This window comes from Atractosteus spatula, chromosome 7 (genome assembly GCF_055471065.1).
Source record: "Atractosteus spatula isolate fAtrSpa1 chromosome 7, fAtrSpa1.hap1, whole genome shotgun sequence".
In the NCBI taxonomy this organism is placed as follows: domain Eukaryota; kingdom Metazoa; phylum Chordata; class Actinopteri; order Semionotiformes; family Lepisosteidae; genus Atractosteus; species Atractosteus spatula.
In genome coordinates this window covers 40,683,575-40,785,426 of record NC_142712.1, presented here as the reverse complement: position 1 = coordinate 40,785,426, position 101,852 = coordinate 40,683,575, and the positions used below count along the sequence as shown (strand labels likewise).

The following is a 101,852-nucleotide window of genomic DNA, read 5'->3' as shown; positions in this document are numbered from 1 at the left end:
GTCTTTGTTTGATTGCTGTCGTACTTCATTGCAATAATTATTGTAAGTCATCCTGTATACAAATAACAATGATAAATATCTCTTGGGTTCATGGTTTGATTCTGGATTGGGGAACCTTCTGTGTGAAGTGTGTGTGGTTCCCCTGAATTGTGCACGAGCTTCCTCCAGCTGCTCTGGTTTCCTTCCACCTTCCAAAGACATGGCCTGGGTTAACTGGCATCTCCATATGTGTCCACGTCCACCACGCATGGATTGGCGTCCTGTCAAGGGCACAGTCCCACCTTGCCCTGAAGCTTCCAGGATAGGTTTTGTTTTAACAAGAATTGTCAGGAATTAGTGACTTTTCTGATAATGGATGGACCAAAAAATACAAATAGGACAAGGCCTTGTTTAGAAAGGTCATTGAATGTATCCAAGGCCTGGGATTAGGGTTGTGCCATAAAAAAAAAGGAATGTTGGTTTCATCCAGTGGAGGCAACCTGTGGAGCGCTGCATAAAAAGACTGTGTTTCTGACAGAGAGTCATTGTGGGTGTATGGCCAGGGCCGTGCCAGCCAGGGCACAGATACTGTATTGGTAACCCACAGCTCACTGACTGCACCACAGGAATATTAAACAGCAGGGATGAGCCGAGAGGCTGTCAGGCAGCAGGAATGACTTGGAATGCTGGATATCTTCAAAAGCGTTGTGTATCCCTGTGCTCTTTTTCCAGACATCACTTTTATATACGGGAACAAATGTATAGACGAGTACAGTATTTGATGCGTGTACAATGCGTACATTTTTTCAGAAACTTGACTTTTCAGTTATTTTTGCAGGGAGATATGTAAACCATTGTTGGAATGTAGTGTTACATCATGTCTTAAAAGGAAAAAAATAAACTGCATTTAAGCAGCACAGCTCAGAACAGTTTTATGTCCAGGGTATTTTAGGGATCACTGGTCCTTATGGTGGCTGTTGTTGATTTGTTGTGTTTAAATTTTGAGTTCCCACGCTGAGGGGATTGTGCTATCTGGATGCCATGTTCACTTAATTAAGTTTAAATCGTTATAATCAACAATACACACCAGTCAGTTTGCTCACAAACCTGGCAGGCAATGAGTTGTCAGTGAAATCTTTGAGATGATGCAAATACAATCCCTATGGAAAGAAAACGAATTTCCTTGTGACGTGCAGTTATGCAAAGACTGGTGAATTTAATATTGGTAAATGAATTTACTGTATACCAGCGTGTGCTTATGGACACGGGTTTACTACAGGGCCCACACATATGGGGAACAATGTAGGGATGTCAGTTGACCTACACAGCATGTTTTCCGACCGTGGTAGGACATAGAACTTACAAAATCCACACAAGACATCCTAGCCCCGCACCTGAATGCCATCAAGACCAATTCTGACCGCCTCGCCAATGTGCAGCCCCAAATTGAGAACACGCTGTAGCAAATCATCAATTAGAGTTACGGAGAGGAAACGCGGATCCTCGGCGCGCGCTCCTGCCGTCCAGAACACCAGCCCAGCTGCCAGCGGGAACGCGCACGAGCGAGCGTCGTCGGGAACGAGCTCGGTTGCGCTGCGCTGTACTGCGGCTTGGAGAGCCAGCGAGAGGCTGATGAGAGAGAAATTAATGAGGGGGATTCGCTGCGTTTAACCCAAACAGACTGAAAAATACAGGTTTTCCACAAACAAAGTGAACGAGGAGTAAGACGTCGTCGGAAGTCAAGGAAGGTCGCGGTCGCCGAAAGTCAGGTAGGGTGTCAATTGTTATTTTAGTTATTGCTTTGGAATATAGTGGGTCGGATGCTGCTGGATATTGCGTGTGTGGGGATTTTCGGGCACAAACGTACAGCCGGAAACGGTGAGATTATACACATCTAGGGCGGGGAATTTCGGCAAACATCTTGCTTGGCGGTTTGTAAAACCACAACAGATGCTAATCTCTCGTCCGCAAGTGTTGGGATGTTCTGAGTGAACCGCGCTGCGGACCGCTGACTGCTGCAGCTGAGTTTTGCTGCTCTGCGCAAATTATAACCAGGCTCTGAAACCCAAGAAATATGAAGTCTTGTGCACTTAGCCTACACAGTCCCGAGACCTTTATTTAACGACGGACTGTGTTGGACCAACAGCAGTGACTGACAACGCGGACAGGCTTAGAGAAACTGAACCTTTCACCGGAGTAATGGTTTTGGCCGGTTGTTGCAGTTATAATAAGCACATAACACTGGAGCAAAATAAGTAAATGACTAAAACTGGTAAGCTTCTCTTAGAAGTCTTGATATTGTGTAAACTTTTGCTGCATATTTATTTCAATGCTGTAATTCGAGGGGTGACCGCAGCGCTCTGTTTTGCAAACGCAGGTACAGTCTCTATCAGCTTTGGATCCCGTAACTGAATGTCCGCCACGGTGCCTCCTTAAAAGATGAGGTCGGGGAAAATAGGGTGTTTTTGAGCGTTTTTTTCATAGCTGATACGGCAAATTGTTTTATTTCCCGAGAACCTTGTAGACCTGCGGTGAAAGAGGAATCAAAGATTCTAGAACAAGTCCACAGTGACTCGCGACAGAGGTCTGGGATAGAGAAATCATATGACGAACTGGGGTGGTTTCCTCATCGCCTCATTCATCAGATCCCTGAAGCAAACCGTATCGGATCTTTCCAGGGCAAAGGGGTTATCCGCCTGGGCGGAAGATATTCGATTAAAAATGGGGGCTCGTTTAATATTATTTTGGGGGTTGCAAACAAGGCCAGAAAGTATGCAGTATGTGCCTATTGCTTATATTCATACGTCTTTATAAGCCACTATTAACCCACCGGTCCGTTTAGGCATTTATCTGATGTTAAATCACTCGGTTATGTCCTAGAGCGGCCATGCTGAATCGAATGAATGATGCGTAAACACGAATTAAAAGTGCTCGTTACTTATTGTTCACTCTGTTCTTTTATTGAAATAGTTGAAATCTATCTCAAACTCTTTTAATTCATTAAACAATCGAACCTGTGCCAAATGGCTGGATAAGGATGGGACGCACTGAAGTGAAGACTCATACGGTGACTGTTCTCTGCAGAGTCGGCGCTAGCATTTTGTTTTCTGAATTCTGTAAACCCTCACACGAACTATCAAATTAGTAAACAACGAATTCATCCAGAACAGCATCTCTGAAATAAACTAAATGAGCTGCAGCTTTTCTTTCAAGGCTTTGCATGTTGTTTAGACAGTGTTGGTAGTGCTGGGTTTGTGTGAAACACTTGGAAAGTGTCGCTCACTGTCCTTGGCCATCGAATGGCATTGAGCTGTGGTACCTTGTGTGTCCGCGGTAAACAGCCCGACACTGCCTGTCTCTTGGGGGTCTTAAAATCGTTTTGAGCCTTTCTGGACAAGCTTTAATGACCGGCAATGTGTTGACCTGTGATTGCTTACAGCAGGTATGGGAGAGAATGTGTTGGTGTTGATACTGGAGGACTTCCAGATGTATGTAGGCCACTGTTGAGTCCGCTGAGCTCAAAGGAGGACAAGCACAAGATCTGGGTAGCCTGCTCAGGTTGGAAAAAATATAGCAAAACCTCTACCCTAACCCCAAGTGCTTATAAAAAAGATGGGAATACATTGCTGGCTCAGCCGTGGACGGGCAGACTCTGTGCCTGTACAGTACCCTCCTCAAGCCAACCAGCCCCTGAGTCTCCAGGTTTTTTTCCCGTTTTTGTGGAGACGTTGGGCTGGAATGGGAAAGGTTTAATCTCCAGCATTAGTCATGGGTTTTATTATTACTCCTGTGTTTACAGGTGTGTTCTGTGACTTCACAATCAGCATTTCCTTTCTGTATTTTCATGGGTGTCTTCATGATGCCTTCCAGGCTATGAGAGCTCTCTTCTCAGGGATAGAAGTTTCATACTGCACTTTTTCACTGCCACACTGTGATCTGTGGTGTTGATTCCTGCGTATGGACTGGAGTATCACATGGCTCTTGAAAAACATCCTCCCAGTTCACTGCACTGGCTGTTCTGGTTTCAGGTACTGAGCATGCTGCATCTCTGCTGTGGTGCTTGATTACTGGGGTGAATTGAGTTCACTGTCCAATGGTCGGGTGAGAGAATAGTTACAGTACTTGTTCATATTGTGGTGCTATAGGTGTGTGGAGTGGTAGAAAAGTCTGCTGAAACAATGCTTTTGGTTTGGTTTTGGATTCAAGTGCCGAGTTCAATACTGGGGGATGCTAATACTTTTTACTTGTGCTTCAAGATGATGCAAGGGCAGCTCTTAGTGGTGTGCGTTTAGGCACCCTCTCTGTGGTGATTAGAATAGTGTGCTTTAACATTGCCGTGCCTACGAGAATACATTGTTTACAATCCTGCTTTTTATGTGCCAGACTCTAATTTGGCAAATGTCTTGAGTACTTGATTTAAACAGTGACTCTAATAAATAGGTCACCAGATACACATAGCACATTGTATCTTTTGTGTGCTCTTCTTGTGATAATATGTAAGCGCAGTTAACAGGCAGTGCACAAAACGAAGCCGCTGTTTGGACTCAGTGCTCACAGAACTGAGAGCTTCTGTCTTCCAGGGACTTATTCTTCCTCGATAGGTATGCAGTATTCAGTGCAGCTGGGTGGGTAGCCCAGAATGTTAATGTGCCTTACAATTCTGCACATTTTCTCGCTTTCGCTTGGAGTTGCAACCCATATGTCTGCTCTGTCGGTCATATTTTTTTAATCTGGGCACAGTCAGGTGATTGGTGGCCACAGAGGTGCTCTGCCAAGGTGGCACTGCAAGCAGCCCTTTTAGAATAGCGGGACTTTAATTAAAACGGCATTAGAAGAACCTGCTATTCTTCTCCAGGCCAGCTTGGCTTTGGGTTGAGAAGAATTTTCTGTTTTTAAATGGTTTAAACACAAACTGTGTTTGTGTTTTTAGAAGACATAAAATGCAAGGACGAAGTTCTTAATTCCTGCCCATTGGACAAGGTTTTGGTTGTGAGTATTATGTATGGTTTAGCTTTGTTGAGTCTTAACGTGTATCTGTGCCAAACAATTCTTATAGAGTATTTAACATCTTTTTAAGCTTTCATGTTGCATATAAACCAGATTAGTTTCATCTTTGAATATGTATGATTAGAGACTATCTGTGGTATATTTACTTTCGCCTCTGGTCTGCCATGTTTTCACTGGACAGAGACCGCAGCACGGGTGAATAATTTAAATAAATATTCTAAAATAAGTCCACCAAACGTGAAGTAGGACACCGCCTGGATCCCGAGTTAATGAATCACTCCCAGCCGGCTGTGTGTGTTGAGATGTTTACTTCTTACCTTTTGCGTTCATCCTGACTTGATGTACTGTACACCAAGCCTGCACCTGCTCTTCTCAAGGGGTTTTGTTTTGCATCCTTTTAATGATGGTGAACAACTCCCCACACTCCTAAACAAGGGAATTCTTCCCATCCCAGTGTTCTTGGCTTGACTCCATGAATCTTGTTGGGGAAATGACGGGGCCTTTAATTTAGACTCGGTGTGAAACACGGGGAGATCATCCTGATGTCGGCTCAACCCACAGTGCCTGGAGTTTCAGACGTCAGTGACAATACTCTCCCAGGTATGGGATGCTGCCATCAGGAGGATTCAGGCTGTCTGCAGGCCTGGCTGCTTATTGACAGCTGCCGTTTCTGTAGTGGTTTTAAGCTGAGGTCACACATACAGTACAGCTCTATATTAAGGAGTTAAGTGATCAGAAATTCCCTTTGCTTCTTATGGGGATTTAAGTGCCTAAGGATTTTGAATGTAAGGCTCGTAGAGAATTCTTTGGGGGTGTGACTGTATCCCAGCATCATGACTCACACCAAAGCTGACATGTGGCAGAAGTAATGCAGTACTTCCTGTGACATTGATTGTCTCCTTCATGGGTAGTTCATCAAAAGGATGATAAGTGATGATGATGTCCCTTCCTTGCCCAGCCTGTTGTGCTTTATTTTTTGTGTGGAAGAATTTTACTGCCATGAAAATGGAGTCTGAAACTTTTCTGGGCTCCTGGTAAGATGTTGGAGTTATTGGATATGTCTTCTCACCAACCAGATCAGAAGAGACCCTAGAGCTTTTAAGAACATCTTTTAGACTGTAGAATGTGGGTCTTCAAACTGAGAGACTGATGTGTAAGACAGCATACAGTATATACTGTACTGGGGACAGAGCTGAGAGCAAGAGGAGAGGATGGATAGTGGTGCATAAAAGAAGAAAATACTTCGGCATCAGAGTAGATTCTAGCACAGATGCATCTGCCTCTTGTGTACCTTCTGTTTCCACTGAAGGGCAGGCTGTTCCTGAGAGCTCCCAGGTGCATCCAATTTTTAAGATGAAACACCAAATTTGTGTTCACTGTTTTAAAAGACTGCCCTGATTAAAAGGACAATTTCATCCTCTTTTCATGTGATGGACTGAGGACTTTGAAAAGGTTTTTTTTCTCTGCTTTGTTTTCCCATAATGTTCCAACTTTTCCTATGTGTCACTGTAGGGAGAATATCACAGTGACATTTATGTGATCTCCCTCTCTGTCCTTACTTTGAAGTTTGGTTGTCCAGCCTCATCTTTCATGTGGAGATAATGAAGGAAGTGAAATACAAACCACTGCCTGTGTCATTTTGCTCTTATTCAGACCTGTTTTTATGGGCATCTTCAAAGTCTCTTTAAAGCAAATACTCTTATTATTGAAAATGACAATACACAATGTTATGGATTTCTGTGATTGTAGTCTTTCAATCCTGACTTTGAAATTCTTTTTATTGTTTTTTTCACTCCTTCAGCAATAATGACATCAATTGTTCATTATAATCAGGTTTTGTTAATGGAAGTTAGGTCTCCTGTAACAGGCAAGAGCGTATTTTTGTATGCCAGTAATTCAAGGTTTTATAACGGCAAGGTTTAAAAACCACTTTCCTGTATTATACTCCCTGTGTTCTTTCAATGTGTAAATATATAATTTACTAATTAATAACTAAAATGGCTTACAGAGTTTTTGAAGCCCATGTTTGAAGACTGATGTAAAAGTATTATTTGGGGAAGAAATAATGGGTCTTGTTCATATTAATGAAGAATTAAGCAGTCCTTCAGTAAAGTCAGACAGCACGCTGAGGCACAGCTTAACCACAGGGTGAAAAATATCTCAAGTAGTCAAAGGAATTGATTAACATTTTTTTATTTTTGAGCAGCTGTCCAGATGGCAGAGATGACCCCCAGAGACCGGATCTCTCTGTAGGCCAGTGTGAGATTTAACACGCAACCCTGTGGCGCATCTGTAATAAAAATTCCAACTTCTATTCATTTTGTGGGCAAAATTTACGTATTAAAGGTTGGATCGGAGATCTGAATTATGCAATGGCAGTGGAAAAAAATGCTCAAAGCAAGAGGAAGATCAGTCTTAAAGCAAAGTCTTAAGAAGTTAATCACTTCTTTGTTGTTTCAAGGTGTTTATAGGACAGTTATGTTCCCCTGTCCGTCCTGCACCTGGTTCGACCCTGGAGACTGGTCACCCACACTGTTCGCAAAGTATTCCAGTACATAAATCGCACAGAGTGCTTTGGTGGTTATTTTGGTTAAAAAATAATTTAGGAAATCTGCTTGTGATCCTCATACCGTTGCGAATCCTGCGACGGGTTCACTGCTTTAGTGTCCTGTGCCTTTGTCAGTGGAAGAGGAGTTGGGATCTCTAATGCTGTAACCCCTCAAGCCATTCTGTAAGCAGCAGCTGTCAGACACTTTCAGCAGTCAAGTCAGCAACAGGCCTTGTGGCATGAGACTTAAAACCAATCTAAATCTGAGGCAGTTTCACCAATTCAATTTTCTCAGATTTTCTGTAGCCGGTAAAATAATAAAAGTATAATAGTATTATGTTTACAACTGTGCAAGAGTTATGGATAAATAATGCGAGTATGAATGTTTTTTTCAAGAACATCTATTTTTGCCCATTAACAATGACGGTGCATTTTAATACTTTAGAAACTGTAGAATAACCACAGCAAAGATATCACAGAGTCTGCTGGTTTAAAACAAATCCATTTCTCTGGAGATTTTCTTGTTTGTCAAGGCTTCTGTATAGGAAAAAAAATGAGAGGGGTTATTTGCTGGCTTGGATGGTTAAAAGGAACACAAATTCAAATATCCTTTATTGTGGTCTGAGGTATTACTTCAGATTAGCATACTGTTTAGCAGTACCAGCCAATAGTTTTTTTTTTTGTCCTAACTTGCAATGGTTTGAAACCGCTACAGCTTCGCCGCCTTGAATGGGATACTTTGTTCTTGATGTAACCATTTGTTAAATAAATCAATCAATTGTAATTGGCAGCAAGCATGGGGAGAGGTGATACAGCCTCTCCTGGTTGTTCCTGAAATAAGATGCATGTCTTTGTTCCCTGGGGGATGATAGGAGACAGGGGTCGCTTTCCTCAGAGCCACTGGGATTCAGGCCTCTGTGCTCGTGATGTGGTTCAGGTGTAAAGCTGGTTATGGTACAATAGCTTTATATCCTTTAGGGTTGATTTCCCAAACCAAGATTAGCTGTAGTTCTAGACCTGTTTGACCAAAATAAATCCAAGATTAGAGCTAATCTGGGTCTGTGAAATCCCTGATTAGTCTTTGGAAGTCCAGGATTAGTGTATTAATACACTTGACACCTGGACATGAAAAGTGAGCTTCACACCTGTCAGAATCACAGGTCACTCTTTTATTATTCTAACAAAGAAGAATTGCATGAAGTGTTCATCCCAAATGACAGTCCTTGACCGCGTTCAAGTAGACTCGGTTGGCATTCGATTGTGAACTTTTATTTACCGTCACGAGACTTATGAAGCTGTAGCTTGTAGTATTTTCATCATGGGGAAATGCTGCACTGAGTTCCTTCCCATATATAAAGTAATTACAAGTTTGGGGTTTACTTTTCTCTGGAATCATGCGATTTGATCTGACTAACCAACTATGTATCTTCTGCGAGACAGAGACATTAACCACACATCAACTTATAGACCTTGATACAGTACATCCTTCATATAATTGTTTGTTTACCTCATCTGACATTAAACTCCCTTGTAACTTTAAAACTTGGTTAGGAACAGAGCTGAAATGAGAATGAATTTATCTGCAGATTGTGTTTCAGAAGCCGAGATGTTTTTTTACAAGCTAGCCTCTTTAGTGAAATCAGCCACTGAGGACCAGGTCAGTAAATTATTTATTTCGTCTTCACCTGGGAAGACTGTTTGAAGTGCGGAGCATTGTTTAGGTTTGTAATGGAGCAGCATTGCAATTGTTTGCAGAGTCTTCTGTGCATTTGAAAGGCAGCTTTTCTTTACTCTTTTCATTGTGAACACAGGCCTGAGCTTTGGGGGTGGAGTTCAGGTGTGATTCTAGTTTGGAACTGAAACGGGCTGAGCTGAGAAACAGGAGCCTCTGGAAATATGTGGCACTGCTGTTTGATTAGTACAGTATATCTGTTTGTCATGGGGAGTTAAGGTGTGAAAATTCAATTGCTATATTGATTACAGGTCTACACCTGGGACTCCAAATTCTCACCTTCCCATTGCAGGAATTGAACTGCAGGGAATTGATTAAGGCCATCTTATTGCCACAAAGAGGTGTAGGTAGAGGAAGGGAAATAAATGCTCCTGTTGCATAGCTGGTTGATTCATTCAGGTTTTTGTAATTTGCTGACTCCTGTGTATGTATTAATACCTGCTGCTGGACACTTGTCACTTCTCGTCATCCAGGTGGATGCTGCACATTGGTGGAGGGGAATCCCCATTACCTGTAAAGCGCTATATAAGTGTAAGCAATTATTAATAATTCTCTTGTAACCCAGAATGGATGAGGCTGCTTTGCAAAGACTACTCAGGCGTTGCTCCCTGTTGGTGAGGGCCGCCCCTGTTTCTGGACACTGAGACACTGCGACAGGGCAAATCCGTTTGCTCTCCACCGCAATCTGAAAGTGTCCCCTAACATGCACCCAGCGGGCTGGATGATTGACTGGACTGGCTGACTGTCTAATCCCAGTGCTTCCAGGACTGTAGCTCAGGGGCTTGGCAGTGCCGTCTAGCAAGGACATACGAAAGATCGACAGACATCAAAGAGGAAGCACCGAACCCCTCCCACCCACTTCGCCGCCGCCGCTGCCTCCTCCTTCGGGCTACCGTCTCAATTTTTCAACCCATCTCTCATGAAATTGATCCCACATGCCAGTGAGCAGGATTTCCCCTTTGGGTCCTATCTTATTAACATGCCTGCTAACAGGAGCTGCGGGATTGGGATGCATGTGTGACACAGCGCGTTACAGGATGTGATGCCATGTATTCACACTCATACAAACATCTGTGGAGGTGTCCCGCAGTGCGAGAGTGAATCCCAGCCTGGCATCATGGGGCCCTCTAGGACGCAAGCTCTGACTTGAGACCAGATGCAGCTCTGCTTAATATCGCTTTATCAGCATTCATATCTGTTTTGAAGGATTCTTAAAAATGGGTGCAGCATCAGAGAGGTTATTTCTAAGCATTGTGTTTACAAAGTTTAACACACTGAGAATTATCTAATGTAGTAAGGAGATGGGTTAACTAACAGGAGTTCTTAAATTGGGGGAAAAAATCTGTTGGGACAGCGTATTTCATAGAAAGATAAATTCAGAGACCCCTTTTCAGTTTCTCTCTCCCATTATGTTGTTTGGCGGCTGGCTCCTATTTTCAGTTCACCAGACTCATAACTCCTCAGCTCACCGCTGTCCACCTGCACCAGAGAACAATGCATATCCATTTTTTTATCATCGGATTTGCTTTTTTTTCTAGCTCTCTGCCTTTTTTTTTTAACACCAAACAAGAACGGTGCATGGGGCTCTCACTCCCCAGCTGACACGGAGAGACACTTGTCGGCTCATTACAATGAGAAAATAGAGGAGAAAGCAGAAATTCTGTCTGGTGGTTCTGCGCCCATGTTGGGAGAATTGCCTTTTTCCATTCTTTGTGTCAGCAGATGGACAATAGAAGCCCAGTGAAAGAGCTGCTCTTCTGTTTAACAGTGCATACGATGCCTCCACACGGGCTCCAGTTCTTAAACTCCTTATCTTGCACCCTGAGGGAGTTCCTTTCGGACATATTGTTCTGAGAAAGTGGGGAGAAAGACAGAATAGAAAAATTAGGTTGGTGGGGGAGGAGGTTGAGTGGGTTAGTGGAAGAGATTTTGACTGCATGCTGTAAAAAATATCACAAGTTGTGATTCACTTTTAGTCCTTCAGCGGATTTTACATCTATTTGTCTTTCTGTGAAGTGAAGGCCAGATGTGATCTCGTGCTTTTGTACGAGCCGGCAGCGTGAAGGATTGGCTGTCGACGCGCTGCTCACGTTCTTTTGTGTCTTGCCCCCAGGAGGCTGTTACACATGGAAGGCACAAGAGCTGCACTGGGCTGGGTGAATGGGGAGAGGGGAGGCCAGCCAGCGCTGGGGGGTGGGGGTTATGTCAATAGAGGGCAGGGGAGAAAGGGTGCAGTCTGTTCACTGTCAGGCATAAATGAAACAGACAAGTGTTTAGCTCAATTCGGTTAAGGCTCTTTGTTTTTTCCTCCCGGTCTTATGCCAGCTGGGTATTGTGCCTAGCTCCCCCTGCTGGCTTGTTGGGTGTATAGCAAGGTCTCCATTACCTTTATGCACCGTCTCCTCCGTTACTGACCTCGGGCACCAGTTACAAGATCGAAACTTTGCCGCCGGGTAATCCCAGTCCAGTCCTGGTGGCCAGGAATGCTTGCAGGGTTTCAGTCCGGCTCTGCTGTTCAACTAGCTTTCGTCTTAATGGGACGAATTTACTTACTACTCCAAGCCTTTTAGGTGCTGCTGCTTTAAAGGGTCCAAGAAAATCTCCAAATCCTCCACGGCCAGGGTTGGAGAGCCCTGATCTGAGCTCCACTTCTGAAGGCGGACCTGTCAACTTTCTTTAAAGGCCTTTATTTTAATTGTCTGTCCCATAGTGAAGAATGTTGTGTGTTTCTTTAAGAAGGTGGTTCTAAGATCTCTTTCAAAGGTGAGATGGTTGAAATACTTTGTCTTGGGATCCACTTGAACACCTTATTTCTCAATACAGACTTCAAGATTTCATTTATACCTCAGTACCTCTTCAATATTGTTTCTAGTATTGGCCTCGTAATTAAGCACTTAATGGAGATTTTGACATTTAGTGACAAGTAATTAGTAGGTGGTGCAAAATACCTTATACTTCATAAAGGGCTTCTGAACTTTAGTGAACTCCCTAGACCTCACTCAACATCTGTCGGTGAAATGCTCAAGTACCGTCTAGATTTATGAGTTTAATTGTTTCATTTGCCGAGTCCAGGCCACTGGGTAATGCGATTAAACAGCACTGGCGTGAACAGTAATGTTTTGTCTCCAGGAGCCCAGGAAAGGCCAGCGAGCGAGATTGGTGGGGGATCCACTTATGTGAAACTAATTTGTATTTACCCAGTGCCATGCTGACCATTGGCAACTGCCGGTAATTGGCTTTTTAAATGACAGTGTGCAGGCTGCAAGTCTTGTCTGGATAAAAGGACAGGGCTGTATTCAGCGATTGGAAAGGGCCGTAAAGTTTTCCCCTGTGCCATAAATGCAAAGGCCATGATTTTATGATGCTATCGGAAATACAGGCCTGTGCTTCAAGGACATAGGCCAAATTACAGTTTTAATTTCTGCATGGTGGGTTCACATGCAAAGCAGTCAATAAAAATATTCCATATCACTCTTCATGTTTATGGATTAATAAACTGCACAGAGAAATGCAAATGTCAGACTGACATTCCTGGATCCTGAAACCCATTAAGCTTCACTTTTGCATTGCTGTCATCTAACATCACTGTGTAAAACTGTAGAAGGGGTTTTCATTGTAGCTGCTCTTAATGGAAGGGCTGTTTTCCAGGAAACTGACGAAACTGGTAGATTATGTGCATTTGAAAAAGCAAAAGAGTAGCGAATCGCATAGTGGATTCAGTTGATCATATTCGGGCTGTTTATTATAGAATTATTTTATCTGAATACTCTTTTCCCCCTAAATCTCCTAAAGGACTCCCTGATATCTATAATAAATAAAAATAGGCATTTATGGAGGGAAAGAGCACAGATTTATGTCTTTATGTGCGTGGGACATTACTTGTGATGATACAAAACAAGTATGCAGACTGCTTTCCCTTGGGTTGATTTTTCCATTGTTCTCTGCCGCTCGTGCCTTTAGGTCTCCGCTACACCTCGCTGTGGCCTTAATCTTTCAGGGAAGGGAAGTCTTGTCCAAACGTTGTATCTAATTACAGCACAAATTGGCTGCTTTTTTAATTGGAAGCTCTGCAGTAGACTACAGACAATTAGCAGCCATAACCTAACGCGCACCCCTGAGCTAAATAAAGACATTATGATGGAACAGTAGTCCTGCTGTATCTACGTGTTTTTCTGCACAGAATTTACCTTTGTGATGCATTATGGAATGCCCCGTGTGACCTTGTTTTTCTTTTGAAAGTGTCGTTTTCTGTGCCTCTAAGCTTAATGAGGAATCATTGGTAATTGCCTTCATGTGCTTTATTTGCAAGAAGCTGTGTTCTATATCCTTACAGTGCAGTACATGTCTGTTTGTTCTGTTTTAATCAATGCTGTACTACTGTACACCTGCAATGCACTGCTGCCTTTAATTTCTAAATGAGTCCTCAGTTGTGATCTCTGTGTTCTGGAACAAATAGAATTCACAATACAAATAAAGGAATTTTGCATTACATGCTTGCAAAATACAATCAATTGTTATAACACTATAGAAAGTCTTCATGTGCCTGTGTGACTAAATGAACAGAAATGATTGTGTAGCACCTGTAAGATTTAAGTTTTGTTTCAAACATCTTCATACTTGTCTCAAATCATTAACAGGATTGGTTGGGAGCATGATCTGATGAGTTCTCAGCTGTGCCTAATTCTGGTACCAAGATTGTCATCGTGAAAAGGATTAAGAAGTCCCTGAGTGTTAATGTTGATAATATGTCTGTGGTGATCTCTTATCCATCACGATTTCAGAGGTGTCCTATGGTTTAAAGTTAAGCACTTTAGCATTGAGTTTTTTTTACTTATTGTGAAAAAATATGTACAGATTTACCACTTGGCAACCCTGACTCAAAACTGAGAAACTGATCACGCATTCTGGAAAACCAATGAAAAATTAGAAACACTGGATCAAAGGTTAAAGAAATATTTAAAAGTAAGTTATTTCCATCTAAAAGTTTTCTTGAATGCACAAAATATATTGAGCTTAAGCAGTGTGCAGCTTTATCTCTTGGGCGTTTGCCTGCCATGTTTGTGTGTTTTGAGAAGTGACTTCTCTCACTTTCCATCATTGATTTGAAGCAGATGTTGGGACACTCAGGTTGCAGATGGCTCCTTAAGCCAGTAATTACTGGAGCAGCACCTCTCCGCAGTGCTGATGTCCAGCTGCCTGCAATTGCCACAGGAGATCAAGATACAAAGACATGGGAGGGGGCAGATGCCGTCAGCAACTCCAGCCCAGCCAAGCCACTTATTGTGCAGGGTGTGCAGTGCTACTACGTGACATCCTGTTGCCTGAGACATTATAATAGTCAGCTGATCAGTCAAGCAGTTAGTTGATCTTTATTTTCTATGCACGGCCTCAATACTAATAAATAGAAATGTTAGGAAAAGCCGCTATACTATCTTGGATCAATACATGGCCAAGTCGAACAGTGTGATTGCATAGCAAAATGGAAGGAAAATGCAGGATAAATTGCAAGATGAAAAAGGGACGCATTCCTTTCCTTAAAAGAAAGGGATGATAGGTTTTGTACAGTAGGTGAGAATTATAGAGGCTCTTGCTGTATGAGCTGTCAGATGCAGGCCTTAACACTTGGCAAGGTGTTTTAGTGGTTATAAAGGCTGATATACCAGTCAACATGTCTGCTTTTTTCTAGGGCAGCTTTGCACGTGTTCAGTGCGACTTCACATGCCAGTGTGCTGAAACATATTTATGCAATGTTGTTTTTGCAGCTGCTGGACAGTAATTTTTATTTAATTTTTTTCAGATGTTGCTTTATTAGGATCAAAAATAGCAGTGGGTGCAAAACCAAGGGGTTAGAGTTATGTTGTCAGTTAGCATCATCATAGCCCAGCAATAGTTATGTAACAATTAATGAGTCTGTTTATGACAAAAGCTATTCTCTCAGTTCATGGTGGCATTACTGTCCACTGGCCTCAGCCTGACATTAAACAATACAGGCAAACAAGTGTGTAATTCTGAAGAACAGTGCTGTTTTCTGATCCAGATGGGGTTGTATTAAATAAGAAGCTGTACACTGTAAGTACTGTGCTGTTTGTTGAAATGCTCTGTGATTTCAGAGCAATACATAGTAGTGAGATCACTGTTTGATAAATTATTTAGGAAGTGGTTTTAATCCACATATTGCCATTTTGAGCTGCTTGTAAGCATGTTGTGCATATCTCGGTAATATGTACTGTACAAAAATAGACAAAGAGATCAGCCAATATTTGCATGTGGTTGTAGATTATGATCCACAGGCAGCACAATACTTGCGAAATGTTTTCTATTTTAATATTTTTCAGTTTGTTGCTCATCGCTTCATGAAAAGGAAAACTTGCAAAATCTACTCATAATTGATTCGCCATCTGGTACTGAATGCTTGTACAACCAGGGACACTCTTCGACCACTTTTTGAGGAGCTTAAACGGTAATTAGGAAGACTAACAGCCTGGTCAGAAACTGTGCCCAGAGACCCAGTATCTGTCCTCTGTCTTGCCTCCCACAGCGTGTCTGTTCTCCTCTCACTGTTAACCCTTGCATTGCTGGAAAAACACACAGAGACAGAGCACGACAGGCAGAGAGAGAGAGAGTGCTGTCAAAAATAACATTTAAGCAAGGCTACTGTTTATTAGCTTGGGTTACTACTTAAGGGAGCTTTTAATTTGGCTAATTCGTACAAAAATAAGGAAACGGAAGAAAAAATGAGGTTAATTAAAATTAAGATATCACATTTTTGAGTTTCGCAAAATTGTGCAATCCCCAAAGTGTTAGCCAGGACACCCCTATTCTTATGAACAGTCATGGGATCTTCAGTTTAAAATCTCATTTGAGGGCTGTTATATCCTAATGTACAGTTTTAGCTTACTGGGGCTTTAGTTTGAGAACTCTGGTCCAGATGAAGAGTGCCACCTACTGGTCTACCAATACCATTTACAGCAGCAATACAGTTTTCCTCAGAGGTCTCTTGTGCCTGTACTCTCTGGCCCTGCATATCTTCTGAGGTCTGGTAACAGAATGGTAGCTCTGCTGTAGAGGTTATATGATAAATTACTCCATTTACCATCTGCATTAGAAAGTTCTGCTACATTTTGCAACAATTTTGGTTGTGTGGCCAAGCCACAAGGCAGTAGGGTGGGACAGGTCAGCTGAGTCAAAAGAGAGAGACTGGAATGCATAAAGAGGGGACCAGCTAGATTTCTGAACGGGTCCTTGCTGCTCAGTCATTACTGTCCTGAGGTGGTGGTATAATCCCTGTGGCAGGTGAATATGTACAACCAGCACTTTCCTGACAAAGAACTATGGAAGGCTGAAGACAAATGCCAGTTTGTACAGTCATATTCAACACATTGCATGTGTCCTGAATATGTGCGTACCAGATTCAGATTACCAAAGTAATATTTTCAAATTTTACGTTTCCCCAGGATTACATTCCAGCTTGGGTTCATTCTGCACTGTAAATGCCAGTATGTATTCTTTTCAAGAGATTACGGCAGTCATTTAGTTGAAACATTAGTGATTGATGCAGGACACTTTCCTTTCTTTAATAAATAGTGATGAAGTCCATCCTGCGCGACTGTGCTCACTGGACAGAGTGCGCATTTCCTTCTGCTTTCCCTACCAGCCCAGAACAGAGACACTTTACTCCCTTTGTTCTCCAGCTGCTGTGGGGAGAGTCCTACTTTAAATTTTTAAACAGCCACTGTTACCAGTGCACCTGATGGACTGCTGGTCCAAGAATGGGCCATTGTCGCGAGTCGTTTCGTTGCGCTTGAGTCAGCGGAGCCTGCGTGCTAGGGCCCTGGCCTGCCAGAGTGGGTACCGGAGTGTTCCCTCTGTGCCAGGCAATGAAAAGACCGTCTGTATCGAGAGCTTTGCTGCCCTCACCCCACACGCAGTGATCGGGAACCCCCAGCTGCGCCCTGACAGCGCCAGGCCACACGTGCACTTGGCCCTCTGCACAGATAGAGAGCTCTTGTCAGGAGCTGGTGTCCTTCATTCATGGGTCCGGCGGCGCAGCGTAGTCTGGAGATTGGCACTGGCTGTTCTGCGCATGGCCGAGGACTGAGACGTGCTCAATGCTATGTTTGGGAATAAGGGTTTCTGCATTTAGAGACAGTATTTTAAAATGAGGGATAGCTGAGTTGATTTTGCTTAGTACTCTAACATGTCAAAGAGTAATTAAAGCACCAGGGCTAGTCTGGCAAGATGAAGATCTGGATCCCTTCATCAAAAAATAAAATTGTTTTTCTCATAGTTATTGAGTTATTACTGTACATGTCAAAGAACAAAACGGAAGAAAGAAAATCAGTGTGATTGCAAAACACATCCCAGACACCCACAGATATACAGTACATACAACTTAACCAACAAGTTTAGAGTAGGCTGAACTTCAGTGCTGAGATAACTGACGGGAAGATGATTTTTTTGTCATAATAGTTAATCATTTGTCTGAGGAGGTTTCTGACAGTGTACTATACAGTAGATGCATGTGAAAAGGAATGTAAAAGGAATGCAGATCATCTTATTAATAATACTACCCAAATGTGTAAACTGCCCACTTAGACAGACTTAATGATGGGACATGATGCCCACTCACACATGCGTATGCGTATGTAGAACTGTTAAAATGTTTAGAACAAAGGGGGCGACTGGGTTTAATAACAGGTTCTGGAAAGGAACCGGACAGAGGACAAACCAGTGGGTGGGCAGTCCAGGCTCTCGGAGCTGGACAGTGAGCTGTGGATGAACGCCCTCAGAAGAAAACCTTTGGGCTTTCTGGAACCTGATGGGTTAATTCCTACAATGGTGCTTACGAAACAGGCTTTGTGTCCTTGAGTATTCAGTTTCGTTCTGTGTTTTTAAATGGGGTGGTGGTGGAAGCAGGTGAAGATGGTACATTGACCCAGATTACCAGGCCTCCTGTATCGATCCGTTTTAGCTAGGTCGCCTGACACTTAAAGTAGTAACACTTCCTTATGCCCCCATGTCCCTCTGTGTATTGATGAGCACATGGAACTTTCTGAGTGTCAGTGGGCTGTCCGTCCTCTCTAGTGCAAAATGTGTCGATACTCCCCCTCCCCACACACACAGATCTGCTCAGAATTCCTGGGCACCCACTTCTCGCAAGCAGTCTGTATCAAGGGCTGGGACTGCTATTGTCTCCCACGCAGACTGCCTTTCTGTGTGCGTCAAAGTGTCTGTTTTCACTCGTGTCCCCATAAAGGACCCCCAGAGAAACATAGCCATCCTCACCCCTTCACCCCTGGAAATGACTGTTTCTGATATTGCTGTACCGGCATTGCCCTTCATGGATGTGATCTTGCGTTCCGCATTTAAGTCCCTTGTCGCAACTTCATAGCAATATCTAGAGGTAGTTTTGGAATGTCTGAGCCTTACAAAATCTGTAAGAAACGAATGGAGCCTTCCTTTTTTGTATTTTTTTTTGTATTTTTGAAATACTATGAATTTAATGAATTTAAGGGTTTCAGATTCTTGTGTGATCCTAGTGGTTTTTCTTACAGTAGTTGCTGTAGTATCTGATACTGAACTGCTAGAGAGAAAAATATCTTGGAATCGCCAAGGCTTACAGGTTCCAAATGTAATGTATTGTGACTGGTTTGAGCTGCACGACATCATTCTCCCTGAATCCTTCATAGAAGTATTTCTTAGCTCTTTTCATACTATATACTTGCTGGTGTGTTTTAATTTCAGGGATTATTCTTCTGCCTGTGATTTGTGTGGAACATTGCCTGTTGTCTATAAGATGTACAAGTGCTATGTTATGAGAAACTGCAATGTTGAGTTTTACAAAAATGATCAAGCATTAGTTATACCGTTTGTAAGAATATATTTAGGTTAACAGAGCATTTAGTTTCTGAAGTGTTACAAATATTGTGTTTTAAACTGAAAGCGTACTGGTTTTGAAACTGAAGGCGAGTTGCACTTAAGATGCGAACAGAAGCAGGGAGTAGTGTTGTGGACTCTGGAAGGGGTCTGGCCTCAGATCCTCATCCCACAGGATGGGATGCTGTGCTGCTGTTGTACTTTCAAAGAAAGTACAGTACACTCAGTTTACTGCAGTATGAGCCTGCAGCTGATCGTTTGTAACTGGGGAATTTGTTCTCGTTTGGTTGTATCTGGTTAACTGCATCCGTGAACGTTCCTTTCTTCGGGAAGGATTAGTGCTTGGAGACTGTGGCATGTGAGAGGTGGGAGGGAGGGAGGAGGGGTTTGCTGTTCCCCTGTGCAAACTTATGTAAAAGAAAACAAACTTTTCATTCATGCCCAGTTGTATTGCTGGGTTTCTGCCAGTGAAAAAAAACCCACGTAAAGGACGATGAGGAACAAGAATCTGAAACATCTCGGCCAACCAGGGGTGGTCAGCCTGTTATTGGGACATTGACGTGAGTAAAACCGGAGAAGAGTGGCAAACCGCTATGGATTAGACTGCGCGGTCAAGCTCATTGTTCTCCGGGACAGAAGAATTTATGAATCAGTTTGAAGTGAACAAAGCCCTCACTTTTATTTACTTAGCATTTGCATGAAAGCCCATGTCCTGAAACCCACAGTGAGCCTGCAGGTTTGTGGTAGTAAAGTGAGCCCGGCAGCGGGAAGCATTGTTTTTCTTGTGCACTGCTGCCAATGTCAGCACTCGGGACTCGTACCTTTGCTACACAGGAAAATTTGATCACCATGGTAATGCAATTTTGTTTCCATGGCAAATAATTTGGTGGACCAATCTGTAAGTCTGCGTACATCCCCTTTCCACGTTTTAACACCTCAAAATAATGCCACCTTTATTACAGTACAACTCCCTTCATCGCCCATGCCTTCCTGCTTCTGTAAGACCAGTCTGCTGGTCACTCCATCTGGACTGAAGGACTCAAAAATGGTTTCATTAGTCATTGTTTAGATAAATTACAAAACTGAACAGTATGGAAATTTTTGTACAGATTTATAGAGCTTTTCTTTTAAAAAGAATCTCCACTTTGTTTTTTTTGTCCTATGGTATACCCATCTGATTTGGCTAGTGGTTGCCCTTCTGGTACTGCAGTGGGGCAGCAAGGTCCTGCAGACGTGCTCCTCGCTCGGCATGCAGGTTCCACACAGCATGTTGTAGGTACAGAGCTCATAAAGAGCAACGCCCTGCAACTCTGTTGCTGGTTGCCCCGGGTGACTGTGTGGGTCCCCATGCCCTGGTGTAGGGGACACTGTACTGTAAAAATTACCAGAATTTACCAGGCGCCTGTGGAGTGTCTTCCTTTGGATGAGATGTAAAACCAAGGTCCTCTCTCAAAAATCCCAGAGTGTTTCTCGAAAAGATGAGGGGCGTTACCCCAGGGTCCTGGCCATATTTCCCACTGGCCTCCTAATAATCCCCATCTTTGAACTGGCTTCATCACTCTGGTCTCCACCCCACTGACAGCTGATGTGTGGTGAGTGTACTGGCACACCAATGTTGCCATTGTATCCTCCATTGGTGGTGGAGGGGAGTCCTCATTGCCTGTACAGCACTTTGACTGGAGAGTCCAGAAAGGCACTATATAAGCATAATATATAGTGCCCCCCCCCTCAAGTAGCTCCCTGCCAGTCTTGTGCCATCCCCTGGGAAATCAGCTTGGTAGTGAAATAAAAGGTTCCTGTGGTTGGTGTCCACAGCATGTGTTGGGGAGAATCTGTCGTGTCTGTGCATTGCCTCTTCAGTCACCCGGATCAACGGATCAATCCCATCAGGAGATTGGTGTCACAGATGCCTTCGGCAGAAGCGATTTGTGCTGTTGAGAAAGTGGCGTTCTGGTTTTAGTGCGGGGGCAGTGTGTTTGGCTCAGTCCTGGATGTCTGGAGGAGGAGAGCAGCCGGGACTGGATGCAGAGGGGGTGGGAGACCCCTGGGGAGGTGAGCCGAGGGGGAGCAGCCAGGGCGGGGAGGGAGTGTGTGGGCAGAGAGAGCCACAGCCAGGAATACAAAAGACTAATTTGTTTTTTTAAATTGGATTTTGTATTTGCAGCCTCAAAACGCAGCAGACTAGAGCCCCCATTGCTCCATCCCAGAGTAATCACTCCTCTTGATTAAAGATAATACCACATTTTTGGAGGGTCAGGTTTTTGGTCCCCAGGTTTATTTGAACAAGTTAATGTTGGCCGCTGAGCCTGTTACTTTCGGAGCACTTCTTCAAGTCAAATTGCTCTGGTTTCTTCATTCCAGGCCTCACTGCACATGTGAGATGTTTTAGAACTTTTCCTGGGGTGCATATTCTGTATAACGGAATTAAAAGCCGATTCCTCATCATTTCATGGTCATTCTGTACTTCCATATGCTTTTGTTATTATTTCTCCAGTAGATAACATATTTCATCCCATAATCGGTCTCTGTTCTGGGATTCCTGATTGGATATGTGAGTAGAATTAGCATATTGTAATGCATTATTGATTTATTTGTTGGTGCTCTTGTGGGAGCATACAGAAACCAGATGCAGTAAGGAGGTTAAGAGGTCAACCAGGGAGCCAAGGGGTGCCTGCAGTGTGAAATGTGAAAATCCATCTGACAGGCATCTACCTTTGAAGGCTTTGGCATCCTCCTCAACACAGGCACAGATAAATGTGTGGGCAGCAGTGCTTTGTGTGTACATGGGAAGAGGGCTGGGGGTTATTCATAATTCATGAGGGGGGTGGAGAGTGGAGAGAAGCAGGACCAGACAGAGAATCAGTGTTTATGTACTGTATGAGTGTAATAAAAAAACAGAGCGAGAGAGGGACTGGAGGGAAAGAGATAGCAGCCCAGCTGTAGATGCACAGAAAAAAAAAAGGTCTTCAGTCTTAACGTCTCTGGAGAAGAATCTTCTTCCCTCACACCTTCGATTCAGAGGTCTGGATTTTATTTTTAGAATATATATATAATATGAAGAGAAGGGAGTGCTTATTTTGACCAGTTAATTGGACAGGATGCTTCAGCCTCGGGGGCAGTCCCATTACACTTTAGGCACATGAATGAGAGGTAATTCCGCTTTTACTTTATTCGTGTTCTAGCCACGAGGAAAGGCTTTTGTTGTTGGACAGGTGCAGCGCTTGGGGCAGAACGGTTTCATCAGAGATCATTTTGTGTGCTTGCATGTGCCACAGTGTTTACAAGTACAGCAACATCAGTAACCCTGATCGGCACTGTACTTCTGAGTAGCGTTTATCATTTGTATATTATTCGAAGGCGATACTTTTATTTGGGGGGAAAAAAATATCAGCACAGGTTTTTGCAGTTAGATATGACCATTTAAGTTCTGCAGTCCTAACAAAATTAATTTTGTTAGGTGAGCTGGGTATTTGATTAAAACAATTCTTGTTATTGTTAGTAACAATCTTAGTGTTCTGAAATTGCGTTTTAATGTATGGGTGTCCACGAATGCAGGATACAGGATTTTCTGTATTTCAAGGTGGAATTTACAAATAGTTGCAATATGAAATATATTAAAGAACAGGGTAAGTGACGACAATAACTGTTCTAAATAGTATCGGAGCATCCCCGTCTGAAAAGAATGATTCAATATTAAAACTTGCTATATTTCAATATTAATTCACACCTTGACAAGGTGGTGTTAAGAGCTTGTGTTTCAGCTAAGAGTGAAGCATGACCTGTTTGTGGTTGTTGATTAGAAAAACAAACAGATACTGAATTGTTAATTAGAAGGGTATTGCTGATACTGTTTATTTTTATCAGTGTATTGATCAAGCAGTGTAGCTGTTTGGGTTTCAAAAGGAATTTTCCTTGATGTCCCAATCTGCAATAACCACTTATCTCCCCTCTTTGTCAGGTGCAATTTCCTCTTCCTCACTGAGGGCTCTGTCTGACATGCATGATTTCTTTGTGTGACCAAACCGTAACTGTCTCAGGCTGTCAGTTCTATGATGTATTAATTTACCAAATGCATCTACTATATTGTGTCCCTTTATTAATCGAAAATATTATATTATGTTGTCCTTTGGATAAGAGGTCAGTGTCTGGTTGGAAACGCTACAGTGAATATGTTTAATAGAATTTGAAAATCTGAGCATGGTTGACAATTAAATAGTCAATTAAAAATTACTGACCGCAAGATTAATGGCAATTTAATCTGGCTAAAAACAGACTTCAATGAATAAAGTAAACAAATTCACCAGATACATGAAAAAACACATTTTTAGTGGTAGATTACAATTGAACAACTTCTGTGAAATCCCCCTAGTCCAGTACTATTAAAGACAGCAAAGGCATACAAAAAAAGGCCAGTTTAATGCAGTAAAAATAAACTAAATAATATTAGTGAGAAGGAGAGTTACCGTCTCTCAAGGAGCCCAAGAAAGACGAGACACTGCTGTAGTGTACCGAGAGCTCAGCGCGGTGGATTAGACAAGCCGCTTAATGTAATGTTGTGTGAGAACCATTAGTTTTCAGGTTTGGGGCTGGAGATAAAAAGGTTAATAGCCCATTTTCTTCCAGAAGGAAGGATGCGATAGCTAAGGGGAGACCGCCTCATCTTCAAAAATATTAGGATTAAAGTCTTCTCCCCTCTGGGCAGATTAAACCTTATTCTCATGACTGATTAGGTTTTGTTGAAATAGAAACCATTTTTTTCATGTTTCGAATTTCAGCTGCAACCCATCACTGTGTACATTTTAATGAGATAATAGAATACACAATGATTGCTTTCATTGTTTAAGATTATATGTTAAAAACTGTTTTTATGTAGTTTTGAAGAAAGCAGTTCTGTTGTGTGTCTATGCTATCGGACAGAAAAGAATAAGGATCCTGTGTGTGTACAGTATTTGGTAATGATCAGAATAATAAAAGGCTTTACCAGTGTTGGGCACCAGGGTGGTGCAGTGCTGAAGCCCAGGTCAGTTCTGGATGTGGGATCTGTCTGCATGGAATGGGTATATTCTTTCTCTGTTTGATTGGGTTTTCTCCAGGTGCTCTGGTTTCTCCCACAGTACAAAGAAACGCTGGTAGGTTAGTTGGCTTCTGGGAAAACTGGCCCTGGTATGAGTGAACAGTGTTGGTTGTTCTGGTGTCTGTGTGTGCCCTACTGTGACGACCCTGTATTGAATGAAGAGGTTAGAAAATTGATGGATTTACTGGAAATCAGAAAAGCATTTCACGAATCTCTTCGGAAGCCGAGATTCAGTAAACACACAAGAGTTCATGGAATTTGTCAAGGCCAGCAGTAGACAGCTCTTTGTGCAGCGTGTCTCTGGGTCTGGCTGCTTGCATTGACCTTTGGTGTTGTCACTTGCGTGTATCTTGGGAATAAGCTGCAATCTAAAAAAACATAGGTGGTAGGGAGGCACAGAGCACAACGGCTGAGAGTCCTATTAACTTTCCACGCCTTGCTTGCAGGTGTGTCTTTTGATACAAAGCTGTGCAGCTCACCCAGCAGGGGGTCCTTTGATCTATTGTGTTTTTGTAAAAATCCTAGCATACCTGTGTCTAAAGAGGTAGTGGTTCTTTTTTTAAACTGCCTTTAAGTTATTACAATTTCTAAGTAACTTGCCTTGTGAAATTTTGGACAGACCAGCACTGCCTGCCCCAGTGCAGCTGTATGATGAAGGCAATTGGAACCACCAGGGCTGTGTAAAAAGCCAGCATAGATATATTCTGGCTCTCGTGTACAATGTCCCAAGGCTGTGCAGAGAAGCCTTTGATCACGTCTCGGCGGAAATGCTTGGAGCTCGTCTTTCGCTCTCGCTGCAAGAGCATGCCTCGACAGGACTTCTCTGGTTGGCACTCGCAGAGGAAACTGTTGCCCATGTTTATTGACCAGTCCAGATTGCTTGATCAAAATGCAGTCGCTTTGCCCGTCACAGTCCGTGAGGATACTCCGTGGGGCTGATTTCCACAGATCAAACATCCCCCATTGAACTAGCTCATCCTGTGAATGGCATAAAATCGCACCAGATGTCTTATCAATATTTAGCGGGATGCGTCAGTGTACAGCGGTCTTAGCTGAGATCACTGGCATGGATTTGACTAGAAGTAGAAGCGTGCTTCTCCTCTGCTATGGCTGAATGAAGAGTGTATTGAAGTTGAAAAAGGCATGTTCGTCCTCCAGTTTTTCAGTGCCAGTGATGTCAGATACAGTGCATCCCTACATGCACGCTGCATCTTCACAGTGCAGGTAGAACAGGTGATCATGCCTTTTTCCTTGTTACAGTATGAAAAGGCTCAGCTTGCTGTGCCTAGCACACAATGAAACATGGCAGCCCCAGTTAGAGTGCCTATTCTTTATGTCAGTTAGTCCTATGGCCTAAAAGCCTTTCATATCTAAGGTAAAGAGACTGCTAGCTGAGGGAGTGGTTCTGATTTTTTTGAGTTCACCTGTTTGTCATACAGTGGTTACTTACTCTTATCATGCAGTTTAATGAGTTCCTTTAACTTTCATGTCTTAATGGGTATTCAGTACAGTACTATTAAAGGTGCTGAAGGCATCAGACTAATTTTATGCACTGAGTCTATAAATGATGTGCCCTAATGATTAAGGAAGTTACACTATCCTCTCAGTGGGGGCTTTTATGGTGGACCAGAGTGCTCTATATAAGAATAACGTGCTGCTTGTGTGACTTGCATGCTGGGTGTAGCTGACATACAGTGAAATACTCCTCTGCTCCAACCCCTGAACTTTTCACAGGGCCAGTACAGCACACTGGCCATGGATCATGTAAGGTACACACACAGAGACGTGGCCTGGACAGGCCTGGAAAGGTGTAAGAGTTCAGTCAGTGTTGTAGGCAAAAAGAAGCGCAAGTCTGTTCTGGCTCTGGTGTGTCAGCCACCAGAGGAGGTGGCTAGTGAAGGCTCAAGTTTCAACATTACTGCAGAACCTGGTTGTTGCCTAAAAACTTAGAATTTCTTCCAAAACTTCTAACCCACCAAATATTTTGGCTCTAGAGCATGTTTTGATTTCTTTGGCTTCTAAAAGATGACTTTTTGTCCACACAACTATTAGTGTTTCCACCGTAGTTATTTATCAGGCTTGCCGCAGTGGGTGTGAGCTTTGATGGTGCTTAATAACAATCAATTACTTGTCAGAGTTTCTTCGCACCCCACTCATGGCCTGGTCTCTGACTTGCTTTTGGTCTGTCCAGCCCCACCTGTCTGTGGGAAATGAGTCTCAGAATGGAAACATCACAGGACTGAGGGCTGTGGCTTTGCAGCCTGTTTACTAAGTAAAGCCCTTAATGAGCCCAAGGGGTGTTTCTCGTTCTTGTTATTGCGACCATAGATACCTTAATTAAACCCTTACAAAATCCATTTGTCACAAAACTTCACACCCTAAACCCCCTACACCCCTCCTCGCTCCTTCTTCTTTGTTATCCTTCTTGTATTAGACCCCCAGGGGGAACGTATTCTCACCTCCAACTGACTGCACCAATCACCGCGCTAGCCTGCTTGTATCCCAGGAGGCAGCATGCTGAGATCTGCCAGGAGCCATGGAATTTCTTTAATCACCACGGTAACCAGGCAGATGGACTGGTGCAGGCAATAAGGCCTATGAGTGATCTCTAGGCCAGGCCGCAGTACTGCATCGAATCTTGAGAAAAAATTTTTTTTGTTTGATTTCTCTCTGTGCATGGTGCCAGAGGTGCTTTGTAAAACAGCAGAGTGAAATGCTGAAATATAAACTTGACAGTTTTTTTAATGAAATCCGTGTTCCATGCTTCACCATTTGAACCGAAATGTGCCAAAGGTAGTCTTTTTATATTTATGTAGAACATAGTAAAAATTACTGATAAGAATTCTCCTCTTCTACAGTATATATTGTATGTATATTTATGTGATGGTTGGCTGATACTGTATCTTCAAATACAGGGTATCCATTAGATATTTTACAAAGAGTCTTATTTTTCAAAATAACCAGGCTTGACATTTAGACACAGCTGTATCGCCACGGCGCAGGGCAGGCATGAAAGCTCGAGTGCGTGTTTGGTAATGGGCTCTGATGCATTCCCTCTTCAACAACAACCCAGGTGTTGTGGATAAAACTGGACACTTCCACTCTTATTTTGTGAGCATTAAAGAGGTTACAAATGAGAGGGGGGCCATGTGGAGCCCACATTGCTCATTTATTGGCTAGTAACTTAATATTCTGTTTGTCCCTTTTCCAAGGATCCTGTGGAGTAAGCTTCAAACTCTCACAGTCCTCTGTGTAAACATGCAAAGACGTGTACCTAGATCCTGGTGTCGTTCTTGAAGGAGTCCCCTGTGAATACCTGAATCAAGTCATCACATGGTCTTTTCTGCTCCGAGCCAAAGCCATTCAGTTTCCTTGGTGTGTCTGAGTGTATGGTACCATCTCTAGTACAGCACCATCCCTGTTGCAGTGTGGCAGCCGAAATAGACCACAATATTCCCAGTGAAAGTCTGAGCGAGGTGCTCCTTTTAATACCGCAGGAATATCCACCAAGCGGGCTGGAATGCAGGATTAGGCTTAATGGTTCCAAGCGCAAGTGGAAAAACTTGAATGATACCATTGGTGTCAAATCCCAGAAAAAATTGCACTGCTTTGTGGTCAGTGCTCTGGGTATGTTAAGGAGAAGGTGCGTTTTTGCGACCAGTTGAAGGTGCTATGAAATGGAAATAAGTGTGAGGAAAATGAGAGCACATCTGAGGAAAGAACTTCTTCCTGTTGCTGGGACAGTCTCTGAATATTCCTTCCTCTTTTGCTACAGTAGCCGCAGAGCAAGGGATTGCGTCTTTCCCCGTTTTGCATAGCTCTAGTGTTGCCACAGATCTCCGTTAATTGCAGAGGAGACCTTTTTTTTTAAAATTCTTGTATAATTTCAGCCACCTGTCTTTCTGTTTTATGGTACAGTATCAATTTTCATGTGTAAATATTGTATTCAAAGTAAATCTCCTTTTTGGGGAATTAACTTCTAGAGCTGCTTTATCATGGATACTTATGCATTCTCAACTGATCTGAATGTTTCCATACAGTGTGTTGCTTGTAAAAGCATGGAGATATTTGACCCAACCCTATCCCCATGCTGTTAGGTAGCTCCGTCTTTGAAAATAGCTCATATCCTTACATTGCCATTTCCCATGGGGAAGTATTTAGGTCTTGCCTTTATTTATCCCTCCCAGGGGACATGCCTCACACACAGATAAATGTAAATAATGCCTTATCTGGTGAGCAGAATATCATCTTGGGTAGATGGTTAAAAGCCCATTGCTTGCTTGTTTGCTTCCTCTGCTTGTGTGAATTATGGGGGGATACCCCCCCTCTTGCCCCTCCCCCTCTGCCCTCCAGGATTTCATTACTCCTCCCCTTTGTGATGATGTTGCTAAGGCAACCAGCAAGCAGATGCCTTTTGCCATTGGATGAGGTGATACTTAGGGGTGAATAGGCCTTCAAGTGAGGCTTGAATTTGGAAATGAGTGCACCCAGAGAGGGGGAGGCAGGGGGTGGTGCAAGCACTGTGTGTGTGTTTTTTTTTGCAAGTCTGTGTAGGTTTTTATGGAATATGTGGGCGAAGTGTCTGCTTTTGTAATTCTTTTGTTCATTTTTATGATGGTCTAGAGTCCGCCTTGAATTGAACTGATGAATTCCGGTTCTGTTACCTGTGTAATAGTGTTCAACTTATCACTGCATTGAAATGATGGAATGAGAGCATTTTTAATGTCCCCCGGCCACTATCTTTTCACCCCCTCTTATTTTTAAGAGCTATATGGGGGAAGGGAACACAATTCATTGAACTAATTGGGCCAATTTAATTAGCTGCGTAAGTGCCTGCTCAGAGAGGAAGCACTGGGGGTTGGATTCTGTTATAGAGCTGCAAAGTGCTAGTTAGCTTCACAGTGCTAGGCTTGGTTATTTGGATTTACACTATATATATTTGGCTACAGCTTAAAGTCTATATAAATGTTGTGGCACATTTGCTGCTCATTAAGTTCATATCAAAATATTTATGACCTAAAAAAGTAAATTGAGTTCCATGCCATTTCACACTCATCTGCTTCTTAGGCATCACTGCTCCTCATCTGTCTCAGGACTTGCTCTTTATATGCTGAGTCATGTCTTGCTTTCTTATCCCTTGTTTTCTGAGCTCTGATCTCCTTTCAACTAAGGTGAGGTAGGGAATTCACTGTGCAGGAGATCTGTGTCCTAGGCAGCAGGAAGGGAAGACTGCTTTTTATCTTCAGATTTCAGGAAGACGAATATGCCTCTGAGCAGCATACCACAAACAACCTGGAAATAGCTAAGAGCCACATGCATTAAATTAGTGGGTGAAGCATTTATGTTCTTTAATTGCTCTGATGAGCAGTTTACTTTGACTTCTGTTGCTGTTACTAATAGCTACTGACAACTTCAGCCTCCAGATTCCTTTGACAGTACTGCTCATCCATGTGTCTTCAGTGAGGCATCACCTATTATCAAGGAAACAAAATATAATTTTTGATCAGGTTTTTAAAGCTGCTCATCAAGGCTAACAAGTTTCCAAGCACCATGAAGGGACGAAAGTGAACACTATATTGGCAGGCGGTGTACTGCAGGTGGCGCAGTTGTCACGTGGAGTCCGAGTCGTTGAACGACGAAGGAGTCCTGTTGGGATTGGCTGCAGGCAAATGGAGAGCTGTGATAACAGTAGATGTAGGTTTGGTCTGTAAAGATGAGAGTTTGAGTCACTGAGACCTGAGGCCAGAGCCTGTCAGGACTAAAGAAGGGGTTGTGTTGCTGTGGCTCAACTCATCGGCTGTGCCAATAAAGCACGTTGAAATGTATAAATCTGGATGTCTGCTGGCAGTAGCACAATTATCCACTACCAGCTCCAACATCACTACTCCCTTGAGAAAGGAGAGCAGCAATGTGTGAGGGACAAGGAGATTGCAGGAGCTGGGGGGGAGCGAGGTTAGCTAATGGGAGAAGGAGCAGTGACCAGGGTGTCACTGCTCCAGCACTCAACTTTTCTCAGAGTGAGAGGAAAGGAGGGGTAATTAGGGGATGTTTAATTTTACAGTAGAACATGCTCCCGCATATGCATACGAGTGATTTAAAACAAAAGAGGACAGCTGTGTACTGTAAGCCAAAGCCCTCTCTATTAGTGTGTGATTAGTGATGTCCTAATCACACACTAATAGTAGACACTGGTTTTTGCTGGATAAAAACTATTGCTGCTGATGGTTCTACTTTACCTTGTAGAAGTTCCCAGCAATTTACTGTGGTATAAGCAGAGTCATTTAGTTAAGTACAATAGCTCTACAAAATCCTGGTAACTGCATTTTAAACACAAATGGAATGACAAACGATGTGCACTGTGGGGAACTGGGCCAAGTGCATGGTGTAACAATGGAAAGACAGAAGACACCGTGCAGACGTCTTGGCTCAAAGCTTCATATGGGCTGAGAGCTGCAGCTTTAAAAGAAAACTAGGATGGAGAGGACAGACTTTTTATTAACCTGCACTAGTGTTCACAAGCTCAACACATTCTCAAACATCTCATGAGTTTCCTTCAAGAGGTGGAAAGTTTGTGTTAGAATAAGCTCTTGTGTTTTATGATGCACGCCTGGTGTTTTTCTTCCCAAGGTTTCAATATTAAAAAAGACTCCTGATCTAGGGATGAGCAGCTAGGAAGAGAACTATCTCATTGAACCTTATACACTGTCCATGAGACCCTTTTCTAGAATTATTGTCAAAGAAGCGGAGCCCTACATCCCAATCTTGACAGTTCAATGAAAGACAGAGCGCTGTATGGATTTAATTCTCAAAAAGGGAGAAGCGCTTGGGTTTCTATCTCGATGAACTTAGATTACTTGTTACAGAGGGATGGAAGAAATAAAGAAAAAGCTATCGTCAACATTATGCAACACTGGAGGGAAAAGCTTGTTTAACACTTATTGTTCATAATCAGTGTAATCGGTCTAATCCCGTTCTGTGGTTTAAGGGTTGTGTGAATCAGAAAAATTGAAAATATTACATTGCATAGATAGTTTAACACCCAAGTATGTAGTGGCAGGAAGGGCAAGCACAGGCTCAGCTGTGAGTCAGTGACGAGCACAATTGATTAACATTTGGAGATTCAAAAATTTCAGGCATAAACATTCATGGTTAATTCTATGAAATGCACATGATTTCAGTCCTCCCTCATGAATAAATGACATAAGAATTCTGTCAAAGATATTAAGTGGGGTGCAAAAGTCTCCCAATACAAAGGCTTTTTGCAGAGATGATAATGTTTGCTTACTGAAGTGTAATGTCATTAAAGACTGGAGCTTTTGCAACTATTGTGAAAGACAGACCATTTAACAGGTTAGGCATCTTCTGGTATTTTAACAGAGGACATGATCGCGTGTCTGAAATGACCCTCTTCCCTGTGAATTACAGCCTTACTACCGGGAAGGGTCAAATCTGGAGTTGATTTATTCACCTGCAGCCAAGAGACTTCCTCTGGCCTCGAGCATGGCTTCCCTGCACAGGGCACACATCCATCATGAATGCCTGGAAAGCATCCCTCTCCCTTCACAAGCCTGTTCCTCTCCCTCGGCTTCTTAACCTGCAGTGGTCTTCCTATTAACGGCTCTGGCATTGCCTCTGCCTCCCCCCATCCGATTCCTCTGCTGTTAAAACTAGGTCATTCTGCAACACTGAGCCATTCTTCCTTCTGGGCCTGGCACACCGCAAGCTGTACGGGGTCACGTGGCCTGCAGCCCTCACCTTTCCTGGGCGCCATGACAGTCCACTCTTTAATCTTCTTAACCACTGTACTGTACCTCCCTGAACCCCCCACCTGTCATTCCTCCTAACACTGGGACTCCATAGCTCCAAACTCCCATCCACTCACAGCGTTGCGTACAGCTCGTCAGGGTACTGGTAGCAGGAGAGACTAGCAGTAAAGGTTTTTAGAAGGGAAGGGCTTCTAGACATGGCAGGATGATGCGTTACGTGTATGCCCACCTTGGGTTTTAAGCCAGAGATCTGGTCTCGGTAAAAGGCTGGCGTTCTTTCCTTCTCTTGATTTGGTTTACTTTTGTTTGGCAGTACAGTGTTAAAATTCTGTGCTGCTTCTTCCTGCGTCAGGAAAGGCTGAAGTGGTTTCCTGGAATGCTAACTCTGGGGGAGTTTCAGAGACGGCATTGTGGCCTGTCTGCGTTTGGCTGTTTACTCTTTGCTGAGGTTATCAATTCATGGTTTCTGTTCCCGGAAGCAAGGCATAGAGCCATAAGCTGAAGGCAAAATCAACTGGTAAAAAAAATCCCTCTTCTGAAAACAGTGAAAGTGTTTGTCAAGGTTTGCGTTTCAACTGTTCTGTTTTGTTATCATAACGCATAACAACCTTTTGATTGCCTTGCTCAGAGAAAAGCAAGAGACAACAGCAGTAGCTAATGGTAAAGCATGAAAGACTACATTTTCCCTATAACAATGATGACCCCAGTGGCACCTAAACTCAGACTTCAGATGGCATTGCAGCTCTGTTTCAGTTCGGTCTAAAAGGACTCTGGTTCCCGTTATGTTGCCTGGGCCATGGACTCTAACTTCATAAAGACTTCAACTTTCTTGTGGTTTGTCCAAAACCATGCTCAAGCCCTGACCAGGTATCAGCCTCGTTCATTCTTCAATTTCACACTTCTCACCCCCCCAGAGAAAACCCTTTCAATCTTACAAGACGAGCTTCAGGCGCTGTTCTGGCGTAGCCTCCGACTGACTTTAGTCCTAAAAGGAGCGATTGGAAGCCAGGGGTGAGCTCTAAGAGCCCATTAAGCCTGTGGATGGGGGAAAGAGCCATGCTCTGGCCCTGTAGTGTGGCTCTGCAGCAGTATTGGACAAAGGAAGAGGCTTTTAGAGGCCTGCCCTTGGAATCCTCTAAACGCCATCTCAACAAGGGTCAAGAGTTTATTTGATCTCGGGGGAGGCAGGGGAGGGGGCAGGTCTGAAATGGGAACCTGAGGACTAACACCCCCACCCCGCAGCCTTAAAACCTCCTGAAACCTTTCTGCATCTCTAAATGTTCTGTAAACCACCAGGGAATCTCCTCTTGTTTTTGGTATGTGGAATTAAATGAACCATTTCTTCATGACTTTTTAATAATCATTTCTCCTGTCTTCCATGCCAAATGGTCCCCTCTCCTATGTTTTGCATTTTTTTAATTATTTATTTTCTGTTTTTTTAGCTTTGTAGGATGATGGATGGGTCCTTCAGGTTTCAAAACCTAGGCTGTGATACAGTCAGTGCCGCCATGTTTTCAAGTATAAACACATGATATTCACGAGGAGCGCACTGGAAAGACTGGTGGGCATTGTCATTAAAGTAATTAATTTCACAAATTATATGCAATTAAAGTAATGAATTTCAAAATGGGTATGACATTTCCTGAGGCAAGTGTGATACATCAGAAACATTCTTTTAAAAGAAAATGTTTATTATGGCCAAAATTACTTTAAAGTACTGTGCTGGTTAACTTGACACTGGACTTGACAATCCTTTATTGTTGTTCTTATCAGTAATGGTGTTTATGTACTGCTTGCGGAGAGTGGAACTGTAAGATGCACATGTAACATCTCAGTGATACCCATTGCAAAAAGATTTTTCACTTGTATGCTTTTAATGAGTGGTTAAATGGAGTTTCAACAGCAGCAACAGTGCTGTTTTTTAAAGTTATTTATGCATCCATCAAACATCTTAAGCTGGCTTTTATTAACCAGTTCTACATTATACAGTGTGCATACGGAGTAGCACTTCATAAGCACGACCTTGTGAGAACCCATACTGCTGCCTCACAAGGAATGATAAGGTGCCACAGAGTCTACCTCCACAGTTCCAGAAGGGGGTTTCCTGCAGCAGATAATTCATGTCCTAATGGAAAAAGGAAGGTTCCGCATGCTGGACTAAGACATGCTCTGCATTAGCAGGGCAGAAATGCAGTGCTTTTTCATTACCATGCGTCATCTTGAAACCACCCAATTCCGAGAACCACATGTCCTGGGATGGTTTAGGGAGTGGCTTTAATATCCTCATTCAGTGCTGTCAACTCCTTTGCTTAGCTCTTTAGCTTTTAGACATACAGTAAGGCCTCTACATACCTGTAATGTTCCCAGTGCAGCAATTCGAAGGGGTCCTTTTTTTGGAGAGAGGTAGAGAGAAAATGTGATTCTTCAGTTTTAAACTTATCAGTTAAATTGCTTTGTTTGTCTGCTAATCCAGTGGAAATCTATAGAGTTATGTCAACTTGATTTTTGCCACAGTAACATAATCTGTGCCTGCTGTGGTCTGGAAGTTTCACTGCACAACAATGTATAGGCAATGTGAGATTCAGGGTAGAGTTTGAGGATGTATAACAGAACATGATGAAAAGTAAACGGAAGGTTAACCAGATTCGTTTTTATAATTTCCTGTGTTGAGACAGCTCTTTCACTCCCATAGGATACCAAAGAAGACCCACTTCATTCAGTACACCAGGATTAACACCCCTATTCTTCTGAACTATGACCTGGGACCTTTTAATGTCCAATTAGTTAAAACCTGAGTTTAATATCTTAACTGAGGGACGTCATCTCCTATAGGCGTCCTGGTTCACCATACTGGGACATTGGTTTGGGAAAATATAGTCCAGTGGGAATCTAAGGATTTTACTCCGAGGTCTTCCATTCCAGTAATGACCAAGTTACCTTGAGTCGCACAGCTCAGGATCGCTACAGGTTTCTTCTGTGCACTCCAAAGGATTTCTTTTTTAGTTTTATTGTTTAGAGGCAAGTGTGGAATCCTGGAGAATTCCAAATGGAATGGAGCCCTGTTCTTCGCCTGGCAGGGCCATTGTATAAAACCCCCACTAACAATGAGAGACTGTGAGATCAGTGGTGAAAAGGGGTGGGTGGAGTTTGAATGAAATGTCAGTGAGCACACCGTGTACTGTGGGTTGATATGAGCTGGTATGGAGGGGGCTTCAGTCAAAGAAGCTGCTGTAACTGTAATCAAAACATGATGTCATACTACACAAAGTGGTCCTGCACATTATTAATTTTACTTCTTTGATGCTTTATTTAGAATGTCTCTTAACAGACCAACTAAATGGAAAAGTGAATATGGGCTGTATAATATACATATTTTTAAAGAGAAATTAAGGTTACAGTATGTTAATCATTTTCCTTTATTTCTTATACTACAGGTCCTGCAAGAGGCTGCCATTATCGAAACGTTCCTGGAAGTTTGTGTAAGTATGTCCCATGTTTTTAATAGTCACTAGTTACTTACTGCGTTTGAGATTGTTCTGCACCTGCCCTCTTTCATTGATCAGCCTTGTCATACATGCAGTCACATGTACTGTATGTGTTATGGTGGATATTTTAAACAATTGAGGTGGGAATCGCCCAAAAAATTGATAGTGTGATGAATGGATCAATCAATATATCAATCCATTAATCAAGGTCTACCTGTATGGAGTCTGTGGGCTTCTGTTCAATCAAATAAAGGGTTTAAATATTTTACCCAATCCTAAACTCCTAGGCTAATTTGACAACGCATCTGTGCTGGGCTTTAGATTTTAACAAGAGCTGTGCCCTGTTTGCCGATAGCTTGGTAGTTTACTCTTTCACTTACAGCTTTTATCCCCTAGCCCTTGTTGTTTCAGAGCTTTTTTGTGCTGCCTAGCGTATGGGTGGCCTGTCAGCATGGGTCGGTTTAGCTGCATAATTGAGCACAGAAGTGGAGTGAGGAAAGGGGGGCGGGTGGGTTTATTTAGGATCACTGCCCCTTGAACAAGACAGCGTTGGGTCCTGCGAGTGGCTAGGTGCCCGCAGTGAGGAATGGAGGGACAGACTTCGCTGAGTCTAATGGGGTGTGATGGGTGCGGGAGTATTTATAGAACAGGAGCCTGGCACTCTGGGGCCTCTGCGATATGGAGCTGTCGCCGCAGGGCCCAGCGCGCGTCAGCTGGAGCAGCGAGCCGGCAAGCTCAGCACTCGGGAGTCACTCTGGGCTGTCCAACAATGACGCTGCAGGAAACTGGGTGTCACAACGAGCTGTTAACCCCTTCTGCCCCACAGCCATCCCATCTCCAGTCCCTCTGGGGCAAGGGCTCCAGTGCTTTGGTTAATCTGCATTTCTAGGTTACAGAAAACTAGAAAGCAGTTTAAATGTACCGCTGCTAAAAGCCCGATACAGCATTCAATGTCTTTAAGAGCCAAGTACCTCTGAAGTACCTGTTGCTTATTTTGTTTTTGTTTTTTTCTCCGTCGGTTTGTTTGAGTCACAAAGTGTATTTTTGGTTAGATGCTGTCCCTTGCTACTTCTTTTAGTCCCCTCTCGAGAAATTAAAGTTCAGCATTTTCTTTTATTTTTGACTCGTGGGTCTTTCCGTGTAAATTTTGTGGCGAGCAGCACCCGCACACTGCCTGGCAGTGCCTCTCTGTGCCATGCGGGCTCCTGGTGTTCCGTCGGGGACAGCTGGGCCATGCGTGGCGCTCTTGGCAAAGTTTTACTGGGGTAGCTCTCCAGGGCCGCAGTCCTCAGCTGACCCTTCCCAAGAAGGAGAGCCTTCACATCCCGGGGGACAATTAGGAGGCAGGCACTGTGGGTGCCTTTTCAGTTTAATGTTCTTGTTTTTATCTTTTCTGTCTTCCCCTCTTTTGCTTTCTCCTTCTTTCAGATTTTCGTCTTCGAAGCCGTGCTAAGGGCTACTGATCACCTGCAGTCCACATCGTTTTTTGAGCCCCGCAGATTCGTCTGGGTGACCGGTGACGTTAGGTGTCCGTCTGCTGATTCCAGGTGCAGGTGGTAGTGAGGGTGTCCTGAGCTGTGACTTGGCATACATTCACTACTGGGGGCGGTGTCTTGTTCCCTGTGCAGTGGGAGGTAGTTTATATGGAGGTGGTGGTGGGATGACACCAGATGGATAGATGGGGGAGAGGAACATGTGTGTATGATAGAGGGGTTGCTAACTATCATTGCAGTTAGATAATTAAGCTGTCCTTGGCAGCAGGCAAGCTTGTCTGGTTTCCTGCTCAGGGTTGTGAGGCACATTTAGTCCTTAGAATCCTGTTCACTGATGTGTGCCTGGCTTAACCCATTTAGTGTAATTCAAAATCCAAGCACTCTGCCTGTTTTGTTTTTCAGTTTATCTTACTTTTCCACTCTGCTAGTGACAGGCATATCAGTGCTTGTTCTCTGTCTTAGTGGTGTAGCTGTAGAACAGTGGAATCGTTTTAATCTCACCTCATTGTTACCTTCTTCATGTCCATTTCCTCCTAATTCCCTGCCCCTTCTTATCTACTCTTTTTGCTACTATGCCTTATTTGACTGCTGCTTTCCCTGTCTCCCACACACCTGTCAAAGGGTCCTGAAATCTCGTCTTTACCTTTTAGTATGGAACGACCCTGTACCTGTTCCTTTGCAGCCTATGCATGCTTACACTGTCCCTGCTCGAACTCCCTTGAAATCTGTCTACAGACATTCCGAGGGCACTGTGATTTGGAGTGGGGTGTGGTTGTGACCTCCTTTCACATGATTGTCCTTGCCTGTGCTTCTTTTGAGGAGCTCCTCTGCTTCCCAGACCCCAGACAGCTCCACAGGAGCAGGACACAAACTTCTCTTTTACTGTACAGAGGGGTAGAATGGGATTGTTTTCAGGTTTTGTTTGTGAATGATTAGATGTGCTCGGAGTTGCCCCTCCTCCTTGCTGCTGTCTCTCTGGCCGGGTCAGTCCGGTTGCAGCACGTTGAAGCTGCAGTGGGGGATTATTGCAGCTGTCAGCTCTTTGCCTTCCTGCACGCTGCATTATTGATGTCTGCTGTGGGATGCAGGCTGCAGAGGGGGAAGCTGGCAGGCCAGCCAAAGTGAGTTCGGCTAACCGAGTAGCATGCAGGGATAGGACAGAGCAAGGAGCAGCCGCACATAGGCACAGTGTGTCCTTGCTGGAGCACTGAAGTACATTATAATGCTGCAGAATACAACAATCTCTATAGGCAAGTGTCTTATTGATTACATAGTATACAGTTCCCTGCTGTACAATTTCAGTCTTTTTTTTTGTAGGGAAGGCCTAACTAGCATCAGTCTGGGGTTTCCATTTAATACAGATAGTGCAGTGAATAGATGTTTGTAAAGGGTTGTTGTAAGAGTATGTTTAACTAAATGACTTTGCCAGTCAGAGGTCTGTTTAAAACAATAGTATTTACAGTATATATCATATAAATTGTACCTGAAGACTTCAAAACCTTTTTTTTCCCAAAATCATTTGGATCTGCACACTTTTCATGTTAGTACCTGTGTGCTTAAATGTTAAACACTTTGCAAGAGCATCTGTGACAGGCCCTACATGGTGCAGTTGGGTATGTTGGAATCAAGGCTACCCATTTTAATACGGCGGAGCAGTGGCACTGTGGCTAAGGATCTGCGCCTGTGGCTGGTTCAAATCCCACAGCTGGCAGAGGAATCCTACTCCGTTGGGCCCCTGAGCAAGGCCATTAACCCCAACTGCTCCAGGGGTGCTGTATAAATGGCTGACCCTGCGCTCTGACCCCAGGCTTCTCCCTGTCTGTGTGCCTGTGTGTCTCATGGAGAGCAAGCTGGGGTATGCAAAAAGACAAATTCCTAATACTAGCAATTGTATATGGCTAATCTAATAATACGGCGGGGCGAGGTTCGGCAGGTGCTTACAGGATCCTGTGTGTTGTGCAGAACAGTAGAACAGTGTTGCTCCAGCCGCTGTGCGCTTCCCGCTCCGCAATGCTGACAACCCGGGTGGTGTCCTCTGGGGAGCTGCAGCCTCAGCTGTGAATGTAGGCTTGCCTGGTGCTGCTGGTGCCAGAGCCATGCAAGGCGATAGAAGTAAAAGTGCTTCTGCGGAAAGTGCGACTGGGTCCAGGTTCCCTGGTAGCGTTGCAGCAGGCAGTCACTATGGGCAGTTAACACGTCTTGGCAAAATAGTTTCCCTTTTGGGTAAACTTAAACCCATGATCTTAATCAAACAGTTATAGCATAGTGCTTTACATCAAGGATGATACCCATTTCATCTCCCACAGAAGTGTATCCTCTCTTACTTTGCCTGCCAGTACACAGCAGATCTGGTGGAGAAGTGAAAAATAACTTTACCTATTAAATTGTCATTATTTGCTTAGGAGATTGTGCAAGCCCAGAATGAAATGTGTACAAGACACCAGGGTTAACAGCCCTACTCTTGCAAGCAGTGCCCCAAGATCTTAAATGAGCAAATACACAGGACTTCAGATTGACATCCAAAGCAGTTCTCCACTAAGCGAGAGGTTGAGTACTGAGTTAATGCATGAAGATGTAAGATAACGTTGGTGTCCGATGCCTTGCAGCTGTGAAGGGCGTGGCCGGCAGCTGGTGATCGCACCAGTCTGGAAAGAGGGGGGCTTGTGCGAGTCCGATCGCTGGAAGGATGTTGATGAGGGGGCGGCGGCTGTCGCCGACGGGACTGGCCTTGCTCTTCCTGTGGACAGAGGTGTCGACAATCGAAGTGCCCCTTGATCGTAAGTCTTTCCACACTTTCCATGCATGACGCATTGTGTGACTTGCTGATGTTTCGCAGAAGTAAACCTAGTGGAGCAGTAGTAATATTTTAAAGGCTTTAATTGGTTTAGAAATAATGAAGCACCACACACCTCATAGCTTAATGCTTTTCTCGGGTTAGAGGGATCCTTTAAATGTGTTCAAAATCTGAGCTCGGTTTCTGACTACCAATCTACATCCTCTTCCTGCAAGCATCCCTGGACAAGAAGACTAATTACCCACAATTCCATTTCCTGTTTTTTTTTCTGTCAGTGCTGTTCACTTGAATAGTTTGGCAGAGCATCTGCTGAATTTACCATCATATGCTTTTACAGCCTTGCTCTGCTGCTTTTTTTCCTACATCTATTTAATTTGCTTTAATCTTTTTAATGTCAACATAATGTGTTTGCACAAAATGTCTGTCAAATGGCAGGCAGCCTAAAAACTGCACTTTGTACATGATCAACATACCTTGATGTGCAGCAATGGCTGAATTTGAAGAAAAACGCCAAACTCTCTATTCTTTGTGTTCAGCATATTTGTGTTCAGTGCGGGGCAGAGTTGCATTGTCTGTGTAAGATCTCCTGGCATTTCCTTTAAGTTCATCTGTTACTAAAACTGACTAACCTGTGTAACTCATTGAGGTTCCCAGACGTCTCAGGCTGAATCCTGTTTCAATCTGGGACTTGGAGTTGTGCAGCTGTAAGTGCTCAATGGAGAACCTAAAGACAAGGGCGATGAATTGTATCAGACCATCTCAGTGATCATTTCTGAATGCCCCTCTGGTAATGTTTGCAGCAGAAAGGAAGAGATGTCTTTGAAGGAAACTGTCCCTACTGATCCTCCGGTCTCTTTGTATAATAAGACCTAGTTAACAAGTTGCATCTCTACTAGTTTACATATAAGACAACTGCATAATGTAGGTGTGGTATGTAAGATACAGTACAACTGTATTACTTGGTATTGTTTACTGGGTGATGGCTCTTATTAACAGATGACATCAAAAATAAATGTTTTCTCTGTCCCTACTCCCTGCCTGTGTAAGATAATTTTTTGAGAACTGACACTTTTCCACAGATCTGTGACAGACTTCAACTCGGCATGTAGCCCAAACCATGATCCTTTTTGAAATGCTTTGTCTCCCTCAGTCAAAGCTTGATCACAAAAATGCACACTGTGGAATTTAACATTTTGTCTGAAAACATAGGATGTGAGAGTGAGCTAGGTCTGAATGTAAGGGCCTGAGGCTTTGGCGATAACTGCGCCAAACTGATGATCAGTTCGACTGTCTCGCAGTGCAGGAGGGCAAAGTGTTAGCAAGTCCTTAGAGAGATCTTGAAGACCTGTTACTGTAACAGGATAAAGACCCTACCGTTCAGCTCCAGACAGAAATACAAATGCTGCAAAGTCAAGGTTCCTTTTCATAACAATTAAAAAGGTAAACGGCCAAGAAATAATCCAGTAATTTGCTGGTTTTCCTGTGCTCATACTTCATCTTACTAACAATCCCATCTCCTTTGTTCTCTCCTCTCACTCTGGCAACTCGGGAACTAACAGCAAAGATTCAGCAAGACCGTAAGTCTCTCTGATCAGATTTCTTTCATAGTTTTGTACATGTTGGGACGTTTGTATGGGCGAGTCTCTAGGATCATGGGATCAAGTTGTGGATCTTATGTGTAACTCTTAATTTTATATTTACTATTTATTTCAGTGTGGCCGGGACCTTGACTGTTTTGTGCAGCATAACCCAAAGACAAAAATGCAGTCAAGCAGTGGGCTGGAATTTACACTACAGCACTCAACAGTTTCCTGGCAAAGTAGTCTGCTGTAGAAGCAATATCTAAAATACTACATAAATACTCGTTTATTATGCTGCTGAAAAAAATGGTCCTAGCCAAAAGAAGGTTGTAAAATACCGAATTATTAGAACTTAAAGGGAGAATTGGGTGAATCTCCATTGTCTTATTAAAAAAACATTACAGTTTTGTCTTTGGCTAATGTAGACACTAAGCCTAGCCACAAATTGGCACGTGTGAAACTATTAGGTGCATCTGCAAGGATAGTGAGAATTGAAATGTGTGGAGAGGCAGGAATGCACACTCAGTGTGAGAGGGTGGTAACAGTGCAGGGGTCTTTATCCCAGTCTGGTAATTAGCCCCATTACCCTTAGCTCCCACTAATGTCTTTGTTCTGCTGTTCCCCCTCCCTCTCCACCTCCTGCTGCAGTGAAACAGCCTCCCACCATCATCAAGCAGTCAGTGAAAGACTACATCGTGGACCCCAGGGACAACATCATTATCGAGTGTGAAGCCAAGGGGAACCCTCTGCCAGTGTAAGCAGCACAAAGAGCCTCTCCCTTTCATTGTTCAGTCCTCTTCCCCATCTATCCTTAAACTCCCACAGACTCTCTTTGTCGGGTCTATCTGATCGGTGCTGTCTGGTCATGTCATTTTGTCATCTAACGGGGGATAAGATCCTGTAGCCAAAATGTGAACACTGTACACACTCAACTGGACTGTTGTGCCCGATTCCCTGGTCTGTCAGAAAACTCTCCAGAGGATCTTCTGGAAAGTTAAATTTTCCTGACAAGAAAATGTTAAACCCCTCCCCTCTTCTCGATAGATAATGCAAAAAAGTGGTTCTTGAGATGCACAACCACTGATCTCGGTTTTTCACTGCGGGCTGAGTGATCAGTTCAGTAGGCGGAAGAGCTGTAATGCCTGTTGAGCAGCAGTGACACTAGTGACACGCCCCTCTCCGTCTCTCCCCACAGTTTCTCCTGGAGGCGGAACGGGAGGTTCTTCAACGTGGGAAAGGACCCACGGGTGTCGATGCGCAAGCGTTCGGGGACTCTTGAGATCGGCTTCCGCAGCGGGGGGCGGCCCGAGGACTACGAGGGGGAATACCAGTGCCTAGCCACCAATGATTACGGCACTGGCCTCTCCAACAAGATCCTGCTCCGCGTCTCCAGTAAGGAGCACCCCGTTCACCTCCCAGCTCCCACTGCCAGCTCCGTGAAGGTGTCACACTGCTGAAAGCAGTGCATAACATGTCTGTAGAAAATCAGATGACATGAAAAAGCTATTTAAAACCCCCGGTTACAGTGGGGGTTACAGGTTTTGCTACCTTACTCCTAACTATTCACATTTGAAAAAATCCATTAAAACCTTCAAGTGTGCATACCTTACTGGATCTGCAGTTTATTAGTGAGTAATTAGGAGTGAAAGGGCCTTGAAAATAACGCTGGTACTTTAAGGGTTAAATTTAATTATGGGGGCAGGGATAAAAGATAGCTGTGAATGTCATTGAGAATTAATATTTCTGGTTGTGATAATCAGTGTGGTATTTGACGTGGGTCCAAGCTTTCTTGTATCCTGAAAACGAATGTTGATTTTGCATGTGGTAAGTCAGAGATGGAAAAGAAATCGCTTGTGTCACTTTGAAATACTGAACCTTCCTCTGTCAGAGTCACCACTGTGGCCCAAAGAGGTCCTGGAGCCAGTAGTGGTGAACGAGGGGTCCTCTCTCATCCTGGCCTGCAACCCGCCACCTGGCCTGCCTCCACCCAGCACCTTCTGGATGAACAGCTGTGAGTTTCCTCACCTGCGTGCTGAAAGCAACTCCTAGGTCTTAGATACACTTAGATCTTTATAAAAATAAGCTCTCTTTGATGAAGCACCTTTATAAAATTGTTTCAAAGCACTTGATGGTACAGTATGCAAAAACACAACAAAATTAGACAATACAGCAATATGTGTTGGACAGTCAAGTGCGCAGCTGTGTCAGCATAGGTAGAGGAAATGCAAAGTTTTGGCTGCTGAGCTTTCCTGAGGAAGGCTTCCTGAGACACCAGCTCAGGGATTTCAGGATAGGGGTTATGTGTTCAGTGCAGTTAGACCTACAGTGGTGTGAAAAAGTGTTTGCACCCTTCCTGATTTCTTATTTTTTTGCATGTTTGTCACACTGAAATGTTTCAGATCATCAAACAAATTGAAATATTAGACAAAGATAAAATGAGTAAACACAAAATGCAGTTTTTAAATGAAGGTTTTTATTATTAAGGGAAAAAAAAAATCCAAACCTACATGGCCCTGTGTGAAAAAGTGATTGCCCCCCCCTGTTAAAACATAAATCAACTGTGGTTTATCACATCTTTGGAAAGCTGAGTTCAATTTCTCTAGCCACACCCAGGCTTGATTACTGCCACACCTGTTCTCAATCAAGAAATCACTTAAATAGGACCTGCCTGACAAAGTGAAGTAGACCAAAAGATCCTCAAAAGCTAGACATCATGCTGCGATCCAAACAAATTCAGGAACAAATGAGAAACGGAGTAATTGAGATTTATCAGTCTGGAAAAGGTTATAAAGCCATTTCTAAAGCTTTGGGACTCCAGCGAACCACAGTGAGAGCCATTATCCACAAATGGCGAAAACATGGAACAGTGGTGAACCTTCCCAGGAGTGGCCGGCCGACCAAAATTACCCCAAGAGCGCAGCGACGACTCATCCAAGAGGTCAGAAAAAACCCCACAACAACATCCAAAGAACTGCAGGCTTCACTTGCCTCAGTTAAGGTCAGTGTTCATGACTCCACCATAAGAAAGAGACTGGGCAAAAATGGCCTGCATGTCAGAGTTCCAAGACGAAAACCACTGCTGAGCAAAAAGAACATAAAGGCTCGTCTCAGTTTTGCCAGAAAACATCTTGATGATCCCCAAGACTTTTGGGAAAATACTCTGTGGACGGCCGAGACAAAAGTTGAACTTTTTGGAAGGTGTGTGTCCCATTACATCTGGCGTAAAAGTAACACAGCATTTCAGAAAAGGAACATCATACTAACAGTAAAATATGGTGGTGGTAGTGTGATGGTCTGGGGCTGTTTTGCTGCTTCAGGACCTGGAAGACTTGCTGTGGTAAATGGAACCATGAATTCTGCTGTCTACCAAAAAATCCTGAAGGAGAATGTCCGGCCATCTGTTCGTGACCTCAAGCTGAAGCGCACTTGGGTTCTGCAGCAGGACAATGATCCAAAACACACCAGCAAGTCCACCTCTGAATGGCTTAAGAAAAACAAAATGAAGACTTTGGAGTGGCCTAGTCAAAGTCCTGAGCTGAATCCGATTGAGATGTTGTGGCATGACCTTAAAATAGCGGTTAAGGCTCAAAAACCCTCCAATGTGGCTGAATTACAACAATTCTGCAAAGATGAGTGGGCCAAAATTCCTCCACAGCACTGTAAAAGACTCATTGCCAGTTATCGCAAATGCTTGATTGCAGTTGTTGCTGCTAAGGGTGGCCCAACCAGTTATTAGGTTTAGGGGGCAATCACTTTTTCACACAGGGCCATGTAGGTTTGGATTTTTTTTCCCTTAATAATAAAAACCTTCATTTAAAAACTGCATTTTGTGTTTACTTGTGTTGTCTTTGTCTAATATTTCAATTTGTTTGATCATCTGAAACATTTCAGTGTGACAAACATGCAAAAAATAAGAAATCGGGAAGGGGGCAAACACTTTTTCACACCACTGTATCTGGAACTGGAGCTGCTGAGTTTAGAACATGCAGGAGCATCTTTCGTAATGCATTATTGGACCTGCCAGCAGGCAGAGAATTGCAGCAGTCGAGTCTAGACCAAAGTAAAAAAACAGTAGTTTCTAAAAACGTGGGCAGTAGGCAGAATGGAAAAGGTTCTAAAACCTGCCGTGGCTTCTGAATACTTGCCTTGGTGTATTCTGTTGTCTCGGTCAGTCATTTGAAAAATCATGTGGGCTCTCACCCCAACAGCCATGATGCCCATTGTGCAAGACAGGAGAGTGTCCATGGGGCTGAATGGAGACCTCTACTTCTCCAACGTGCTGGCCAAGGACGCCCAGACAGACTACAGCTGCAATGCCCGGTTCCTCTTCACCCACACCATTCAGCAGAAGAATCCCTTCACCCTGAAAGTGCTCACCAGTGAGTGTCCACCCACATGTGTGCTGTCTTTACAACGGCATCCTATCGACTCGGCTAAATTGATTTGAGTCCTAACTCCCTACAGATAACAATGTCCGTGAGTGAAACCCCTCAGGTTGAGATTAGAGCAAAATCCTGGTTTCTTTCTTAAATATATAAACTAAAGTCCTTTCAGGAGACATTGTCTTCATCGGGAGACATCCCATTGTGCGTCTCTCTGCCTTCAAAGAAATTCTCTTCCAGCCACAACACTGACTCTCCACCTCTACAGTCATGGCAGGGTTCTGCTTTTGAGTCCCTTTCCACATCTCTTGTTTCAGCACCTTGTACTTTCAGGCCCTTGAAGCTCAAGAGAGATATTTGATTTTCAGATTACAGATGGTGGAGTGACGACACATGGAGATCTTTTATACAGGGTTGAGCAATTTCCAAATTGGCAGCTGTGAAAGACTAACCCTGTCCTCGACAGGATTAAGTTGTATTGTTTTTAACTGTTAACCGAGTGACTCATCTGCTCAAGCAGGAGGGTAAAGTTTCAGAATGTGTCCAATAGGTGGCACTCTCTCAAAGTAGCCATTAAAAACTTAAATTTTGTATTTTTTGGATAAAAAACATGGTTTTATAATTAAACAAGCAATAATCTCAAAGTAGGCGGCCCAGAGGAGCAGTGGTTAGCATTGCTACCTTGCAGTGCTGGTTCAGTTCCAGACCTGTGATGCTATCTGTGGAGTTTGTACAGTATGTTCTTCCCATGTTCGCGTGGGTTTCCTCGAGGTGTCCTGGGTTCCTCCTACGGTTCGTTCAAAAGCATGCTGGTAGGTTAATTGCCTTTTGGGAAAATTGGCCCTAAGTGTGAGTGTTTGTGTGTCTGTCGTGCGATGGACTGGCGTCCTGTCCAGGTTGTCCCCTGCCTTCACTCGTTGATTGCCGGGATAGGCTCCGGCTGCCCTGCAACCCTGAATTGGAAGAAGTTAGAAAATTTGATTAATGGATATTGTCAAGACATGACTTTCAGACATCACCATTATTTCTGCATGACAAAATGATTCAGAAGTTACATCATGTATTCATACATTTTTTTTAATTTTCAGATAATTAGGAATGTGTATATATAGGCATTAACCTATGAATCCTTTAGTAGCTGCATTCTCCTTTTATGAAGTTCTTTACTGTCTAACTTGTGCCCACAATAGTAGGAGTAAATGTGGTGTAGAAAGATGTTAAAATCATCCTTTCTGTGCTCAGCGCTAACATCAGAATCTCGTTTTCTGTGTAAACAAACGACATATGGAGCAAGGCCGCCACCCGGTGGTGCATTTGCAGTATTCCAGACTCCCTTGAGCCACGCTATACCCATAATATGAGCAGTGTGGTTCATTGAGCACATGACGCATGTCAAGTCAGTGGCGCTTTGTTAATTTTTGGCCTGTTTATTTTTGTCCAGCAGCTCTTTTGTGTTAAATGTTTAAGGTTTTTGTACTAAGAACTTATTTAATCTTACAACAATTTTAAAACAAATTAACTTCAATTTATTTGATGTTTTTGCGTACATCTGATTTTTTTTTGCCCTTTTCCCTTTTTGCTATAGTACATTCGTCACCGTTTTTTTTTCTACAAAGTACAATTTTAGTGAGGGTCATTAGCTTACTCTGAAGTGGACATTTTATTTCTGGAGAAATCATCTCACTGGGTAGGCTCAGTCCTGGGGTGTCAAGAAGAGCTCTGTTGAAAGTAGACCTGGATCCTCATCTGAATGACCAAAGTCATTCTGAGGAAGACAGACAGACAGACATCATCCAGGGACTCTGAGAACCACAGAAGGAGTTTTGTTCACCCAGTTTTTCTAACCCACCTTTAAACCCGGTAATATGCTGTATGAGAAGCCTGTGGGACACTATAACTCCATAACACCTTAACTGCTGTGTCTGGTAAATGTGAAATCAAGGCCTCTGGAATGAGAAACAGATACTGTAAGTCACCTCTGAAATGCAGCTGGAACACAAGACACAGCAAGCTGCTCCAGAAGAGTACTCTTGTTCTGCCACTTTAACCGTTTCTGCATTTATTGTTTTTTTTGTTGCTTGTTTTATTTCCGATGTCTGTTATTTTTTCACCTCTGTGTTGCTGTCCTTTCTGCCCCCCCTCCGATCCTCTCCCAGCGTTTGTTTTCTGTTGTCGTTCCTCCATTGGCGTCCTGACAGGCGTGATGTTATTTTATTGCAGAAGAGCCTTATAACGATACGTCTGTGTTCTCCTCTCTGAACCACACTGACTTGTACAGTGGTGAGTCTGCGGTGACTTTCTTTCTTTTGTTCGTTGGTGTTTTGTTCTATCACCCCTAACTGCTCCCAGCTCGCTGTCCTAACCCAGCAGCAGCATTACCTCACTCACACCTGTACCTGCCTAACCACACCTAGCCTGCCACTCCCCCAGGGGCAGACTGGCAGAGATGCGCTGAGGCTGATGGGTGAGTTACAGGGACCATTCGGCCGTTCCCCCTTTTATTAGATGTAGCTGCCTCCCCACAAAGTGAAGCAATGTGATTTAATGATCACTTAACACACCATTTGCAGATATTGCTGGGAGGGAATTTGGTGGTACCAAATTAGAAGGGTAAATATGTAGATCAGGGTCCCCAACTCTGGTCATCAAGGATCAGTCTTCAATGTTTTGGGGGTCACTTTACAATTCAGTGGCTTAGGACCAGGGATGAAGGATTTAAATTGACACAAGACCTACTGAGACCAGCTTAACCTCTGTTCTTCAGGCATTAAACAGACCTCAGCCCTCGTGGACCAGAGTTTGGTGGTCTCTGGGGTCATCTGCTCTGTTCCACCTGAGTGGAAATGCAAAAGAAAGAGACATTCATTAAGCGTCTCAGCCCCACCCCCCAATATTCAGGTTGAAATAATTCCTTCTCAGTTTTCTTTGCCATGCATCATTAGAAAATCGACTAACCAGGCAACCAACCTAAGGAGTGAAGCTGTTTCAGTATATTATTCAATTCATTGCTATGTGTTTCAAGGGTCAAACACAGGATGGCTTAAGTGAGTTTATTTTTCAGGACAGGTGGCCTCACCCGGGACTTGAGTATGTTTCTGGCCTTAGGTGTCTGTCTGTGTATAAACGTTTCTTCCCATCTCCCAAAGGTGTGGGGTTGATGGGCTACTTTGAATTGTACCTCATGGTCCCCATGAGGATGGGAGCTGGGAGCCCAACCTCTTACACTGCACTGTCAAGAGTGGCTGTGGTGTCTTTCTGCCAAGTGCCTGGAATCCAGTGCTGTATGTGTTGTGCAATATATACTGTAAAAGTCGTCTAGGACTTGTTAGTAGTTGTCCATATGATTACTAGTTTCATTTTTTTCTTTTGCCAGTGTTCTATATACATTAAGCTTTAAAAAGTTAAGAAATTCAAGCACTTATTCAGTTTGACACTACAGATACCATCCTAGACACCTTTGCATTATCAGAAAAGGCTTGTACAGCTTCTTTGTCTGTCAATGTGCTTTTTGATAAGGCTGTTGTAGCGTGATATACTGTTCAAGTTGTTTGACCACTTCACAGTTAACTTGTCTAGAAAATGGAGCTTGTTACAAAAGCTGGGAAGTGCAACTAAGGAGTGACAGTTGTCTCTTCTCATTGGAGGATGGACTTCTGGCTTTCACAAAAGAAGCACTTTCTTTGTGTGAGTGTGAGCTCAATCTGACAGCTGAGACGCCAAAGTGATTTTTGTGACAGGCCACAGATGACAGCAGGGACACTTTTTCAAGAAGCATACAAGCAAATTATTGTAATTATGACTGCTGCCAATAGTAATTGCTATCTGTGTGCTAAGACTGCCTGCAGTATTTCCAGAAGTCGCATAAGAAGTTTGATGAGACCTTTCTTAACATTAACAGTGTAAAGTCTTCTTTTCTTTCACTTTGTCTTATAATGGCTTTGGATTCTGTGATGAAAATGTGCTCTAATTTAGCAGTTACCATAAAGGGTTTTAAACTTCTAACAGGTTAGATTCTGGCTGATGAGTCTTTGTGTGGATAAAAGAAATCTTGTTTTAAAGCTTTTCCCTTCTAAACTTTTCCATTTCCTATACCTCCCTTTCCTTAGGTTTAGACCTACTCCTTTGGATTCGGGCATTTTAAGGGCTTCTTGTGGGCAGGCCCTTAATCTCATCTGTTTCTCCATCTCGGCTTATTTTCCTCTGTACAATAATCTAAAATAACCCAATGTGTCAGCCATTCCAGCATCCACTGCTAGCCTGTGTGACCTTCATTCTCCTCCTCTCTGCCCATTTCGCAGTAAAGTGCAGTCGTTTGGGACCACGGGGGTGTGTATTGAGGTGCTCAAATGGCATTTCTTGCTGGTTGTCATTTCTTGTCTTATGATTGGCAGAAGTTTAAACTTACTATTCTTTTTTTCCTCTAGACTCCTGTGCCCTCTTTTCCAACCTAATTTAAAAATGAACTGCAGTAAATCCATTTCCTCGTCATCTTTGTTCAATGTTATTTTAGATTCAGTGGTCATGCACACATCTTCCCTCCCTGAAGTTGAAAATTGGTTGGTTTAAAAATATTCATGTGCTTATCTCAGCCTAATCTTGAGCAAATGATTGATTGCCGACTGAGGCCCTTTAAGAGCTTCTGGCCCAGAATATCCTGTGTACATATAAATATGCAAATTAACATAATGTATCCATTTTGAAGTGAGTTACTGGGTAAACCAGAAATTAATCTTAGACTATAAAAGGCTAAACAAAGTAGTGTATTCTCCAATGGTTCACTTGAAATCATTGTGTTTTGAATGCAAAGGAAACCAAGATTTACTGTAATCCTGAGAATGAAAAATTGTGTTGACCCCCACAACACTTGGTAGAATCGTGAATGGTTGGAAATGGAACCAGCTGCTACGAAGACTGTTCTAATCTTGTTCTTGAATTTTTAAGTTCTTCCCAGTGTTTTGTGTTCTGAGAAATTCATGGGTGATAAAGCTAACTCCTTAAAAAGATTGTGTAGTGACTCAGTGTCTTCTCACTGCAGAGCTGGGGTGGATTTAAAAATCTATACCATGCCCTGAAACAAAAAGTGCAAGCAGAAGTGCTATGTGTACTTCAGTAACAAGGCATGCTTGTAGCAAAGCCCAGAATACATGAAGAAACACGTTTATACACACTGTTTCTTCACAGTGTACAGTATACGGACTGTTTCTGTACTTCCAGAAACAAGATAATGCGTTTCCTCATGTATAACTTAGGGAAATATTTTCAGGAAACATTTTGCCTTTGGCCAGTCGGGAGACATTCCAGGAGTGCATCATGTGACTTTGCAGGATTGGCGATTACTGCATAAGAGATGAGAGCATGTAAGATGGATGAAGGAGCGAGTTGAGGTTAATTCCACGCTGGGACGTCAAAAGAAAGTCAAATACACAACATCACGCTTTCTTTCCTCCTTTCAGTGAGGAATTACCTCTGCTTGTTTCTTCCTCAGGAGATGGGTTTGTTTTATTGATGTGTAGGCAGCTAAACCCTGTCTCTGGACATGTATATCCATGAGAACCACAATAGAACAAAAAAGGAAAAACAAATTTTTGAAAATAAAATACTCAGTACGAATGACCAAAGGCTCTGAGAATAGCAATGAATCCTTATGATGATTGTGCTGTTTTTTCAACGAAAATCCATACACTGGGCTTCAAACTGGGATTTTTCTTGTGTTGCCAGGCATGCTTGGTAAAAACAAACATTAGTTTATTTTATTCTGTAGATATCTGGTATTACAAATAGAAAATCTCTCTAACACAGGTAAGCAAGAAGTGATGGCGTTTTCCACATGTTGGTTCCACTTTTAAAGCATATACCCCTGCCATTTGGAAATATATTTTGAAATTGGTCTAATGATTATGTAACTATTTGACCTCCCTTGTTGCCATCAAAATCAAAGCAAGACAGTCTGTAAATTCACTCCATGAGAGAACACGGACGTCAATACTGCATCATTGATTTGCATCTTTATTCGCCATGATCTGTGCTCCTACTAAAGACAAGGAGATCCAGACAAATTACTTTGTTATCCTTTTAGTTTTTTGTGAATGTATGCCATTTACAGCTCCTGCAGTTCATTTAGGAGAAATACCCTGACTGATAAAAAGAGGTTTTAAAGCTTACATGGCTACAAACGTAACCCTGCTGTACCCCAGGATTTATACTGTAGACTTTGGGTAGATATGTAGCTGTAGTCAGTGAAGCTTTGTGTGTTTTGAATTTATCATTACACTTGGCACTTAATGCAGTGCAGAACAAGTTTTAAAGGGTATTAACTTTATCTGCCTTTTGCAACCATTTATGTTCACACTCTTGGAAAACAAAGATCAATAATCCCCCCCCCCCTCGTTCCATAAAATTTAGGAAAAGCAGAAAGTATAGACGGATCTGGAATTGCCCAGGTGTAGAGGGAGGCGAATCTGTTGCCCCAGGGCAGCTCTTCTCTCAAGATGCCAAGTCCTTGACCCGCTTTGTCACGGTGTCCCTTCCAGCTCGTGGAGTAGCCGAGACGACGCCCACCTTCCTCTCCCCGACTGGGACGTCCAGTTTCAAGATGGTCCTGCGAGGACAGGACCTGCTTCTTGAGTGCATTGCTGCTGGAGTGTGAGTGACCGTTTACCTTTAAATCAATTAATTGATTTAATTCAGTTGATTGTGCAGGACTCTTTTCCCCCCAAGTCAATTATTAAAATTATAAAAAAATTGTTGATTTAAAAGATACTTGTAGTACCTGAAGGATTGTTGCCCTGGTTTCAAGTGGTGACCTCAACAGTTACTTGAAAAGGCAAATCCCTGCCATGATCCCTCCATTCTTTCTCCTACCCCCAGGCCCACACCCAGCATCAAGTGGTTTAAAAAGGGGGGAGACCTTCCTGCACAGAAAGCCAAGTTCGACAACTTCAACAAGACCCTGCGCATCTCCGGAGTTTCCGAAGAGGACTCGGGGGAGTACTTCTGCATGGCCAACAACAAGATCGGCAGCATCCGCCACACTGTCTCCGTACAGGTCAAAGGTCAGTCTCCATCCGATAGCCTCACAACCTGCATTTGAAACTTTGAGCCCAGCTTTGAGACGGTCCACTGCACTGTATTCTGTGTTCTTATCTGTCGCACAGCTGCCCCCTACTGGCTGGACAAGCCATCCAATCTGGTGTTGGCCCCAGACGAGAATGGACGGCTGGTGTGTCGTGCCAATGGCAGTCCCAAGCCCACCATCCAGTGGCTGGTCAATGGAGAGCCTATCCAGAGTGAGTTCCCTGAGCTTCCAACAAGGCGGCCTGGGCCAGAAGGGCCTGGTTTAGATTCGAGAACAGACCTCAGCCATATAGATGTTATTCTGTTTAAAATCACATGACTAATAATTATTAGGAATTAAGAGCCTGTCATGCATTACATGAAAGCAACCTCTGCATTGTCTGTTGTTCTTTTCCTCACTAGTATTTGGCACCACCTCTTAGAAACTCTTTAACAATGGGTTCTTAATCCCTCTGACCTCTCCTGCATGACCCTCTTGTTCCAGGCGCGCCACCCAACCCGAGCCGCGAAGTGGTTGGAGACACCATCATCTTCCGCTCGGTGCAGATTGGCAGTAGCGCTGTCTACCAGTGCAACGCATCCAATGAACATGGCTACCTGCTGGCTAACGCTTTTGTCAGCATCCTGGGTAAGTCTGGGCTCCCTCAGGTTTTTGAGAGGGGGGTAGGGGATTCTAAAACACATTGAAATCAGAAAAGATCCAGTGCTGGAGCTCAGGAGTTAAGAACACCAGAGCTAGGATAAGAATGATTCAGCAGCAGGCTGCTGTTTTTTTTCCCTTTTCACTTATAAAATCGATTTTTTTCTAAAAGGTTAGTTTAACGGTGATTGTGGTGTTGAAATAGCCTGGTAAATGTCAGCGGTTTGAGGTCAGTCATTTTCAAAAGGAGCTATAGCGTTATATAGCGCTATAGTTATATATAGCTATAGCGGATGTGACAGCCCATAATGATCACCCATCTGTGTCTGTCGTCCTGGTGTGTCTCACAGACATGCAGCCGCGCATGCTAGGTCCCAAGAACCAGCTAATCAAGGTCATTGAGAACAACCGCACGTTCCTGGACTGCCCTTTCTTCGGCTCGCCCTTGCCAGAGCTGCGCTGGTGAGAACAGAGCTGCGAGGTGATAGAGGGGGAGGGGGGGTCTGTTGGAACAGGCAAGAACATGTTTGTCCTCTGTGTCCTGCCTGGGGGCATTTGCAACAGGGTGAGACCTTGGGGAGGCAGCGCTAGCCCTCAGAAAGGTTTTTGTAGACTTTGATTTGTAATATCGACTGCATTTAGAATCCCTTTTTTATAGGGATTTTTCTCCTTATAATACTTGAATTTCCTTTTTAAAGTAATAGACTGAGGGAATATCAGCAGTGGTGGAATTGTCTGTCTGTAGTCTTTGCTACTGTATTATTATCACTGTAATAACGGGTACACAAGATAGTGTCGTGTCTGAAAACTAAATGTATATGTTTGGACACAAATCTGAATGTTTCTAGTTGAAGAATTAAGATAACCTTACACTTTATCCTGTAGTCCAGGATGGGACTGCTAAATCTGGAAGTCCAAATGATGTCCTGCACATGGGAAAGATCTTAGCTGCAGTCAAAATACAGTTTAAAACTGCCTAAATGTGTCATGTGGATAGTATGGCTAGCAAAGAGGTTAGACAAGAGCTGGCTGAAATGAGGTCTCTGGGGTTGTGCCATGCCTCTGTAGGTTTAAGAACGGACAGGGCAGTAACCTGGATGGTGGACAATACCGGGTGTACAGTAACGGCACTCTGGAGATCCGGCGCACTCGCCCTGAGGACCAGGGTACCTACACCTGTGTGGCCACCAACATCCTTGGCAATGCTGAGAACCAGGTCCGCCTGGAGGTCAAAGGTCAGTCAGGGTGCTCTAATTGATGAAGTGCCTCCTCTTTTTTGTTGACCCTCTCATTCCTCTACAAAGCAGGGACTCCCTACTGTCCTGTGGGGTGATGGGATCCCCCAATTTTAATTACAGGTTTACACTTATTTACTTGACCAAGTGCTTAATGTGTGTTTTTTGCATGCATGTCCACAGGCTTTGCTCTTAAGTTTTTGTTTAGTAGCAATGGGTTAATCAGTTATCAATTAAGCAGATTTGCATCATAAAATATTTAGTACCACCTGAATTTGTTTTCGTATTTCTTTAATTTCTGTGCAATCAGAACCCACTAGGATTGTTCGCGCCCCGGAGCACCTGACCGCTGTACGAGGGACAGTGGCCCGGTTTGACTGCCGGATCAACTACGACCCCTCCCTACGTCTCACCATCTCCTGGCTGAAGGATGACGTGCCGGTGTCGCTGGGGTGGAGGTGAGCTTCAGTAGTGCACAGTACTGATATTCCTTCCCTTCAGGGAGATAATAGTCCACCCACTCGTCTCCTTCAGAGCTTCGTTTATTTCAGCAGAGCTCATTTCCTTCTCTTGGGGAGTATAAGGTCTATTGATTTTTATTCCACTTGCTTAATTCCGTTGTCTTATTTATTTTTAAGGTTTTCCCCAAGGTTTTAGGCTGTGGGTTGTTTAAACCAGTTATAAAGTCAGCTACTGACCTGTGGCTGTAAGGACTAGAGATTGCCCCTCTTGGTTCAATTGTGGACATAAAAGCCTTTATTCATAAAGGGTGAAAACATACACCTTCTGTGTCCCCTCTGCTTTTTGTAAAGCAATTAAATGAAAGGTTGAAATGCAATAAAACAGTGTACCTGATGCATTTTCTTGTTGCTGTGCATAAACAAAGTACTTCTCTTTACGTTTTGGGTATATGTACTATAGATGTCTAGATCTTTAAATATTAAGATGATTGTTCTGAATTTGCCTTTTGTTTTACCCATTGTGAGAACAGTTAAGGGCTGAGGACACTGGTTGCTTGTTTGTGTTCTTGCTGGTTTCTTGCAACCTTTCCCATTTAAAGTTCTGCAAAAATTACTACCTTGGTACTAAAGATGGTTTGAAATGCATTGGTCAGTCACTTTTGCCATGTTTTTCCAAAAGTGTTTTGACAAAAAGAGTTGACATTTGTAAAGAAAAATTATTGATGAGTTTGATTTGAAAATATATAATATTTATACTAACCAAAGACATTTTCCCAGGTGTTTTTGTATCCTAATTCTCTTTTTATTATCTCTTTTGTTATTATTTATATGTATTATTTTATAAGAAATTTTATTCAGATCATAGGAAATTGGTTCAAGGATGTGGTGGCAATGTTCTATCCAAGGTAGGGGTTATATTTTAACATAGAGACTCACAGACAATAACAAACTACCACAGAAATATTTCCAATTTCCAGAAACTGGAAATCTTTCCTAAAATAATTCACTGATCTGATAACATCTAGAAAATTAACATTTCAGTGTTTTTGATTAACTATGGTATGATGTTAGTGTTTTCTTCTTCTGCAAGATAAAGGTTATCATTTGGATGGCAGCACTAAGTGTCAGTAACTCAAATGGAAGGTGCAGTGCAAGGCACTTCAGATCTGCCACAAACTCACTCTCAATGTGATTAAATAGGCAGCTCCTTTTCAAAGTCACAGAACATTCACATAGTTGCTCATTTGAAGCGCTGACACTTTCTGCCAGTCTTGTCTTTGGCTCCATGTCCTTCACCTGTCTGGATTAACTAACACTCTCCTTCTCCCAATGTCTCTCCCTTCCTTTCTCTGCCTCTCCTTCTCCTTTCCTCACTCTCTGGTCCTTCCCCTTCCTCTGTCTGTGCTTCTCTCCTTCTATTCTCTTTTCTTCTCTTCTCTCTGCCTCTTGTCCTTTGTGCCCCATTTTCCCCCCAGGATGAAGAAGGATGAGGACTCTTTGGCCATTCACAACGTGAATGAGGGAGATGAAGGCACGTACACCTGTACTGCCAGCACGGAGCTGGACAGCGACTCTGCCTCCGCCCGCCTCACCGTGCTGGGTGCGTTATCTCCGGATGGGTGACCGTGTAGTGTCAAAGCTGGAAGAAATGTCCTTCTGTTTGAATTGGAATACTCACTCAGTCACAAACGATCCTGTGCACTTCCCAGTTAAAAAGTGCAATCCCTCTCGCACTACATAACCCACAAGCTTAAACACAAAAACTGTATGCTTAAACACATGGCCTAATCTAAGCAAACAAGCAAAAAGATTAACCATCCTCAGTATGTTGGTGATGGGGAAAATATTAAAAGGCTTTATTAATTAAACTAAGAGTAACAACAATAATGAAGCACATATTAATAGTAGTCATAACAGTTATATAAATAATAACAATGGTAAAAATAACCTCAATAATAACTGCAATGGGTCTGAAAATGAATTATTCTCTGGTATAAACACCATGTTTTCTGTGTCAGATGTTGCTGGGGTTCCTTTCTGCTGAGATCAGACTCTGTGGCTTTGCCTGCTGTACTAATGAGAAAAACTAACCTCTGACCTTTAAACTTTTGCCTCACAGATGATCCCCTCTCTCCTTCAAACCGCAGTGCGGTGGTGCCAGGTAACGTGTGTGCGTGTGTCGTTTTCCCAGCCTGCCTTGCATGTCAGTTCATTGATATTTTTACCATAGGCGCCTTGTGTGATGGAGGAGGAACAGATGTGGAGGGATTTGTGGTTTTATTGCTCAGCAAGAAATGAATAGCCTCAGATTTGAACACTAATTCACATTAATATTTGGAATGCACATTTGATTTTTTTTTTAAATTCTCCTACTTGGAATAGTGCAAGTATTGCTGGGCTGGTGAAGTTCAGAGCTGGCGAGCATGCCACGGTGCTAGTATAACAGGGCTTGTGAGCTGGCTCGTGAGCCAGGGACAGAAGTGACGTCACCCCCTCTGAAATCTAGCCAGTAAGACTGCTGTAGCGGAGGACTGGTCTTCTTAAGTAGAGGAGTTATCTGCTGTCCATGGAGTGGAGCTGCGCTCACTCGGAGCTCTGGTCTACCTGGGATCAAATCCCAGCAGGGGCAGGGAAAGCAGCACCTGTGACACTAATGCCAGAACTGCTATTTCCCCTGGTTTATTGGTAATTTAGTTTTAATTTAATGATGATAATTTTGTGTGCTTTAAGATAAATTAATAGAAGCTCTGATGAGGTGAGGGAGGTGATGGGAGTTTCAGCTAACATACTTTCCTGCGCTGCCGCAGACCGGCCGGATCCTCCCACGGACCTGGAGTTGTCGGACCCCTCGGAGCGCAGCGTCCGGCTCACCTGGATACCTGGGGATGACAACCATAGCCCCATCACAAGTATGGAATGTTTCCTTTATTCCACAATCCAGTGCCTCTGTCTTCTTCTCTTCTCTTTCCCAAATAAATGTCGCTGTCATGGTTTCTGTACTTGCACATTTAACAGCAGGTGCTCAGGAGGGCAAATTATTAGAAGTTTCCAGTTAAAGGCTTTTAGCTTTTCCAGCAATTTGATCGACAGGAATGTTCCAATATGTAGTTTTGTCACAACTGTTCAAGAATATTAAGACTTTAACCCTACCCCCTTCCCTAAACTCAGTGCACATTAATATATTTTCCAAGTACACAGGATCGACCACATGGGCATGAGGTCAGAGGTTGTGGTTTTATTCCCTGCTGCCTCCCAGATTTCCTGGTGCAGTTTGAGGAGGATCGCTGGGAGCCCAACAAGTGGAAGAACCTCTCCATTTACCCAGGGAACCTCAACTCCGTCCTTCTGCAGCTGTCCCCCTTCATCAACTACCAGTTCCGGGTCATCGCCATCAATGCCATCGGAGCCAGCCGGCCCAGCCGGCCGTCCCAGCGGTACCAGACCAGCGGGGCGCGTGAGTGAGCCAGCCTGTTCTGCCCCTCCCTTGCGGCCGCACATCCCAGCGGGAGCACTTGATTAAATCTGGGCTGGGGGTGCTGCTTCCTGCAGCTTCCCTGGTGACGAAGCTCTATCTGGTTATTGTAGACATCCACCACATAGCAGTTTACTGTGTAGACCTCCTTATTGCCAGTCGTCTGATGTTGTATTTGTTAGAGTGTATTGCTTATACTGTATATTGACATGAAAATCAAACTGAAGCTGTAACTTAATGATGTATACCTTATCTGACTTTAAGGAACAAATCTCATGTTGGAAGCACTTTCATTACCTTGTATGTACACATCAGAGCACAATTTATTTTTCCAGGTTGTAAATAAAGTTTAATATTTAAAGGCTAAAATTTTCAGCTCCAGCAGTGTTCCTGTACTCGCCCCCTGGTCGGGTCTTAGCATCACCAAGTGCATAAGAGGCGTGGGGTGGGCAGGTAAGCTGCTGATCTAACCAGGTGATTCTCGTTTTGTTTCAGCCCCTGATGCCATCCCAGGACAGTTACGTGGAGCCGGTACCAAGAAAACCAACATGGAGATCACATGGGAGGTAAGGGAGAGGGTCCGCGAGAGACTGTCGAGTGAGGAGCACCTTTCAGTACTCGTGTTCAGAGTTTCCAACGTGTTTTTTTTCCCATCACGAGCTCCTTTAAACTTCACCTCCGAGTACTGCATTTCCATGAGTGGGAGTGTGGTTGTTGACGCCCTGTGTTTTGCGCCGTCGTGCTCCCCAGGCGCTGCTGGACACGCAAAGGAACGGGCCGAACCTGCGCTACGTGGTGTGGTGGCGGCGCCAGGGCTCGCGTGAGGAGTGGAAAAACATCACCACCAAGTGGCTGAAGCACGTCATCTACGACACAGACACCTACACGCCCTATGACATCAAGATCCAGGCTGTCAACGACTTCGGTCCCGGCCCCGAGTCTCCGGTGATCACAGGGTATTCTGGAGAGGACCGTGAGTATCAGAGCCCAGTGAAACCTGCTCAGAACCAGGACACACTCCCATTAAATTAAATATGGTTAGGGATGGATTCTTGCAAAGTACACCACATAGCACCACGTCGGCTTGTAATGAATCAGGATGAATTCAGACGCAGGCGATAAGGCTGTGGTACACAGAAATATGGTCTACACACTCCTAATAATAAGTATTTTTTTATACATTTGATTATTTTCCTTAGTGCAGTCACAGCACACAAAATAAAAGCTGTTCATTAATGAAAGGCATTTCACTATAAATGTTTCCAGTTTTGCTTATGTGCTGTATATAGAATATATTCATACTACTGTATACAGTATGAATACAGAGTTTCAATATATGTACAATACATCGGAGTAGGGGTGGGCGGTATTACTGATATAGACCGCATACCGGTAGAAATATGTGCCACGATATGGATTTGGCTATACCATTTGTACCGATAGTGAATGGATTTTGATGTTTACATACTGTAGATTGCACCACCAGCATTGTTGCAAAACGTTTTTACTTCCTGTCCTTTGTCCCCCCTCTGTTCAAAGTTGTCAAAGTTTAAAATTCTGCCGTATTTTAGCTCCAATTATATAATGCTGAAAGTGTTCATCTTGCTGATATTTGGAAATCTGAATTACTGATCTTTGGTGGTTCAGACGTCCGGTTTATGACGCATCTGAGGTCATTGCGGCCAATAAAAACACGAGGGTGTCCTCTTCCCTTTTCCGTGAAAACAAACGCACGTGTTCATTGGGCCCGTCTGCAAAAAAATACGTGGCGAAATGGAGAAAGGCAGCATTGGCAAGATGGGAACAAGCAACAAAATTGTTGAAAAAGTGTCTACCCCACCAGCTGCCGTGGGAGAAGCTGCTGCAGCTGAACCAGAGGTAGTACTGGCAAAGAAAGTAAAGAAGAGTCTGAGCAGATTCTTCTCAAAACGAAATGTCCCAGGGTCAGGGCCATCTGCCTCTTCTGACAGAGATACAGTTGAAATGGAGCTGAGGAGCTACCTGCAGACACCCGAGGTGGTCTGCGAGACAGATCCACTGGAGTGGTGGAGGCTGCATGAAGCCAGTTTTCCAAGAGTGTCCAAATTGGCCAAGAAATACCTCTGCATACCTGCCCCCAGTGCACCTTCTGAGAGGGCATTCAGCACTGGTGGCGTCATTGTGACCCGTCACAGATCTACACTCAAGCCAGACACTGTTGACAAGCTGGTCTTTCTGGCACTTAATCTGTAACCTGAAGTACAATTTAGTGTGTGCCATCTGCTTTTTCAAATTTTTACACCAAGCAGCTGTTTGAATACTTGAGGAGTTATAACTTTAATGCTTGAATATTTTTTAACTTATTTTTGTAATTTTATTTTCTTTTAAGAAGTATTACAGTACATAACCTCTCCCCTACAAGTTGATAAGAATTTTATTTGAAGTATTACATATTTACTTATTTAATTCATGCTTATAAGTTTATTGTATTGTTTCAGTTCTGCAAAATAAAAATGTTTTTCAAATGTTCGACTTCTACTTTAGTTCAATGGGAAATTTCAAAAATACTGAAGGAACAACACAGTAGCTAACCAACAGTTAATAATATCCTAATAGTTAACTCCAGGCAATAAAAACATACTATACAATTCTTGTACTCCTTTTAAAACATGTTCTGTCGAAATTCTGAGAAAAAAATCTATATCATTACCGTCCAAAATTAAAATACTGTGATATAAATTTTAGGCCATATCGCTGATGTATTTTATTTAACTTGTGGTTGCTGCTGCTGTTCTGTTTGTTTTGGTCATTTCTAAATGTCTTCGAATCAGAGCATACACACACATAAGCATTTCATTGCACTTGTGCATATGACAAACTGAACTGTATGTTATAAGCCAGTTTCATGAGTGCTAAATGTTACCATGTGACTTCATCTTTGGAGTGACATTTGAGAATCATAAGCCAACAAAAGCCAAATCTTGGCATAAATTTTAGACTAAAAGAATCAACCTACAGTATATCAGTGTATAGTATAATTGTTGTGCAGACAATCTACAGCAGTCATATTTTAGTAGTTATCTAGAGACAGATAATCTCCAAATGCACTATTTAAAATATTTAAAATGCATCCTTTGGAGTGAAAAGGTGAACACCCCGATTTCAGACTTCAGGACTTATGATAAAGTGCCCTTGACTTGAATGAGCAAAATGAAATGCTTGATTCAAAACCTATACATGTCCAAGCAAGTCTTCGTAAACTCTAGAATTTGTACAGTAAGTGCTTGTAGACACCAGCTCTGGTGGTCCCAGCCCTGCAGTGGGATGTTTGATCAGAGACTAGTGTAGCACGCAGCTTCCAGCCTGATGGTGGTTTCAATTCCTGAAAGGCAGGGCTTGCCTGTTATGCTCAGACTGTAATCAATGTGTTTGTCTTTTCGGGCTTCACCAGGTCCACTTGCAGCCCCCACTAACCTGCGTGTCTCAAAGATCGAGAGCATGAGGGTGCATTTGATGTGGAATTCTGTGCCTCCGAGCACTGTACAAGGAGAGATGAAGGAATACAAGGTTTGCCTATTCTCCCATTCTTCTTTTTGGAGCTGTTCTGTTCAAATATTTTGTCATGCTTTTGTTTGTATTATCCAATCTGGTCAGCAGCAGTACCTGTGTTTTTTCCATAACATCTTAGTGTTGGACACAGTGTTAATAAAAACCTGTTACAGATTTGGATCATAGACAATGCCTTGGATCACGCTAGTCACAGATAACACAAAATAAAAACAAATCCTTACCTGCCATCAAGTAATGGGTTTACTGTAAGTTGTCTGGTTGAGTTCCTTTGATCAAATACTGTAGCTAAGGGCCCGTAGGTTTGTAGGTAGCTGTTATGTTCCTAATGCAGTGCCATTTATTCAGAAATGTATACATACCTCTGATGAAGCAGTATCGATAAACACATGGTAGAATGAGTTATGGATAATTCAGTTTCATTTGAGAATAATCAGTGAGTTGCAGTATACTGTAATCACAATAGCATTAACGTAGAGCATAGTCATATTTTAAATGATCGGTTGAATTCCAGAAAAACACAAGGGACACATTTATCCACACCCCTGTAGTTAACCATTCCTCCGTTCATTTGGATATTGGATTTGGATACTTAGGGGTATCCAAATAAATGAGACCCTTGTGTTTTCTGGAATTTCATTTTCAGTGCATTATTCATGATAAGTAGGACTTTGTGCAGTGCTGATGTGATTGCAATATAACATAATAGTCTCACTCTGACATAATGTCTATATGATGATTTGTTCCTGTTTTATTTGGGATGGGAATAGATCTGGAGGGTCCCGTGGATTCCATTTGGGAGTCTATAGTGTAGGGAATGCTGGATCCTTGTGTGAAGCTGTCTAATGTCCTTTGTGCTCTGGCTTTGGCTGTTCTTGGCCTGGCGCAGGTGTATTACTGGCGAGAGAGCAGCGTGCTGAAGTGGCTTACTGTTAACCGGGAGAAGAAGACCAGGTCCTTCCAAGGCACCATGAGTCGGCCTTCCGGGTGGTTGCCAAATCTCATTCCCTACAGCAACTACAAGGCGTATGTGGTGATGGCCAACAACCGCTACGAGGGTCCGCAGAGCAACGTTGTGGACTTCCAGACCAAAGAGGGAGGTAGGAAGCCTGGACAGGCCTGGACCCGAGTGACAAGAGAAAACAATTTACCCTGACATAGTCCTAGAGACTGTTACAACATTGCCTGGGGTGTCCAGCCCTGGTCCTGCAGGGTTGTTGTCTGCAGGTTTTCTAGGTCTTTTTAAAACTTCATTGTCTTAAAGTGCAATAGGACAATTGATCTAAAATAGCTGAGGCTGGCCCTAGAAAAGCAGGCCTAGATGCTCCTGTATTAAAAGCAGACAGAATGAAACTGTTGTCATTGTGTGCAAAAAATCAGCTAATCAGAACAAAGGCTAAAAATCATTGTTTCCATTATGGATGCAGGCATGTTTTGGGATTTTTTTTAATCTCATGCAAAGACTGAGGATTTCAGCCATTGTTAAAGAGCATCTTGGCATTGTCTGTACAATTGACTCTACACTTTTTTCACTGATTAACGTGGCTTCTCTTGTATATTTTGTTTTAAGTGCCATCTGCTCCCAAGTACTTCCGTATTCAGCAACGGCACATGGACACCATCTACCTGGACTGGGATAAGCCTGCAGAGCCCAATGGCATCCTGACGGGATACACACTCAAGTACCAGACAGGTGAGGGTGCAGCTATACACCGTTTTCATTGTGACTTAAAGAATTCGGAACATGAGGATAGTAGACATTCACCTTCTTCTGGGCTTCAGCTGAGCATGTGTGTGTGATCCAGTTGGTTAGCCAAAGAGTATTCATCCTTCACAATATTTGGAACTACTTCAAATACTTGGATAAAGCAAAACTGTGCAAAAGCTACCTGGTTGAATTATTTCTTGCAGTGTTTAAGTGACGCAGCTCCCTACTTGAACTACTTATGGAATTATATACTGGCTGTAAAACAGGACCATTGTACATTTTTGTAGAAGAGCCTTTCCTGTATGTTGAGGTGGAATTTGAAATTAAAATAGGAAATAAATGGTTAAAGTGTGTATTAAAAAGACTGTATATGTGTATTATTAAAGTATAATTTAAAAATAAAGTGCAGAATACTTATATGCAGTGCATTGAGCCTTATAGAGCAGAAGCAAGCTCTTTAATGGCACACCTCAGGAACACGTGGCTGTATGCATCAGTGGTGACTTGTGTTCAGGGCGACATTCTCCACTGACTGTGTACTGTTATTTCCCCAGTGAACGGGACACGTGTGGGGCGCATGGTCACAGAGAACTTCTCCCCCAATGTCACCAGCTTCTCAATGCGCCGCCCAGACCGCTATACACGCTACAGGTTCCAACTTAATGCCAGGACGCAGGTCGGAGCAGGGGAGGTGTACATCGAGGAGTCTCCTCATTCTGCTAACGAGGGTAAGAGCTGTCCAGCCCCAATGCAGATGAGGGGGTTTCAGGGTGGAGCTCGCCTGAGCTTAAATATGATGTACCTTTCCTGTCCAGCGGGACGTTTCTGTGCTTGAGAATTTTGCCAAAGGCAGGAAATACACCTTTGTTTTCCAGTGTCACACCTGGTGCGTTTGCTGATGTACAACCCTCCATGGCACTTACAGGAGTTGTAATTCAGGTTTGATCCCGGGGGGCCAGTGTCCTCACTTTTAGCTGTGAATTAGTGTTTAGACTTGCTTTCTCTGTAAATAATGCTGGGAAGAATCAAGTGTTACAATAGCTTCTTGTATGAAATCAAACAGTTTTGATCAATGTACTTTAGGTTTTTCTGGTACCTGCTGTACAGTATATGGCACACTAGGGGATGTATAAGGTCCTACAGTAATCACAGAGAATATCAGTGTAACCATAGATCTAGTTGAAAGTTGTAGAGATGACGTAGGTGAGTTAGGAATGCAAAAAAAAACTTTGCCACTTACAGCAATTGAGTATGGAGATATTCTGCTAAGCTGTGAATGCAGACTTCACTCTAATGCTCTTCAGCATTGAGTTTAATCTAATTTCTGTTTATCTGTTAACACCTGTTGAAATAGTTGGAGACATTGAGAAAGATTTAAAGGCAAGGATCTTAAACAGAAAACAAGCTCCCAGACCTGGATTGCTTCATTTCTGAAAGGAGTATCCATTCAAACGTCTTTGATTTTGTTCATGTTTCTGTAACCAGGACAGCTTTTGTGGTAGCTACAGAGACTCTAAATGACATTCGGAAGAAGAGATCCAAACTATTGTCAGATACAAGTGAAAGCACTCAAGCACACTGTTAGCTAACAGAAGAACTGTGTCCCTAAACAGCATGCAGTGGGCTCTGCACCTTTGTGTGAGCTGTCTTGTCAGTGGGAAAAGATTCTCTTGTTGTCGTGTTTCCTTGACTGAAACTGAAAAGCTTTCTATTTGTGTTTAACTCTCTTTCTTTCTTCCTCCATCTCTCTGTCTCTCTCAGCTCTGCTAGACTTGTCTATCTTTTTTTTCTCATCTTCTTTCTCTCCTGTCGTCTTCCTCTCTTAACCCCCCTGTGCTGTTGACAGAAGACTTTGCCATCACAGGTACTGTTCAGGCCGGCATAGGTAATGGGGAAATTGGCAGTCTATCTGTCTCTGTCTCTCTATCTACTCTGTCAGTGCAGTAATGTTGGTGAAAGTTCCTGGCCTGTGTAGCCGCCTCCACTGTTCTCTAGGACACTGTCCAATAAGGTGCAGTGAAACATACACATGCTAATGAAAGGCTTCTGAGTGTCTAGCACATGCAGGGCAGAGCGCCCTAAAATCACAGTTTGACCAACAGTTTAGTTGTATTTAGACCAGTGAGCCTGATTTCTTCAACAGTCGTTATCTCAGCGATACCCAGTCATTTGTTTGGACAAGTGAAAGCTAAGTGATAGTCTAACATATCAGACTCATAGGGTCTGTATTGCAAGCTGAGAAAACATTGGAGCTGAACACAAAGCGTAGTGAATGAACTCAACACTGCACCTAAACATTCATGGCTTTTTGTTGAAGAGCAGGAACAAATGTACTGTGGTGTGTTACAACATTCAGTGACGCAGCCCAGTTAAATTATCAAAATGAATTTGCTGCCACAGAGTACAGTTATGTTTTTGCTAATTCTGTTAGCTTGTTTTTGTCGATCTCAAAATAAGTCTGTCTGTGAATTAATCATTGTTCTCCTGTTGGGGGTCTTTCAGTGCTTGAGGAGGCTGGGTACAAGGCAGGTCCACTAACAGAACTGCACTGCCTATATGTGTGTCTTTGTGCATCTCTGATGCTTTTATGTCTGTCTGTGGCCTCAGGGACAGCACCTCCTCTTTTCCTTGGATGAGCTTTATTTAATTTCTCTTGAAGTGTTGTGAAAGCATGCTGATCATGGACGAGGAATTCTAAATGAAAGAAAAGCACATTTTGCTGAATCAGCTTGATTTCAAACGTTTCTTGTTTAACAATTTTGCAGATTCCCACTTTGTAGCAACTGTGTATAGCTTTCTATTCATAGTGACTGGAGATGCAAATTTAACTCATGGACTACTGATTCTTATTGGAGTCCCCAAAACATAAAAATACCATTTTCTAAAATGGTTTTCATTCTCAATGTGAACACAGGTTGATGAACTACTGTGGGGCAGAGTGGTGGCACTGTGGCTAAGGATCTGTGCCTGTGGCCTGAAGGTTGCCGGTTCAAATCCCATGGCCGGCAGAGAATCCTATTCCGTTGGGCCCCTGAGCAAGGCCCTTAACCCCAACTGCTCCAGTGGTGCTGTACAATGGCTCACCATGCGCTCTGACCCCAAGCTTCTCTCCCTGTCTGTGTCTCATGGAGAACAATCTGGGGTATGCGAAAAGACAAATTCCTAATGCAAGAAATTGTATATGGCTTATAAAGTGATCTTATCTTATTTTCTGTTTTAAACTTACTCTTGGTCATACAAATGGTCTTTTTTGCAAGAGTAAAATTAATGTGACATTATTCACATAGCATGTAAATACTTGCTGTAAGTATTTCAGTTTTAGTGTTGCACAGTTTAGCAAGAAATCCATTATTGTGTCATGTATAAGATTAGTAAGGTGTGAATAACCCCAAACTCTCCAGGTTAGATCGATCTACCTTTATGATCTGTTTTTAAGCTTTCTGTCCCTGAGGTCTCCCTCATATCCCCACTTTACTGTTTTGTTGGCACTTCCCAGCATGCACTTGCACATGGCTGTCCACTCCTCACCAGCGCATCTACTGTACACACACATTTCTATTGATATTTCAACTGAGAGGGGACAAAATCCCCACATCCTGTAGTGCGTTTGAGAGCTGATGCATGATCTGCCTGTAATAAACAGCTGACAAAAGGTGTAAGGTGAAGATCTTGCATTGGGTGAAGCAACATGCATTTTTCAAAACAGGGTGTGGAGCCAGCAAGCCAGTATTGTCTAAAAGGCAATGAAACAAGAATCTCTGTTGTAAAAACTGAAGTGTAGCTTTACATTTGTTTTAGTGTAATGAGGTATTGGCAGATGTGTTGAGGGTTAATGCAGAAATCAGACAATTCTATATACAGTATAATCATTATCAGTCCGTTATATGCACTGCTGTGTACATTTGGAGTGACCACAACATTCCAGCAGGATCTGGGCATCATTCTTAAGCCTCAGTTTCAGGTAATTTCTGAGGAATGCATACTTCTAAATGAATCAGTTATATACTAATATGTTAAATTAGTTTAGAAGGGAAGTAGAAAACCTTTGGTCCTGGTAGGTAGTCAGGAGTCTGTTTTAATCCTGAAGAATCTTTAAATTGCTCTATTGAGCAAATACAGTAGGTTCCAATTAGGTGTCATTTTGTATTGTGCCGTAAGAAACTGATGATTCAAAGGTGACCTTCCACAGCCGCTGGACTGTGGTCGTCTTGGAGCAACACTGGCCACCCTCAATCTGTATGGTACTATATTTCAAAGTGGTTGACCTTCCTCCTCACTCACAGGAAAACTGTTTATTCCTAATCTGTTACAAAATCAGGTACAGTATCTGCAGTAGGAATTACTTAAGCACTGTGCTTTTGGCAGTGCGATATTAAAGAGCGGCTTGTGACTTTTTAATACGCTTGCAAGAAATCCCAGATTAAAGCAGTTCTGGCAGTACAGTAGTTTTCTCATGTCTGTGTTTAAAAGATGTACAGTAGCATTGCATGCTTGTCTGCTCCTTCGGTTTTTAAATCTGCTTATTGTCATCTTCCCAGCACGGTACTTCTGGTAGTAAAGTGAATATTTATAAGGCTTTGTTTACAGACACAACACTACTAGTTCAGGCCATGAAATGCCAGTCAGTTGCGAGTTATTCCAGGCCTGAAGGAGAGGGCTCACTGAGGCACATGGATGCTGTTTGGCGTGCCACTGGGTTTGATTGTTAGAGTGTTACCTGTCTTGAGCTTGTTGTGCCTTCCTTGGGTCTGGAGATCGTGCTTGGCCATGCCCCTCTCAGCGCTGTGGGAGAGGGCTTGCTCGCCTGATGTTTCTTGCTTGATTCTTGGCAATAACAGCATGAATGCCAGTGGCACTGTGTGTAAGAAGCGTCTTGTCAATGTACTGCATGGCTGGGGAAATCTATAAGCATGGTACCCAATTCCACGATAACCAGGAACTGTAAGCTTCCTTGCTGTACTGTTCATTTTCTTTTTCTACATTGTAATGAAACATTATGCAAGATACCGCCAGAGCATTGTCCTCTAACACACCGTTACAATTAAGGACAATTACAGTATGCATGTCGGTAAACGGTTTATTACCCTGCCTGTTAGAATAAAAAGTGTACAACTGCAGTGAACGTAATTAACATACACTATAATAACAGAAATGATCACGTCTTACCTTCACTTTTCATAAGACTTATAGTTAAACCAAAAACAATATTGCATGCTCACCAGTCACTAAATGGAACATTGATGCATACAGCTGGCCACTGGGGGGCGACACTGCATTACTGGCCATGCAGAGCTTCTCTGTTAGACTGGTTGAAGATTGCAGCCTCCCCCCTTCACTGACGCACTCACACTCCATCTGTGTTTCTGTTGTCAGATTTCAGGAATGCCCAACTTCAGCTCCAAGCAGCGTTTTTATTTTTTCAGAGATGCAAATATTCCAAAAGCCTTCTTCTTCAAAGCAGCACTAACCTTATTTTCTTCCATTATGTCCATTATTATTGTACTTTTTTAAAAAAGTCTCATGTTGAAGCCAGGATAATATCCTTCAGGAGAAGAAGGTTTTGGGAATAGTGTTCGGAAAAGGTTTGGGATTCAGTCAGAAACGTCCTTGTTGTGGTTGTTTTTTGTTCTTCCTGTTAATATTATTTCTCTCCCTCCTGCTGTAGTTGTAACCCCGACTCCGTCCCCTGCGGACTTGGTTCCTACCCCCACTGCTGCTACTCCTACCACCTCAATATCTGCTACCCCAGAAACTACCACCGTGACCGCTCCCACTGCGGCACCCACTACTGTCGTTTCCACAGTAGCCGCCGCCACCAGGCCAGTGCCGGATCGGCCAGTGTTGGGTATATCACACCTCTCCTCTCAGCAGGGAGTTTTCTCACTCTTCCGCCTGGACTTGTTAAAATGGGCTCCCTCAAGAACCTCAGTGAGGCACAGTCCAAAATCATCTCTCTGGTGTCGCAGCTGTGAAGCGTATGCACTTAACGGCAGTTTTTTTCACATGGTTCCTCAATTATGTCCTGACTGACAACCTTATACTTGCTTTCCATACTTTTTACTTAATGTACTATGAAGCAAGTGTTGTCAGCCAGGGGTCTCAGACATCATTCAGTTGGACCCCCCCCAAAAACGGTAAAATATATCCCTGCAAGTTTAGCAGTCAGTGTGCTCTGACTGAACGTAATGGTGGGTCTAGTTGGCCTGCTTTTGACTTCTCCTTTTATCATCATCATACTGGTATTTAATAACTATTCAAGCATTGTGCCCCTTGCTTGCCAGGACAGGCTCCAGCAACCCCACAACCCTAAATTGGATGAAGCGGTTAGAAAATGAAGCTATTTTACATTCAAGACAATAACCAGTTGGCATTTTCTCTGGTGCCTTTGCCTCAGAAGGTAATAAAAAGACCACTTTGATAGCAGAGTAGGTAATATTAATATATTCACATCCCTGATTGAAAGTCTTGTTTGTGTTACAAAAACCTTTACTCTTGCCAGTCTTGTTTTTAACTAAAACTGCTGTCATCTGAAGATGGGGTAGATCAGACTGTCCAATTAAAAAAAAAAGGACCAAGACATCGCCTGCGAAGGCTTGCTCAGAAATTGAAATTTTGACAAAAAATAAGTATGTGGCTTTCATATGTATGTGAATAATTCTGTGGGTGTTGGTGTTTTTTGTTTGTGTTTCTTTGTTGTCCTTAACCCTACTCCCCTTTGACTTATTCTGTGTAGTTGCTCCTGGATGGCACATCTGGAATTTGACAGTCGAACCTAACAGTAACTATGCTAACGTCAGCTGGGAGCACAACTTCCCTCCCGACAGCACCGCGTTTGTGGTCGAGTTCATTGACAGTAAGGAATGAGCAGTCACTGGACAGACGTCCTTCATGGGGTGACAGAGAGGGCCGTGGGGGGCTTAGGGTGGAGTTAAATGCAAATAATTAAAAAAGGGAGCTGTGTGGGAGAGCCAAAACCAATTGCTAAATGAATCTGGATTTTTTACTGTCGTTCAGATAAATAGGTCCTCGTCTCTTAAGCATTGTTAAATATTGTATTAGTATTTAATACTGTTACTTACTTAATACTTAGTCAAATTCCTGTTTAATACAAAGCAAGGCCTTTTACATCTTCACATATTCTGATGAAGAGAGAGGCAGGTAAATGTGCCAAATACTGGGAACCAAGTAATTGTAAATCCAGTTGAAACCAATACCCCATTAACAATCCCTTGGGCTTCTTTACCCTTAGCAGTGGCAGGAGCTCCCAGCTGAAGTGAAGGATAAAATAACCAGAGCTCTGTCACAGCACAGCTGCACTACCCTAATGTTCTCAGTCAGGCTGTGACTATTCTGTATCTGCTGAACATCTTGACTGCATGTTCATATGCAAAAACAAGAGGCATAGAATTTTGTGAGATTTCATGTTTCATTTGCATGTAGATGTAGGCATAAGTATTTGGGCAATCAAATACATTGGTTTCTTTGGAACTGTTCCAGTGAGTTTTTAATGTCTGCCTGGGAGGCACAGGATATTTCAGTCATTGCATTTTGGTTTCGGAGCATCCCTGACAGCTCCCCTGGAGAGGAACATTAGCAGAAAGGCAGAGACAGAGAAGCTGTGCCCAGCACTGTTCCAAAATTTTGCACCTGCTGTTCGCTAAGAGGAAGGACAAAAAAAAAAATCTGGAAATAACTTGCATGGAACGCTAAATGTAATGTTTTCATTTTATTTTTTGGCATTTTTATTTTGTGCTTTTAAAAATGATCAGTCTAGGACTTTTACTGTTGTGCTTTCCCATACGGCAAGTTATTGAGTCTTCAGATCCACAACACAGTCCCTGCTCTCCGAGCTGACAAGCTTGTAATTTTATGTAGCAAGCTGGGCAGGGGCGGAAAGAACTTCTATAGATTTTGTTTACCTTCTATTATCAGGGAACAATAGTAAAACTACATAAGCAGAGACATAATGCAGTAGAAGGAAATACTGTTTTCATTTGAGCCTTAAACCTTTCGTACAGGTTATCCCTGTACTTTCTGCTTACATCTGCTGCCTAGGCTGTATCATATAATGACTGCAGGAATCAATAAATAAATTGTCAGTAATTATCATTTTCTGCTGTGCTAAATTATTAGACAAAGTACCTCGACAATAGTAAACTTGCTCAGCCAATGCAGTGTGCTCTAGCCCTGATGTCGTATTATAATTTTTTTTCCCTTTTTTGCTCTGCGGTTATCAGCTGGGAGAATATCTGTCATTATCCTCCTTCAGGGTGGCTTCCTCAGGAATTTGCTATTTGAAGTGCAGCAGCAACCGGCATTCGATGAAGTTTAAATGCCGAGGTTTAGGATTTAGTTTATATGTGTGAATAATAGTGTGTTGGTTCAAGGTGTATAAAGTTTTTTAAAAACAAGCCTAAAAAAAACATCCAGGCACCAATGAAAAGTAAAAAAACTAATATCTTTTGTGGTAGGCAAAAATAAAATGTTCTTAAGCTAATCCTGATTTGGGGATTGAAAAAGGGCTCAGGTTTGAGAGAGGAAAAACTAGACAGGTTTGTCCTAGAGCAGCATGCTCTGAAAGCTGTCCTGCTTTGGTGCTGGGCCCGCAGAAGAGAAGAGTGAAGTTCGAAAGAGCCAACCTGAAGTGCAAGTGATGCGGACATCCTCTGTTTTTTTCTGCTGACTTGTTGGAAGCTGCATGTTGCATGGCAGCTGTCTGCTTCGTTAGGGAGGTTGTTCAACAGGCTGATGTCATTGTGCTTTGCACACGGGATGTGGCGTCAGCCTGCCACAACATGGCAGTTTTTGGAATATTACTTTCCTTCGGCGCTTTTCTGTAGTGCTGACACAAGAAGACTATGCTGTACTATGTTATCGTCTGCGGAGTTTCTGAAAACCATTTGGTACCAAGCTTGTTGGTTGCTCAAAGAGACAAAGAGGATGCAATTCTCTGTAACTTTTTACCACACTTGCTCCAAGTTTTGTTTTGCTTGTAAAAAAAAAAAAACAACCCAAAAGATTGGGCTACATTGCTTTATCAACCCACCATGAATTCCAAAAACTAGGAAGCCAGTCTTTGTAACCAGTGCTTTTCTATGGGCTGTTGACCTACAGTAACTTGCTGGCTGCATGGTGAAGGATGACATCACTTGCTTGCATGCCCATGGATTTTCAGACTGAACACACTCATTATCAGATGACATCACTAGCAGAGCTGATGACATCTCTGACATGCCAGTTTGGACCACCAGAATGGTGGCTCCCCACCTGTCTATGTACAATCCATTGCACTGGGCAAAGGCTTTTGTGTGGGTTTTGCAGAGAGAGTGCGCAAGACGAGGAGTCATAATATCCTCTTTGTGGCCCCTCCTGCATTCTAAGGAAGCCCTGATTCTCAGCAGAAGACCTGAGACATATCTGCTTCTGAAGTGTGTTTTAGTTCACTTGTTTGGTTTTTGTTCCATTATGATTAGTCATTTAAACAGTCTACTGTAAGTGTTGCAGGATTTCTCCTGAAGTCTTTTATAGTTGATATCTCAAAATATTCACTTCTTTAAAGGTAAGGTGACCTTTAAACACCTGGATGGGAGTGTGGATAGACATATCACATTTATGTAGTAAAAAATAAGACCAAATGTGTAATGGAAAGCTTGGGTGTAACAGAATCTAGAAGACAATACACCTTCCATGACCTTCCTGCAAGTGAGGCTCTTGGCAGAGTGGCAAGGACAAATTAACAGGTGAAACAAAGTAAAAGCTTTATCTTAGATGTTAGTTTTAAAAATAATTTACCGTATTAATCTCTGGACAATGTCCCAGTGGTTTCTGCTGAGAATTATGACACTGGATTAAAAAAAAGTGTAAAGGCCTCAGGGTGACTCATGACCTACTGCCTCATTCAAAAAATTGTAACCTTGGTGGAGACTTTTCAAGTCGTGAGAAAGAATGAAAATGCTCCCTTGCAATCTCAGTGGTCTGTGCTCCTTAAGGCAGAAGAGGATAGCTCTCCTTGCTTTCAAACCATTTCCACAACTCAGGCTGCCCACCCGCTTGTCCACCTGCATAGTGCATCACACAACGCCCCCCTTTGATGGCCATCTTTTGTCTCCCAGGTAACGGGACGAGGAAAAGCGTGACGGTCAATCACCAGACCCCGGTCAAGCTGGCAGGGCTGACTGAGGGGGCCAAGTATGAGCTGCGGGTGTACTCCCGAGAGTACGAATCGGTCAGCAGCAAGACAGTCACCTTTGAAACCAGTGCAGGTGAGGCAGGCTGGGATGGGGTGGGGGGGTGCGCCGTCACCCCTCTATCCTCTGCACATCCACGGACGAATCCGTGAGCCCTGCAGCTCCTGCCAACAATGATTTGTGCCTAGTTTCTGTCACAAGAGCTTATGCACAACTGAAAGGTCACTTGCAACATTCTTATGATGATTAATCTGAAGGACAGTCTTTTAAGGTAGGGATTTTTGGTTCTTGCTGGTTCAAGTTAAGATGGGGCTTTTGTTTTGTTAGTACTAACTTTCCTTATTCATCTTATGGTCATGGTCTCCAAGTGTTTTTGTTTCTGATAGACTGCAAGGTTTTCATGGTCATGTGCGCTAAGTGATTCTTTTACTGGATTCTCGGTAGCCAAATCAGTCACTTTCATTTGTTTTTTGAATAAGTTGAAAATGAGGTGTTGGGCAGCACTGTGAGTGGCACAGTTGTTCTACACTGTGGTTATGCGTTCGAATGTGGCTCTGTCCTTCAGTGTGGAGTTTCCATATTCACATCAATTTTTCTCTGGGTGCTTTGGCTTCCTCCCACAATCCTAAAACATGCTCTCCAGTTTTGGGGCCTCCCATATCTGTGAGACTGAATGCGTGTGTGTATGCCAGCCTTGTGCTTGCTGTATTAGGCTCCAGGTCGCCACTGGCCTCTAAGGATAAAGGGGCTGCTGGGAATGGATGGATATGTGGTCCTGTGAGCAAAAAAAAGCTTGAAATTGGGACATTTAAAGTAGGGACATTTCCACAGGGATCTTCAGGAGAAAGAAATGGTTCTCTCCAACGCCAGGCCTGCGATTCAGGCCACTGGTTGATGGTATCAGTTAACTGAAGAGGTTTCTACATGGTCAGTTCCATTATAAGTAATGAAGAAAGAATGGGTCTGTCCTAGAAGGACATCACAGGCCAAGGAAAGGAAAACAGTGCAGCCTGGAAAGCCGAAGGCACAGACTGTAAATGTGTAAAAGTTCATCTGGTTCAGGTGTCAGCTAGGCAGCTAGTTGGGAGTTCTGAGAAAGAGACCTTATTTCTGACAATCTGGTTTTATAAGAAATTTCAAAAATGTTCAACTAACATCATGTCTTGTACAAGAGTTGGAAAGAAGAGAATATACTGTACAGTACACGTGCGCTCCTCATGTCCAGGTGTTAAACATAGTCTAGTCATGATGTAGCAGTTCTTTCTTTCGGGTATTCAGAAATCTGCCATCGTGACATCTTTTTTTTTCCTGGAGAAAGGCTGCAAGTTGTTTGAAACAATGTGGGCAGGAGAAGAAGGAGGCTTGGATGTTTTTTGAAGCATGGTTGAGCGTCCAAGCTTTAAAAACAGCATCCTTCACTCTTCCTCTCACCACTTGCCTCTCTTGCTTATTCCTTGTCCCTGTCTCTACCTCTCGCCCTCTCTCGGTGTTGACAGCCTACACCAAGGACCAGGTGGACATTGCCACACAAGGCTGGTTCATTGGACTGATGTGTGCGATCGCTCTGCTGGTGCTGATCCTGCTCATCGTGTGCTTCATCAAGAGGAGTCGCGGGGGCAAGTACCCAGGTACAGTCCACTGGAATCAGGAACCCAGGGAAACATTGGTTTTTATCTTGTTTTGAAACAGGGATATTACTGACTGTATTTAGCTCCAGCAGTTTCAATTTGCTGTTTGTCTTTATTTTTTCACTTGAATGCAGGAGAATAATACATTTAAAAATGTGATAAGTGCTTAATAGAAAAACACTTCAGGTTCATTTAATTTCTTAGATCTGTTTCACTTTCTTTCAGTGCGGGACAAGAAGGATCTTCCATTAGATCCAGTGGATCAGAAAGATCAGGATGGATCATTTGATTATCGGTAGGTTTTAGAATTGGATTCAGTCATGATTTAAGTATGAATACATTTTGTAACTTGAGTAGGAGTTTTGAATGTGCTTTCAGTAGATTTAACCTTTAATTTATTTTGTGGGTCGTCCAGACTAAAAAATGACCAAATATGTTTTTCTGCAATCATTATAATTATCTATAGTATCTTGGAAGCTGACTATGGAAACATCATTTTTATTTTTTTCATTTAATTCATTGCCTTTCCCACTGCAGAATTTTCCTGTTTCAGTTCAATCCCACCAATGTTTTCATCTGTAATGAAGAATAGTTTTAATTTACAAATCTTAGAAGCTTTTCCACCCTTAACATTCATAAATCCCTAGTTTAATTGGCAGGAACTGCTGCCCATAGTGAATTGAAGAAGGTGGGCAAAGCATGACATCACAAGGGGGCTCTTTTGTCCTGTCTCACTGGATGAGTGGCTGTGTTCCTCAAGGGCCTGCCCCCTGCTCCGCCTCACTCTCCTCTGCTGTCCTTAGAGCACCACTGTACAAAATGCACCTTGCTACCAAATAGTTCCACATTACAGCACAACAAAAAACACACAATAAAAATACATACTTTTTTTTCTGTAAGCAACCAAGCTGTGAAAATTATCAGTGAGAATTTTAAAGATGCTAAGATGCTTTTCAGTACTTTCAAAGGAAAGAGTATTAAACTTTAATCTCACAAAGCTACAATGTAGTACAAAGTCCTGTACTGTATGTCATTAACCAACAATGGCAATGTAATTCTCAAAGCAGTCGTGCATAAAAGGGCATTTACTGTACTCTTTATGCATGCATGTTGTGCCAATAGCCTTTTTTACATTTCTGTGGCTGCAAATCAATGTTATTAGTGGGTGATTTTTCACTCCTGAAACACTGGACTGTATAGATACATTCAATAAGATAAAGAGTGCATACAAAATATCAAATTACTGTTTACCTTTCAATGAATATGTAGTTTGTTCTGCAAACATCCCTGAGCTGCACACTTTTCTAAAGATTGTAACAACTGAATAAAATATTTCTGGAGGTGCTTGAAGAATACTTGCAGACTGTATTTGAGAGAATATTTGAATTTAATATTTGCAGAGCACACATTGTAAAAGATGTCAAATTGTTTTAAATACATGCTGTGAACACTGATGTACATTCTCCTGCAGGGGTTTCCTCTTCCATGTCCTCCTATCTGATCATTGCTATCCCTTTTCTTTCCCCTGAATGGCGGCTTATGTGTAAGGAATGAGAACAGGTACTTGGGTTTGTGAAATGCATGTTTCTCAGGAGGCGAAGGATGTTTCCCATCAAGGGATTCCAGGGACAGCCAAGGCTTGTCAGTGCAGGCTATCTCTGTAGCTGCTCTGAAAAGGATTGGAAAATGACTCTTCAGCAAGGGTGTCAGACATAGGCCAACTTGGCTAACTTTGAACTCTAGAGGGTTTTAGAAAAATCTAGACTTTTTTTCTCTACAGGGGACAGATGAGTTCAGGTCATTATATCTCTGATCTTAATCAGTCAATTGAGCTTATTAGTGTAATAAGCAGAATCACTGGTGCTTTTTGGTCTTAATTGATGGCTAATTGAAGAGTACCTGTAAAATATTAAGGACTCCAGCCCTTGAGGGGGACAATGTGTCTGCAGGTTTTATTTCCAGGTCATCTCTTAACACCTAAAATCAAACTTTTTTTTTCTTAATAGGACTAAATTTCCAGTTTCTATCAGATTTTCAGGTGCTTTCAAGAGCTAGAAATGTCGACGCACTGGTGTATCCCTGGCCTAAGACTGGAAAAGTTCTGGAATTCTATAGCTGATTCAGAAAGTTATTTTGCTGCACTACTTATGCAAACTACTATCTTGTTAAGTTTTGGAGACTATTTCGCTTTTTACTCAAGTCAAGATACAATTTCTGTCTTACAGATTGTCTTACAAGATTCATGTTAGGAATTATTATGATGAAGTGTTTGTTTTAGCCAATCTGCTAGTTAAATTGCTTCCTTTTTTCCTAGCTTTAGCTCACTTTGAAGTTGTCTTATGAATGATATAGTCCAAGCTGTACTGTTGGCTAAACTTGTGGTTTTATTTACTGTAGATAAGACCTTGAAATGCAATGTTATACTAGCTGTGTTTGACACCTTTGATGAACAGTAGAAAGGGCTGTAGTGAGACAGTGGACACCATTGTGTTAAAATAACTAAAATCAAACCCTGTGCGTCATATGTAGTAAATATTTTTTGTGCCATGGAATATTGTTCTGCATGCATGTTTTTAGTAGGTGTGCATCCACAGTCATCATATCTTTCAATTTATGGTTGAGTATTTTTCCACGTCTATTGTCCGTAATTTTCCTGTATAATGCATGTGTACAGGAGACTCATCTAGGGCCCTGCATCTTACAGCACAAATTCATATAAATGGAAGTGCTATGTGCCTCTCTGTAAAGCGCTTTGACTTGGATTTCAATGAGGTGTGGTCAGCCTTGGTCCCAGTGAGCCCCAGTCCATCAGGTTCTATAGGTCACCCTTCTTCCATCATCAGTTTATAAGGACTTGAAGGAGCATGTGTGAGCTGTGATCAAGGAATGGCAAACTTTGATTTCACATCATTCCTAAACCACTTGATTGAACAAAAGCACCTGCTTCAGCAGTGAAAACCAAAATTGTTCCAAGTGCTTAGAAACTGACAAGTTACAGATGACCTGTAAAAGACCTTGTATTGTGGTTCCCCAGGATCAGGGTTGGACACTCCTTGTCTAAATAGTCTTTGTAAAATTGTCAAGCAGTGTTCGCGAATAATTAACTTTTTTCGGAATTGTCCCGTATTCGTCAGTCGTGGAGTAATTGTTTTGGTTCAATGTGTTTCACCATTTCTGTACATTTAAGTTAGTTAAAAGAGTTACATTTTCTACAGGTTCCCATGTAGATCCACACTACCAGAAATTGTTCAGTACCAGTTTGTCTCACTGTGACGTTACTAACTCTGACAAACTCACACCAGAATCATCAGAGTCTTCATTTTCTAATGGCAGCATCAAGCCATTGCAATGTCACTGATGTCATAAAATCAAAAAACTGTTAAGAGTTCTGCAGATTCCTTAAGCCCTTCCTCAACCTTTCCTTTCTCCATTTCTCTCTCTTTCTGTTTCTTTTGTTGTTTTGCTCTTTTCTTTCTCCGTTGGGCCGATGAAGGTCTCTTGAAAGGTATGAAAAGAGCAGCACGTAACAGCCTCATAACCCTGACTCCGCTTGGAGCTTAACCCCAAGCTGCACATTCATCTTGAATTTTCATTTAATTGGGTTTTGCTCAGGGGTTTTAATCGATTAATCCATTAATCGTAAGCCATACTTCTTGCAGTATGAGAGCCAAGAAACCATTGGTTAGTCTAACCTCACCTACAGTATTTGAGATTAATATACACCATACTGGAGTCCGGTTCCTTCCAATATAATTAATGTAATTGACAGGGTTTACCTGATCTTGACTCTGTATAATTGAACACCAGAGTTGTCTGGGACACCACTAAAATGGGCAGATAGTCCTCTTTAAGAAATCCTTTGGACAGATGTAAAATGCTCAGGTTTGGGGTTTGGTCAACTATTTCTGCTTCACTTGAGAACAGGGGTGCCAGGTAATAAAGGTTGTTATTTCACTGCATGTTTTAGGATAAACCGTGCTTCCACTCTTCCCTATAATAAACGGTACGTATAAAGAGAATAATTGGTGATTAACAGATTTACACAACAAACCATCCCCATGAACAGATTAATCGATTAAAGCAAATATGTTCGTCCCATTTCCAGTTCCTGTTTGCACTCATCTGTTTACCTCTTCTTGTTCCGTATGTGATGTTTCTGATGCAAAAATGCTTTGGTGAAAGGGAGGTGTGTTTTTTGTTGATGAGCGGGTAGGAGGTCACACAGGGGCCAGCTTTTGCCTCTGTTTTTTTCTAGCCCGCTGATCTCCGTTGCCTGATTCCCAAGCGGACCCCTAACACAGCATGCAGAATGCCAATGTTTCACCTATGTGTTGAGTTAACTCCCAATTTCTAACTTCTCTGCTGGTGTGCGAGGTTCTGATGCTACATCGCAGCCCATACTAATTTCATTGTTTGGTACATTTCTAATTGTAAACCAAAATATACCATAACTGTGTCTTCTGAACTTCAGTTGTTGGCCTTTCCTGCCTCTTTCAGCCTTTAACTTGCAATACTCTTTGCAAACTAGTTTTCAGTTTGAGTTTGTGCTTGCTTGATATGAATCCATAGGAATGTAGTGCTGGCCAAAAAATTGGGGCCAACTGATAATCTTGCCTAAATACAGCTAAGATAGGAAGCGGTGCTGAAAGTAATGGTCTTTTTAATGGGGTAACATTTGGTTATAAGGAAAATTCATAAGCTTGCTGTTGAAAGTCTGAGACCAGTCAACAGCAGTAGCTATTATGCCTATTATAGCTATTATGTAGCTATTATAGACCCTGATACACTGTAATAGCAGTACAGCAGTGGCTAATTTTATCAGACAGCATGTATGAACCAGCACCCCTGTCAGAAGGTGTCGATATGGGGAGGTCCAGCATGTGTGTGGGATTGTGTTACGGAAAAAGATGCTGAGAGGTACAGTAGATGGTCACAATTTTCCATCTGTCTAGCTGGAATAATAGCTTTAACTTTGACTCTCCCATTAGACATCATACTTATGTCGTCATGACATATCTTACAGTCAATATCTTAAGTACAAACTCTGAGGTACTGCAGCTTTGATATGATGCAGGGAGAGCTTAAAAAAATGGATTTGTTAACTGGTATGGCAGTTTTGGCAGTTTATTTCATAATTCCTGTCTAGTTTCTCAAAAAACAAGTTTGATTTGGTGTTTTTAGTAATTTTTTAATAGTAAAAGTAGCTTCATCCATCTAACCTTGATATTTAAAAAAATCTTATGCTGTGAATGTAAATAAGCTAGAAAATAATACTTAATTCTAGCTGATATTTTACACCTGAGTGATTTTAGCCTTGATTTGAGTCTTAAGTAATTCTTCTAATGCTGTAAACGTACTGTACAAGTGAAACTGTAAGCTGTTCGTGAAGCCTCGTCTCAGGCAGAGCTCGTCATCAGGCAGCTTGTAAAGCGAGTGAGACACGAGGCAGCAGGCAGAGAGGAGACACAGGAGGCGATAACGGAAAAGCACAGCTCTAACTCTCTTCCCTCTTTGCCGTGCCCCAGTGATGAGGACAACAAACCCCTGCAGGGCAGCCAGACATCGCTGGACGGGATGGTCAAGATGCAAGAGAGCGACGACAGCCTGGTGGACTATGGGGAGGGAGGGGATGGCCAGTTCAACGAGGACGGCTCCTTCATTGGCCAGTACACCGTCAAGAAGGACAAGGACGAGACGGAAGGCAACGAGAGCTCAGAGGCCACCTCTCCTGTCAATGCAATCTACTCGCTGGCGTAGCCCTGCCCCTCCGTGTGCGCGTGCACGTGTGTGTGTGGAGCGGGGCTAGGCAGGGGAGGGTGCTCCTGACTGACTTACACACAGGCACCAGGAAATGGGAGCAACGCACTGGGGATTGTGTCCTTGTAGCTGAAGGGGCAGACTAGGAAACTGTAGCAAGTGCCAGCCATTTTGGCTCCAAGCAGGTGAGACCGAAAACATTTGGAACCAGAATTGTACCGGTTTCCTCCATTTCTTTGGTCCTGGAGACCTTGGGGAGCATGGGTGTGAGAGTATAGGGGCACTCAGATGACAGAAAGGGGGAGGAAAAGGTTGATGTTTTAGAATATTTTGCGTGCACTTTTTTGTTTTTGTTTTTTTTGCTTTCCTGTTAGCTAGAGAGTTATTCCCTTTCAGGTCTGAGCTACAGACAGGCCCCTTAAGGTACACGTATAAAACAAAATCTGATTGCAGTGTCAGCCCCATTACATATCAACTATAAGATATAAGCCATCATTTACCAGGATGTTGGAGATGGGTTTATCATATTGATATACTGTACGAGTACATATTTAAGATCTTCTGACCTGGTAAACTACCATGAATGATGTGCCCTGAAAAAACTATGCATTCTGAAAGAGCATCTAGTGGTTTGGGTCATGTTGGATTTTTCCCATCTTTTTGGTTTTTTTTTCATATGAATGCACTTGATGGAGCCGATAAAAATGTGGTTTTGAAACATGACTGTACTTTCTTGCCTTTCTGTGATTCAGTGCTTTTTTTCAAATCCTGAATTTTCTAGGATCATTTGTAAAGAATCTTAATATTCTGGTCCTGTAGGAATGCCATTCCTGTGACTTCCGTTAGCAGGAGTGAATGTCTGGCACCCATCAACGGTTATGGTGTAGCTGAAATATCCATTTCTATACATTTTTAAAAGTAGGCTAAGGTTTCAGCAATCCTACTACTGTTAGTCCTACTGAAATATCTGCTGTGGACTAGGTTCAGTGTAGATGACACATGGTTATGCAAAACTCCTTCTTCATTAATGTACACCCACCTCTCACAAAGGGAGAGTTTGGTACAGGTCATGCCCAAAGGTCTCTTCTCTCATGGGGTTTAAAAGAAGAAATACCTGAGAGTTTATTTCCCAGTAGGACATGCCATGGACACTCAACAAGAAAGCCATATAATTATGCCTTGCTGGCAATTCCTTTAGTCTCTTGGAGTCCCATCTGAGCTGTACCCCAGAAAGGTTGCGGATCTCAGTTTGGAGAAAATTAGTTGTTTTTTTTTACGCTCTTGCTAACACACTCAACCACGGAAAGGTAGTGAATTAAAATGGACATGATCATTACTCTCCATCATTACCCAGCCGATAACCTCTGCCGTATTCCAACCCCGTCTCTCATCTGTGTGAATGGTTTGCCCTTAACCACGGTGGACAGGTACTGGCACCAGCCCTTGTTTCTTAAAAAAAAAAAAAAAGACTTTTTTGTGTTGCCTTCCCTTGATCCCCAGCTATAGGCTTGTTTGTGTACAGACCCTGTTACCTCTGGAATCTTCTGTTTCCAATACCTCAAGCCTTGGACCTTCTCACCTCCTGGCTCATGTGGCCTTTGTGTTTGTGGATTTCCTGGTTTGTACCCACTCCTTAACTGTGCCCCAGCAGAGCAACGTGGCAGGGGCAGGGGGGCACAAGGCAATGCTGTTTCACTCTTTATCCTGCCGCAGCCCAGTGACCGTGTACAGCTGGGGAAATGTGATGATGGTGGTTTGAAGAAGAGGGGAATGCCGAAAACGGTTCATGGTACCTCATCCCTCCCTCCCCCAGTCTGTAATGTGGAGGAAAAAGTACAGGATATTGGGCATTGCTAATATTTTTCCATGCTCTCCGGAATAGCATGACTCTCCCTCTCACTTGCGTTCCTGGACTTATCATGCCCTGTTCTTCACTGGGGGTGTGAGGCTACCCTTTCACGCCTGGGCCCTGAGGACAGTCTGAGCTCATTGGGGTTCGGGGAACCGTCAAACAGGAAGATGCTGATGTTCGTTTTCTTTATTCTCTGTATTTTCATTTACATAAAAAAGCTAACAAGAATGGGACTGTCTTTTTATTTTTTTTTACCTAGACTTCTATAGAGTTGCAGAAGTATTCACACCCTGAGTCTTAAGTTAGTTCATTCACTAATACTCGTATCCACCACTTGCTGGGATGAGTCAGTGAAATACTGTAGGAATAGTCAAATATATGTAGTGCAACAGCTTTTTATTACACTTAATACTTAAGTGAATAACCTTGGAGAAGAGGGGTGTGCATATTTGTCTGCAACTATATATATATACATAAAACATTATTTTCATGTATTTAAAAAATGGTGGGTCCACCTTTTTCAGTAACGTCAATTCTTAATGTATCAATAACTTAATGTCTTAATTTAATATATTTGTTTACATAATGTATATTATTGTTGTCATATCTATTCTGCCTATTTACGAATTGTTTTGTATTCATTTGTATTCACTTTTTATTGTTTTTACAAACAATCACACAACAGCTAAGCAGTTGCATCAGGTGCTGCCGCTCCAAGCAAGCATAACAGTATTTGTATCGTATATTTTATGTAGAGACAGAAGCAGGTTGCTAATATTTACACAGTGTATACATGTGGGATGCAGCTGTCTAATCTGCTAGAGAAGATTTTGTTTATTGTTAAAACCAGTTTGTTTGCTGCTGTGCTTTGAATCAGAAATCCTCACGTGAAAAGCTGAGGTCACTCTGGGACTTGGTTGAATGCTTGAACCCCTTAACATTTGTTTGCTGTCAAAAGTTTGTGTTTGGCCTTTGAGGGGGATACTTACTAATGCAGATGCATAATCCAGATATAAAACTAGAGAAGAACTTCCTGGCAATAATTTTTTTTCTTCATATTAACATGTCTACAGCAGTGCTGTAATTCAGTAAAGTGTTGATTTGAAACTCACAACGGTATCTTTTTTTCTTTTCTTTAAAAGCTCTCAATTCTAGGCTGTATTCCGAGGTGTGTGTCAGCTGCAATATTGTAGAAAAAATATTTTTGCACCTGAATTTTAAATACATTTTTCTTAATGTCAGTTATTTGGAAGATGAAAAGTTTATTTTAGTTCCATCTCCTGTTAATGCGGAATACTGGGGATACATCTGAAGCAAACGTTCACCTTCTAGGACATGATAAACTGTTTGAGTGTCATTACCTTTTGGACCGTTTGTTCTGCAGGACAGACGTAGATAGGTCTTTCTTAAATTTGTGTACAGTTTAAGAGAAGACTAATAATCCAGTCCTCCAATTCACAAATTCTAGACTTGGCATGGTGGTTAACACTGCTGCTTCACACATCCAGGATCCTGAATTTGTTTTTCTAACTTGGGTATCTGGTCTGAGTCTGTGTTCTCTCAATGTTCATGTGGGTGTACTGGCTTCCTCTGATCTCTGAGTTGCAAGTATGATCAGCTATTCTAAATTGTCCCTTTCTCCGTGACCCTGTGATAGATTGGTGTTCCTTCCAGTGGAAGAGAAATTGTTCCGTCATCCCTGACTTGTGCCCTGTCCATCCAGGTTAGGTTCCGGATCACTGTAACCCTCACCTGTGAAAAGCGGATTATTGATTGTGGATGGAATTTCTAGGCTCACGTTTCTCTTTTTTTCCTCAAGTGTGGGAAGTCCTATGCATATCTTCCTGGCACACACAGGGCTCCGGTGTCTCTTTCATTGGAGAAAGTGTTTTAATGCTATCTTGACATGAGGGTGTTTGTGGATCAGCAGGAGTTTTAAATCCGTGAGCAGAGAGCCACCTTGCAAAATGTGCCAAGGCAGAAACTTTACAGAGGCTTTTCTTGCAGGGACAGGAGAGAGCAAAGGGGGGTTTCCGAGGTGAACAGGAGATTTCTGAGAATGAGATATGTCTGAATATGTACAGCAGCTTTTCCATTATTTTACACGTAAATGGCAGGCAGGAAAGCTAGAGTACCTTGTTCAATTTGTGACTGAAGTATGAATAGATTTATTTAAATAGGATAGGTCCTGAGCTCAGAGTGACAGCCCAGTAAGTTTTATAGTCAGTCCTGAGCCATGGGTTTGTTGCTTGGAATGGTTTTCTGCTGAAAAGGTTCAGTGTAATGAAGTGGTTAACTCCAGAGTTTGGTCAGCAAGGATGAAAATGGTATTTGTCTGACTTTAGTCTTCTTAACTTGAAGGTGAATTTCAACAGATCAGGTCCAAGGGGCTGAATTATATCACGGAAATGGATAGCTGTCTGCATCACACCTTTTAGACTAGACACTTCTTCTGTTATGCACCTAAGTAACATGCATGAAATTAGTAACCAGTGAAATTATTTCAAATGCAGATCCATTTTCATCTTTCCGGTGGGTCCTCTGAAGTCATGTTTTATTGAAATGCATTGAATACATTCTCCACTTACCCCATGAGACTTCTAAATATTAATGTCTGCTTAACAGCCATATAAAGGCATAGCCCATGCCTACAGTTTATCAGATATCCCCAATGGAAGCCATTAGCTCTTGGTATCTTTGTATAATGCTGATAAGCACAAATCAAGTGCAATTTTAAAATGTTCCTTAAAGATTCTTTTTCTTATCAGTGTTATATTACAGAAGGATGATGCAATAACAAATATGTCTAATGGAATCAAAGCCCAAACTCTTATCATATCAGTATCATATTCTTAAGGCTCTTCTGAATTCAGGGTTCATGTTTAATCACATGACATCCCTACTATAGTTTCATCCCATGCTTGTCCATTGGAGAGATACAGTACCCATTTACTGTATACAGTATACTATACCTGAGTGGGCTGGGGAAATTGTGGTAGCATTCCATGTTCAAGGAAATAATGCAGCTGTCTGCTGCAGGAAAGGACCTGTGCCTTTCTGTTAAGGCTGGAATAACCTACTCTAAAATGAGCATTTATAGTTGCAAAGACACTTGAAAAATAATTTTCTTAGGAGTTCTTTTTCTTTCTTTTGCTGATTTTAAAAGTTTGCCGATTGGCGACATTGGGCTGCCGAGTGGGCTGTTACTGAATACTGTGTAGTCTGATATTTTATTTATTGTAATTAAAAGGCTTGTGACCATTAGTGTTTGCTTGAAATTATGTGGGATTAATCCCTGGGACTAATGCTGTTATTTGTATTTGATTTGAGTCTCCTACTGGAAATCTCCCAGAGAGGAGAAAATCCACCTGTTTGAAATACAAAGAGATGCATCCTGTTCCTTTTTTGTAATCACTAGGAGAAGTGGAATGAATTTGTTTGAACTTTGATGATGTAGAGCGAGACTTAGCCAAGTTGTACAGGTGCATTGTTATTCCTTAATTGCTCTCCACTGGGGGCAATCAGTTCAAATTGAAACAGATGTTTGAAGAACAAAGTCTTACCAGGTAACACATTTCAGCTCTTTCTGCAAAGCAAGCTGTTCTGATTTGTCTAAGCCTTCATTATTCAATTGATTTTCATCCCCAGGACATGTTTAGATAATTTTAGATCTTTGAGATTTCTGCAATTCCCTTTGTTCTTGAAGGCACTGATGAATTCAGATGTTTTTGCATAGAAGCTTTAGAAATAAATCCCCCCACTGCAGTGTCACCAGGCCTGGTAGATGGAGATCTCATGTTTAAGCATGAAAGTCTGCACTTTGCTGAGGGGAAGCAGAGTGACTTTAGCTCAGTGGTTCGAAAACAGTCAGAGGGATTCCATACTGTACCTGCTTTAATGCTTTGTTGTTCACCCTCAGAGATTCCCACAGCAAAGAAAAAACTGATGAGTGAGGCTCTCATTATCATTACCTGTCTTTCTTATTCAGCGTTATTGCTGTTTCATGTTTTAAGTGTTTCACTTAAAACATCGACATACCTCACTATAACACCCAATTAGCACTTATTACATCTTCACTAGATCACAAAATGGAAAAAGCTGTTAGTTGGATTGAGTTAAGGAATGTCTAAAGTTGTTGTGAAATGAAAAATAAATGCATGAAATGCGGTTCTCTCCGCATTATAACCTGCCCCGTTCTTGAAAGCCCCCTGTCTTTACTGATTTTCGTCCCTGCTGGGCTCTTAACTACTGGAGCTAATTAATCCCTATAATTGAAAAACTGGATTGATTTGTCCTTTGATAACAGAGGTGTTGGGATTTTTCATTTCACGCCCACACAGTTTGGAGAGCCCCGGGTTGAGCTGTTACATGCCAACTCCGTTACCACGTGGGGGGGGTGAGCTCCTTCAGCCTCACTCCTCCCTGCCCATCAGAGCCGTTCGTCTCCTTAAAGTTCTGTTTGGGATTAGAACAAAAATTGGTAAAAGCAAATACAGTCAGGGTTCATTCTTATAGCCTTTTATTTTGGTATGCAAAGGAATGAAAAGTGTTTTGGAATTGAATTACTCAGAAGGTTGGTTTGCAGATTTTGTGAAAGAAACAAATTTCACCTCTGAGAGGATGTTCCCCTTGAGTTCCCAGGAAAAGTCTTTCAGCTGTCATCTATTAAAGTAAGATAATCCTTTGAAGGGCTTACAGTGAGTTAGATATGTCAAGGATGGCTTTGCAAATTAATTTAAGAAGTACGCGAGCAAAAGGAATCCATTACTGTAATGCTCAGTGTCTAGTGAGCTGATAGTATTAAACTCCCGTGGTGCAGTGTCTACTTATTGTATGTTTTGATGCTTTTGTGTACTATTCAAGGAACAGGGATAGAAAAAGACCAGGAAAACAGTTATTTCTGCAGTACACCAATTTCTGTTTATTTTCAAAATTCATATGTAAAAACCAACATTCATCAAACTATAGTCAGGTATCTGATTATTTTGTTTTATTTTAAAAGTGCAAAGGGTCACAGAATTGGGTATGTTCTGGCTTTGGGCTTGCACTGGTTCTCAAATATAGAGAAAGATTTTAGAAAGGATTTCAACATTGATCTTTCCTTGAAGACAGTTTCTTCTAAAATGCTTTGCTTATAATAAAAAAAATGTGTTCAGGATTGCAAGTCCCAGAATTTCTTGGTATAATAATCTTTCAGGCACTGTTTTATACAGTGTCTTTTTTTCAGAGTTTTTGGACATCAGCCATGTGGTTGAAGCCTTTCATAGTTCTTTAGGCAGTATGTTCCTATTTCCCAGAATGCTGTTATTAACCTAACCGTCTGTGGTAAAAACCTGATTACATTGACGCTGATTCCAGGATGTCATACTGAGATACCGTATGGTAAGCTTGAAATTTTTTTTTAATTTGATTATAGATGCATGGCTGTTTGATTTGCGCTTGTCACAGTGCTTGTGTGAAACACCTTACAAGCCTGTAGATGAATATTGTGCCTGCTTACATATCAAAATGGCCTGGAATTCGGATTTTTAAGGTATGACTTTGAGTTTCTCTGGTTTCTGAAGTGGGCTGTGTGAGTTTTGTCTGAAATGTTCATTGGCCTCCACAGTCTTGCAGGACTTTTTGAGAAAGCCTTTGAAGATAGCATCTTTACTCTGAAGCCTGGCTTCCCTGATGTAGCCCAAGTTTCTAATTAAAAGTTTCCAGGGGTCTCATTGCTGGTTATGCATTTTCTTAAGAAAGCACTTCCCTGTAGCTAATCTGGCTTTTACGTAATGAAACATTGTCTGGACCAATGTTTCTGTGGTCAAAGAGAATCTGCCTATTATGTGACTTTTCCAGATGGTGGCTGATGGCATGTTTCAGAATCCTGCTGTAGTTATGATTTTAATTGTTGGCAGGTTGTCTTTCACAGGGTTGTGATCGCTGCATTCGGTGACCAGCTTTTTTCTGTTTTGAAGTGTACAGCAGGAATCATCTCAAGCTGCTTGGAAAAGCTTCCTACCACTCGAGGAAGACACCACTTTCTGGGAATATGTCTCCATGTGTACAGTATGCTGGGGTTTAAAGAGCAGCTTTCCTGAGTTCAGTGAGTATAGAGTATGTGCAGGCAGCAGGATGATCCAACACTGAAGGCAGGGTAAAGTGCCATTGTGTGGAAAATGATGGGTTGAGCATAAAAATATACAAATTACTTAAATAGTAGGAAGAGGTTTAGAATGTGAGTAAAGTTACAAATTTTACTCTTGGTTGCTAGTGACTTACTGAATAGTGGTTCTATTTAGACAATGCTGTGGTTACTGATTAGCTCAGAAAGCAGGTAAGCAAAAGGCTGTACAATTATGACATGCAATGTGTTTAAATGAGTGAAGAAGCAGTTTAAATCCTCTGGGAATGATGTCAGACGGTGCATTCGTTTTAAACTCCCATGCCCCAGATTGTAATATCTCACTCTCAGGTGTTTTGTAAAAACATCAAAGCAATAAAGAAGACTTTTGTTAGCAAGCTGTATTGAGGCAGAGGATGGCCTTATGATCTGGCCTGCATGTTAACTCCCCTTGCTCCGATTTCGTCATGTCATCCCTCTGCAGAGCACCACCAGCGAGGCCTTATGCTGTCATCTCCCCTGAAGTGCTGCACATCTGGCCCCAGTGGCAGAAAATCTTTCTTGACATGAAAATGGAGAACGTGTCGTCTGCTTGTGCTTTCCTAGTGCTTTTATTCTTCTCTCTGTAGAATTCATTGTTCTGATCTTTACTGGATTGCAGGAACACATTATACATGCTTTATGCGCAAGAATTCCATTGTCACATTCGTTCTGAAAAGATGTGATTTCGAATATCGTTCAAATGGTATTCGTCAAGTTCAGTGACTGAATTTCAAACCTCAGCAGAAATCGCCAAAGGTTAATTGTAACTCTTCTGTGTATTTAAATTCAGTAAATGTTGTAGATTAAAAGACTTTTAGTTCAGTTACCGAAAGCAATGTTGCTAGTAGCATGCATTTTATATGTAAAGTTAAAAACAAGTGATATTGTATCAATTTTTTTCTAACCCTCAGATGAGGTGTTGTATTGCCTTCAGAGGTGCTGAGCTTGGAAAGCGTTTTACTACACATAGATTATTCTCCAAGCTATCCTAAAGACACCTTTACAAACTGTGTATAGCCTTACATTGTGCTGTGGCATTTTTGGAGGGTGGTCAATAATTCTAGAGGAAATGTAACATTTTACAGTATGTAGAACGATATATGTGATTTTTTTATTTCTTCAGAGACTTGGGTGACAAGTTATCTTCAAACTCCACACCATTATTGTCTGAACCAGTCTTCCTGTTATACAAAAGCTGGCAAGAGAAAACTAAGCTGTGCAAACTATTGTGGATCTGGAGGACACATGACAGATAGAACACTCAGCTTAATTTAACTCCCTTGCTGTTAAATTGGTGTTTTGGCAAATTTTCACCAGATTATTTAGGATGCATCTCTTAGGAAAATGTTATCCTAGGGTAATGTCTGGAAATCCTTAAAGGCCCTGAGAATCTGAAAAGAATAACAATTAAATAGAATTGTGGGGATCAGTTATTTAGTTCTGCAGTTCAGTGGTTAATGTAAAGCAGTCTTTACTGGACTCCTTATTTGTCACCCTTGAATGAGTTTTCCATGAGTGAGCGGATAAAAATATCTGCTGGATGACTGCTGTTCTTTTTCTTTACAAATGACTTTGTCTGAAACCACTATTTTAAAACCCTTTGGTCATTGCTCTAGAATAATGAGAATGAACTTACCTGGAGCTTTGATTTTGACCTTGTTTTAAATGACTGAATGTTGAAAGAGAACGAGAAGTTCAGTGTGTTTTCCTCTTTCAGAGGAAGTTTAGCCATGCTGCATTTCAGTGTTTGCTTGTTGCTCCTTTTCAGAGAGGGATTTATAATCGAAAGCACTTTAGCCTTTGAATGGAAGAAATCCCAACTGAATATAGAGTCAAGCTGTCAAGGTGAAGGACATTTTTTAGTTTGTTTGTCATACTGTACATACCTGAGTGCAATGAAATGCTTACTTTTAGAAGCATCGCATTAGCATTAAATGTTTCGTTTATTTCTGAGGATTTGTGGAGATTGAAAATTGTGCACTTTGCAGCTGCACACCCTTTAATAAGCTGTTGTGATCAAATATTTTAAGCATTGTTTTTTAAAGGGAGAATATAGTGAATCTCTTACCTAAGCTCTTACCTGGAGCACTGCTGCAGGGCTGGACAGTCGAGCTCCTGTGAAGCTTTCACATATGTTCATATGTTCATACAGTGTTCATATGTTCTGGAAGTTGCCATTTATATGCACCAGTGCAGGAAGGGGGATTTCTCTGTTTCTGTGTGGCCAGAAAGCCACTTTACAGCATGTACTCTTGTGAATAAGAAAACAGTATCTGCCTTGTTATTAAAGATTTTTTTCTCCAGTCTTTAAAATAGAATTTGTCCTTTTTTCTTAACTCATCAGCTCTTTTCTTTCCCAGATCTCATGGTGCGCTTTTAGACATTGCATTTAAAATAAACAGCCAAAGGGGGAATTGTCTTTGACGTTTTTTTTCCGACTTTTGAAGTGTTGGCCGGAGAAAAGAGAGCAGGGACATTTTGGTCGTTAAAATGGTTATAGTTCATATTAAGACTACAGATGAGTCTGGGTGTAAGAAATGGGTTGTAATTAAGGAAAACAAATGTGGAAGCATGGGTATACATGAATTCCTCTCCTCTCTGGTTTGTTTCATTTCTTCAAAGTGCTGATTTCATCAGTAATACTGCCCTTCTCATGCTCTCCCAGCAAGGCAGACCCATTCTTCAATTGAAACATTCACAGTTCCAAATATCAGGGTCTCAGAGCCCAGAAAGAACCCCAGGAACAGAAAATGACATGAAAGCAGTTTTGTAATATTTCAAGCCCAAACTCATTCCTCTCATAGGATCACATTCAGGTAAGGTTGCGGTAGTGTGCAAGTTCTATTGGCTCCTCTGGGTTTTCAGTAGCATCTAGGTACTGTTCCATCCAGAGAAGGCGATAGAAATGTGTCGCATCTTTCCTCTCTCACTGAGAGGGCTTGTGTATTGGCTCCTGGATATTTTGGCCAGCAGGTGGAATTGTTGCATTTTGCATCTGTATTACCTAAACAAACAAGATAGCCAGTGAACAGAAATTACAGCTGCTGTGTGCATCAAAGTTTAGATGTTAATTAGGGCTTCTTCACCTGGTAATACATTCTTTTTGTAATCAAATGTTGGTTTACCTCATCTCCACAATCTGGATCCTTTTCATTTTACTTTTTTTTTTACTGCTAGGTGTTCTGCAGATGTTTTGCAGACAGCAGAGTTAAGGATGGCTCCAAAGTGTAGCTCCAGTTTGTTTTCCAATAGGCATGCCAGCATATATAGATTTCCAGATGGGGAAATATGATACCGAATTACATTCCCTTTAGGGAATTTTCTTCAGGCTTTTGAATTTGATCAATATTAGAACTGCATCTATTAAAGCTTAGTGCCTTGCATCAAGCATTTCCCAAATATCAATAACATCATAAAGAGTAAACAGAATGTTTAAAAAAAAAACTAGACCAAAAACTACCCATTTTTAAATACAATTATGCTTTTAAACAACCTTTATGAAATCATGTTGCTCTTTCCTTAAAGGCCCATTTTTACACTTTTGATTGCATCTTTTTTATGTCTTTTTTTAAAAGTGATTTTTTTTCTGAGAGCTTTAAAACTAGAGGCGGGAATGAAAACAATTTGTTTATTTTAATGATAGAATACTAACATCTTTGTTTTAAGGAAGCAGCTGTATCTTTGTGTAAATACTTAAAGTATGAATAACCCTCACGACAGTAAAATAACTAGAACTGCGTTTGCGGAGGCTTGTGTTTTGTACAACTGCAACAAAACAGATGTGTAACATAGCTGTAAAGCATATAAGTTTAACCTTGTTTGTATTTTTTATTCTGTTTTAAGTCTAATAAAATCACTAAAAAGATAACATGGAATTCCCCAACCTCCTTCTCTGGGGTTGTGTGTTTTTTGGAATTTTATATAGTTGATAAGTGAAAACTGGTTCCTTGTTCCCTGATAATACCTGTCAGTAGGATTAGAGGTACTGTACAACATCCTTAAAGCCTGACAGCGGAGTCGGTGTTAAAAAGGAGATCAGCACAGCAGGGGTAAGTATACAAATGGATTTCCCGTTTTCCCACACAAGGGACTGGTTGACTTCCACCTCAAGGATGGCACCACCCCTGCAGTCACAATGCAATATTGATGGCAATTCAGGTGCGATGAGGACTTTGATCATGAATGTTTAAAGAATAAGATGGGCCCACAGGCAGTTAGGAGGCTTTCAGTATCCTCCAGAGCACGGTAAGAAATGTGTCCTGGCTTCGGCATGAATACAAAATCCATGCACACTAGGCAGGGAGAGTTCTCTCGGTTTGGCGGTTTCATAATGTTTCCCCCCCCTTCACTCTTCTTTAGTACTCTTCCTTATGCCGATTCTGTCTGGGCCCGTTTGCCATTCATTTTGGAAATTTGCGCCGCATTTTCAGTTTTTCAGCGGGAGAATGGCAGTGGCCATTAGTACCAACTTTCACAAAGCAAGAGAAATGGGGAAATGACACCAGCTTCAAATTCAAACAGCTCCTGCTGCGTACCTTTAAAGAAAAGGTCAAAATAATATCATAATGTCTGTAGTTACTCACAATTAGCATCCTAGGGAGTTTCACTCTGTTGATACTCTGCAACTTCTCTAGTCTTTACAATTACGAAGAAGGTGTAGTTTGACAGCTCATTTTACAACCTTATTCTGAAAATAGGGATCAGCTGCGCTCTGAAAGTCTCCAGGGCTTGAAGGACCCTGAAGCTGATGGGGGCCACCACCATGTGCAACAAAACATTTTTTTTAAATTCCCCCTGTAGCTCTTTCTGTTGCTTCTGTGCTACTCTAGGGTGTTAAAGTTTGTTGTATTTACCACTAATAATATATTATAAGAGCAGGAGTTTATTTCACTGTCAATGTAGTTAATGACTCTAAGCTTTGCCGTAAGATGACTATCATTGAGATTTCAGCTGCTGCTGCACCAAATGCACTAAGTTTAATTTCAGAGAGCCTTCTGAAATTGTATTTATCTTTCATTATATCTAACAATGGATCATTATAAGGGACTGTTTACTAGCATTACAAACTTTGTACATGTTGATTTAAAATTGAAATAATGTCGTTGAAACTGGTAAACGCACATCGTCCTCTAAAAGGACGTACCTATCGGGTGCCGAGTAAAGGAAACGCAGAAAAGAAGAGCAGGCTGAGCGATCTCAAAACAGAGGGACGCCAAATCAAATCACTGTTGGAATAATGCGCTTGTATTTCATTCGGTTTTGAGTCTGTCAGATTCATGTAACCAGCGAACGATACACAAGCCACATTTTCTAGCCAGACACGTAGACTGCTTGAGGTGTTTTATTACAAGTTAACAGATTCACGTTTCATGTTATTGCTTTCGATGTTGAATTACATGTTATCTTAATAAAACGTCTGCTTCCTGTTCTTGCTTATAAGTTGTGTTCTTCAAAGCTGATTAGTAAACGTTTTCTAGTTATACCATTTATTTAATTGTTATAAATAGTTAAATAAGGGTAGGATGGGAGCTGATGATAGTTTCTGTACAAATTGTGTGTCTTCCATTACCTCTTGTATCTTTCATAGTTTTGTGAAGTTTCGTCTTGTACAAGAGAGACCTCATTGAATACAATGACTGCAAAATTATTCATAGTAATTAGCAAGTATAGGTTACGTTACTGAAATTCAATGTTTTTTTGATGTGCTATTGAGCATTTAAAATATATTTCCTGTGAGGATGCCATCTTAGGCTCAAAGCTGTGTCAAAGGTAATAATACTGTGTAGAGATTGTATCCAAGACGATGCTATAATGATCATCGAGTTGCCCACCTCTGAAGTCATTCTGTATACAGTATATTTTTGGATGTTCTGCCTTTCCAGCAGTAAATAAAAGTACTTTAGCTTAGATTTGAACCTTTTTTCAAATAGAGAATTTGACGTGTAAACAAAAACATTTATTGGACTGTTCTAAAGAGTCAACCGAAAATTTGAGTAATCCAGTACAGAGAAAAAGATTTTCAAATGCAGGATTATTTTTTGTTGCTTGGGAGTTTTTATTCAATCTCCGCATTTATCCCTCCGTGGTTCCAAACTGTACAGCTGGGTGGAGCACCCTGTTTTATGTTCATATCTGCTGTGCCACCTTCTTTAATTGTGTCTTTCTCAGAGCTACATTAGAAAAACTGAAGGCATGTTTAAGGTTATTAATGTATTCCCTGTGCCCAGTCCATCCTTTGACTGTAGTCCTGCAGCGTGTCATTCATTGTTTAGTGTCCAGATGCATCTTTAAAATGTCGTTATGAATCATTTGTCTTTAAGAACATGCTTAACAAGAAAGAAGGTTCTGTCTGTCTAATGCAATAATGTAAATGCTTTACCTCTCTAAAAACACACAGCCTTTATCATTTATCTCCAGCTTAATAATTAATGTTGTATTAAGACTGGCTGGTAGTCAGGGGTGGGGGTTGGGGGCTTATGGTTAACATGGGCTCAGTCCCAAAGGAAATGGACGAAGGCCTGGGGAAGAATGTGCATGTCTCTTTGCCCAGCAAGAGCACGCATTAATGTGTCTTAATGAACCATTCGTTTGCCTGTCAGTGTAGAAAGATGCAGGGACCATAATGAGCCCTCATGTCAAAGAGATGCCCCTTCTAGCCTGCCACTGAGCAGACAGGCCTATTCCCCGCTGGCAAACATTTAATTACCCATCGGTCTGTGCTGCTCCTCCCAGTGGGTGGCTGGTGACATTGGAGATGGCTCAGAGGGAATTCAGTCTGTACCTGTTTCGATGCACATGAGGCAGCAGACTGTACTTACACATCTGTTTGGGGGAAAAAGCATATTTTTTTAATCTGTGCCATTCTAAAGATGCCCTGCTTTGTTATATGGCCTTGTTTTATACAAACTCTCGGTTTAAACTGCTTTTCAATTACGTCTATATTTAGAGAGCAAAGAGAGGGCAGTAATCATACCATATTATTATACAAAATTACCATATACATTAATTAAATGTATATCATATGTCTGTGTTGCTGTAGTTGAAATATAATATACAAGTGCATGAAGAGCAGTGGTGTGGGAATGTGTGTACGGCTCTTGCATTCAGGGATTTTGAGTGTTGAGTCTTATTTGAAAGTGGGCTCTCTAACTCTGGTAACATTGCTCAGCACATAATAGCATTTTATATATGTGTACAGTATGTACGCAGGACAAGCCAGACATTTGACAGCAGAGTAATTAACCGTCAGTAGTTTTGATCAGTAAGTATTCTAAATGACCCACAAAACAAAATGTTGAACTTGGATATGTTTGCAAGCTGTCATTAAACATTTCTTTAAAAATACTGCACGCAGTAACATTTTCAAAGGTCAAGTAATTAGGTCACCATTAGGTTTGCATTCCTTAGAGCTACGACCTTCAACCCATAAGAGTTTGACAGGCGAGATGTCGGAAGTGGGCAGATTCTCTTTTTGTAAATGCAAAGCATGTAAATCAAGTATGTTTTCCAGAATGTGTTCTATTTTTGGTAAAAAAAAAAGCCACTTCACCCCACTTTAAAATTAGTTAACACTCCATGTTACAATACTCTCTTGAGGTTAATTTTCAGTTAAGTAGATCTACAGTATCTCTGAAAAGAAGAGAATTTTATAGAATTCCCAACCTTTCAGGACAAAACAGCTTGACTTTCACAGTTATCCTTGAAGAGCCTGGGTTTGGGAGAGCATGTCGATTACAGCAGGATTCTCTGATATTCCCACTGTAACAGGTTAGGGCATGTGAATAATTGGGGAAAAAAAGGGAAGGTTAACATTATAAAAATCAAATCAATATCAGGTCCTGCCATCAGATTCCTATGTGAACAGTTTCTACAAGTGAACAATTTAACACCTTGTCTTGTCAGTGCATATTGGTGTCTCTTCTCATCGTGCTAACAAAGTAATAACCACGTAAGAAACAGAAATTTCTTTAAAATAAATGAACAACATTACCTACTTTGTATATACAAAATGAAACAGTGAGACCCAGAGTCCTACTCTTTACAGACTCAGAAAAACAGCTCTCCCAGTGACTGTGACTCACACTGTGATTGAGGCACCAAGTATCGTAAAGGGAAAAAGTGTACTCTTGAATCTCTTCAGCCTAATGGATATCACAAATAGGAAATAATTTCTACAATTATAAGAGAGCATGTGCCTTACTTAAAGCTTACAGTTGATCTCGTTAGTACTCAGATTATCTGAAGAGCTCTGTCTCTGTGGTCTGGAAAAGGAGGTGCCCTCTCAATATCTTTTCTCCTTTCCTCTACTGTTCTTTCTCTCTCCTTCTGTTCGCTCACTGTTTCTGTATGCTCTTTATATCCCCTCTTGGGGCCTTCTTTTTGAATGTCTCATCCCTCATGAAAGATGACATAATGATTTGTCAACCTATAATTGTACCTTTACAAAATGAGGTATTTTGATGTGCCCTCTAGCCACAGGATACCACTTTACTTCCACACTCATGGTACAAATCCTAGATTCCGTATGACAGTCTGCATCAGGCCCTGTAGCACCCACTGTACTGCCAGCAGGAGAAGAGGATTGTTTGGGTATACCTTGTTCTACTGTATCTGCTGGACCTTTTGCCACAGATGCATCATCTCGCCTTTCAATCTGGCAGGATTTGGGTTTAGTACACCAATCCACCTTAGTCACCATCTGAGAATTTCACACCTTATCTTCTTAACTTTGTTTACCGTCTCTTATCTGGCTATGTGAAGCCTGCATGTTTAAAATGTCTTACTCCTTGTAAGTCATTTAACCCTGATCTCCAATTCTTAATTGTTTCTGTGTTTATCTAACAAGTAACAGTACCTTCTGTGTAGGATCTCAGAAGCATGGCCCTATTTTCCAAGCCACCAAAGAAGAGTGTCAAGGAGTTAATTTCATGCATAGATGAGCGAGTCCAGTCACACTTACCATCACACTGCTCATTCTATAAACACTATTCCTCAGTTGCCACCCTGACTGCTCAGACTTCTGTAAGAATCTGGCAGATGCAGGATTTAACAAGCTTTTTTGTTACAAAAAGTCTACTCACAATTTACCAATTCAGCTCCTTATCTCTCATCTGACAGCTGGAGAACACTTTCAGCTCTTCAATGATGTTACCAGAAGCATCAAGGTCATATTTCTCCTTGTTTGTAATCTCTTTCCTGGACACTCAATACCTTGACCTCACTGTATGACCACAATCCAGATACCAAATACAATACCAAAATGTGATGCCCTGATAGAGTAATTCTTCTGAGCAGAAAACCTTTTCCTGAAAATGAACCTCCAGCATTGACTTTGTTCCCACTCCATTTAAAGGCACATCTCTCATTAGGAATGGATCCCACAACTGCAAATCAAATCAAGGATGCGCACTGAATTGTCCAAGCGCGGTGACAAATGATGAAACCTGGTCATACTGCTGCAAAACACAGATCAAGTGTGAGATACAGTAGCACATTAAAATTCACCAATGCCAAAGATTTTCAAGCCAGCAGCTGGTGAGGAAAAGTCACAGATATCATCTTTTCAGCATCGATGGTATCGAATCTGTAAGTCTGTGCTATTGTGACTGTAATGTCAACCTATCAAAATCTTTCCTGATGGAATTTGAAAACTTGAAGCTAGATGAGATAAATGTATTTCTTTATATATGGGGATTATGTTGTGACCAAGGAAGAAAAAGTAGCATTGCACACCATTGTGTTTTAATGCATTGCAAAGCCTTCGTGTTTTTTTAGTATATCTTCTTCTCTAGTATAGTATGTGGTCTGTTTGTTCTTTTTCACCCTCCCATTCCTTTATCATATTCCCTGTATGACAGGTCCCTATTTAATAGCCTATAGTATCCTGTATAAACAGATAACTCTCATTTATGAATGTGGTTTCCAAATGAATAGAGGAGACAATCAAGAAATAGTTCTGACAGTCTATGGAAATGCCTTCATTCCTGTGACAGCTGAACACCTTTATGGGTAATTGGTAGCTCTGTTCTACCAATTTCAATGATCAAGCCCTTTTACAAGCATGTCAAGTTGTTTTTAAATTTTACACAGGAGAATTTCAGAGTTAGAGCATTAGCAATTTGTTTGATCTTAAGTGATGAGTGTGAAACTATTCTAAAGCTGAGCCTTTGCAATTAAGGTAATTGCAGAAAGTTCTTTCTGAACTGCCATTTGGCTTTCTACTGATTTCTGCTTTTGTATCGTCAGAGCAGACAAAGCCCTTCATGTTCAGAGGCAAGCATACACACAATAGTGTTCTTTGTATTGGCGGAGTGATGTAACCCTTAGGACAGCCCCTGTCTTGCTCTTCAAGCAAGCAGCCTCATGAGACAGAGGATGTTTATCAGAGATGAGATAATCCGCTTCCCCCCTCACACACACACCCTTGGCCGATCAATAGCACAGCTCCTTCTTGGTCTCTCCATCCAGATAATGGGGTTTAATGGGTCTCCTCCCATGGGACTCATCTACTCTTAAAAAGGAGGGGTGTTCTTATCTGGAGGGACTTTCAATCAACTCTGTTTTCAAGAGCTGTCAAGTTTTCATGACAGATTTGACTTCTATCTGCTGAGTATTAAATAAAGCTACTTAGTCAGATTCGGGCAGAAAAAATCTAACACAAATATGAACTTTGTTTTGAACAAATATGTTTTTTGACAAATAAGATCACTTTATAAGCCATAGAAAATTTCTTGCATTAGGAATTTCTTTTCATATACCCCAGCTTGCTCTCCATTAGACAGACACACACAGACGGAGAGAAGCTTGGGGTCAGAGCACAGGGTCAGCCATTGTACAGTGTCCCTGGAGTAGTTGGGGTTAAGGGCCTTGCTCAGGGGCCCAACGGAGTAGGATTCCTCTGCCAGCCACGGGATTTGAACCAGCAACCTTCAGGCACAGCAGAGGTCCTTAGCCACAGTGCCACCACTCCGCCCATATACCCATTGCCTGCAACCACTTGGTTTTGGCATGGTATGCCTGTTTTCCAGCATACCCACAAATGAATAAAATGGCCTGTGGTCTTCTCATTAGCACTGAATTGATGTGGATGAAAGAGAATCTCGAGAATTGCAGCTAATTACTTAAAATAACAGCAACTCTATTTGTGCTTGCTTGGCACCTTTGCCTGCTGACATGGTTTTGTTCACTATACAGTCTGGCTGGTATCCTGGTGTGTCAACATATGTCCTGTGGCCTGAGCATATGGCCACACAATAATCAGGTGGTTGGGCAAAAGGGGATTTTAGAGTACAGCAGCCTGACTGGAAATAGCCCATATAAGCCTTTTCTAAATCCTAAATCTGCATAGAATGAGCATTTTATTTCTTGGCCAGTTTTTTTGATGGCACACTATAATATATTAAGATGTCAATGCAGGAAAGCTGAGAATACAGTATTATAGAACTATTAATAATACAGTAGTATTATTAAGATGAATGAATAAAGAACAACTTAAAGTTATACTTTCAACAAGGAGCAAGGATCCAATGCCTGGCTTCCCCTTTTGTGAGAGAGTTTGCTTGGTGAGTTTGGCAGTGCTGTGTGAGCAGGTGAACACACTGCAGTAGCAGTGGCCAGAAATGTGCCAGGGGAGTCTGTAGCTGTCACATTGCAGACAGTGCCCGCAGGAGGATGCCCACCCCTGTGTGCCAGCTGCTAAGCTGCAGGTTTTGGCGCTCCTATCAGCTGCTGTCTTCACCCCAGTGTATCTCTGTGTGTAGACCAGCCCCTGACTCAAGGAGAGACATCTGGGCTCCCTGCCAATGGCCTGTAAGAGAGCGCTTCTGGCTTCGCAACAAATCGCTAATTGTGCAGGCACCCAACTAATTGAGAAAAATAGGTTATCCATCCTTTGCCTTTTTGGGGAGTGTTTGTGTGCAGCAGAAGAAAGGGGGGGTTATGTTGGTCCCCTATCAGGTTTCAAACAGCAGGACTGGTGCCATTTTCAGGCCTGTGGGACTTTGATATTAAAGATCCAGTGACCCCTGTGCATGTGGTTCAGTACCGTTATGGGAGTCAAACTCCAGCACAGCTGGGCTCATTCTGTCCTGCATCACCCCCAGTAGGGGCAGCCCATCGTGAACTGCATGACCATCCCTGCTGCTGTTGCCACTCTGTGAGCAGTAATCAATTTTCTTATTCATAGCTGTGATATCAGTGCTACAGTATGACAACGCTCTGTAGTCTAGGTACTTGTTAATGGGTATCCATATACTGTATGCAACAGTTAGTTTACCTTGAATTTCTAATAAAAAAAGGAGTCATCGTAGAAAAAAGAAGTTCAGGGTCATGCGTTGTCATAAAGGTAATTCCCCTGTTCTTCTTGTTTTCTAGTAAAATATCTACTGTAGCTTCCTTTTGTAAGGGGATATTAAAAAGTGACAGGTGAG

At 42.2% G+C, this 101,852-nt stretch overlaps 1 protein-coding gene across 1 annotated transcript; it reads left to right on the top strand.

Moving 5' to 3' along the window:
• Positions 1–1,576: 1,576 nt before the first annotated feature.
• nfasca (neurofascin homolog (chicken) a) lies at positions 1,577–81,557 on the top strand. The gene is made up of 33 exons (XM_088921817.1): positions 1,577–1,748; positions 35,417–35,461; positions 36,896–37,014; positions 39,567–39,737; positions 41,983–42,088; positions 42,530–42,726; positions 43,223–43,345; positions 45,543–45,713; positions 52,247–52,358; positions 52,584–52,768; positions 52,871–53,002; positions 53,275–53,418; positions 53,781–53,892; positions 54,499–54,665; positions 54,976–55,123; positions 55,972–56,031; positions 56,602–56,726; positions 57,246–57,287; positions 57,934–58,035; positions 58,383–58,580; positions 59,094–59,164; positions 59,349–59,571; positions 62,029–62,144; positions 63,034–63,244; positions 63,715–63,837; positions 64,407–64,580; positions 65,699–65,716; positions 69,518–69,697; positions 70,586–70,705; positions 73,965–74,114; positions 75,536–75,667; positions 75,893–75,962; positions 81,193–81,557. Exons 4-33 carry the CDS (start codon positions 39,647–39,649, stop codon positions 81,422–81,424), a joined length of 4,035 nt encoding a protein of 1,344 aa, XP_088777943.1. The 5' UTR covers positions 1,577–1,748; positions 35,417–35,461; positions 36,896–37,014; positions 39,567–39,646; the 3' UTR covers positions 81,425–81,557.
• Positions 81,558–101,852: the final 20,295 nt, after the last annotated feature.

Bases quoted from the DNA above. Each gene is read 5' to 3' on its own strand.
- nfasca (XM_088921817.1), top strand. From the start codon at position 39,647: ATGTTGATGAGGGGGCGGCGGCTGTCGCCGACGGGACTGGCCTTGCTC. The intron at 52,769-52,870 runs GTCAGTCTCCAT...TCTGTCGCACAG, and splicing joins TGTCTCCGTACAGGTCAAAG to CTGCCCCCTACTGGCTGGAC. The intron at 62,145-63,033 runs GTTTGCCTATTC...GGCCTGGCGCAG, and splicing joins GAGAGATGAAGGAATACAAG to GTGTATTACTGGCGAGAGAG.